The sequence below is a fragment of the Phoenix dactylifera genome, chromosome 2 (assembly GCF_051530095.1).
Source record: "Phoenix dactylifera cultivar Ajwa chromosome 2, Ajwa_hap1_PhDact_Kaust_v1.1, whole genome shotgun sequence".
In the NCBI taxonomy this organism is placed as follows: domain Eukaryota; kingdom Viridiplantae; phylum Streptophyta; class Magnoliopsida; order Arecales; family Arecaceae; genus Phoenix; species Phoenix dactylifera.
In genome coordinates this window covers 24,386,300-24,490,704 of record NC_143191.1, presented here as the reverse complement: position 1 = coordinate 24,490,704, position 104,405 = coordinate 24,386,300, and the positions used below count along the sequence as shown (strand labels likewise).

The following is a 104,405-nucleotide window of genomic DNA, read 5'->3' as shown; positions in this document are numbered from 1 at the left end:
TACAGAAAGTTTTCGCCATTTTCAATCACTGTCGGTGCCACCTTCCATTTGGACACCTCCAGACTTGGTACTTCTGTACATTGATCCTAGCATTTTCATCAGCAAAGCTGAAGAGTCTGATCTAGATCAAATTAAAATATTAGCTTGTCGGTGTTAGACTTGTATAGAACTTAGACATTTTAAAATATATCATACAAATGTTCTAGTCACGTAATATTAGATGTCGGTGGATGCAGTGCTTGCGGTTTGCTAATTGAATCTCGGCTCTCTTTTATAGCCATTTGTGCAACACAGATCTTTGGAAAACTGGATTCATATTGATCTCTCGCCCTAATTCAGATAATTTCTATATGAATGAATATATGTTCATATAATTTATCGATGTTTCTGCCTTTATTTCATCGAGATTCTATAACTCATAACAAAGTGCTGCAAGGTAAAATGGGCCAGGCTGGGGCTAGAAAGGCATACCCCATTGTATTGGGCTCAGTATTGGCCCAACTCCACGTAGTCCATGGTTTCAAGCCCAAGCTAGATCCTCTCACAAAACTCGAACTCAGGCCAGAACAATCCTAGGCGAGGCCGGCCCAAACCTACTAAGAAAGCAAAATGGAAGAAATAGATGCTCGCAACAACATACTAAAATAGAGGCATCAAGCATAGGGCCATAAATCACCACCATTCAATACAAGCTTAAGAGGAACGATTACAAGAGGAAAGATTATAAGAGAATGAGACACCCAAGCTATTAACCATCTCCTCCGACAAAAACCCTATAGACAAGTTTCTTGGATGACTCCTTCTTACTCTTGTTCTCCAAGGGGGACCACCCTAGAGATTAGTTTCTCTCTTCTTTCATTTTATGAGTATACTCTCTTATGTTTTCCTCTAGAAACAGCTTAAGTTGTTTACAATGTGAATGTGATGGACTCCTAGCATAATATAAGTAACTAGTGCCTGGCCAGACAAAACAGAAGTTACATGCTATTCCTATAATGCCTCCCATCAGTGTAAAACCTCATATCTTCTTCTTTTCTTTTCCTTAACTTTTATTTTTTAAATTTGCGGTGCTTTTTTTTTTTAGTATAACAGCACCTCACACACGATGGGCGTGGGTGTAGCCAACAAAATAAAAAAAAAGAGTTGGCTAAAAAGAAAAAGAGCAGATGCGTGGTTCTTTCAGAAAAAAATGTGATGCATTTGACAGGCTGCTTTTTTTCAGATCTAGTATGATGGAGATAGTTGGCACTCAAGGACCGAACTAATTGACTCAAGCTCGGCTTGGGTCAAACCTAGGTCAGGTTGGTCCTAAAGACCATTAATTTTAGGAAAGTGTCGAGTACCCCCTCCATTTTCTTTTTTTTTGTGTGTTTTTGCATTTTAGGCAAAGATAACGAAGAGCAAATCCTCTCCCCAGATACAAAGTGAAAAAGAAACAAAACTATAAACCTCGAGGGATGGCGAGCTACACCAAATATACTGGAACTACATTGTGGGATTATTCTGCTAGTCTTCCTGTTTAATTTTTGAAAATGTTATTAATTAATTCATCCAAATTACTAAAAAAAACAGACAGCCTCTGGGATTAGCATCGCTGAGGACCAAAAGCTGTCGTCGGAAATCATTAAACCAAACTCGAGGATCTGGAGATGAGTAGCTCTGGAACATGGAATCGATCCCACCGTCCTCTTAATTTGTTTGAAGTTAAGGATAACAAGTAGATGTGGTTCCATTGATCCAGGGGATTACCTGTCGCATTTGGAGGATGTTAGGAGTAAATGTAGAAAAGGGTTTTTCTCCAAATGTTCGACCTGTTTAATTATCCCATGGTTTCTTTTGAATAATTGGTGGTGCCTTCGCTGTTACATTTTAATGATGACAATAAACTTGTCTAAACCTTGCTACAACCTATACATATCATAACTAATTCTTATATTCAGTTAGGCTTTCCCAAATAAGATCTTGTATCTCAGTTTTGCATGCATATATCGTGCATACTTGAATAAGCTATAAAAAAAGAGCAGTCTGAATAGATACATACAGAGATTGTAAAGTGCTAAAACATATATTGCACGAATCTAATAATAAATTATGACACAATCAGAAGTTGACTTCTCGTACTGCATATGCTCATATCAAAGAACATCACCTTTAATGTCTCATTTTCTTCATAATTTCTTTTCTGAGAAAACATTTTGTCCATAACAATATTATCCCTTTTTCTGAGGAATGATGGAGGAACTGAGACACTTCAGTAAATTTATCCAGGAAATTATGAAATCTACATGAAGGTGAGAGTTTTAGGAGTTACAAAGGGAGGAGGGATAGGAAAGTACGAAAACAACATCAAAATTTAATGTTCTCCAGTAGGTAACAGTAAAGAAAACAATATCATCACTTTCATAAAGACATCAGTATGCTCCATCCATTGGAGAAAGCCAATAACACCAGCCACTTTTTTTTAATAAGACAAAGCATAAGTTTGCTTGATCTGTGACGAGAGCACAAAAGTGCAATCGTCATACCATCTTAATTAGTATTATAGTTAATCATTAATGATAAAATTAACTAATTAACGTTGTATTTGTGTTTGAGTGCAAGTAATCCAAGAGATCCAATAACATTGGGTTTGAGCTCAGCTCATCCCAGTGTGCCAGCCAGCAACAGCCCAAATCGCGCGGGCCCAATCCTACCATGACCTGGTCAAGCACATTTGCCCCCGAGCGATTTTTCATATTGTGCTAGCCATCCCACGGTTCATCATCAGCATCACATCTTCAACACGTAGCGTTGTCCCAGCATCCGCGCCGTCCATCGAATCACCATCATCTTCAGCCTTCAATCCTAACGCCTCAAGCCACGTCATAGTGCCAGCCCATCCGCATCCCAGCAGCTGGATTACCGGCTCCCTCCGTTGGCAAGCCATTGTCCGGATCCGCCTCCCAAATCACCGGAAGAAGGAAATAGGAAGCACCCAGCAGCTCTTCCGTGATCTCCTTCCTTACGCGATCAAAATCCCAGCGGCCGTCCATCTCCCGGAATCCCAGCATCCGACGCAGCATCCACATCTTCTTCCTCCCGTCGATCACGCTCCCAGCTCCTCCAAGAGATCCCAGGCACCCATCAAGCCGTGATCGGCTCCTCCCAGCCCCTCTTCCGTGATCCCGGCGATCCCACATCCGTGCCAGCAACGCCCGCATCCCTAGCTCTTCCGTGATCCCGGAATCCCAGCGACCGCATTCTTCACGTGGCAAAAATCCCAGCCGTCCGCGCGTCCCCAGCACGTCTCCAACCATCCGCGCCTTCCGCATCAGGCATCCGGCGATCTCGCGTCCGTGGCCAAAGAGGGAAGTTATCCGGAGCGATCCGCCCACCATTTCCTCCTCCTTTCCAGCATCCCGGATGACCCGTGATTCCTCCCCAAATTTCAAGTGACCCGGATGACCCGTAATATTGTCCATAACAATATTATCCCTTTTTCTGAGGAATGATGGAGGAAATGAGACACTTCAGCAAATTTATCCATCAAATTATGAAATCTACATGAAGGTGAGAGTTTTAGGAGTTACAAAGGGAGGAGGGATAGGAAAGTACGAAAACAACATCAAAATTTAATGTTCTCCAGTAGGTAACAGTAAAGAAAACAATATCATCACTTTCATAAAGACATCAGTATGCTCCATCCATTGGAGAAAGCCAATAACACCAGCCACTTTTTTTTAATAAGACAAAGCGTAAGGTTGCTTGATCTGCTATAGGCTTTGGACGAAAGAATCCTATGACCATAAGGTTAATAATTGTAAGGTATAGAATCAATTACTGTTGGAGAAAGATGAAGTGTAGAATAATACTGATACCTTTTTGGCTGAGAAAAGGATGGAAAAAACCATCCAAATTCATTCTATTGACAAATTGAAATGAAAAGCATAGCTAAATAATTTAGACGTAAATGTTCTTACAAAATCAGAAATCCGAATCTTACATTCTGTGGTTACAGATTGACACAGTAGCAATGAACTTATAAATTTGAGAAAAGAATTGAAATGCTAATCATAAAGCAACATAAGAAGAAGAGAACAGAAGGTAATATCCTGCTGATTAGAGAGAAGGAAGATAAAAATCACGGGAGGAATTAGCTAACAAACTATGGCTCGTTATTTTAAGATGCTTCATATCCCTAGAAGAAGCTATGCAGTATGCAAAACAGGCTGTAGCCCAAAGTTGTCATTCTCCTCCTTATGAGAGGAAATTCTGGTTTGGAACCCTGGAGGTATTTTGCTATACATTTGTCCCACTTAATTCTTTTTTTTGGCAGTGTCCGCTGTTTTTCTCAGGAAAAAAAAAAAAAAAAAACTATGCAGTGTTACTAGATAGTATCTCTTTAAGCAAATGTGGAAATGCCGAACTACCTTTTTGGGGAATCCCGAAGTTTAACTATTATATCATAATCATTTTGATAACCAAACCATGTTTTTCATTCTTGATCTCAAAAAATGCAGAGATCTTTTATTTCTTTTTTCTTTTTTCATTCTATTTTGTTCTTTTTTTCATAACTTATAATTATTTATCAACAACTGTTAGCTTAGCTGGTTGGTAGCTGGACTCAAAAGTTCAAACTTGAATGATGGACAATAACTACTGTACTCTCAAAAAAATGGTTTATGATTACTTCACCAAATAAATGAGATAAAAGATGTTATGAAGATGTCCAGTTCTTTCTTCTTATTTTTTTAATCTTGTTCCATATAGCAGCTGTAATATAACTTTGCCCAGCATGGCTCCTCAGCCAGATATACATCTCCATTGCTAGTGATGACTTAGAAAGCGCCCACTCTGTTTTCCAAGCGACCCCAGGTCTGCACCGATGCGGGATCAGCAGACGGCTCCGGCGGACCAACGACCTCTAGCCTGAGCAAACAATCGTCAAGCTCCACATCGTCGTTGAAAACAGGAAATACCCTGCCTACTTCCCTGGTGGGATCCACCCACTGTCAAAACTATTTTACTGGTCTATCAATCATAAATTTCAGTGAAGCAATTTTGTATCAGATGGCTAAAGTGGACCAAAGATTTTGGTGCTCATAATGTTATGGTTTTTCAGTGCCAGGGCGCACGGACACCGACGTCAAGAGCCACGAGAATAATACCTAGCTCAAGAAGAAGCTCTCCGGTATGGGAATCGATCCTGGCACACGCTTAGGCCTTTCTCCTACCTCATGACTGAGATCAAATCATGACAAGAAGCCACACAGAAGATCAAATTAGGCCTGTCCAGGGCCAACATGAAAGAGCCCACCAATGTCAAGGCCTCGGTCATGATGGGCCCAACAACAGAGCCATGCGATGGCTGTATGCGCGGCATGCACCCAATTGCGGCTGAGGCTTTCGATATGGTGGGACAACCTAGGTTAATGATCACGAGGGATCAACATGGAGCCAGAGCTTGTCCACCGGGAGCATCTGCACTGGCGATGCAGCAGAGCAGCAGGATAGCAGGATGCATGAGAAAGGCGAGGATGATGATCAGGAAGGGGCTTAGGGTGGAAACGATGCAACAGCATGTTAGCTTCGGACTGCGTTGTGTGGGACCTAATCTGATCAAATCGATGAATTCCCATTGTGTCAAAAAGAGTGGCGGAACTCAAGATCACTTAATTGAAATGAATTATTGGTACAGGAACTCTAATCTGTAAGAGAGTATTACAATAGAAAGCTTTAGTCTGTAATGAATATTGATGCTCTCTTTTCCCTTTAATAACAATTTGTAACGTAATGTTTACCAGGTACAATAAAATTAAGCGAAGTATGAAGAAGAACACGATGTGCCAGAGAGAACCTGCAAATGTACCATAGTCAAAAATTATATATATATGTGTGTGTGTGTGTGGGCATATAGGTAAGTGTGTATATATGTATGTATGTGTATATATGTGTGGGTATATATGTATGTATGCGTATATATGTATGTGTGTATATGTGTCTGTGCGCACATGCATGCGGTAATATAAATAAAACTAAATTTGCTTGCCTCCAGTTGCTCTTCAGTAAAAGCATCCTTCTGGATGCTCCAAGTATCCGCATGAGTACGGCGGAACTCTGCAACTGCTTTTGTAACCGTAGATTTGACTGGTGAAGGCTCCCCAATGAACTCAGCAAGCAATGTTACATGATCCGGAAGCCAGCTGCAAAAGTATGGAAAAAAAACATAAAGATACTTAATAGGCATCCTCAACTGAAAAAGAGCCAATGACAGATCAAGGGCAACTCTAGTTCCATACAAGCTTCAAGAATTTCTTAGGGTTTTGTTGGCTAGGGCATTTCTTTTTTGTTTGTTTCTTTTTTTTTTTGGGAAGGGGAGGGTGGTGAAGAATGCACGAGTCTGATGTAGATGGCATCAGAACAATATCCGATTCATGACTGCCATGAGCACCTAGTAAAGATTAGAAAATTCTGCAATATTTCCCAATTTCCATCATTAATACAATTTGCTATCCCCCTCCTCCTTTGCTATCACCACCTGTTCTTGTCGAGATGACAGGACACATGAAATCTTGTTTCATGCAATCAATTTAACCCAGGGGTCTAAATCCCAGCATGACAAGGGTTGTCTTCCTTTGAGAAAACAGAACCGGGATGGAGGCAGAACTTTGAAACCCATCCACATGGGGAAAGAAGAAGAAAGAGGAAAAAAGGAAAGGAAGGAAAGAAGAAGAAAAGGGAAAAAAAGAAGAAGAAAAGAAGAAAAAAAAGGAAGAAAGAAAAGAAGGAAGGAAGATGAAAAAGAAAGAAAGAAGAAGAAAAAAAAGGAAAGAAACAAAGGAAGGAAGAAGAAAAAGAAAGAAATGACGGAAGGAAGAAAGAATGGAAAGAAGAAAAATTAAAGGAATGAAAGAAGGAAGAAAGGAAAGAAATAAGTAAAAGGAAAGAAAAAAGAAAGGAAGAGCAAAGAAAACAAGAGGAAGGAAGGAAGATGAAAAAAAAGGAAGAGAAGAAGGGAAAGAGAAGAATAGAAACAAAAAAAAGGAAAAAAGAAAGGAGAGAAGAAGGGGAGAGAAATGGAGGGTAACTACTAGGACACTTGACCGAGACGACCATCGGGACTGAACTTCCGTAGAAAAACCGAGACACCTTCATCCCACAAGATTTAAAAGCTTACTTTAAACTTTAAAGTATTAACTTTCTACTATCAAATAATTAATCAAAATAGATGATGCAGCCACAATTAGGAAAATAATCCATAAAGTACCCATTGTATATGTGAATGAAACTCAAATTAGCACTGTGGCTGGAGTAGCCTTCTTTGCTCATCCTCATGATGTGTGGGATTGAATCTGGTTTAGCATGAGACTAACAACGAAAATAACCCTATCCTCATGCAACTGTTTGGAATTGAATCTAGTTGAGCGGACTGACCAAAGTGAGACTGACAATGAAAAGAACTTATATTTTTCCAATGGTATTTTCATTAGAGCCACCAGTCTGGCCCTGCATAAGGATAGTTTTGACACATAATACTTCCATGTTAAAGGTAGCCTGAAAAAAGATGGCTTGCACCTTATCTGAAACACATACCTGGGCATGTCATAAGGAACAGAAAGAACTGAAGCAACCAAAGAAAGGACAGCTCCATGTGTAGAAGCTATAGATTGACCAGAAGCCAAACTTCTGCAGTTACAACCTTTAAGTCAGCTCAGCATCAAACAATATAGGGATTTTAATTAAATAAATCTACATATGTTTTTACTGTAGCAGTTGAACAACATAAATATTAGCATGCAACTGGTATGTTTCTTTGTGCAAATATTTACAAACATGAAATTTTGTCCTTGTCTGTAATCTGCATCAAGTTATAGCAAATTTGGAAAGCTGAGACTCATATACACAAATTTTGTTTAAAAGCATGATCAAGACCTTTGCCTTCGTTTCCTGAGGATTGATTGTGCTTCTGCATATGATTGGTCACGGAAAGTCCTTGACAAATCTTCATCTCCACCCTTCATTAAGCTTGCAAGAACCCTAGCAGCATGCTCCCTAACCTAAACTTGTACAGAATTAGTTAAGTCAAATCACAGTAATGGGAAAAATTGTTTTTAAAACAAACAAATAACTAAATCAACAGAAAATAGAAGTTTCTCTTGTATCAAACAAGCATGCAAGCTCCTCTCTTGCAACGCCGCCAAGGTCACCAAATCATTCTTTCTGGATATGGAACTACATAAAATATAGGATCACAAAAGAAGGTAGTCTATAGATTAATAGCGCAAGAGATGGCTACAATATTTGAATATATATGTGTTTCTTTATCAACCATAAGGTCTTATATAGCAATAGTCATCTAAAAGAACGTCACTGTAACATCCTATCCTTAAAAACATGTTGCCATCTTTCTATTTGAGAATTGATGACAACAGGAGATTAAAGACCAACCACACCTAATAAATTTCTAAAGGTGGTGTTTGCTTATCAGAAGGCACTAATAATGTTAATTTTAAAATCAGATACATGGACTTGCCTCAACTTGGCTGTCAACAAGTAGCTTCTTGATACTTTTCCAGATTTGTAATTTCTCGGAAGCTGAGAGAGTGAATGTGTGCCTGTTACAAAAGCCAAAACAATGTTTTGCCTTAACAGCAAGGTAATTGGTCTTCCTTGCATATAGAGTCCAGCTTTAGAAAACATAGACAATAGTAGTTAAGGACTCTGATCTAAAGAGGCCTGTCAAGCTGACCACCGAATGTGAAATCTGCAGATACAATAAACACATCTCGACAAGCATATATTACGCTGTCCAAGGAGATAGAAATTAGAGGCACAGTTAATAAAAACATGAGTAGGCATAAATATTCCCTTAGAATATTTTTTCAAAAAAAAATTGACAACGAAAAGCCTTTAGTGAAAGAGATCGATGTCTTACAAGGCCATATCTACAAGAGTTTCAGAACGGAACCGAAAACAATAGTAAACATTACAAACATACAAAATAAAATTATCTCAAATGGTTTGAGGAAACAATTTCATACCTGTACATAAAGGTATGAAGATATGTGAGAGCTGCAGATCTGGTTCGCCAATTAGGATCATTGACTGAAGAAAGGATCACTGAGACAGCATTTTCTAAAAAGGGCCGAGGTAATATCCTCCATTTTAGTAATCTAAAAGCAGCCTTAGCTAACGTTGACAGGTCTTTATTTGACGTTTCCTGTAAACACATGATAACAATCTTGTGGAATAGGTACCAAGCAATGATGTATCATGCAACGTAACTTTTAGGAACCAAGGACTCAAAAAAAAAAAGAGTAAATTACATGTAAGCTTATAAAAGAGTAAATTCAAGTTCGACATCTCCAATATGTGATTGAACTTGTAATAAATATGTGCAACTTGTTCATGCAGTAAGGAATGACAGCTTCTTAAAATCAAAGAAAAGCATTATGCCATCAAGTCTGACATTAAGGGTTTCTGGGCTGCTCTAAACTGGATCTCGTGCAACCAGACCTTAGCATATGAATTTCTGAATGATTTGATGAGGTGTCACAAAAATTTTCACACGGAAAATAGGGGCATATTGATAGTTTGGCCTCAAAGTGTTGCTGTCCTATTGTAAATGAAGAGAAGATTTTCTGCCACTGACCAGAACATGCCCTGCCTAACCTCACTCCTTCCTTTGTTTCTTTTTTCCCTTTTGGCCCTCTTCTACCTTCTATCACAATCTATCATTCAGCCCTTCTTTCTTTACTTTTATTATCTTGTAGACTTTCCTTTTAGGTCCTCTATGGAAGAAAACCTCATTACATACCTGCAGGACTGCTTACATATATAGGGCTGACTTTAGCCTTGAAGAACATTAAGTGTCAAATCCTTTTAAAGAACATTGTCAAATTCTTTTACCCCATACTGTTAAGACCTTGAGCTCTCGCAAGGTGTTAGAGAAATCATGAGCCAACGGCAGAATATATCTTATCTTGTCTCAAGTGTGTAATCTTTTTCTGGTCAGCCTGATCTGAAAAACTCTTCACTTCGATTTCCTTTTTCTTTTCCAAACTATGTTCATGTGCGAGGCCTTTCAACCATACAAGCAGAGGCAGCCATGAAGAGGTGTGTATAAATGTAGTCCTGAAAGTGGTCAGCTATGCTCCCCGATGCTCTAAGGCCTGAACGTCATGTCCGCAAAAGCAGTATTCTTGATGATGTTATAGAAACACATGGTTCAAAAATAAAGAAACAGGTGGCTATTTATTTGCTGAATAGACTTCTGCATATACTACTTCTAGAATGACTTAGGACACAATAGTGCTGTCTAACTCTTCAACTTAAGGCAACAATCAACAATAGTCAATTCATTTTCTTGGTGAAGGGAACAAAAAATATCTGATTGCTTTTTTCCCAAGTGAAAGTGTCCAATTTGGAATGGAATAGAGCCTTATGTTAACACCAATATTATGTTCCTTAACAGCTAAAAAGATCTGGGATATGCTAAAATGGTTTTCTTCAGCATGAACCTGATGATCTCTATAGTTCTTATCAGGAATACTCATATCATCCATCAAGCAGAACTCATGGAATATTTTGCTACGTTGATTGATGTTGTTTAAGGAGCTGAGTCTTTTAGTTCCTAACAAGACTCAGAACAACAAGAGCTCGGAAAAGCTTAAAGCACAATATCAGAGTCCGAGATCCTATTCTTTCCAGTAGTGAAATGCATCTATGAGGTATACAATTGAGAATTACAATCTCTATAAATGCAGCAGCACCTTCAAGTAAAAGAATCTCTTTTACATCCAGTGGCCACAGCCATTCAATCAGGAACCAGGCATGGTACCCATGGTGGTCATGTGAGTGGTGTGATGTAAGTGTTAATTGTGACAAAGGCTGCAAAGACCAGTCTATGCAATATATTTCTGTATAAAAAATAGATACATGTGGCTGCCCACATGAGGTCTTTTGTCACGATCAATCAGATCTAGCAGCAATCTCTAATTGATGCTTGCCAAGCAAGTCCCTAAAGTGAAGAAATAATAATCTTATCAACAGACCACTGAACTCCAAGATTGATGAAAAGTCATCTTCTCATGTTAGACACAAACCATCTATGGGGTACCCAGCTAACTCACTTAGGCAAACTGTCTCTTATCATCTGCTCCCTTCTCTTGGACCATTGTCCTGCATCAGATCACGACGAGAGATCACCTAGTTTCTCATCTCCTAGTATTTCCTGCTTTCATGCATGATTTTAGCAGACTGGTGATATACCAACATTGCTGGTGTTAGTAGGTTTTTTCCTAGATTAGAAATCAAAATTTCTTCTTGTCCTTTTTTCTTTGATAACAAGTCGATCAAGACCTTAAAATATTTTTTTTCCCTCCTTTCCCACATGCTATGTATCTCATGTCTTCATGATGAAGAGAACACATCTGGTGGCAGATGTAGGCTGGAAGGACTATTGTCATAGTTAAGGTTAGACAAGAACTGGTTACACCATATCGATATGCCAATATAAATGTGAATACCAACCTTTGGGGCATCATTCACTTGAAAAGTTGAAACATTTTGCTCCAGGTTTGTCTTCACGGTCATATATGTAAGGTACATGAGTTTGGAAAAACATTTAGGCCCCGTTTGGAGGAGCTTTTGGTACTTTTTGGCCCTCCAAAAGCACTTTTAGATAAAATAGGGGTGCTTGGTAAAAATTTCGGAAAGCTATTTTAGCTTTTTTAGAAAGCTAAAAACAGTTTTATAAGAGAAGCTTCATTTTGGAGCTTTCCGGAAAAGCACTTTTAGGCCCAATCGGAAAGCTTTTTTTTGGGACCAAAATACCTGTGATAAAATATAATAATTACACAAAATGTTCCTTTAATAATTGTTTAACCAATTTTATCACCTACCTAAGAAATTTGTTATATTATGAAAAATTAATTTACGCTACTAATTATAATATTTTATAATTTTATTATTGTATTATACTATAAATATAATATTATATTACATTATATCATAATACATTGATATGTTATGTTAAATAATTTAATATTATATTAAATTATTATGCTATAGTATACAATATTAAATTACTATATTATAATAATATTATATTACATTACAGTAATATTATACTATATTATATATTTATGTATTAATATATATTATATTTTATTATGCTCTGTTGTATAATATTATGCAATGTCCTTTATAGTCATTTTGTCATACCAAAAGTACTTTCTCAGTTTGTTTATCAAACACATGTTAAAGTGGTACAACACTTTAGAAATGTAGTTAACAAACAACAAACAACTTTTTATAAAAGCTTACTTCAGCAAGCTCTACTTCCAAAAGCTCTACTGCCAATAGCTCCCCCAAACGGAGCCTTACTATAAACAAATAATATAGAGCAACTATTTTTTTCAACAATTCATATTTATGTATAGCAACTAGTTAAAGTTAAACAATTGCTTCATTTTTAATATGATGTTATCCTTGTTGGTCATTATTACTCAAATGAAATGGAAGCATCTAATGAACAATGAAAGAGAATTATTTGATACATTCAAATCCATTCATGATGAAGTCAATTTCTAGATTATTGTACACATTATAACGTTACGTAAGAAAGATGGCAAGATTATAATGACACAGCCTTATAATGCATGCAAATAAAGATTTGCTTAGTCCATAAACTTCTTGTTCCTACACACAAGATAAAATGAATAGAATGAAGTAGACAGCAAAAACACTGCATTTTCTTAAACAAACACTATCCTAACAATATTTTATCTCATAATCATATGCCTTCTGGTATTTTAAATGAGGATAAGCCTAAAAGCCTCTCTTTCCAGACCTTTTTTCCCTCTAATGGAGATTGGTTGCATATGCTTTGGTCAAAGATTGGATCCAAGATAAAAGAGCATGATTCTAAATCTATTACGTTCCTCTTTCATGGGTGTTCCTGTTCTTGGAAGGGAAACCAGCATCAAAGACCAACTGGAAATGCATGCTAAGACATCCAAATTTATAATTCACACCATTCCTCATGACTTACAATTTCCAAAATCTTCTTGAAATAATTTTAAAATGAAACAACACTAAGTGTGAGAGAAATGGTACAGACCAAGTCGACAGTCTTTCAGTAATGGAATGATCTGCCTTCATCTATTACGTGGACCATGGAGATCCTCTCAGCACACTGTTTGAAAGTATAGTTTTTTTTTTTTTTTGCTGTCAGAAAATATAACTTTTTCAGCCAGACAGGGAAAAACCAAGCCTTGCTGATCCAAAACAAGCTTTAATATTTTTCTGCTATGCTATTTAGGAAACTTGTGCTATATTCTGGAGAGTAGGAAGAAAAGAGAACGAAGTTAAGGGTAACAATCATGAATTAAATCCAAGGAGGACATTCAGTAATGCAAGAAAGTTGGGATCTAAAATTTCAGTCCTTATTTAAGGAAACAACCTGTTGTGAGAGAAGGTTATATGTTGATTCCTCCAGAATGACTAGCTAAGCTATTGGTGATAAGAGCATATGAAGGTATAATGTTCAGACCTTAAAACCTTTTATTTTAAGCTTTCTTTTGTACTTATTAGACTTTAGTTATTTCAAATATCTTATAATCTAGTCTCATGCTGGTTTAATACTATAGCTGAGTGATGGTCCGTAGGAAGGCCATTTGTACCCGTTATTGCCGGGATGGCGAGTTAGGGTGTTTCAGGCCGCATCCGTGAGGGACTTATAGATCAAAGCTCAGATATAGTATGAAATTTAGCAAGATTGATAAGATTAAAAGATAGAGTCTTGTGATAGGATAAATAATCAAAAGTCTAATAATTATAAGAAAAAGCATAAGATAAAATCTTTTAAGATCAATAATATTATACATTCATATCCTCTATTCACCACCTTGCTGTAAACATGGAAACCCCTTCCATACACCAACAAGATAATAATCTTGTAAAAAATGCTCAGATTATTGAATATCCAAAATCAATGGATGATATCAGTAATTGGACAATTCCAAAAGTATCACCTAATGAAATTTATCATATAGGTATGTGGGATTTTAGTTCAAAAATGATAATAAAAACAATTGAACAAACGTTCCAAACAGATGGAACACCACAAACCCTTAAATTATTAAGGAAAGAAGATATTGAAAAATATAGGAAAAAATATCAATTCCTACATATAGGAATGATTCAAGTAGCGTTTAAACCATTAACCCTACTAGGAAATAATACTAGTCTAATGTCAACCATCAGGGATGGAAGATGTAATTTATTTAAAGAATCTTTAGCAGCAGTGGTAGAAACTAGCCTCTGCCATGGACCAGTATACTTTAACTGTGTTCCAAACCTTAGTCTGTCACTGACAGATAAAAATTTATATGAAGCTCTAAAATTAAACATAATAACATCTGGTTATGACTTCATACCAGGGTCGGAAGTAATAGCAATAAGCTATAGACTTCATTTTAAAGTTCTAAACACTTTAGCACCTAAAAATATAGTAGATACTCAAAAGGGTCACACAACTTTAGTCTATACAAACCTAGAAACAACTAGGATTGCTACGAATAGACTAATCTCCTGGAATGAAATAAACTTTCCAGAATCCTGGTCTTTGGAAGAAGAAATCCCAACACAACCAGTAGTAAACAGAAATATAGACCAAATCATTCAAATGACTGATGGGTCAGTAGAAATTATGTTTAATAATTCTACAAGAAAGGTAAAAATTCCTGAAATAGGAAGATCAATGTCAAGTAGAAGTTTTGATGGATATACAAGACCTTCAACTTCTAGAACAAGAAATGATGAAACAAATGTTGTAGAAGAAATAAATATGAGTAAAAATAATATTCCTTATGGAATTTATAAGGGCAAGGAATCTCCTACCCAGTCAGATATGAGCTTTCATATTTAATGGATTACACCCAAGGAAGCTATATAAGAAGAAAACTCAATGAAGAGTTTCAGTCAGATGGAAATAAACCATTTAGAATTTGGTACTATGAGAAATTCTCTCCATTAGAATTAATATATTATAAAAATAAATATTATGAAGAATTAGAATTCTATCAAAAGATAGAATACTTTACTCCTTGGTTTTTACAATTCTATGCAAAAGAGAAAAACCAAGAAATAGCAGTTATCCAGAAAACTTGGACAACAGTACAGGATGAGATAATAAACTCACCCTTTCCTCCACAACAAATGTTAAAACTCCAGTCGACCGAAGCAATGGCTTATTCTAATTTGAATAAAATGGAACATGCACATGTAACAGTCAGAGAATTAAATACTCTTATTAGAGCACAAAATTATACAAATGCATACTTATATTGCATAGGAACAGAATTGTTACAAGTAGAGAAAAAATTAAATGAAATTCATAAAGATCTAGAAAGAGATATTCAAATTCTAGAAAAATTAAAGGAAAAACCTGAAAAGAAAGGTAAGGAACCAATGACTCCTGTAATTCACACCTCCACCAGAAGTAAAAAACTTCAAACTGGAAAAACCAAATGCAGAGTTCATGAAGGTTTTAGAGGAGAAGTTAAAAGGAATTCATATAGGGGTAGTTAATAGAAATTCTAGGACTAACCCTGATAGCAAACAATCTGATGAAGGTAGTTCGGAAGATATTAGTAATATCTTTACACATAATCTTAAGATAAATTCCGATGAAGAATTATCAGAAGAAAATATTTCAGACTTAGACAAGTTTGAAGAACAAATGAATGAATTAAATGTAAACCCAATTAAATATGAGCCCAGGCCATTAGAAAAATACTATTATAAAAGGCCTTCTCCATTAGATATACTACATGAGGAGAGAGAACCCTTTCAGAATTCTTATTCTGGAAAACACATCTATGAATGGAACATAGATGGAATGTCTGATAAACAGATCTTAGATGTAATACACAGAATAATGATGTATTCAACAATCTGCCAACAAAATGGTAATACTGATCATGAAATTGTTAAATTTATTATAGCTGGATTCATAGGTCAGTTAAAAGGATGGTGGCAGTCATACTTAAATGACAACCAAAAAAATGAAATTTTGGGACATATAAAAACCATAAAAGTAGAGCCGGATAGGCCAACTAGCAGTGGTATTATAGGAATAGACACTGAACAAGATGCAGTATATACACTGTGCGTTACCATAATCCAACACTTTGTAGGATTAGAATTAAAAGATGGAGATTCAATGAGAACTCTATTACTTAACTTAAAATGCCCAACTTTAACGCATTTTAGATGGTATAAAGATACCTTTATGACTAGAGTCTTTCAAGTAGGTGATCCTAACACAGAGTTATGGAAATCTAAATTTATAGATGGATTGCCATATTTATTTGCAGCAAGAGTCAAAAAGACCTTAAGAGATAAACAAGGTGGAATAAATATCAATTATGAACACTATACTTATGGACAAATTATAGGAGTATGTGTTCAAGAAGGTTTGAATATATGCAATGATTTAAAACTTAAAAAACAAATAAAGAAACAATCACAAACAGAAAGACACCAACTAGGTGACTTCTGTCATCAGTTTGCATATGATATGCAAGAAAAACCTGAAGGATCTAAGAAAAAGAAGAGAAAGTACAAAAAATATGTACATAAAACACCTCGTAAAAAGTATAAAGCATATAAACAGAAAAGATACTTCAAAAAGAAGCAACAATAGCAAGAAAAACATGCTGTTAAGAAAAAGAAGAAAAAAAGGATCATTAAAGAAGAACCTAAATGTTATAGGTGTGGTAGGTTTGGGCACTATGCTAATAGATGCTCAGTAAGAAGGAAAATTAATTCCTTAGAAATTGATGATCATTTGAAAGATCAATTAATGAAACTAATGATAAACTCATTCTCAGAAGGAGAGGAGTATGAGTATTCAAATTCATCGGAAGATGAGATAAATGAAGTTATATCTTCATCTTCAGAAGAACAAACAAAATCAGATAAGTGTCAATGTAACACAGTTCAATGTAACAAAGATTATTGGAAATCTTTGGTAGGAATGAGATCATTAAATGTACTGACAAACAGTCAAGAAGAAATATTAAAGGTTCTAGACCAGATTACTGATAAGAATATCAAAAAACAATTACTAGAATTTTTAATAGAAAAGAACCCAAATAACAGGGAACCATCAAAATTGATATTACCTAGTAAAGGATATCAGTTTCATGAAGTCATGAATAGATTTAATAATTCTAGGATAAAAGAGAAACCTGCTTCCTTAGCAGATTTAAAATATGAAATAAATCAGTTGAAGATAATCCATATTGAAACAAGAAAATAGCCAATTTAGTGCTAGAATAACTAGTCTAGAAAACACTAGAAAAGAATCTCAGATGTTTTCTCCAAAGGAAACAGCCATAGATCAAGAAACAAATGATCTTCCTGAATACTTAAATATATTAAATCAAATAACATACCAAAAATGGTATATAAAAATAAATCTAGTGATCAATAAGAATTTTGTACTAGAAAATGCTAAGGCATTGATAGATAGTGGTGCAGATTTAAACTGCATCCAAGAGGGATTAATTCCAACCACTTATTTTCAAAAAACAGTGCAGTCACTAACTGCAGCTGGAGGAAATAAGTTATCAATCAAATATAAGATACCAAAAGCACATATTTGTAATCAGGATGTTTGTATTGAAACATCTTTTATTTTAGTTAAAAACTTAACGCAAGATATCATTTTAGGAACTCCTTTCCTTAATGATATTATGCCAATAACAAAAATAGATAACTCTGGAATTTATGCAGAAAAACAAGGAAGACAATTAGTATTTCTGTTTATAACAGATCCACAGACTAAGATGATAAATGAAATCAAAAACATCCTTATAAAAAAGGAAAGTCAACTAAATTTCCTAAAGAAAGAAGTATCTATGATATAGAAGAAAAACTGAAAGATCCTTACAATCAAAATAGGATCAAAAAGATAGAGGAACAATTTAAGAATGAAATTTGTAATGAATTACCCAATGCTTTTTGGGATAGAAAAAGTCATCAGGTTAGTCTACCTTATGAAGAATCATTTGAAGAACAAAATATTCCTACTAAGGCTAGACCAACACAAATGAATCAAGAGTATCTCAGATTATGCAAAAAAGAGATAGAAACACTTCTCAATAGAGGATTAATAAGAAAATCTTGTTCTCCTTGGAGTTGTACTGCTTTTTATGTTAATAAAAATGCAGAAAAGGAAAGAGAAAATCCAAGGTTAGTAATTAACTACAAACCCTTGAATAAAGTACTAAAATGGATACGATATCCATTACCAAATAAAAAAGATTTGCTCGAAAGATTAAATGAGGCAACTATCTTTTCAAAATTTGATTTAAAGTCAGGATACTGGCAAATTCAGATTAAAGAATCTGATAGATATAAAACAACTTTCACAGTACAATTTGGCCATTATGAATGGAATGTAATGCCTTTTGGACTCAAAAATGCACCTTCTGAATTTCAGAAAATCATGAATGAAATTTTCAATGACACAGCATATATAATTGTATATATAGATGATGTTTTAGTATTCTCTAAAACAATAGATAATCATATTAAACATCTTAAACACTTTAAGATGATAGCCCATAAAAATGGCTTGGTTATATCTGAAAGAAAAATGAGCCTATTCCAAACTAAGATAAGATTTTTGGGACATTATATTTCCCAAGGAAAAATAATTCCAATTGAAAGAAGTATTGAATTTGCATCTAAATTTCCAGATGAAATAACCGATACTAAACAACTTCAAAGATTTTTAGGAAGTTTAAATTATATATCTGATTATTACAAGAATCTAGCAGAAGATACTGCCATTTTATATGGAAGACTCAATAAAAGTCCGATTCCATGGAGTGACTTGCATACCAAACAGGTAAAGAAAATCAAGTCAAAGGTAAGAAGTTTACCTTGTTTAGCATTAGCTAATCCTAATTGGTTTAAAATTGTCGAAACCGATGCATCTGATATTGGATTTGGAGGAATTTTAAAGCAATTAGATCCAAGTAGCAATAAAGAGATACTTGTAAGATTTACTTCTGGGAAATGGAATCCCACTCAAATGAAATATTCTACCATAAAGAAAGAAATGCTTTCAATAGTTAAAAGTATTTTAAAATTTCAGAGTGATATGTTAAATCAACAATTCTTGTTGAGGATAGACTGCACAGCAGTAAAACAGATCATAGAAAAGGATATAAAGAATTTAGTATCCAAGCAGATCTTTGCTGGATGGCAGGCACAATTGTCTGTTTTTGATTTTAATATTGAATATATTAAGTCTGAAGAGAATTCTCTTCCAGACTTTCTAACAAGAGAATTTTTGCAGGGATGATTCCTCTCAGAGGAACATATGCTCGAGGAAGAAATTCTTCTCGAGGAAACAGGGGACGCAGTGCCAATGTACTTCCCATGAATGCAACAAATCTGTTGTTTCATAGACAGCCAGAAAGGATACCACAAATGGTGGACCTAGCAACCTACTTAGGGCAACAAAAGCAAAAGCAGGTTGAACAGCAAAATGCTGTAAGAGAAAATCTCTCTTCTACATCATCATCTAAACCAACCATGAAAGAGGTGCTTCAAGAAAGTACTATTGACACCTCATTCTTGCAAAATAGTTGCGAGGCTATTATAATGTACATGGGTCCAAGTGATATTGAACAAATGGAAGATCCATGGTGCATCCGTCAAAAATATTTTGATGAGCAAGGATATCCTTCGATGAACGACAAGGACAGACAGATGATGGAGAAATTATTGCTCCTCACTGAATCTGTGGAAATTAATCACAATTTCCATAATAATAATATAAATAATTATATCAACTATAGTAAATGTACTATTTGCAGGATCATGCAGCCACAAGAATGGGGATTGGATCCCAACAGGCCAATAATGATAACAAAATATGGTTATGAAATCATGGCAACCTACTGGGACTACGTCGAGGCTTTTACTAACTTATTTTTCTATGAAAATCCCAAGAGAAAACACTCTTGGTTTATGCAGGTACATCCTGATGTCTTGGCCAAACCCGTTCCGGATTGGTTCAACAAATGGTGGACTTTCTTCGGCCCTGATATAAAAATATTACCTAAAGAATTATTCAGTCTCTTTGAAGAATGGGTGGATAATCATCCAGTCATTAATAAAATGACAGATGACCAGATATGCACTGGTACTTGCCCTATGATGTACTTTATAGAGAACAGAATTCCATGGATTTGGAAGTGGACACTATCTACTGGATTCGACTCCAATAATATTCCAGTTCTAAAAAGAAATGCTCTTTACAAATGGTGGGTAGGAATGCCCAAGGACAAGTTAGATGGTATCATAAATACCATAAAAGAAAATCTTCTTGCTTATAAGGAGAAAAAAGTATTCGGATCTCCTCAACAGTCCAGTACTAATGATGATAATTTATTTATGTCCATGAAACATAAATTAAGCAGGAAATATCCTAACATATCTGAAGAAGAAGTAAAGGCAAGATGCCTTGAGAAAATCAAGAAAGAGTTCTTGGAGGCATTTGATGACAAATCTATGAAATCTGCCTCGTCACAACAATCTTCATCAAATACTCCTGAAAATACAAGTAATACTTATGATTGCCTAGCAGGAGAAGCACAAGATCCGAATGAAGATCAAGAAGTTCAGAATACCCCTACTCCAATGGAAGAAGTATGGCAAACAATTCTTACTAGAAGACCTGGACAAAAGGGAGCAGCAAAATCTGTCCCAAAAACAGATAAAGGAAAAAAGGTGGTCACATCAAACTCAGGATAACAGGCATCCCGTGAAGAAATAATTGCTTCACTGACAGCTTTATGTTCTGTCACTTATGGCTTTTAACATGCATCCCGTGAAGAAATAATTGCTTCACAGACAGCTTTATGTTCTGTCACTTATGGCTTTTTGACCCTTAGGTCTTGTCACCTTTATCTTTAAGTGTTTCCAGCATAACTTTTTACTTTCTAGCCGTTGTTTTGTACACCCTGTTTTGAACCAACGGTTTTGTAATTCTGTGTGCACCCCCGGTATTGCAAGACCGGTTTCTGGTTTGTTTCCCCTTATAAAAAGCACCCTTGGGGTCTGTCCAAGGCATGCGAAAAAATATTCCAATCAAGAATTCCTTTCTTTCCATCACTCTCGATCTTTGCTATTTTATCTTCTCCATTCCCCTCGATCACTCTCTCTCTATTGGTATCAGAGCCAAGTTGGCATACTCAGTTCATTAGCCCCGAACCCAAGAGGGAGGCTACTGGTAGTACCTCGGGTCGGTTACCTGTAGGCATCTATCTTCAGTAAGGGTCATAGGCCGAGACATAAGCGCCGGAGAAAAGTCTCGGTAAGCCAACCTTACTAAGATAGGGAACTGAGCATAGCCAGAATGACTGGCTAAGCTATTGGTGATAAGAGCATATGAAGGTATAAGAAGAAATTGTACCATTTCTCTCTATTGGTATCAGAGCCAAGTTGGCATACTCAGTTCATTAGCCCCGAACCCAAGAGGGAGGCTACTGGTAGTACCTCGGGTCGGTTACCTGTAGGCAACTATCTTCAGTAAGGGTCATAGGCCGAGACATAAGCGCCGGGGAAAAGTCTCGGTAAGCCAACCTTACTAAGATAGGGAACTGAGCATAGCCAGAATGACTGGCTAAGCTATTGGTGATAAGAGCATATGAAGGTATAATGTTCAGACCTTAAAACCTTTTATTTTAAGCTTTCTTTTGTACTTATTAGACTTTAGTTATTTCAAATATCTTATGATCTAGTCTCATACTATAGCTGAGTGATGGTCCGTAGGAAGGCCATTTGTACCCGTTATTGCCGGGATGGCGAGTTAGGGTGTTTCAGGCCGCATCCGTGAGGGACTTATAGATCAAAGCTCAGATATAGTATGAAATTTAGCAAGATTGATAAGATTAAAAGATAGAGTCCTGTGATAGGATAAATAATCAAAAGTCTAATAATTATAAGAAAAAGCATAAGATAAAATCTTTTAAGATCAATAATATTATACATTCATATCCTCTATTCACCACCTTGCTGTAAACATGGAAACCCCTTCCATACACCAACAAGATAATAATCTTGTAAAAAATGCTCAGATTATTGAATATCCAAAATCAATGGATGATATCAGTAATTGGACAATTCCAAAAGTATCACCTAATGAAATTTATCATATAGGTATGTGGGATTTTAGTTCAAAAATGATAATAAAAACAATTGAACAAACGTTCCAAACAGATGGAACACCACAAACCCTTAAATTATTAAGGAAAGAAGATATTGAAAAATATAGAAAAAAATATTCCAATCAAGAATTCCTTTCTTTCCATCACTCTCGATCCTTGCTCTGATACCAATAGAGAGAGAGTGATCGAGGGGAATGGAGAAGATAAAAATAGCAAAGATCGAGAGGGATGGAAAGAAAGAAATTCTTGATTGGAATATTTTTTCGCATGCCTTGGACAGACCCCAAGGGTGCTTTTTATAAGGGGAAACAAACCAGAAACCGGTCTTGCAATACCGGGGGTGCACACAAATTACAAAACCGTTGGTTCAAAACAGGGTGTACAAAACAACGGCTAGAAAGTAAAAAGTTATGCTGGAAACACTTAAAGATAAAGGTGACAAGACCTAAGGGTCAAAAAGCCATAAGTGACAGAACATAAAGCTGTCTGTGAAGCAATTATTTCTTCACGGGATGCATGTTAAAAGCCATAAGTGACAGAACATAAAGCTGTCGGTGAAGCAATTATTTCTTCACGGGATGCCTGTTATCCTGAGTTTGATGTGACCACCTTTTTTCCTTTATCTGTTTTTGGGACAGATTTTGCTGCTCCCTTTTGTCCAGGTCTTCTAGTAAGAATTGTTTGCCATACTTCTTCCATTGGAGTAGGGGTATTCTGAACTTCTTGATCTTCATTCGGATCTTGTGCTTCTCCTGCTAGGCAATCATAAGTATTACTTGTATTTTCAGGAGTATTTGATGAAGATTGTTGTGACGAGGCAGATTTCATAGATTTGTCATCAAATGCCTCCAAGAACTCTTTCTTGATTTTCTCAAGGCATCTTGCCTTTACTTCTTCAGATATGTTAGGATATCTCCTGCTTAATTTATGTTTCATGGACATAAATAATCATCATTAGTACTGGACTGTTGAGGAGATCCGAATACTTTTTTCTCCTTATAAGCAAGAAGATTTTTTTTTATGGTATTTATGATACCATCTAACTTGTCCTTGGGCATTCCTACCCACCATTTGTAAAGAGCATTTCTTTTTAGAACTGGAATATTATTGGAGTCGAATCCAGTAGATAGTGTCCACTTCCAAATCAATGGAATTCTGTTCTCTATAAAGTACATCATAGGGCAAGTACCAGTGCATATCTGGTCATCTGTCATTTTATTAATGACTGGATGATTATCCACCCATTCTTTAAAGAGACTGAATAATTCTTTAGGTAATATTTTTATATCAGGGCCGAAGAAAGTCCACCATTTGTTGAACCAACCCGGAACGGGTTTGGCCAAGACATCAGGATGTACCTGCATAAACCAAGAGTGTTTTCTCTTGGAATTTTCATAGAAAAATAAGTTAGTAAAAGCCTCGACGTAGTCCCAATAGGTTGCCATGATTTCATAACCATATTTTGTTATCATTATTGGCCTGTTGGGATCCAATCCCCATTCTTGTGGCTGCATGATCCTGCAAATAGTACATTTACTATAGTTGATATAATTATTTATATTATTATTATAGAAATTGTGATTAATTTCCACAGATTCAGTGAGGAGCAATAATTTCTCCATCATCTGTCTGTCCTTGTCGTTCATCGAAGGATATCCTTGCTCATCAAAATATTTTTGACGGATGCACCATGGATCTTCCATTTGTTCAATATCACTTGGACCCATGTACATTATAATAGCCTCGCAACTATTTTGCAAGAATGAGGTGTCAATAGTACTTTCTTGAAGCACCTCTTTCATGGTTGGTTTAGATGATGATGTAGAAGAGAGATTTTCTCTTACAGCATTTTGCTGTTCAACTCGCTTTTGCTTTTGTTGCCCTAAGTAGGTTGCTAGGTCCACCATTTGTGGTATCCTTTCTGGCTGTCTATGAAACAACAGATTTGTTGCATTCATGGGAAGTACATTGGCACTGCGTCCCCTGTTTCCTCGAGAAGAATTTCTTCCTCGAGCATATGTTCCTCTGAGAGGAATCATCCCTGCAAAAATTCTCTTGTTAGAAAGTCTGGAAGAGAATTCTCTTCAAACTTAATATATTCAATATTAAAATCAAAAACAGACAATTGTGCCTGCCATCCAGCAAAGATCTGCTTGGATACTAAATTCTTTATATCCTTTTCTATGATCTGTTTTACTGCTGTGCAGTCTATCCTCAACAAGAATTGTTGATTTAACAGATCACTCTGAAATTTTAAAATACTTTTAACTATTGAAAGCATTTCTTTCTTTATGGTAGAATATTTCATTTGAGTGGAATTCCATTTCCCAGAAGTAAATCTTACAAGTATCTCTTTATTGCTACTTGGATCTAATTGCTTTAAAATTCCTCCAAATCCAATATCAGATGCATCGGTTTCGACAATTTTAAACCAATTAGGATTAGCTAATGCTAAACAAGGTAAACTTCTTACCTTTGACTTGATTTTCTTTACCTGTTTGGTATGCAAGTCACTCCATGGAATCGGACTTTTATTGAGTCTTCCATATAAAATGGCAGTATCTTCTGCTAGATTCTTGTAATAATCAGATATATAATTTAAACTTCCTAAAAATCTTTGAAGTTGTTTAGTATCGGTTATTTCATCTGGAAATTTAGATGCAAATTCAATACTTCTTTCAATTGGAATTATTTTTCCTTGGAAAATATAATGTCCCAAAAATCTTATCTTTGTTTGGAATAGGCTCATTTTTCTTTCAGATATAACCAAGCCATTTTTATGGGCTATCATCTTAAAGTGTTTAAGATGTTTAATATGATTATCTATTGTTTTAGAGAATACTAAAACATCATCTATATATACAATTATATATGTTGTGTCATTGAAAATTTCATTCATGATTTTCTGAAATTCAGAAGGTGCATTTTTGAGTCCAAAAGGCATTACATTCCATTCATAATGGCCAAATGGTACTGTGAAAGCTGTTTTATATCTATCAAATTCTTTAATCTGAATTTGCCAGTATCCTGACTTTAAATCAAATTTTGAAAAGATAGTTGCCTCATTTAATCTTTCGAGCAAATCTTTTTTATTTGGTAATGGATATCGTATCCATTTTAGTACTTTATTCAAGGGTTTGTAGTTAATTACTAACCTTGGATTTCCTCTTTCCTTTTCTGCATTTTTATTAACATAAAAAGCAGTACAACTCCAAGGAGAACAAGATTTTCTTATTAATCCTCTATTGAGAAGTGTTTCTATCTCTTTTTTGCATAATTTGAGATACTCTTGATTCATTTGTGTTGGTCTAGCCTTAGTAGGAATATTTTGTTCTTCAAATGATTCTTCATAAGGTAGACTAACCTGATGACTTTTTCTATCCCAAAAAGCATTGGGTAATTCATTACAAATTTCATTCTTAAATTGTTCCTCTATCTTTTTGATCCTATTTTGATTGTAAGGATCTTTCAGTTTTTCTTCTATATCATAGATACTTACTTCTTTCTTTAGGAAATTTAGTTGACTTTCCTTTTTTATAAGGATGTTTTTGATTTCATTTATCATCTTAGTCTGTGGATCTGTTATAAACAGAAATACTAATTGTCTTCCTTGTTTTTCTGCATAAATTCCAGAGTTATCTATTTTTGTTATTGGCATAATATCATTAAGGAAAGGAGTTCCTAAAATGATATCTTGCGTTAAGTTTTTAACTAAAATAAAAGATGTTTCAATACAAACATCCTGATTACAAATATGTGCTTTTGGTATCTTATATTTGATTGATAACTTATTTCCTCCAGCTGCAGTTAGTGACTGCACTGTTTTTTGAAAATAAGTGGTTGGAATTAATCCCTCTTGGATGCAGTTTAAATCTGCACCACTATCTATCAATGCCTTAGCATTTTCTAGTACAAAATTCTTATTGATCACTAGATTTATTTTTATATACCATTTTTGGTATGTTATTTGATTTAATATATTTAAGTATTCAGGAAGATCATTTGTTTCTTGATCTATGGCTGTTTCCTTTGGAGAAAACATCTGAGATTCTTTTCTAGTGTTTTCTAGACTAGTTATTCTAGCACTAAATTGGCTATTTTCTTGTTTCAATATGGATATTTCTATCTTCAACTGATTTATTTCATATTTTAAATCTGCTAAGGAAGCAGGTTTCTCTTTTATCCTAGAATTATTAAATCTATTCATGACTTCATGAAACTGATATCTAGGTAATATCAATTTTGATGGTTTCCTGTTATTTGGGTTCTTTTCTATTAAAAATTCTAGTAATTGTTTTTTGATATTCTTATCAGTAATCTGGTCTAGAACCTTTAATATTTCTTCTTGACTGTTTGTCAGTACATTTAATGATCTCATTCCTACCAAAGATTTCCAATAATCTTTGTTACATTGAACTGTGTTACATTGACACTTATCTGATTTTGTTTGTTCTTCTGAAGATGAAGATATAACTTCATTTATCTCATCTTCCGATGAATTTGAATACTCATACTCCTCTCCTTCTGAGGATGAGTTTATCATTAGTTTCATTAATTGATCTTTCAAATGATCATCAATTTCTAAGGAATTAATTTTCCTTCTTACTGAGCATCTATTAGCATAGTGCCCAAACCTACCACACCTATAACATTTAGGTTCTTCTTTAATGATCCTTTTTTTCTTCTTTTTCTTAACAGCATGTTTTTCTTGCTGTTGTTGCTTCTTTTTGAAGTATCTTTTCTGTTTATATGCTTTATACTCTTTACGAGGTGTTTTATGTACATATTTTTTGTACTTTCTCTTCTTTTTCTTAGATCCTTCAGGTTTTTCTTGCATATCATATGCAAACTGATGACAGAAGTCACCTAGTTGGTGTCTTTCTGTTTGTGATTGTTTCTTTATTTGTTTTTTAAGTTTTAAATCATTGCATATATTCAAACCTTCTTGAACACATACTCCTATAATTTGTCCATAAGTATAGTGTTCATAATTGATATTTATTCCACCTTGTTTATTTCTTAAGGTCTTTTTGACTCTTGCTGCAAATAAATATGGCAATCCATCTATAAATTTATATTTCCATAACTCTGTGTTAGGATCACCTACTTGAAAGACTCTAGTCATAAAGGTATCTTTATACCATCTAAAATGCGTTAAAGTTGGGCATTTTAAGTTAAGTAATAGAGTTCTCATTGAATCTCCATCTTTTAATTCTAATCCTACAAAGTGTTGGATTATGGTAACGCACAGTGTATATACTGCATCTTGTTCAGTGTCTATTCCTATAATACCACTGCTAGTTGGCCTATCCGGCTCTACTTTTATGGTTTTTATATGTCCCAAAATTTCATTTTTTTGGTTGTCATTTAAGTATGACTGCCACCATCCTTTTAACTGACCTATGAATCCAGCTATAATAAATTTAACAATTTCATGATCAGTATTACCATTTTGTTGGCAGATTGTTGAATACATCATTATTCTGTGTATTACATCTAAGATCTGTTTATCAGACATTCCATCTATGTTCCATTCATAGATGTGTTTTCCAGAATAAGAATTCTGAAAGGGTTCTCTCTCCTCATGTAGTACATCTAATGGAGAAGGCCTTTTATAATAGTATTTTTCTAATGGCCTGGGCTCATATTTAATTGGGTTTACATTTAATTCATTCATTTGTTCTTCAAACTTGTCTAAGTCTGAAATATTTTCTTCTGATAATTCTTCATCGGAATTTATTAAAATTATTTCAAGAAGATTTTGGAAATTGTAAGTCATGAGGAATGGTGTGAATTATAAATTTGGATGTCTTAGCATGCATTTCCAGTTGGTCTTTGATGCTGGTTTCCCTTCCAAGAACAGGAACACCCATGAAAGAGGAACGTAATAGATTTAGAATCATGCTCTTTTATCTTGGATCCAATCTTTGACCAAAGCATATGCAACCAATCTCCATTAGAGGGAAAAAAGGTCTGGAAAGAGAGGCTTTTAGGCTTATCCTCATTTAAAATACCAGAAGGCATATGATTATGAGATAAAATATTGTTAGGATAGTGTTTGTTCAGACCAAGTCGACAGTCTTTCAGTAATGGAATGATCTGCCTTCATCTATTATCAGGACCCATAGAGAGAACTTGAATTTTTGTTTAAACATGTTTTCAAAATTGCAGAACACAGTAATGAATGCATTATCAACTTGTATGCCCCAACATATGTCTGGGCAGGGAATAATTAGTATAAGTATGCCCTAAAAGCAATAAAGTCATCCCCTTTCTTGCTGCTCACAAAAAATCATATCCTACATGTCTTTGTAATCATATATGTGCATGTGTTTGTGCATCCAAGGAATTGACTGAATGAACCCAACTATGTCCAATACATCTAAGAAGTATTCATGCAATATCAGTGCAGTATCTCCTACCAATGTGACGGCGTTAAAGTCTGGCAAGAATATGATGAGCCTTTAGTAGTATCTATGTATTAGGGAGTTGAAGCTATGCAGCCCTAAACTTAATTTAATATGTACGACGTTCTGCTATTCAAAATTAAGCCCAAAGCCATTTTTACGAACCCAGAAAAACAAATAAATAAATAAAGTGCTGAAACAATATTATCTAACAAGGTGCAAGAGTATTTTCATGTTTCTCTTACAAATTTAATTATTGGATTGTGTCTAAGAATCTCTATTAAAATTTTAAAAATAAGTAATAGAAAGAAATCTCTTATATAAGTCAACATCTTGTCCTACAAAATCCTATAAGCATTAATTGATTGAAATAAACTGATACCAACTGAATATAAAAATCTTAAAAACATCACAAAAAAATAGAACAAGAAAATGTAGTTAAAGAAACTATAATTCTTATTGTCAGTTGAAACTGGGCCGAAGTTTAAATACCTGCAACGAAATAACAGGATAAATGAGTCCAACAACTATGTCCAACAAAACAGAAGATCTTCCAGATTTCAAAGATGATATTATGAAATGGAACATCTGCAGCAATAAAAAAGGAAAATAAATTACTTTTCACTGAAGCAGCTAAAAACGTGAGGTTTCAATTTCAGGAAACATAATTAAATGAAGTACCGTTTCCATCCTCTTAACATCTGTTTCAGCCTCTGAACTTGTGAAGCCATTTTTATGAATCAAATCTACCATTGAATCTATATTGTCATATTGCTTGGCACTTTGTATATTTCTAGCTAATTCAGAAGCTCTCTCTGTTAGAAACTTAGCCCAATTCTCCTTGTGAGGTGACTCAACCACGTTAATGCCCCCTTCTGCCTCTCGTAAACATCTATGTCCCGGTGTTGCAAAAAGCCGCTTGTTAGAACATACAACAGCAAGTGTCACGGCAATAGATTCTCTAACCTGCCTCACATTTATAAGTCTTAGAAGAGAGTAACAGAAGCATAATAATTGACTAAAAACAAACCATTCTTTACCAAGGGACAAATAATTGTAGCATGACCAATTCATTTAACATCAAAAATATATTTGAAGAATATATATTTGGTCAAGAACCACTGATTTAATCTCTGATAAACATTGTAACTCATATATATTACTGACAAGAAGGGATAGTATCTTCCATTAACAATTGATATACATTCAGCAGTTTTCACTTGCAACCAGCATTAACTAGGCAAGAAAATCAATTAAACTGCATTCCAAAATACTTCTAGCAAATTGGACCAATCTGAGTGATATATAAGCCTAAGAGTCAAAGTCCACACAAGAGGGCAGATGGAAAGGACGTCCAATTGTAAGATACATTATCCAAAGAAAGACATCTCAAAAAATAAAATTAGCCCCGTGTATGTCAGAAGTTCATTAACTCCAACTAGATGGTCCTTGAAGCCCAGGTTGTGCTAAGAACTAGGGGAAGCAATAAATTCTTAACAAGAGAAATATAATGAACTGCGATATATATGTCATATGAGCAAAACCTCCATTCAATCAGATGCTTTTTTGCATTAGCTGCAGAGGATAGAATTTGCATGCACCCTAAGTCACAGGGCTACATCCTGAGGCATCAATAAATGGCCATTTATTGCAATCCTCAATATATGAATGACAATAGACAACATGACCAATTTACCTGTGCCAACAACCAACATGTCCATGGCCCAGGAGGTAGCCACTGACGAGGGCAAATGATATTGTTTAGAATAAATCAAACACATTAGAACAGCGAGCATCCTCTGTACAATTATTATTTAATACTTAACAGTTTCCAGGACAGACTCTGGTAACAACAAGAAACTTAGACAACAAGACACTAGAGGAACACCAAACAATGGACTGATATATTACAAGGTCCCTTCGGTGTGTCAATCATTCAGAAAGGAATTTTATCATAACGTATCCAGTGATCACTTCAAACCATCAGAGTACATCAATAATCAAGATTTACTATAGGAAACTTTGACCAAGACAGTATAGAGAGAGAGAGAGGATCGGCAAAGTGTTTCTCTGATGAAAGGTCCCTTGAGCTGACAGCAAATTATTGGAAATCTTTTATCGTTATAAAGAGGAACCTTGCACTTAAAAATGTATATAAGAAGAACCTATGAAGAAAAAATTACTGTCAATCCGAACAGTGATCATTTAAGCTTATATGGTAGAGACTAGAGACCAACAGGCCTAAAGTTGATTCACAAATTAAGTCTCTGTTTGATTGTCAAGGAAATGAAGAAAAGTAACCAGCATAAGGGGGAGGGGGGGCAAAGAAATGAAAACAATAATTTTCTCTTGTTTGGTTAAGGTAAGAAAATGGCAGAGTTTTGTTAACAAATTTGTTAGGATCTGCTAGTCATCCTGATCCACTAGATTCTGTTATCCTCTCCAAAAATCGGTAAAATTACAATAGAGGAAAAGCTTTTGGCTTTCTAATGAAAAGTTTTACCTTTTCTTCCTCTTTATTTTTTCCCTATTAGTTTTCCTTTCATTTCCAAACAATGAAAAAGAAGATTCCACTCTGACAGAATTTCTTTCTCTCAGTTTCATAGCAACCAAACAGAAATGAGTCCTTCCAGGAATCAGGTAGCTTTGGATATCATGACTCAAATATTGTCAGTGTTATATGCAGCCATGATGACATCTTTAGGAAACTGACTTAGGGGAAATGAAAACAATTACTAATTTGAATCCTTTCTGCTATTTGTAATTGCAATCAAGTGAGAAAAAAATGATCATGCACAGAAATTCATTTGATCAGCCTAACAAGTAATATAGGTCAACACATATATACTCAACGTCATGATATGACCATTTTGCAAAGTAAACCTTACTTGGGCAGATGGATGACTCATTTTATCCAACAACTCTTCCAGAAGCTTATCATGGTATTGAACCTCTGCAATAGGCATTCTAGGCGGAGAGATTTCAATGAGTGCAACTGAAAGGAAAGAATACCTCTTGGCCACCACATTGCTTGCCATGGTTTCAGGCAAAGGTCTTGCCAAGCATTCTAAAATTCTTTGCCTCAGAAGAGGAATTTGCGTGCCATATTTTCCTTTTCCTGTAACTGCATATCGTATGCAAGCTGCCCACTCAGGAATTGACTCCACTGATGGTGTTACAATGATCTCCTGAAGCTGAAGCATCATCCAATTGTCCCAGGCTTCCAGCAGGCCATTTATATCAGAATGAAGCATGCCAGCCATGACTTCAGCGGCCACACATTGCTTTGATCTCTCTTTCGCACTAGAAAATTCCTTGAGTATGTCCTGTAGAGCAACTAGAACTGGTGTTCCACATTCCTGTATGAGACGCTTAAAAATCCTTGCAAAGTTGGAGTAAAATGTGTTTCCTCCCACTAGAAATTTCCATCTAGGGGTACGTGGCCATGACGCTACGAAGTCAAAATAGAAAAAAGTAATTTCTTTAGCAGCCGGGCTCAGAAAGGATGACGCTCCTCGATCACCTTTAGAAGCTGAACTCTCACTCTCAGCAATTATGTGGACATGGGAGAGACTGTTTAGAGTCTCATTGAAGAATCCCTCCTCCCTTAATATCTGATTCAGAATTTGTCCAACAGATGAGTCTTTATTTTCTTTGAGATCATCATAGCAAATTTGCTGTTCCTGACTGGAGATTTTATGTGTTGCTCCCTGTAATAGAGTGTTCAGAGCAGAGATTGCCAGCATTCTCGACTGAGGGAATTGACTTTTCAAATTTCTTAAAAAATGTCCTGATATGAGATAAATATTCCATCAGAGTTAGAGATAAAGAAATAGGTGGAAGTCATTTACCAGGCAGTATAAGCCTGTACTGGTAAATAATCACCAAAGCATAATCATAATATCAGCTAGTAATCAATCAACTTCCAGGCATACTGACCTGCAGTTTCCCCAAGAATCTTGGTAGATAATTGTAAATCACTTCTAGAAGCCAAAGTTAACAAAAGTAGTACTCTGTTAGCCATCAAATTATACCTGGGGAAAAAAAAAGAAAATTTGTGCCAGATCCCAGTATTCAAGACATAAAGAGATCCACATGCATGTATTGCTAGAGAAAAAGCAAAAAATGTGACCACATATGAATCATAGGTGATACTTGATGTGTATAGTTTCGCAAAGTAACAAGCTATTTGAAAACTGTGCAAGTACATACATTTATGCTTCTGCATGCAAAAATTCATGAAAAGCAGATCTTGTCAGTACCTCCAGTGCAAGCCAGTTGTGTTGAAGCTCAAGGAACTGATATGAGAAAACATATCTGCAAATTCTGGGTTGTCCAGTTGGCCATTTGAAGTCTTAAACAAACTCCTTGGTATCCCAGAAAAGTGGATGTTGTATTCAACAAACAGCTGTTGAGACACCATGATGTAAACAAAATTTAAAGATAAAATCAACATATAACTTAAATCAAGTTTATTTCATTATAATGATGTACCTTAGTAATAGCTTTCTGAGCTTGCAGTGATTCATGATGAAAGCTTCAACAACAACATAATAAAAGTTAGATCAAGAGCTTCAGACAGCAATTTTACAGAATCATGATTTCGGTTGGAGAAAAATAAGCAAAATCAGAGCAACTAGCAAAATAAAGAGTAAAGATTACCTTGCTAAAAGACCCATGATAAATGAAGAGAATGCAACTGCATCCTGTTTATAGCAGAAAGAAAAAAAGCTGTTACTGAAGACAATATATACATGCACAATATCCACGTACTTTTGTCATGCATGCACACACAAACACATGTATATTGTGGGTTGGGGGTGAGAGAGAGAGAATAAAACAAACAATTGAATGCTAGTGGGTTACTGTTGTCAAATGATGGAGAACAGTTTGTGTTGCAAGTATGGTGCAAGAGCCTAGTACTGCATGTTCTTGTGTTTTTGGATTGCGCAAGTTCCCACTTAGGGTGAGAACACACTTAGCAATCAATACCGGCCAGCGTTTGAGCAACTTTGAAAGAGATCTTCCAGCAAGCCTAAATGTTTGAGGAAATAAAAATCAATGAGATACACTGAACCTACAAGCAGGAATATTAAAGAGGAAAAAAACACTAGCACTCCTTGCAATTCTTTTAATAAGGAAAAATGGTATCCCATTCAACGGAAACATTGCACTCGTATAGACACAATAGACACTCTATCATAAAAGTACATTAGCAAATCTCTCCCAGTAATTTTAAAAAATAATAACAAAAAAAAGGGATTGCCACTGCATAACAATAAAACTATGCCTTTAAACCAAATTCCACCGAACCACTATCGGAACCCGTACCTGTCGATTACGATACCGGATCGGTACCGTACCGATACATGGTACGCTTGGGCGTGCCAGTTCCCCCTTTTTTTAGCACACCTATTTTTTGAGTTATTCAAGTTTAATTAATTGGTAATCAATATTTTTCAAATTTTTCAACAATTCTAAGTCTAATTTGACATTATTTTGATGTTTTTTGATTTTTTATGATACTGATTTAACCTAAATAATGCATCCTTTTGTTTTAAAGTGATAATAATTAGTGAGATGTTACATGCTACAATAAGCAACATGAAATATCCTAAAATCAACTAGTGAGGTGAAAAATATAAAATAATACAATCAACCGCTATCAAAAATCTCGTCGAGTGGCGATGTCTCATGGACATCCGGATCATTAGCATAGTCAGAAGGCACATCAGTCCACCCCACTAATCAAGCGGTGTAGTCTTGTATGTTCGTCCCATAAGAAATATGTTATAGGTGATAAGCACTCTTGAATCTCTCACTGAAGCTATAGCTCTGAGAGGTGTCCTGTATCTGATAAAACGACTTTAAAGGAGCATATCCGAATAAGCCGGCAGCAAAATCCAACCCGTAAGATGCTCCAGACTACTTAGGATAGTAATCGCCGGAAGATGCCTTAGATGCATCATATCCATATCCGTATCCATATGGGTCATACGCTGCCTGTGGCTACGGATAATAGGATCCGGTATACGACTCGGAATCTGATACATCTATGGATTCTACTCCACATGCGAGGTTATCTGCAGCTACATCGTATCCTCCTGAATGACCTCAAAAATTTCGTCTTCTATATTCAATCATATCCTCATGGGCTCTACCAGATCGTGCACTATCCCTATCTTGTATAGCATGCGTAAACTGAGACTCACCGGTGAATCAAAGACCACCCTGCGACCGTGTCTTATAAACGATAGGCCCATGTCCTCCACTCCCTTTCTGGCCAGCAGATCTATGACCGCCAGAACTGCTGCTCATGGTCTCTAAATCTGAGTGAACTGGCTCCTCCACACTCTCCATGGGAGCTGCAGGTGTCTTTTATTTTTTTGGTATGCTAAGCAGTTGTCTGCTTACCCTTCGTGCCCCTCTCCGCTTGGCTATATTGGGAGGATGGATGTCGCCCTTCTAATTGAGTCGACCGGGTGGCGTAGTGGCCTTGTCTAAGCATCTCTCGATCATATCTCTGAGAGGATATTTCAGATAAGGAGTTATGTAGTGACTAGCTCCCCAGTGACCCTTATGGCTATGGCTGATCAACTAGAAAGATGCGTGGAATATTGCAATTGGCCTATTGCCCTGCATTGACCCTAGCCTCACTAACTACGAAACTGGCCGGTCGTGGAGGCGATCCTCGCTTATCAAGCTCTGGCTCCTACTGGTGGCCCACAACCCATCTGATCATAAGATCATCCTCATCAACGAAAACACTATGGATCAGATCTGTACACTTGAGCTCCACTTTTTGCTGAAGGCACTTTAGCCTCAATCTCAAATTGTATTGAACATATATAAGGTCATTGAGATGTTTCTGTGTCAAAAAATTTCTATATTTGCTGTGGATGAGGGCGAAGATGGACCAGTTGCGCTCACAACCACTCGAGAAGACCGTCTAGAAGAGATTCTAATAGCTAGTCGCTTAAAATTTTTTGCGAACAAACCAAAATAAATCCACCATAAAAATATTCAAAAAAATTACATATAAGATAATATCATATTAATACTCATCTAACGCCAGATAAATGTCCTCTTGATATGTAATATACCTGGATTCATTCTTTTCTTATATATGACAACTACTAAGACTCCAAAGCTGCTAGTGCCCTTTCTAAATATTTTGGTCTGTTAAAAAAAAATCATGTTGTAATATGTTAATAATTGAAGATACCAATTAACTTACATATGTCACTTATGTTAACTTACCTCTTCTAAACATAGGGCCATGACTGCTGGATCAAGCTCCATCTTGTAAATCACATTGCACAGAATGGCTAGAAATTCGTCATCCATATCGATTCCAGCTACGGTGTACTAAAACCTCGGATTTAAGTAGTATGCTACAGATAGAGTTCGATATTGTTTTAGTAAACTTGTACAAGTACAGAAGCATACTAATTTTTAATGTTCTTGCTTGCTAAATGCAAATCCTTACCTATCTGATAGTCCCACCGTTGCTCAATAATGTCGATGTACTCTTAGGCATATAGTGGATTTGTCTCTTTGATCTGAATCATTGTCCTCCATCATATGATATAAGAAGCCCATCTAGGGATACCTCTCACTGTCCACGACCCGAAACACTTCATGCAATGGCCTGATAGCCTTCTCTATCTTCTCGGCCCACTGCCAAAATATCAGCCTCATCACCAAGTCCTTGACAATGCTCCCTTTAATGCCGGCCCTTGCAAATCTACTTTCTTGCCACTCGGGACTACACACATTTGACGTATAGCTGTTTTTCTCTCAAGGCTATCAAGTGCAACGTAGTTGGTAGCAAACTATGCGACTCCTAGTATCAAGATCTCCTTCTTAGCATACCTTCTCATCAATGAAAGAACCCATGTATGATTATAAATATATATAATAATGGTTTAGGCTATCTCCATTGTCTGCTACACCCTATGAATCTTCGCAATGTCCATTAACATGAGGTCGATACAATATGCAGAACATAGGGTCCCGAAAATGTGGTTGTCGCTCCATCAAGATCTCTCCGGCTAGCCTTATATTATGGCACATTATCAATGATGACCTGCACAACATTCTCCTCTCCTATCTGATCAATTACCTCCAATCTGAGAATATACATGGTGTTGCGCACCTGATCGGAAGCATCAACTGACTTATGGAAGAAAATTTTCATATCACAATATGTCAAGAAGTAGATAATGCTCCATCTGATAGGACTGATCCAACCATCACACATCACCATCAGTCCATATGTGGGCGACTTGCTCTTGTATGAGACAATCTACTTCTCTAGCTTCTCATTATTGTTAAGAAGCTCACTGTAGATATCCTTCGGTATTGGAGAATCTACACCGGCACCGACAACCTATATGGAGAAAATGGCAGACCTATAGTACATATTGTCTTCTACATTAACTAGAATATGGTTGAAATAGAACTAGGATCCAATAACTCACCAAATATCCTTCTTCTCAGCTTTCTTCAGCATTATGTCAAATCTTTGTTGCTTCGAATCCTTTTTGAAAAAGGCGTGTGGATCTAAATCATGGATAGTGGCTCCTGGTGGAATCTCTCTAGATGACTTTTTTTTGCTACCAAAAGCCCCAGCATAGATGCATTACAGCCACCAACTCTGCTAAGGGCCTCCCTGACTGAGGTTTTCCTAAACTCCGAATCTACTCTGCTGCTCGTAGAATCGGAGTCCGACTTGTAGTATGAGAGCCCAAATTGAGCTCTATGCCTGACCACCTCATCCTGCTATCACTGATCCTTCAAACTCGCCTGAATGGCAGCAATGGATCTATGTCTCCTCGTCATCTGGAGCAGACGCCTCCTCTGACTCTCTCGAGTAATAGGACGGTAACTCTGTTGCTTGATGGTCCACCTCTGCCTTCTTCTTAGCAACACTCTCCTTCGCTACTTTGAAATCAGCGAAATGCTTCTTCATCAGCTGTCGAACTTCTTATGAGCATTTTTGGCACATACATAAGTTGAGATAACTCCTAGCTAAGTGTTGCTTGAACTTGGTTACCCCTTCTCCCTTGAACTCTGTGTTGCACCAGTTACACATTCAATGGTGCCGACCCGAGAGTATTTGCCCATGATCTCAACCAATGTCACGCTCTGGCTTCTTTTTCTTTAATGGTTTCATTCCTGCAGGTTTATCAAGTACATCAATTTATCAATTATTTAAAAATAGCAAAATTTTATTACAATGAAGGTAATTTTTTTAGTTCAAAAAATATATCTGATTTATCTAATACATAATCCAGAATCGGCGGAACCGTCCCGAATCGGATGGTTCCATCCATTCCAAGTCGTCCTGGCGGCTCACCGAGACAGTTTCGGCAACAGAAACAAAAACCGTTGCCGGAGGCGGAGAAGAAAGAAAGAAAAAGAGAGCGAGCGGGGGAGGAAGAGGGAGGCTGGTGGAGGGTGGAAGAGGGCCGGCGAAGGCCGGTGGAGGGTGGCGGTAGGCGGAGTCACAGCTGTTCTCCTATTTCATTCGAAATAAAGATCCAGCCGCTAAAAAATTTTAAACTTTTTAAGCGAATGTTGCCCAGATAGACAACCCAAGAGGGGGGGGTGAATTGGGTTTTAAAACAATTTGGATAATTTAAAACGTTATGGATGATTAATTAAAAACTATGCCAAGTTATTTAATTAATTACTATGTGCTGTGAGCAATATGAAATGAGAAGAGGAAGAGACAATCAATCACAAACACAAGTTTTATAGTGGTTCGGAGCTATCCCTTGCTCCTACGTCCACTCCCCAAGTTTCTCTTGGGAATACACTATAACCCCCTTGGATTACAGCCGGTTGTTTTGCAAGCTCACAACCAAACTTGTTGTTTTACGAGCTAACAACGAACTCGGTCGGTTTTCCCAGGCTCACCGACTAGAACCAACCCCGATTGTTTTCCCGGGCTCACAATCAAACCCTTTCACACGTTGGTTTTAAAACTGGCTCACCAACTAACCTTTATCCCCTTGATTCAATCCCCCGATTGAACCAAGTAAATACACGTAGTAGAAAGAAAACAGAAAATAAGCTTCTCAAAAGCAGGTATGAAACAATATATTCAAGGTTGAGTTTAGAAGCCCTCAAACGCTTTTAAGCTTAAGTAGAGGAATGGCTTCTTGACTCTGGTCTCCTCTTGGATGAGTGATCGACTTGAATGTAGGAGGAGGAAGCTTTGAATGCTGGGGAGAAGTTGGTGGCGCAGTAAATGCTGATCTCCCCTTTTTCTCGTTGAAGAGCACTTGCAAAGCTTGAAGACTTGAATGCTTGGAGTGGAATGTATGTTCTCTATTTTGCTACAGTCTTCTGTGGCTATTTAAGCCAACCCCCACGGAAACTAGCCGTTACTCCACTTTTTCTGGCCGTTCTGCACACTCTGCGCAGCCTGACAATGTGACCGTTGGTGGGTTGGAGTCGACTCGCGCGATCAGGAGTCGACTCGGCTGTAGCGGGAGTCGACTCAAGCTTTTCAGGAGTCGACTCGGCAACTGTTCCAAGTTTGAATTAAAGTTGCCGTCACGACTGGGAGTCGACTCGTCTTGGCCCGGAGTCGACTCGCCAACTTCTGGCGCTGACCTGGCAATTTTGGAGTCGGCTTTTCCTCTGTAGACCGTGGATACAAATTTGAATTTTGCCCTCTCGAGTCGACTCGACTGTCCTGGGAGTCGACTCGAATCTCAGAGCCCGAACTCCCGATTCTCTGTCTTTTGGCTCATCCAGTCTTGGAGTCGACTCGAACTTCCTTGGAGTCGACTCGGCTCTCAGTTTCCGAAAGTTGGTCTTCTGCCTTTTGACGTGAAGCTTGTCTTGGTGTCGACTCGAGCTGTCTGGGAGTCGACTCGAATCTCAGTGGCAGTAACATGGTTTTCTCTGTTGATGGTCGCACAATCTTGGAGTCGACTCGCGTAATGCGGGAGTCGACTCGAATCTCAGAGTCCATAAAACACTCTCTGACTTTTTCTTTGTGCACCGGTGGGAGTCGACTCGCGTTCCACTGGAGTCGACTCGAATCTCAGAGTCCATAAAATACTCTCTGACTCTTTCTTTGTGTACCGCTGGGAGTCGACTCGCGTTCCACTGGAGTCGACTCGAATCTCAGAGTCCATAAAACACTCTCTGACTTTTTCTTTGTGCACCGCTGGGAGTCGACTCGCGTTCCACTGGAGTCGACTCGAATCTCAGATCTGAAAGACTGCTCTTCTATCCTTCTGTCTGTTTTCAGTCGGAGTCGACTCATACTGATTAGGAGTCGACTCGAGCTCGTGCCAGTGACCTTGATACGCTTGGAGTCGACTCGTGAAACTCGGGAGTCGACTCGAGTCTCAGACATTGGTTCAGCAGACTTCTTAACTTATCCAAAATACTGTAAACCATGTCTAGAAACACTTGAGCAGGATTTTCACTGAAACACTCAATTGAATTCATTAGTAATCACACGATATACTCAAATGCTTTGAGCTCATCAAAATCAAACGGGGTTTTAATCAATCACTCCACAATCTCCCCCTTTTTGATGATGACAAAACTTTGAGTATACGTAAAATGAATTGCTCAATAAATAATGAAATAAAATTCACAAGTGAATTCAAATGTCTGAAAATTTAATTTATCCAAGTTTGAAAGGTGTGAAACATTTAAATTTCGGAGTTAAAGCTCCCCCTTTCATTTGGAATTATATAAGCCTCCATATTATGCAATCAATTGTTTGGCTTATATGTTATCAATGATTTATCTTGATTAAAATTCAGATTCTCCCCCTCAACATATGCATTCAACTAGTTTTAGTTTTCTGAATTTCCTTTTAATGCTTTGAAATTTTTGAACTGAATTTTTTGTTTTTAGAGGGAAAATCTGTCAATTTGTTCTTGAGTACGATTAAGCTAATCTCCGAATATCCCTTGAATAGATTCTGGAGATTACTCCATTAGGAGCCCCAAAAGAGAGATAATGAGCCTCGAGGTACCGAATCCACTTAGAACAAATTTGTGTGTGTTTTTAAGAGTTCTTTTACATATTTTAACCATATTTCTCCCCTTATTACATATTTTATACATATTTCTCCCCCTTTTTGTCATCATATCAAAAAGGAGGTAATCACACACACAATCAATGGCACAAATGGCACAATCAAACATCAAATGGCACAGTCAATTGGCACAGAAATAAAGATAAGATGTCTACTCATTGTATTGATATGAAGGTGAATACATTTGAGCATACTATAAGTAAGGCAAAAACAATACAAAAGAAGATAAAACACAACTCAAAATCATCTATGTCCTCCTCGAGGATGTAGCTCCCCCTCTCGAGGATGTAGCTCCTCCTCTCGAGGATGTAGCTCCTCCTCTCGAGGATGCGTCTCCTCCTCTGGAGGATGTGGCTCCTCCTCCCAATCTGCTCCGCTCCATGAGGAGGGCGACTGCCTCTGTGACATGGCTAAGCTGTGTGATGATAGACGAGGTGGCTCTGCTGTGCATAGTGGAGAGCTCAGTCACCGACGTCTGAAGCCCAGTCACTGAGGTCTGAAGTGCGTCCAGCTTGCCGACAATCACATTCGACAAGCGCTCGGCCCCCTCGGTAGTGGTGTGCATGTCACGGCCTATCTCCTCTCGAAACTGTCGAGTGGTGCTCTTGATCTCCCTCATGTTGCGGAACTGGGCCTGCATCAAATCCCTGATATTATATATCTCTTCCCGCACTTTAGCCGTCATGTCTGTCACGGCTGTCAAGGATGGCACCAATGCGGAGGATGGAGTGGGTGCAGGAGTGGGTGCAGGAGTGGCAGCTGGCACGGAACCTCGGAGCTCCCGGAGCAGCTCGTCCCTCAAATCTCGGACGATCTCCTGCCGCAGCTCTCGGAGCTGCTCTGGATCAATACGGACCTCCATAGATGGTGGAGCTGAGGAGGAAGGTCCGGCAGAGGTGGTAGGAGCAGGAGGAGTGGATGGAAGGTCTGGATGATGTGGAGAGTCTGGGTAATCAGAGTCTGGCTCAGGACTGGGTGATGGTCTGGTGGTCTGAGCAGTGAGAGTGGACTTCCTAACCCAGATCCCGTCTTTCTTCCGAAATTCCATCCTGTGCATGGTCCCCGTACCCAAGCGATCAGTCCATCGCAAGGCACGAGAGGGTTCCCTCTCAGGAATGGAAATTTCGTACTGCCTAAACAGGAGAGTGAATATCATCCCGTATGGGAGGGAGAGCCTAGGTCTATCTAAAGGCTCACACATATACCTATAAATCAGCTTGGGGAAGTTGACCGGGGTGTCCTGAAGAATGTAAGACATAATAGCTAGGTCCCTCTCATTCACAAAATCAAATCTTCCTGTCTTAGGGAAGATGGACCTGGATAGAATGCTCAAGAGGATTCTCACTTCAATAGGAAGTGAGCTAGCAGATACCTCATCTAGGGGGGACTGAGGTGGCTGCCCTAAGACGATCGTAAGGGCCTCAAGTCTATCCTCAGGATGTGCAGGAGCTACCCCTACCAGTGGGAGGTGGAGGATATGGGCAACGAGATCCTCCGTGACACGTAATGGGACACCTAATACCGTGCCCTCAATACCTCCATCTCCCCGATGGACGGTACTATAGAACTCTTGAACTAGGCCAGGATAGGTGGGAAGGTCCAAGGTGAGGAAGTACTCTAGACCCTGGGCTCTAAGCCTATCGCCTATGGTGAACCCTTCCCGGGAGAGGAAGTCAAAATCGACATACCTCCCGGTGGAGACGGCCTTCCCGGCCAATGGCCTAACATGAACCTCCCTAGGCGGGGAACGATCCGGAGGTGGTTGCCTCGCGGGATCATGCCGCGCCTTGGAGCGCCGCTCGGGAATGGCCGCGGGACGGGACCTCTTCCTAACGACGGCCTTACGAGGCATCTTGACCTAAACGGGAATAAAAATACCTTGAGGACGATGAAGGACGGACAGAGGAAGCTCGGGACGGACCGGAAATGACCTAGGAACGGATGGAAACTCAATGTCCGGCGAAGAATCGACGGGAAAAAGGCTTGGAGACGATCGGGGATGACCTAGGAGTCGGCTCTAGGGCTTTGTGAACAGTGGCGGCTTGAGGAAAAGTGTTTGCGAAACGACAAACCTAGGGTTAAAAAGTCGGATCCCGACTGCGAGTCGACTCCCCTGAGTCGCGAGTCGACTCGACCTCGAGTCGACTCCAGAATATGCGCGAGTCGACTCCCCTTTTGCTGCCAGCTTTGCGAGTCGACTCCCGCAAATGCGCGAGTCGACTCCCCCTTAGGAGCCGGCTCTGAAACTTACTCGAGTCGTCTCTAACCTTGGCACGCACTTAAAACTCTTGCTATAATCGCGCCAAATGAGGGAAAATCACCTAATTAAGGACTGATATGATGATCATTGAATAGAAACTCTCTTTTAACCTCATTCTCATCATCAAAATCAATTAATCTAGTGGTAACTCCCACTAGGATGGATCAATCACTCCTAATCCCCTTCTAAGCACACTAAATCTCTCTTCACTTAGGGGTTTTGTGAAAATATCTGCTAATTGATTATCAGTACACACAAAGTGGAGTGACACATCACCATTCAATACATGATCTCTTATGAAGTGATGTCTTATCTCAATGTGTTTAGTTCTTGAGTGTTGAATTGGATTTTTAGTTAGATTTATGGCACTTGTGTTATCACAATTAATGGGGATTTCATCTTGTTTAATGCCATAATCTTCTAATTGTTGTTTAATCCATAAGATTTGAGCACAACAACTCCCGGCTGCAACATATTCAGCTTCTGCAGTGGATAATGCAACCGAGTTTTGTTTCTTGCTAAACCATGAGATTAGGTTTTCTCCTAGAAATTGACAAGACCCGCTGGTACTTTTTCTATCAAGTTTACATCCAGCGAAGTCTGAATCTGTGTACCCTATTAAGTTTAGGCTAGATTCTTTAGAGTACCACAGTCCTATGTTCTTAGTTCCTATTAAGTATTTAAAGATTCTTTTAACTGCAGCTAGGTGTGATTCTTTAGGATTAGCCTGATATCTAGCACACATGCACACACTAAACATAATATCAGGTCTACTTGCAGTAAGATACAGTAAAGAACCTATCATACCTCTATAAAGTTTTTGATCGACGGATTTACCTGATTCATCTTGGTCTAACTTACATGATGAGCTCATGGGGGTGCTGATTGATTTGTTTCCCTCCATATCAAACTTCTTGAGCATCTCCTTGATATATTTTACTTGATTGATGAAGATGCCTTCTTCAGATTGTTTGATTTGAAGCCCGAGGAAGTAGTTCAGTTCTCCCATCATGCTCATTTCAAACTCACTCTGCATCAAATCAGCAAATTCTTCGCAGAGGCGATTGTTAGTGGCACCGAAAATGATATCATCAACATAAATCTGTACTAACAACATATCCTTATTTTGTCTTTTCAGAAATAATGTTGTGTCTACATTTCCCCTAGAGAATTCATGTTCTAATAGGAATTTACTAAGTCTCTCATACCATGCTCTAGGTGCTTGTTTTAACCCATAAAGTGCTTTGTTTAGTTTATACACATGATTAGGGTATTGATGATTTTCGAAACCAGGAGGTTGTTCTACATACACCTCCTCATTAATATACCCATTTAAAAATGCACTCTTTACATCCATTTGAAATAGTTTGAAATCTTTAGAGCATGCATATGCTAATAATAGTCTAATAGCCTCAAGTCTAGCTACGGGAGCAAAGGTTTCATCAAAGTCTATACCTTCTTCTTGATTATAACCCTTTGCTACTAGTCTAGCCTTATTCCGTATAACAATTCCATTTTCATCTAGCTTATTTTTATATATCCATTTTGTACCAATAATTGGATATTCAGAAGGTCTCTCTACTAGATCCCACACTTTGTTTCTAGTAAATTGGTTTAGTTCTTCTTGCATTGCATTTATCCAATTTACATCATTTTCGGCTTCTTCTATATGTTTGGGCTCAAAGTGTGAAACAAAGGCTAGATGATTATTCATATTCCTAAGGGATGCTCTAGTCCTAACCGGTTGTGATGGATCATCTAGAATTAGTTCCTTAGGATGCCCGTGAGCATACCTCCAAGCTTTAGTTAGCCCATGATCCACTATAGGCTCTTGGTTTGATGTTTCTCCTTCAATCAACTTTTGATTATCATCTCGTAATCCCATCTCATCTATCTTTTCTTCAAGTATTTCAATATCATCATCAAAATTAACCTTCTTACTAGATGAGATGTCACTAGAGTCATCAAAAACAACATGTATGGATTCTTCTATAACTAGAGTTCTTTTATTAAAGATTCTATAGGCTTTACTAGTTGTAGAATAACCTAGGAATATTCCTTCATCAGATTTAGGGTCAAATTTCCCTAGATTATCTTTCCCATTATTATGTACAAAACACCTACATCCAAAAACATGAAAATAGTTAACCTTTGGTTTTCTGTTTTTCCACAGTTCATATGGTGTTTTCTTTATGATGGGTCTTAATAGAACTCTATTTAATATATGGCAAGAAGTATTAATGGCTTCTCCCCAAAAATACTTAGGGAGGTTACTTTCACATAACATCGTTCTAGCCATTTCCTCTAGTGTTCTATTTTTCCTTTCAACAACTCCATTTTGCTGTGGTGTCCTAGGTGCTGAGAAATTATGGGTTATCCCCTTTTTGCTACAAAATTCATCAAATAATTGATTTTCGAATTCGGTACCATGGTCACTTCTAATAGCTATAACTGAGGATTCTCTAGCATTTGTTACTTCCTTGTGGAACTTCTTAAACATAGAAAATGCTTGATCCTTATGCGCTAGAAACATGACCCATGTGTACCTAGAGTAATCATCTACTATAACTAGACCATATTTATTTCCACCTAGGCTTGTTGTTCTAGTAGGACCAAATAAGTCCATATGTAATAATTCTAGAGGCCTAGAGGTAGAGACACATTTTATGGATTTAAAAGAATTCCTAGATTGTTTGCCAAATTGACATGCTTCACAGATTTTGTTCTTTTCAAATTTTAATTTTGGCAAACCTATCACGGAGTCTCTTTTAACTAGTTTAGTTATTGTGTCCATGCTTGCATGACCTAACTTACGGTGCCATAACCAACTAGCATCATTTTCTTTGGTTTCATTTACAACTAGACATTGGTTATGTTTTGCAAGATCTTCTAGGTCTACAACATATACATTTCCACGTCTAATCCCTTTAAAGACCAAACTATTATCATTAGGATTTGTTACAATACATAGTGATGGTTTAAACATAACATCATATCCTTTATCACATAATTGACTAATGCTTAACAAGTTATGTTTAAGACCATCAACATATCTAACATTATCTATAAAAGTAGAAGGGGTGATTTGAACTTTACCAATGCCAATGATGTGACCTTGGTTGTTGTCTCCAAACGTCACAACACCTCCCTTCTTAGCTTCAAGGGTGAAAAATTGGTCTTTATCACCCGTCATGTGCCTTGAGCAGCCACTATCCAAATACCAGCAATTTTTGTTGACCTTGGCTGCAAGACACTCCTACACAAGCAAATCATGTCATCTTAGGTACCCAAGTTTTCTTGGGTCCTTCATGGTTAGTCAAGTTGGTTCCTTTTGGAACCCATACCCTTTTAATTTTTCTTTTAGTTTTCCTTTTCCTATAGTCACATGTATTTGCTTTATGTCCTATATTTCCACAACAGAAACAGGTGATTTTCTTAGTTTTTGTTTCCCCAGCTTTAACAAAGAAATTACTAAGAAGTTTTTGCTTATTCCTTGGTTTGTACCCTAAGCCTGCTTTATTAAATACTGCACGTTGACTATTTAGTATCATGTTTAACTTTTCTGAACTATATGTAAATTTTTCAACTAAGGGTTTGTATTTGTTAAGTTCTTTAGTTAATGTTTGATTTTCTGTTTTTAAATCATTTAGTTCTTTTGTTAGATCCTTGTTTAAGACTTGTTTATGGTTTGAAAGTTCCTTAGTTAGTTTTTCATTATCTTTAGTTAAGGTGTTAGTCTTCTTAATTAAAAGTTGATTGCTTGTCTTAAGTTCTAGATTTTCTTTGGTAAGATTATCTTTATCCTTAATTAATGAATCATGCTTATGAATATAAGTTTGATTAGTTACTTTTAGTTCTCTGTTTTTAACATTTATATTCTTATACTCAATCATTAATTCATTGAACGCATCATAAAGTTCATCAAAAGAAAAATCAGGATGCGTATCGGAAGTTACCTCGTCTTCGTTGGCCATGAAGCAGAAATTGGCCTTTTCTTCTTGTTCCTCGTCAGAAGAGGAGGATGATGAGTCGGAGTCGGATAGTGTAGTGACAAGAGCTTTCTTCTTCTTGTACTTACTCCCCTTCTTCAGTAAGGGGCATTCAGCTCTTATGTGACCCGGCTTCTTGCACTCGTAACATCCAATCCCCTCGTTTTCTCTTTCCTTACCTTTGTCCTTCCGGTAGAAATTTGAGGGCCCTCTCCTTTGATGATAGGACTTCTTGTGGTTGATGAATTTCTTGAATTTGCGCACAAGAAGAGCCTCACCACCATCTTCCTCATCTTCTTCTTCTTCACTGCTGCTGCTGCAAGATAAGTCCTTGTTAGAAGAAGTAGATTTTAAAGCTATTACCTTTTTCTTATGGGAAGACTCTTCCTCGTGTTGTTTCATGGTGAGTTCGTGAGTCATCAGGGATCCAAGGAGCTCCTCAAGTGGAAGCTTGTTCAAGTCTTTAGCTTCTTGGATCGCTGTCACTTTAGCTTCCCACAACCTCGGTAGACATCGAAGGATTTTCCTGACAAGCTCACTGTTAGTATAGTTCTTGCCAAGGCTTTTTAGGCCATTGACAATATCAGTAAACCTAGTGAACATGGATGTGATAGTTTCATTTGAATCCATTTTAAATAGTTCATATTTATGAACCAAGATGTTTATTTTGGATTCCTTGACTTGATTCGTGCCCTCATGGGTCACTTCAAGTCTGTCCCAAATTTCTTTTGCTGAATTACAAGTTGAAATCCTATTGAATTCATTACGGTCTAAGGCACAATAGAAGACATTCATTGCTTTAGAGTTTAATTGTGCCTTCCTCATGTCATGTTCATCCCAATCCGTTTCTAGTTTGGGTACCTTGACACCATCTATATATATGGATGGGATGTATGGGCCATTTACAACAATGGTCCACATCTCATAGTCTTGGGCTTGGATGAATATTTTCATCCTAGCCTTCCAGTATGAGTAGTCGGATCCATTGAAGAAAGGGGGTCTTTGGGTGGACTGACCCTCAATGTGAGAAGATCCAAATGGGGTTGTCATTTTGATCTTTTAACTCTTGAGTGGAAGAGTTTTTGGCTCTGATACCACCTGTTGCCCAGATAGACAACCCAAGAGGGGGGGGTGAATTGGGTTTTAAAACAATTTGGATAATTTAAAACGTTATGGATGATTAATTAAAAACTATGCCAAGTTATTTAATTAATTACTATGTGCTGTGAGCAATATGAAATGAGAAGAGGAAGAGACAATCAATCACAAACACAAGTTTTATAGTGGTTCGGAGCTATCCCTTGCTCCTACGTCCACTCCCCAAGTTTCTCTTGGGAATACACTATAACCCCCTTGGATTACAGCCGGTTGTTTTGCAAGCTCACAACCAAACTTGTTGTTTTACGAGCTAACAACGAACTCGGTCGGTTTTCCCAGGCTCACCGACTAGAACCAACCCCGATTGTTTTCCCGGGCTCACAATCAAACCCTTTCACACGTTGGTTTTAAAACTGGCTCACCAACTAACCTTTATCCCCTTGATTCAATCCCCCGATTGAACCAAGTAAATACACGTAGTAGAAAGAAAACAGAAAATAAGCTTCTCAAAAGCAGGTATGAAACAATATATTCAAGGTTGAGTTTAGAAGCCCTCAAACGCTTTTAAGCTTAAGTAGAGGAATGGCTTCTTGACTCTGGTCTCCTCTTGGATGAGTGATCGACTTGAATGTAGGAGGAGGAAGCTTTGAATGCTGGGGAGAAGTTGGTGGCGCAGTAAATGCTGATCTCCCCTTTTTCTCGTTGAAGAGCACTTGCAAAGCTTGAAGACTTGAATGCTTGGAGTGGAATGTATGTTCTCTATTTTGCTACAGTCTTCTGTGGCTATTTAAGCCAACCCCCACGGAAACTAGCCGTTACTCCACTTTTTCTGGCCGTTCTGCACACTCTGCGCAGCCTGACAATGTGACCGTTGGTGGGTTGGAGTCGACTCGCGCGATCAGGAGTCGACTCGGCTGTAGCGGGAGTCGACTCAAGCTTTTCAGGAGTCGACTCGGCAACTGTTCCAAGTTTGAATTAAAGTTGCCGTCACGACTGGGAGTCGACTCGTCTTGGCCCGGAGTCGACTCGCCAACTTCTGGCGCTGACCTGGCAATTTTGGAGTCGGCTTTTCCTCTGTAGACCGTGGATACAAATTTGAATTTTGCCCTCTCGAGTCGACTCGACTGTCCTGGGAGTCGACTCGAATCTCAGAGCCCGAACTCCCGATTCTCTGTCTTTTGGCTCATCCAGTCTTGGAGTCGACTCGAACTTCCTTGGAGTCGACTCGGCTCTCAGTTTCCGAAAGTTGGTCTTCTGCCTTTTGACGTGAAGCTTGTCTTGGTGTCGACTCGAGCTGTCTGGGAGTCGACTCGAATCTCAGTGGCAGTAACATGGTTTTCTCTGTTGATGGTCGCACAATCTTGGAGTCGACTCGCGTAATGCGGGAGTCGACTCGAATCTCAGAGTCCATAAAACACTCTCTGACTTTTTCTTTGTGCACCGGTGGGAGTCGACTCGCGTTCCACTGGAGTCGACTCGAATCTCAGAGTCCATAAAATACTCTCTGACTCTTTCTTTGTGTACCGCTGGGAGTCGACTCGCGTTCCACTGGAGTCGACTCGAATCTCAGAGTCCATAAAACACTCTCTGACTTTTTCTTTGTGCACCGCTGGGAGTCGACTCGCGTTCCACTGGAGTCGACTCGAATCTCAGATCTGAAAGACTGCTCTTCTATCCTTCTGTCTGTTTTCAGTCGGAGTCGACTCATACTGATTAGGAGTCGACTCGAGCTCGTGCCAGTGACCTTGATACGCTTGGAGTCGACTCGTGAAACTCGGGAGTCGACTCGAGTCTCAGACATTGGTTCAGCAGACTTCTTAACTTATCCAAAATACTGTAAACCATGTCTAGAAACACTTGAGCAGGATTTTCACTGAAACACTCAATTGAATTCATTAGTAATCACACGATATACTCAAATGCTTTGAGCTCATCAAAATCAAACGGGGTTTTAATCAATCACTCCACAGCGAAGTCGGCAAATCGCTTGCCAACTTCACTTAAAAATAGCAAATTTTTTAATTTTGCGATTTTTAAGTAAAATCGGCAAGCGATTTTGTCGATTTCACTTAAAAATCACAATTTTTTTAGCATTCAGGCCCCCATATTTCAAACGAAACAAGAGAATGGCCGCGGCCTCCACTACTGCCCCTCCGTTGGCCTCCATCAGCCTTCCACTCTCCTCTTTTTCTCTTCTGTTCGTCCTCTCCTCCGCCTCTTCTACTATCAGTACGGGCCCGCACCGACTCGTCCTATCGGACCACTGATACGATGCCCGATACCGGTTCCGCCAACGTTGCATAATACTATTTTTTTATAATTTTTTATTTATAGATTTTTAATAAATTTTAAATTAAAAAAATATGTTTAAATACAATAAATTCAAAAAAAATATATTTTTTATTCAAAAAATACCTCTGAAATATGTATTATGTACTACTAATTTTCATAATTTTTGGTATTAATTATATATTTTTAATTATTTTTAAAATTTAAAAAATAATTTTTAAATATAAATATTTTAAAAAATTAATTTCAGCTTAGATCCATGTAGAACCCAATAATGGATGCTACATATATTTTTCTAAGCTCGTGGGCATGCATCAAAGGCTACTTATTTCTTAATTTTTTTCAAATTTAGGCTTGGATATTCCTTTAATCGCGCTGAATCGGTGTGATTTTCGTCGTGGGAGAAAGGGGTAGACATTTAGAAAAAAAAATAAATGTTGGGAAGACCTGAGAAATTTCTCGGGCCTTCCTAACATCTAGAGTTGGGCATCGGGCCGTGCCGGGCCAGCCCGGCCCAGGCCCACCGGGCCCAAGGTCTAAACGGGCCGTGCCTGGCCCGGCCCGCTTATGAAGCGGGCCGTGCCGGCACGGCCCGTCTCGGGCGCAAAAGGAAGCCCGGCCCGGCCCCAGGCCCGTCTATTGGCGGGCCGGGCCGGGCACGGCACGAAACAGGCCGTGCCAGGCACGGCCCGCAACGGTTCCAGACGGGCCGTGCCTGGCACGGCCCGTCTGGAGAGGGGGGGAGAAAAATAGCCATTTCCAACGGCTATTTTGGGAAATTTCCAATTTTGCCCCACCCAACAGTCCAAAAACGGCTAAATTGAGGGGTATTTTGGGAAAAAAAATTTTGGGCTTCTATAAATAGCCCTTTCCTCCCTCATTCTCACCACACCAAACCAACTATTCTCTCCTTCTCTACTGCTATTATTTCTCTCTTCTAAAGTGCTCTTCTAGCAATTTAATTTTTAGTTTGCATTTAGCAAGTGTTCAAGTGCTACACAAGAGGAGGTTCCTGTTAAGAAGAGAAGGTCACTCCTGTTGAGAGCACAAGAGAAAGCTCAGAATCTCGGCTCTGCCCCTGCCCTCCGACCCTCTACTCAATTCCTCCTTCTGGTTAGTTTTTATTTTTTGAATTCATCAATTTAGATATGTCATCTTTTGAGGAAAGTCAGTTTGGCATTCCTCCTGTTTCTGAGGGAGAAGAAACTAATCCCCAACCCCATGTTCCTAGTTCCTCTAGAACTAGTGAACCGAGTGAAGATCAAACCTCTTCTCGTAAGAGGACTAGTGCTGTATGGAATGAATTTGATAGAGTTATGGTTGATGGAGTCTGGAAAGCTAAATGTAAAAAATGTGCCAAACTTTATAGTTGTAGTAGTAGTGGGGGAACAGGGCATTTAAAAAGACATCAAGAGAGTCATAGGATGCATGATTCTCATGCTCAAACTCAAAGTACCCTTAATATACAAGGGGGATTACTTGTAGGTAATTTTGCATATAATCATGAAAATCAAAGAAAAGCACTTGTAAAATGAATAGTTAAGGATGAATTAACTTTTAGTTTATGTGAATCTTTTAATTTTGAAGAATATGTTCAATTAAACCTACAACCTGCTTACAAAAGAACTAGTAGGCGTACATTTAGAAGAGTAGCTATGACTAACTTTTTAGCAATGAAACAAAGTTTAATTGAAACACTTTCTACTTTAAATGTAAAAAATTTCATTAACTTCTGATATTTGGTCAGCATCTGTAGGTAGTAATTGTTTTATTGCCATTACTACTCATTATATTGATAATGATTGGCAATTAAATAAACGTATTCTTGCTTTTCGTGCTTTTGATTTTCCACATTCTGGGCAACAAATTTCAAATATCATTTATCAAACTGCATGTTCATATAATATTAATGATAAAATTATGTCTATTACTTTTGATAATGCATCTAATAATAATTCTGCTGTTGCATTATTAAAAGACTCATTGCATCCCATGTTAGATGGAAATTTATTGCATATTAGATGTGCATGTCATATCTTAAATCTTTCTGTTCAAGCTGGCATGGGCATGATTCAAGATGTGATTGGTAAAATTAGAAATGCAGTTTCTTTTATTCATGCTTCAAGATCAAGACTTCAAGAATTTAAAGAACTATGTATAAATCATGGTAAACGTTTTAAAAAATTTAAACTTGATGTAATTACTCGTTGGAACTCAACATATAGCATGATACATGATGCATACCCATATAAAAACTTATTAAGTGCATATATTAATGATCGTGGATTAGGCTTTACATTGACTGAAACTGATTGGAATAAAGAAAAAATTTTGGAAGATTTTTTGCTTAGTTTTTATAATGCTACCAATGTTCTTTCTGGTATTTATTATCCAACTTCATGTTCATTTTTACAACAAGCATATATAATTAGTCAAAAATTTGCAGAACATAGATATGATGATGTTTTAATGCCTATTATTGACCTAATGGAATCTAAATGGAATGAGTATTGGGACAAGATATGTCCTATGCATAACTTAGCTGCTGTATTTGATCCTAGAGTTAAATTAAATGGCGTGCTAATTTTACTTGATGCATACTGTGAAAATATGAATCAAGATTCTGAATCTGCTAAAAATGAGGTAAAACAACTTCTTTATGATATTTATGCTATATATGATGAAAAAATTCGTGGATCTAGAACACAAATACAAACCTCTATTTCTTCTTCTAGTAGTTCTCGTTCGTCATCTATTTTTTCATTCATTGCACAGAGAAGACACACACATGCTTCAAGTTTATCTTCATCTTCTTCATCTTTAAGTAGTGAACTAGAATTTTATTTACGAAATGATCTTCAGTCTGCATATGATGAAAATCAAATAGAGAATCTAGATGTATTATCTTGGTGGAAGAGTGTTAGAAATCAATATCCTGTTATGTCTGCAATTGCACGCGATATTTTAGCTGTGCCGATGTCCACGGTAGCATCGGAATCCGCTTTTAGTGCAGGTCGGCGTGTTCTTGACGAAAAGAGAAGTAGGATGACGGGCGAAACGGTGGAGATGCTTCTCTGCTTCAAAGATTGGTTGGATGCTGAGGCAAGACTTCAAGATAAAGGTGGACATAATACAACATCCTCTGATGATGATGATACAAACACTACTGAAGACTGAAGAGTGAATACTGATTCACTGAATCACCGATGATTAGTAAGATTTCTTAATTTTTTATAATTGTACATTTTTATTGTATTCTGGAGGTCAGACCAAGGTCCAAACCTCGGCCCTTTCTTATTGTATTCTGGAGGTCAGACCAAGGTCCAAACCTTCCTTCATGTACCATTTTGATTTAAATTAATAAACTGGTAGGGGTCTATGCCAAACCCCCCACCATTAAGGTGGCTTTATATTCATAAATCCTTAGTTTTCAATATTTATTAATTTATTAAAAAAATTTATGAAGCATTAATTTTTATCGGGCCGGGCCGGGCCCAGGCCCGGACCGTGCCAGGCCCGCGGGCCAGCCCGGCCCAGGCCCTTATGGGCCGTGTCGGGCTGGCCCGCAGGCCGTGCCGTGCTTGGCCCGCGGGCCTAGAGCGGGCCGTGCCGGCCCAGGCCCGAAGCGGGCCGTGCCGGGCTCGGCCCGCGGGCCAGTAACCTGTGACCCAGCACGGCCCCCTTAAATGGGCCGTGCCAGGCACGGCCCGACACTGTAGCTATCGGGCCGTGCCAGGCACGGCCCGCTTCGTGCCGGGCCGTGCCGGGCCGTGGGCGGCCCGGCCCAGTGCCCAACTCTACTATCATCCTCTAATAACAAAAGACCGGTCAATTCGAGACCGGTCCCGATTTTAACAGCCGAACCGACCCCGGTCCCCCACCGGGTTGGCTCGGTATGGGCCGAACCGGGCGGTTCGGTCCAGTTTGGTTGACCTTGGTTTAAACCTTCAAAAAGCTCTCATTATTTTTGAAAAGCTATTATATAGAAAAAAGATAATCCTTATGATTATGAACATTCAATCAATGCTCAAGTCATCAAGCAAATCAAATAACAACCATCAAAAGAAATGCCTCGTCTTCCATCAGTAATGGTGAATAAGCTGTGCAGTGAAATCACTAGAAAAGTAGCAGACGTACAGTATTTTACTTTGCATATTGAAAAATAAATGTGTTGGAAATTCAAATTAAGAAACTGTAAGATCAGATCATTGAAGGTAACTTGTAAGAAACAAAGGTATAATCTACTATTGAACTTACGAGCGAACTGTTTCATAGTTGTGCAAAGAGAGATCTAGAAGATCCTCCATAAGAACAATCACGTGCTCTGAAGGAGAGATGTTGCTATCTGTACGAAATTTATGATACGACAATTGTGAAGATCTCCATGTATTAAGCATGTATGCCTTGTCAATAAGTGCCCACCTGGGCCTGGAAACACGAAGCATAACTAGCCTCTTAGAGCATAAAAATAACCATAAATTTAATGCTCTAGTCACATGATACCGCCACTTATTGACAAAAGGAGCTATCACCTTTTCTTTCCTTGGGCATGAGAAAAAACAATAAAATTACAAGGAGGCTCAATTAAAGCAGCAGATTCCAACTTCCATGCCTGAATGTGATTTGACCATTCTTTATATTCCAAGCTTCCTATATGTATATTATGCAAAGAATAATAGCAGAAAGGTCATAAGCACAATATCTTGTGAAGTCAAAAACACTAATGAACAACTTGCAGGACTCCATAATGTACTTTATTTGGTTGCCGTGTCCGTACCAAAATTTGCTAAAGCATCCATAACATGAATGGTAAGTATTAGAAGTATGCTATCATCTGTTCTTTCTTTCAGTAAATATCTGTCAAACATGTAGCAGCAAATGAGCTTTAGCAAGACAAGAGAAAAGACTAAGAAATACTATCAGGCATCAAGCATTACTTGCAAGCTACATGTATATGATGAGCAGCTCTTTCCCTCATTTCTGAGCTACCAACAGACAAGCCAATTGCTCCCGATATTAAAAAGTCACTATGATTCATATCTTCAGTGCCCTTGTTCCAATATGATGGACGCATATCAGGCAAGCATGACATCACGCCTTTCAATGAAGAGTAAACACGCAACAAAGTCACCTTCAGGTGTTCCTTCTCATCGCCTATGCAAACAATTGCATCAATAATTATAGCAACACTTGCAGAGTAATGCAAATTGGCACACGATTGATCACCAGATATTAAACAACTTTCACAATAGGAATGAACCTGAGCAGCAGACCAACACATAGACTCTTAACTGAATTAAGTAACAAAAATTAATGGCAGAGAATTGAAAATTCTAATGCAATAAAAGATTAGATAGGCAATCTTAGTCAAGAATTCTCCAACAAAATTTTGTGATTGCTCTTTTGTTTTTTCATGAGCTTAGCCTAGGATGGCAATCAATGATAAATTCCAAAAGGTCATCATACATAAATGGGATAAATCCTGGTTTCTAAGGTAATTCAATTCCTTGAAGGGGAAAAAAGAATAATTCCATGAAACACCTAATGCATTATGTAACGAAATACAACAGTTTGCCAGTATCTACCATTTAGGGAGATATTTGGATTGGGTTCTTTCATCAATTCAAGAACTGCTAACAGGAACATTTTAAAAAAAAGGAAGATACGTTATATTTACCTGCCTCAGAATGCATTTTCGTCTGACATATTCTGAGAAGATCATCCAAAGCAGATTGAAAATGAAGATCTAAAAGCTCATTTGCAAAAGAGAGTTCATCTTGACTAGGAATGTGCCACTCGGGGAGATAATTGAGCTTCTTTTTTATTTCATTTTCATAATCTTTGGAGCAAACCCAGTATTCCAAAACAGAAGAAACAGGCTGACAAGAGAAAGGCCTACACAACCAAGATTATACATCAGTGTATGTAAACATTGACCAGAAACTATTTAGTCTGCACAAATATATGATGTCTAATGACAGGAAATGATAAATTTCTTCATACTTGTACTGGTTGATGGGGTAAAAGAGGACCAGGCTTCCAAGGAGAGAGCGAAGGACATGATCACCAGCTCCATTGACCTATCATTTGGAAGCTACCTCAGCATTACCAGAGTTAAAAAGAATTAAAAGAATTAAAAAAAAATACATAAACAAAGCATCAAAAAATTAACTGAGTACAAGTAGTCATTAAAAAATGATGCAGCATGAAATTAGCTTAAAACCTTCCATGACGGGGCCTGAAATGCTGATGCAATTGCTTCTTTCAGTTCATCCCTGTAATGAAGCAACACAGGACCCCCATAACTAATGGCTATTGCCAAAACTTTTAGAAGGTACTCAACTGCTGTTTCCAGGGCTGGTGAAAGTGTAGCCTGCAACTAAATGAAGTTCACAACAGAACATTAAGCAATAAAAGGGACATTATAACTATTTGGTATAAAACAAACCTTGGTAGAAGATGATGTACCAGAAGATCCTCCACCAAAACCTGAAACCGGTATTTCTCTTAATGAGGTGGTTATAGCCATTAGGATTGGTTTAATAAAGTGGATTCCTGCCTCTTCTGGATTAGAATGAACACAGGCACAACAAAGAAGCCCAATCTCTACTGTAGCTCCAGGAAGGATGTTTGTGTTGACAAACTTGGAAATTGTCTTTAGTGACTGAAAAGTTTTACAAGGGAAAAAAGGGAGTTATAACATCACCATGATCTGAAACGGAAGAGAAAATGATGGCAACTAAACAGCTTGACAATAATAACAAAAACAAAAACCTGATTAAACAAAGGTGCAGACAATTTCCCAAGCAGGATTTCCAGCATGAAGAAATAGAATGAATTGTCAGCAACAAGAAACGTTCCTGATGTTAATGATGTCTGGATACCCTCATTCCTGCAGGTTCCATAAAACAAAGATGATTTAACTAGTAATTGGATTTTATCTATATATAAACATGGAAGAAGCACTAGCATGGAGTAAAGATATCCTAATCCATGAATGGAGCTACTTACACGACATTACTTGTTTCCAAATGTTGAAGCAGAGAAAATAAGCGACAAAAGAACTCATCTAGCCATTCTGATAAACTGATGGTTTGCAGGAATGCAGGCCCATCATCACTACCACCCACCATAGCGAGCTGAAATTACAAACAAATAGTAAGATCAAACATATCTACATTACTAAAATGAGACGTACAAAATGTACATTGATACTTACGTTGGAAAAAATAGAACCAATTAATTGCATGGTTGCTAAGGTCTTTGGTGGATCATTAGCATCCATACCAAGCAATGCATTAGAAAGAGATACGACTATAAGATCCATGTAAGCATCAGCAGTATCCCGGTCATCAGTTTGAGGGGGAGCAGAAACAGAAGCAAGAAAAAGTGAACGGCCAGCAAATGCCACTGATGTGACAGCAGTTTTCAGCTGGTGAGTAGCTGTCATCTTGTTCACATCAAAAAAAAGTAGCTGTAATCTTGTTCAGAAACCAAAAATATAACTCATCTGTAATCGAAAGAAAAAGCTTATAAAGAAGAAAACCCTCAAGAAAATTATTGTTGGTCTTGTCACGTCTAGATGTTTATAATAAATTAAGTGGCTGAGTAGTAAGTATCCAGAAATGCTAGATTCATCTAGAAGACCAGCAAGCTAGTCAGTTCCAGAGCATAAAAGAAGAAATACTTACAGTCTCTAAGGCCAATTGAAATCTGGATGCAATAAATGGAAGGACCAAAGAGGGCTCCACATATGACAAAATTGAAGTTGCCACAGCAACTGTTTTGGCAAGGGATTCATTTTTGCTATACTGACCACGATCAATTAATTTCAGTGTCACTTTGACAAAAGCAGCCCTTTCTAGATTTCCCAAACATGAATCAACCTGTTTCCTTTCTCCTGTCTTACTGCATATATGTAATTTTAATCAGACAAATTTATGTGGACTGAGCATTGAGGATTTATAACTAACTTGCATCAGCATCTAAATTGACTTCTTACAGCTGCTCATCCTTAAGGCGCTTTTGGAAGCTAATCACCAAGTGCCGCAAGAAACGCTCCAATGAGTATGTCCAGCGACCTCCATTAGAAGGATGGTAATATCTACATTGCCAGAAACTACCATCAATTTAATTCTGAAAGGAAGTGATATCACGAAAAGGCATCTCTAAGTGAAAAGTGATCTGAAAGAGGTCAGAAACGGACTGTTCTAATAATTTTGCCAATCTCTCAAAGTACTCTTGAGCCAAACTACCAGGTTTTAAGAGATGCACCTGAGATAATACGATATATCATATAAGTTAACAAACTAAAATATACTATGCAAATTTAGCAGAGTTTCAATTGAATTCATATTTCCTTATGATGGATACATGAGTCCTTATGACAAATTAATTTGGCATAACAAAAGTACAAAAGATGTCTTACAATTGACTTTGCTATAGCCTCAGCAGGTGTGCCTGTCTTGCTGGGAAACAAGAACCACGTATTCCTAGGGACCACTAAAGGGAAGGCATATGATCCATTCCCATTTGAAACAGGAACCTGAGCACACCAAATAGCATAACATTAGAGCAGATATATCATCTCAGCCTATGTGACCATGACTGCAGATGAAGAAAAGTGAAATAGCAAAATGCATTTAGGCTTAAAAACATAGCAAATTACATGAGGAAGTTGGTTTTACTTTCTAGGTTTAACTTATACCATTGGCTATCTTACTAAACCAAGGTCCGAGTGTCACTATGGTACATGCCTTGCTACTGACACTCAGCATAGGGGCTGTACCAGTACAGTGCAGTATACCCCTTATCAATCAGTACAACAAACCATGTACTAAATATAAGTGCCAGACCAAAAGGAGTCCAAGAAGCATTTCAAACAAATAAACACCAAAACAACCTCTCCACATGAGCAGATAAGGCTGCGTGCATCTGATCCACTACATACCCCGTAGTGGAGGGAGCCTCATGCATAGGACACTCTTCATGTTGTCTCGGATACTACATAAAGAAGTAAACTACCTAAAAATCATGTTAAAATGTTGACCAGTTAGGCATAATCTTTTTCTCTTTTTCTATTGCCTATCTCAGCTAGTATGCCACACAGTCATCAGGAAAACATCTTGCCTCACCTCAAACATGTTTAAGAATCGTGTAAAAAGTGCTGGCAAAAAACCTTCCCAATCAATTGACTTGCAACTCTTTGTACAACGCGCAATGACAGAAGCCCACTGAATATCCCAAAATTGGCAATTTGGTACAGAATCCCAGAGATCAAGACACTGCTTAAGCCAAATGCTGCAGCCAGAAGTAACAATGGAAGGCAAACAAATAGTTGCAGATGGTGGAGAAAAGTAAATCATGTAGCTCTTATATATGTTTTTCATGTACCTTGTAAAGTAGTTCCGATTCTCCAAGTTCATGGGTAGAAAGAGTCTCACAAATCCAGCACCTTCAAAGGCTGAATTATGCCATGGATTTTCCATTAAAGCGCTGCTAATTTTAAGTGACACAGAGAAGTGCAACCAAGAGGAAAGCTAGTGAGCAGGATTACAACTTTATAATGTTCAAATTCAAGTAGAATCCCCACAACTGATTGCAACTTGTAATTTCGGCAGATACATGGTGTTGTTTGTCTGCATGGATCTAACTTCTAATGATGAAAAGACAACATTATTAGAGCCAGAAAGAAATGCATGCCTCTGGAACACTAATTAATCACACATACAAAGGGGAAGTAAAGTAAAATGCAATATCAACACTGATTAACTGAATAACATGGCAAGTGAATGGCATGATAAATGATTGTCAATCTAACACTATAAAATACAGATTTGAAGAGATGCATATGAAATATTTATTCATTGCTTGTATCAAGAAACAAAGGTAAACATTGCCAACAGGGACTGCTGACATCTCTTGAGCCAAAAAGATGCTTGCTCGAATGATTCTTCTAAATGTTGAAACAAGGGCTTATAGGTCAATTACGTATCACATTAATGTAGACCTAGCCACATTAATTATCTGACTTCCTTTTTTAGGCTCCTAGTAATCAGCCCAAAGTTGGGCTGGCCCAGTTGGGTAAATGACTCGGGTTTGCATCAAGTAAACTGACCCACTACTAGTGTTGGTTAATCCTTGTCCAACATGCTGGCAGGTTAGGTTGGACTTGTGTCAATCCAATGCTGAACTGCCACACCTAGTAGAAGTCTACCTGACCCACTGGCACATATATTTAAACATCTACTGCATGAGAATTGTGCATTGGGGGCCCATCATTGATTTCCATCAATTCTAAATTTTAATTGGAATCATTGGTGGGATTCTAGTATTTTCATCATAGCCTTGTATCTCTGTGGTAGTTGGAAATGACATTGGTATTATTTTTTCCCGGGCAACTCAAGTTCCTGAAGACAAGCCACATCGTTAAAATTATGGTGTAACAGAGATTTAAGGGCCCACCTGAGCAAATGGTTAGAACCTGCAACAGTCTACAAAAATTAGAAAGATTCTAGAACATCTAGTTTCTACATATATATCTAAGATGGCCTTGGGCTAGTTGGAAAGATCCCTTCGAGATCTATAATCATAAAGTCGATATTTTCAGCCCTTGGTCAAATTCACTTGTTTTGAGGACCAAGACTGGCTAAAGACTTCAGCTGTAATTTAGCGGCAAATTTGTTCCAGTTTATGTGACATTAGTCATCCACTAGGCATTGTTTAGTTAAAAGCTGGAGATACAGTCAAGATTAGAAATTCTCTAGGGTTACTATTGTTGGCAATCTATTTAAAAAGCTATCAGAAGGGTTGCAAGCAGATTGGTTCTTTTGAGATTTAACAATTATGAGATTTAAGGATATATATACCATGGTCTACCCCGCATTTTCTTTTCTCCTCCTCTTGACCCTCTTCCTATTCTTCTCCTTCTATAATTAATATTCACTTCTTCCTAAAGATTCTAGGGGTTCTCCAAGTTCACATTCCACATCACATTGCAATGAGTTAGATCCTTCTTTCTTGATGATCAACTAACTATTGCATCAAACCATGCAATGTGCTTCATATTATGATAAAAAAACCAAGGCAGTCAAGCAAATACAGCTATTTAACATGGGAATAGTGTAATAAAGTACCTAGTGCTTGCCATAAACAATAAATAATTAGTCTATTGATTGCCTAATAAGATAGGCACTACAACTCAACAATTCTTTATAATTCTAGCCACTACAAGTCAACAATTGCCTTTAATCTGTTGTTCACCAATATAAATTCACCTTTCTTATGAGTCATCAAGATAGATATCTTGCACCTAGCATGCCTTATAATCCTAGCCACTACAACTCAACAATTGCCTTTACTTTGTTGTTCACCAATATAAATTCATTTATCTTATGAGTCCTCAAGAGAGATATTGCATCTAGCATGCCGGGTGATTTTCCCCTAGATCTAGATAAATTCATTTATTTTATGAGCCCTCAAGATCGATATTTTGCATCTAGCATGCCTTATAATTCTAGCTCTAATCCGTTGTTCACCAATAATTTCATTTATCTTATAAGTTCTCAAGATAGATATCCTGCATCTAGCATGCCAGGTAACTTTACCCTAGATCTAGATTGACTTTTCCTCTTCTTATGAGTCCTCAAGATAGATATCTTGCATCTAGCATGCCTTATAATTCTAGCCACTACAACTCAACAATTGCCTTTAATATGTTGTTCACCAATATAAATTCATTTATCTTCTGAGTCCTCAAGATAGATATCCTGCGTCTAGCATGCTGGGTGCTTTTCGCCTAGATCTAGATTGACGTTTTGTCTTCTTCTTCTTTGTTTGAGGAGGTTCCGACTTCTGCTCAATGATTAAGAATTACTATTTTGCTGATTTCCGCTTTGATCATGATTAATTCTGATGATTGGCTGTTGCAAGCCAAGTTAATGAGAATTCCCCTGCTGGTGTTGTTATTTATATTAATTTAACCATCACGTTCAGAGTAAAACTCAGATTTTTCACCAGAGAATTCTCCAGAATCAACATTGACAAATGTTCCACAACCCTAGGGTTCACCTAAAACCAACAAGACACGGCACCAATTCAAAAGATTATGCAATGTAAAGACTCAAACATGAAGTCTATAGACCTTAGATGTTTTATATAAGTCTCATAAGATGATCATGATATAGATAGGATTAGGCTCATTGGTACTTGGTCAATATTTGTGTTTGAGTTGTCAGCTAAAATGTTTCCAACAATCAAAAGTTCAAAACCTAGTTTTTTTTTTTTCTGAGACATTCAAAACCTAGTTCACAGCATTACGTTGATTAAAGCTAACCTCCCAAAACCTAAAGGTTCTAATTCAATTCTTTCTGGAGTTTTTAATCTTTCAAGACTTTTTGTTGTCCTTACTAGTTTTTAAATGTCATATGCCTAACCATCTACCTTCCACTTAAAGTGGCTACTGATCCCACTGTAACCTTTCATCGACCTATGGAATACCACCGATATTAGGAACTCCTAAACATAAGAATGCTGACAAGTTTTGCAATCAAATTTCATAAAACAAAGAAAATGGATGGGCTACACTTGCAAAAAAAAAAATAATAATTTGTAGCATGGTTTCTCCAAAAGAACCACCCCACCTGGATTTCATATCAGCAAGGTGAGGTGATAACTAGTTCTGTTCTCTTTTTCATTATCAAAGGCCAGCCCAGCAATATCATTGACTGTAATGTTTCTGGTTGACAAGAAATTTCCCAACCACCAAGTCATGCATGACAATAAACTTAAAACCAATGAAGAAAAAAGCAGGTACCTGAACTCTGACCATATTTCAGAAGCAGAACCTGCAGGAAAGAACATCCGGCAGGATTGGATAAGACGTGTGACAGTTTCAAAATGCCGCTGCCTCAATCTCCATCCCTCAGGGCCTGTATTTCTGCTTAACATAAACATACTCAAGTTTTAAAAAAAAGGTGATCCAAATTTGAACCAAAAATTCAGTTAGTGAGATAACTCCGCCATAATAAAGACCAGCTACATCCTTAAAACAGTAGGTCACGCAAGAAATTCACAAGTCAACAATGAAAGAAAATGATGATACAAAGGCAAAGCTCCAGACAAGTACTAAGAGAAAAATAGATTCATGATCTCTGCAATTTGATTTGCCAAGACAGCAAAAGTTCATTCAAAGAATAAGGTCGCTATGTACATTAAACCATTTGGATTGCATCCACATGAGAATTGTTATGACTACATAGTTCTATAAGCAAATTTTAACCTGATATTAACCCTCTTAGTGGTCTCGAGTTCCTAAATGAAATGGTTCGGGATGCAAAAAGGACCTGTCATCAAATCTAGACACCAAGATGGTGGATCAGGAGATAGCTAGGCAGATTAAACAAGCATCCAAGAAGTAACCTCCAACACTAAGTTTCCTTAGTCTTGTAGAGAGTCTAGAAGAAGAGAGGAGAAGACACATTCTATGCACAGTGTTAGATTTACCATGGGACAGTTACATGCTAAAATACCTTCCTAGTGTGCAAATTGTGTCTTAACTTAATAACACCTCCAAGCGACAGTAGTATATAACTAAATCTAATTTGACATAGGGCAGCACAGTGCATAAGGCTGTAGTCATTGCAGCATACAAAGAGGATATATTCATGTTTCGAACCCATGACACCTATGTTGCAATGGAGCAACCTTACCGTTGTGCCAAGGTGAGATCTCTAATCAGATCTTCCATTGTTCTCCTTGACTACACTGTCATTCCTTTTTCTCTAATCAGATCTCTTGTTTCCAGGAGAAGGTTGCTTTAAATTTCCCAACTTCCCAATACCACATACAAGTAAGGTTTCATCTAAGTGATAGTCATGATCATCAGCTAAATGAGAGAGATGAATAGGCATGAGGATTCATAAGTATATATTATGGGCACTTGAACATTTCAAAGTTAAAAAATCCAAGGATGACTTACTCCTGGATCATGAACAACATGAGAATACACCACGAAGATCTGAACAAACTGGAAGAGTTAAATGCCTCTATTACTAAGTTGACAGTGACTTACATAACTACAAGATGTGCGCATGCTACACAATATACAAGAACAGCCTTGATGATGCGTTTGCTTTGAGGATATGAAGCAGTAGGACCGGAGGGTTAAACAGGAAAAAATCACCGTTTAAAGTGTGTGTGCATCAAAGTGTCGTAGAAAGGTCTCCACTGAATGCTCATTGACTTCGTTAATTTCTTTCCATGGTTCTTCAGCAGCTTGACTAAGATATTTCCCCATCTAACCTAAATAACATAAACGAAATTCAGAATCACACTACAACAATAAAGCAAAATTTCATCAAAAGCAGAACATACCTGTTGAATCCCATTCATATTATAATGGCATAAGTATCATGCTTACCTGAGCATAAAGCTTGTTCTCTGATGCATGAAACACCTGCAAACCAAACTCCACAATCTCCTTTACATCTGCCGGAGAAACTTCACTTTTTGCTTTTAAGAAACTAGAAAAGATTGGAAAAACAAAAGGTGTGACCCCACGACAACAATGACCAGTTAAAAAGTTAATTAGAATAACCAAAAGGATAAACAGGAGGAAAAAGGAAAGATGGATTGATAGAGCAAAACAACGAGGGCATCCATCCTCACATTCCATGAAAAACAAAACATGAGTCAAGAACAATTAAAACACCAAGAAACGAACTAGAACTTGAAAATTGAAACTATGAAATCCAACGTCATCAAATCTTAGAAAAAAAAACAATCTTTAGCATTTACTATTAACCGTCACAAATTTTCGCTCACTAAGACCGTCAAGAAAACCAACACTGAGCTCAATATCAAACAAAATTATCAATTTGAAGCGCCTGAGACGACAGAAAACAATCAAAGATAAACCCTAGAAATCAAGAACGGGGGCAAATCAAGAAACGAGTGAAAGAGGTGGGGAGGAGAGAAGAAAAAAGAGATAAACAAAGGATCGACTCACAGGCCGATGATGGAGATCCACTCGAGGGTGGAGTAGATGGAGTCAGGATCATCCGGCCGCCACGAATCCTTCACAGATCTCACCACGGCGGCGAACGACTCCGCCTCCCTCTTCGTCTCCTCCGCCACCGGCGGCGGAAGCCATGCGTTGTAGAGATGCATCCCCCCCCCGTCCCTCGCTCTCTCCTCTCTCGCCGTAAGCTGCTTGCTCGGGAGTAGGCGATTTCTTGATTTCGTGCGCTGGGGACCGGTCACATATTTATCCTGTTCTCCACTGTCCTCGTCCTCAAGGCGAGAAGCGCAGTACAATATTTCTCTCGTTTCGTCTTTCCCTGAGGGAAGACGCGCAGGCTTGACTGCCTGTACGAACACAGCGGGTCACCGGCGTTGACCACGTGTCTTATTTTGATTGGTGTGAGAGAAATAGAGCGGTCGGAAAGGCTAATAAGTCACGCGGGCTTTTGTCTTTTGTAGACCGTCCTTTTTTTTTTTTTTCCGGCCTGGTGGTTGGTAGCAACTGGGAGTCTGGGAATATAGTGCGATTTGGGTAAAAAAAGTTCGCCAATTTACCCGTGTTCTAAATAGTTTTCCAATTTAGTCATGTCAAAAAAACTTTGTTGCTAAATTGATTTTAACGATCTAGGAGATAGGTGAGTTGGCTTTCCATTAGTCAGGTAAAAACATCCCATATTTTTTGTTCCCAAAATACATCATTATATGCTAATACACTAATAAATCCTAATTGCTCACTTGTTTTCTTTGTTTCCGACGAACCCTAACCAAGGTGGTATAGTTGTAATCCCCGCCCAATTTTGAGCCAAAAGATTGACGAATTCTGGTTGGATTTTTATATTTTTCGCTTAAAATTTTCTTCTTTTTCTTTTAGTTGGTGAGTTTTACATTCTTTCTCACCAACAATTCTGGATATCTTGATCTATGTTTCTCAAAAGATACATTTCACATTACTTTTGGATATTAAAACTTTTATCTTTTTTTATTTTTCCAATACTTGACTATGTAAATCTTGTATTGATCTCTAAATATGTTGTTGCAGTTTGTACAAATTTGGGTGATATAACTTCTTTTCTTCTAATTTTTTTGGTGATCAAAATTTAGTTATATCAATTTGGGTTTTCGGATTAATGTATTCAATATTGTTGCCTCTTGTGCAACAGTATCGATCTTCGAATGGTTAGGAGATAATAGTAATAGATTTCAGAGGTACTTTCTAATGCTTAAAAGAATATGGATGAATTATTTTCTCATATACGTATTAAAAAGATAATACTTATCCAGAAAATGCATATTTCCGAGTAAGTTTCATGCTCCCCAAAGAACGGGCTCTTAAGTTATCATGCTGGAAGTTAGCATGCCTAATGATTTGGCCACCATCCAATATTTAGGCTTGTTTAAGGAACCAAATAGAATTGGACTGAATTTTATGCTGCACTCATGAATTGAGTAAGCTATTTGGGTATGACCAATGTTAATCCAACACCTCTATTCCGAATCATCTAGAGGAAAAAATTTTAAGAACCTGCTATTCTTGGAGTTTAAAACAGGATTTTTTATCACAGAATATGAAGCTAAGCCCAATCCATGTCACCTGGACCTTTCCCCACCCATTTTTCTAGAACAAAAAAAAAACTATTTCCCTCCTATGAAGGATATGTTTGGAGGATTGGGCTAGAAATCCTATAGCATTCTTGGGTTAGGCCAGTACAACCAACAAAATTATAGGATTGTAGGTTGAACTAGGCTTATATTTATAAATATCTAGGAGTAGCTTTAGAGTAGACCAGTCTGAATATAAGGAGAAAGAAAAAAAGGTATGCCGGCCTTTTTGCTGGTTACACCATTCCAATCTATAAATTTTATAGAATTTTCAACCCAATCATCCCCTCCAAAAAAATATATGTGAATCTTGTTGGATCGTACATGATTATCTAAGCAACCTTTTATGTGGGTCTTTCTTTCTTCCTCTTAACAAGGCATACTAACTTGATAGTATCCGACCTGTCATGATCGCGGCCGAAACTATTTTTTACAGGAATAGGACTTGGACGGACCAACAGGCCAACTTCTGAAAGATATTGCTACATAAATACGCAAACAGATCCTTCAAAATAAAAAGGAAAAAATCCTATTATCCTACTAGCCATGGTCTGCCCTGTCTGAATCATATACATAATTAACATGTCCAATTTTTGCGTCCAATTCTCCTCTGTTGAATCATGCTCCGCAAGCTACTGCCCAATTTCTATTAGAAAATTCTGCCGATTCTCACTGGATTTATCAAACACGTGCAAAGCACGTGCTCACAGATATAATCAGAGTTTGTTTCACCTTCAAGAACTCCAGGTCAGCCCGGGCGGACCTGACCTCACAGATATAATCAATGCATATAAAAGTCTAAAGGTAAATCATAAGAAAAATTACTACTTGTAAAGAATGAAGCATGCTATTCATTCCGGGGGAATAAATTTTAACCGTTCTGAAATTATGACAAAACTTGGCATTTGACCATAAGATTTAATGTTGTATGCTTGTTCTCAGAGACAATAAGATGCATTGCAATGCATGGTGACCAGGCTAATTCCTTCACCCAATATCAATCATCGGAGCATAACACTGGAAAACTTGTCAACCTCACATAGGTCCTTTTAATCCAATGTCTTCCGCCCTCTGTTCATTGATCATGAACAGAAATTCTCATACAAGTCATGAAATCTATATACATTATTGACCTTTTTCCTTATCAACTTAAGCTTTTGAGGTCAATTGATTAGTCATGCTATCAAAAAGCTCGGTTTTGTTAGAAGCCTGGATATGCTTTAGTGAAATACAGCACTATGCTCCCCTTAAAGACCATTGTAAAGAGACTGAAACGAGGCCTTGCCCTGCCATTCTTAATCAGGTGAGTAACTAACTTGACGGTTAGTGAATATTTGGCTGATAATGCTTCTACCTTTAAGAAACCTAAGTTCACTACACACTGCATGTTGAATTATAATCCATACAAAAAATATATTTAATTAATCACCAAGAAATATATAATAACATTGAGGTTGCCTGCTAATAAAATAAACCTAACAAGGCTATTAAATACAACCTGATGAATGTATATACTGACAAATCAGTAAACAAAAATATTCAAAGTTTATGCATCCAAAGGGATCCATTCCAATTCAAGTTCCATCTCTCCAGACTCCACATTTTGCAGCTTTAGAAACACCTCTTGTTTTACATTCCCATTAATGATGTTTACAGTGCTATCTTTGATTAGCGCATTATCACTTGTTTTAAACCACTTCCCAATCTGCATGTCGCCAAGAAGCTTGGCATCCCCAAATGCCATGGCAGCTGTTACCATTGGTTGGAGATCGACCTCAGCTTCACCCATTATATCATCAGCAGAGAACACATCATGATCAAACACTTGCTGCTTAGACGAGAGAACCAGATGTCATATTCCAACACAATTCTTTATTAGATTAAAGTTGAGAGAGAAATGCCAGATTCTGTAGGCAGAGTCTGTAGGCAGAAATATGTTTTTCCAGAAAAAATGAGTGTGAGTTGTGCGATTACTGGGTATATTTTGAATTTTCCCAGAAAAAAAGGAGTATGAGTTGGGCAACTAGTGGGTATACTTCGAAGCATAGAAAACTCATTTATATAAACTAACCAGTTTCAAAGCCCCATAGCATCGAGGAATTGATAGCGTAAGCTCCTCATTCCATATTGGGTTTAAATTGCTATTTTTTACTGTTGTCTGCACCCTCTGCAAGAATCCATCATCTAATTAGCATCCAGATTCCCCATTTTTAGTAAAGACTGTATAGCATGAAATAAAGGTGAAGAACATAAATTGTTGATATATTCTTCTAAATAAGTAAGATTTTCATGCACCAGAGAAATAACTCACCTGCTGCCCAAGGGTTAAAACAACATATGGGTCACTAGTTAGCATATCTCGAACAGCTAAATTTGTGCCTCTTATCACCTTTACCCTTAAAACTCCAATGAATTCCCCCATGTCTGCCTGTGATCATTTGACAACCTCATGACTAAGTTATCGTAAGGTACATTAATTAGCCAATAAACCCCATCACACAAGTGTGACAAGTGATATGCTAATAATAAGAAACAGCAAATACATGTATCCGTAGATGCATAGAACAGAGCCTCAAATAGTTCCTTAAACTATAAAATACAAGTATATGAAAGATGACTCATGACTTACTGCCTTCCTTGAGTTGTTTGAATTGAAACTGCTGTCAAAATTCTTTCCAGATTCACAAGATTTGAAAGACATCTTTGAGGAGACAATGCGCAAGCTTGGTTTCAAAAATTCTTGCAACTCGTACTTAGACCTACAGAAGAATAAAAGGGTGCTTTAGAATGAGCAATCATCACTGAAATATGAAACAATTGACCTTATGGTATACTCCACCTAATGAACTTGGTCCGGTCCTCGTTACTTGAGTGTGGTTTTGGTTTTGGATATTCTTTAGGAAGGAAAGCCTCATAAATTGAATTGGCATAAGAATTTCCACCAACCTCGACCATAGAGTCAATGTCACCATCAGACCACTCATCTAATGTCACTGACAAAACCTGAATGTGAAAAAAAGGCAAAAAAGAACCATGAGCTAAACATTGATAAATAATCAAATACAGTTCATTTTTTTTTTTTGGTAGACAATCAAATACAGTTAATGATAAGAATTTTGAAGCAATAAAGATGCACAAAGGTTGCCTTCCCCCAGGAATGGAGAGAGAGAGAGAGAGAGAGAGAGAGAGAGAGAGAGAGAGGGAGGGAGAGAGAGAGCAACTCCTTACAAGGGTGCAAATGGGTGGGGTTGGATATGGGACTGTGACAACCCAAATTAAATCCAAATTGTTTTCAGTACAGGATCTGGGGTCTTGAGATAAATCCACACTCATGTACTCAACAGGTTCAGAATAAATTAACTTCGAATTTGTGTTAATCCAAGCTCATATGTTGCATCCTACCATGGACATCAATATGATGAGATATAGTCAGGTGATATCTTATTTTGTGAACACAACAACTCAGGTTGAGAGCAAGGTTTTGGTTCAGGATCCAAACCTAGGGCCAGATTTTTGGGTCCAAGTTGGGCCAAAACAAGAATGAGTTTAGATTTGATCTGGGCCAAGAAAACTTGTTTGCACCTCTTGCATCTTGGAAGTCCACATTTCTAAATAACTAAATTCTTCGATTTGCATCTCACCAGTACAAAAAGGATGTGACCTGAGGCTTACAGATCCATTTAAGTCAAGCTTATCTCTCATAAAAAAGCTGACTGCCGCTCAGTTACTTTGTTGGCATCTTAAACATGCTGCAAACAGGCATATGGAACCCGTCTCGTGCATCTAGCAAGCTATGATTTAAGTGATTTGCACCAATCCAATGCATGCATGGAAATGTTGAGTGCTAGCATCAGAAATGAAAATAAAAACAGAATGCTTATGAATGATAGCAAGCAGCCTAAGAAAACCATGATATCAATCACCACTTATATGACCTTTGATATATCTGAACCAAGCCTCCTGTGAACATCACTACATTTTAAGCATATAAAGACTCCAATGTTAGCTGACCTGTAAAGACAAACAAAGAATTGTTCAAATAATAGGTTTTAAATGCCAACTCATACTCTAGCACATCAAACACCATTTTTGTAATTGCATATAAACTACAGCTACCAAAATTAAGCCTACCTAACGTTTAATCTAATGAACTAGTGCAAGATAAGAAATTCTCATAAGAAAAAGGAGAAAGCAACCCATCATGTCATTAGTGATAATTAAGTTAAAGAACACTATCGTACAACTAATGCCCAAGAACATATAAGATTGATTTGTTATAAAATTCAAGATGAGTAGATATTTAAATGCAGAAGTGTACCTGCAATTTGGGACCTTGGGAGATGTTTACTTTTTGTAATTTTTGTTGTTTTAAGCATATGCAAATATTTAATAATCTTATCTATATTGCTTTCTACACCATTTAACAACTGAAACAGCAGATAATGAGATATTTCTAACTCGAAAGGCATAAGAAATAAATATGGTTATCCATAATATGGATCCTGATTCACAGATTTTCAAAATTAATGGAAGCACAACAATATTGAATTCTCATATACAAACTCAGTGTCTTGCCCCTATTTAAACCAACATTTCTTCTTCCTCATTACTCTATGACAATTCTATTGTGAAAATACTAATCAGTGACTCCTCTTTATTTTCATTTTGGCACAAGAGAGTGAATTTTCCTAACTACACAATTGATCACCATGACTTTCTTCATCAGTTAAGTTTATGTTGCTTTCCAACATACAATGAGGTGCCCCATTTAAGAACACTCCCATTGACCAGATTATTGAAGTTGGCACAATGGCATACATGACTATGACTACATAACATTCTAACTATACCAGAATCTTGGACTCGTCTGTTTCTTCCAGGACCTTAAAATAGAGTTTCATTGGAGTTCTTTTGTTGAGCCTTGTGAGCACTCACTTTGCTTCACAACAGAAGTTAAAGGGGCTGGGAGGGGGAAGAATGCAGATATTAACTACAAGGGACTAATGGAGTTAAGAAAGGCTGAACATGATCCAGATTTCAGCCCCATAAAGGAATTCAAAAAATTCTACTATAAAGGAAAATGTAAGATTTGCTGTGCATAAATAGGACAAAAGTTTTTAATACGGTTAAGATGACCCTTCTAAATGAAGTTCAAATTGTCCTAACAAGTAAACTAAGAGGAATCACTGGCATAGGTCAACAGTAGAATTATATGTGCTAATAATCGATAGAGAGGGCAATAAAATGGGGGAAAAAATTGATCTCTCTTTCCGAAATGCGTGCAACTAACCAATGCTTTCTTTCCTTATTGTGGGCCATGAGTACTTTTCCCAAGTGTAAATCATTTATTGGGGAGGAAGAAAACATTAAAGCATGACAAGAGGAAAAAGAAGAAATGATGCCACAGATAAATAAGGACAAGAAAGATCAACCTGCTAATGAGCATTTCAAAGCTTTCTCAACTCAATAACACTAACTGGGGAGAAGGGATTGATAAGGAAGTTAAACTAACATGGAAGAGAGTTAGGAGAAGAGGATTTACAAAACCTTCTAGCAACACCAAATGTATCCTTTAATAGGAATTACAGATAAAGGATCCATAAATCTGCCTCCAAATAATTGGGACTGGGCTTGATAAATACAGCATGGTACTAGTCACGGAAAATGGGCCCTTCTCAAAAACAGATTAAAAATCCAAGCCTTTGCCATCAAAATAGTGTCAGACATGTTGCATAATCCTAAGTATAAACTTGATGGTAGGATTATTATTTCTGCGAATAAGTAGGATTCATCAGATTTTTGTCATTCAGCCCTTTGAAAATTGGAGCAAAATTCCTAGACAAGGGAACTCTACGCAAGAGGGGCCTTTTATGGAATAGAAGGCACATTAGCAGGTAAGGGACCTACCTTATTGGTTGCAGTTTCAGCTTGTGCTTCTTGTCATGGAGGGTGGGGGGGCCTTAAAGATAATATTGTCTTAATCATATGAAAAAAGTTGACCATATAATTTCAAATGGATAAATCAGAGTAATCAAGGTATAGAAAGTCATAATGTTTTTTTTTTTTTACAAAATTAAGAAGTAATGTCCATTAAACATATGTTATTAGGAATTTAGTTATTTTTAATTTTCTCAAATTTCAGAAAATCTCAGGCAGCAAATAATGAACCAACATTGACCAAAATACAATTTAAAAAGTCAGAGTATGCACAAGATAATATATTTTTGCATGAGGGATATCTTCTATAAGAAAGGATTGAAATTAAATATTGGATGAATCTAAATAACCAAGTAAATTAGTCACTACCAGCCAAATATATCTTAGCAAACATGAAGATGAATGGTATTGCAAGATACTAGGACTTACACCCATTTGGGATCTGGAGCACCACAATCTGCACAAATACGATTATCACTTTTAAGCATAAGCTCCTTTAGTTTCCTTGGTGTGCCTGTCACAGAAATGAGGGAAAATTAGTTGAAAACAAGCTTTAACCGGATGTGTATTCACTTCTTGTGAAGATCTGCATACTTGTTCTCATTAAATCATTACAAATAAGCACATATGTTATCTCAATATGAAGTATAAAAGTATTCTGCATAGTATCACACCATCTTCTATGTGCAGCATAATTCTACGAAGATGAGCAGATTTAGTGAACAATATCACAAACATTTTACCTAAAGCTGCACAAGATATCCTAAGTATATATTTGAAAGAAAATCGTATCATAAATGGCCAAAGGCCTCATACCACAAGAAGTGAAGGTTCTATATTTCTCTTCATCAATGACTCCTGTAAAAGGTAATGTATTTGTAGATGTAATAAACTTCCATAAAAATCTATCCACCACACTCTGTTAATCCTCTTAGTTACAAATATGAGCCCTCTTCTTAAGAGGTATTAGTATGCTGACAATATAATACATGACCAAAACAGCATCAGAAGCTCTTTTTAACTTGGTAATGTAAATAGACTCACAAACACCTTGATCTAAAAGATAATGTGCTCATCCAAAAGGCCAGGGATCAAACTAGATAAGCCATTTACACACATGTACGACATGAGAAAGACCGAGAACTACATATTATTGATAAATAACACAGTGCTCTAATGAGTGCCAGTGAAGATGGATGATGATGGCAATGACAATAGCAAGCAAGCAAGCATGCACGCACTTACTTATATATAATAAACATCAAGTATTAAACTACTAGTTATATGTCCAGGATATATAACTGTACCTGAGACAGGCTTGTCATTCTTGGAGTAGCGATTACTCATCTCTTCACTTGGCAAACCTTGATCAACCACCAGATTATATCTCGATCTACATCACCAAAACACCAGCCACGATAAAAGCCTCATGAATCAATATAGCCAATTAAAAGTGAAAATTAAGCTTTCCATGACATGCACTTTTTATTAGTCTTCCAACACTATAGCAGTTCTATCAAAGAGAGACCAAGAATTGAAAACAGAAAAAGGATCAACTTAATTTACAGACCACATTTAGAACAATAAAACTATGAGTTCCCTATTTTCTTTTGTTTTTTTAAAAAAAGCACCACCAAATCAATTATTAGAAATTTAGGAATGCTAACAATATGAATACCATATAAGTGAACAGAAAGCAACCAACTTAAAAAGATAGATCAGATTCAAGGTTTGCAATATCCATGCTTGTGAAAACAGCCACGAATTCCTGTAATTGTGCATCAAAATAATAAAACACACTTCCTCAAACTCTCAAACCAGGAATTAAAAAGGCACGCCATAATTAACACCGATCTCTTCCTATCCAAATAAAACAACGCGATCACGATTTCATAATGACTTTCCTCTCGCAAAATAGAATCTTTCTCGATCGATAAACATAAGGGAGCGACATTTATGAAAACAGATCGAACACAAACCAGATTAAACTTCAAGAAAACGATCAGATCTCTAAAAATATAATCTTTCATTGAAACGGAGACAGAAGAGCATATTCTCCGAAACAAAAGGGGAAAATTTTTGCATCACATCAGTAAACAAAAGTACCGAGTTTTGAATCGAAATTGATGGCTTGAATTGGGATCGATCATACGGGAGAATGCGAAAGGCGATACGATCGAAATCCTTCGGCTTCCCGCAGCCGTGTGGGGCTTGGACTCTCGGCCTTCTCTGAAGGCTATCCTATCTGTTCTTCGAATTTAAAAATTGAGAAACCTCTCCTATCGAGGCCTCCAAATAACGAGCAATTCTATCACACCGAGTCCGTTTGTATCAACTGTAACCCGGCACCGGCCGGTCCAGGAGTATCACCCCAACCACCCGTCCGCTTCGGCCTTCGAGGCGGTTACCAGTCCGGTTCACGTTTCACCCGGCCCGACTTTGGGTCAAGAAGCATTAGCTTTGTTCAATTACTGTGGGCAATATTTCAAACTCTAAGCCAAGTCAAGCCGTGTGGTGAGCGAGTGAGGTTTGAACTTTGAAACCTAATGCCGGATGGGAGCCAATCCAAGTTGCCCCGCTCGTTTTAAACCATTATAGTTCGTTACTTCGTTTTTTTTTCCCTCCTGTTTTTAGTAACCTCTAGTTTGTTTCTCTTTGAAGCTATTCTTTTACATTGCATGGATGCAGAAGTTACTGCCAGTTTGTGGGTTGTAACTGACTCGATAGTTGACAAAAGCCGCCATTTTTGGAATCTTATGGTTAGCATGTACGAGAGAGTAAAACTAGTTATGAAATAATGGATGTGCATACATGGGGTCTTTGTTCAATGATTGTTTAAATAATGGCCAAATCATTGAGGACCAGAAAAGGATCAGATTGGAGGTGCCATGCAACTTAGAAGTATATTCCATACAGGAGCACCAATCATCAATTATGTGATTAAACTTTCAATGGGATGGGGATTATAGCAATGAAGGCAATTTTTTTGCTTAGTTAGCTAATGCCATGAGCATTATATAGTTGTGAAAGACTTATTACCGGGTGTCATGCCCTGAATATCCTACGGAACGTGACCACGAAATGTATAAGGCCTCAAAATCTATATGAGAACATTGAAGGTAGTTCTAGGTATGGGTCAAGAGGAACTGCTGTAGGAAATTAATTGAAACTTTGCAATGTGAAACCATGCAGTATCGGACACGCAAATAGTATTGATGATGCCATTTTCACTATTTTTAAACATTAGAATTGATAAAGGGAAAAACGGATTATTCAGCCCACAACTAAAAGGCCCCCCAGTTTCGGCCCAGTAAATACCAACGACGAATAACTAAACCTTCACCTTAGCCCAGAGCCAGCTCGTCCTCGGAACACCACCAACTCCGGATATTCGCCGACTCCCCCAACCAAGCTCGGGGTATCTCCCGATAAATGCGGACCCATCTCGACCAAGTTCGAGACGCCAACCCCAGTAATGTATAGCATACGCTCCGACCCTCGTGCTCGGAGCGCTTCTTTAAGTACATCTCGAAACTCGGAAAACCGAGCCCTTCCAGCCTACACCAAGCCGGCCTCACTAAACGCATGACGTGACTATTTAATGAGCTCGGCCTCGCCAACAACCACATCCACGCGCAGGCCCACGCCCACCTACGCGGCTGTACTCCACCACACTGCCGCATCATGCCTCCATAACTAGCCAACAGCAGTCAGACGGCACCTTGACTACTCCGGCTATACCCTGCTGTGACTATCAATGCCCTACCATTTCTAAGAACGGGTTGTACCACACGTCACCTGCCTACCTGAGCTGCACGCCATCCGGCTCAGAGCCATACCCTCTCATGATGGGGATTGACAGTACCTCCGTCACCCGGGCCACTCCACCAAGGCTATAAATAGTTCGGTCAGATACTTTCTAAAGGAGGCTCTCTTGGCTGGTCCAAACATTTGCCTACTCTAACTTGATTGTCGGAGGGCCCTCACCAGAAAAACCGGTGAGGCTTTGTGCAGGTCCGCGGCCGTCATGCAGGAGTTGGTTCCCGTCTTCCCCTCTCCACACCAGCGGCTCCCTCAGCTCAACCGGCCTGGTCACCCTCGGGCCAGATTTGAACCACAACATATTTGGCGCTAGAGGAAGGGCTTGAGTCGTGATCGCGAGGATAATAAGCCAAGGGGCCCCAAATGCATCGAGCAGCCGGGAATCAATGCCCGACTGTTCTCTCCAAGGTCCACCTCCAGCATCACCCGTCCCTGTGAACCAAACCTCTTCGATCCAGCCAGGGCAATTCTACCTGCTCGCCCAGCAAGTCTAAACCCTGGCCGTGGTTATCCAAACTCTTCATCCGGCTGGAGCTCCATCAATCACCGCCCTACGTTGATGCCGCCCTGGCCCTGAGGGGCCGGGGGAAGGCCACGCTCACCGGCCCGAGGCTGATGACCCCAGTTGCAAATTACTCCCCCAAGGGAGGACCTTGGCCCCCTTCAAGTCAAGGCTTTCTTCCTTAGACTGTAACCTAATGAAGTTATCTTTCGGAATTCTTCCGAGGTGTCTCTAAAGTATCTTAGGAGGCTCGACGCACATTCGATATCCCGGCAGCGCAAATCATACACCTTGAGGAGCATCTACAAAGTCACCCTTTGAGCTCGGCTCGAGATGCCCTGCGGTGTCAACGGGGAGCCTAGGCAGAGCACTCCCGTCCGCAGGATTCTACAAGTTCGCCCCTGATCTGAGTGGAGGGCATCTACAAAGTCGCCCTTTGAGCTCGGCTCGGGGTGCCCTGCGGTGTCAACGGGAAGCCTAGGCAGAGCACCCCCGTCCGCAGGATTCTACGAGTTCGCCCCTGATCTGAGAGGGGGGCATCTACAAAGTCACCCTTTGAGCTCGGCTCGGGGTGCCTTGCGGCATCAACGGGGAGCCTAGACAGAGCACCCCCATCCGCAGAATTCTATGAGTTCGCCCCTGATCTGAGTGGGGGGCATCTACAAAGTCACCCTTTGAGCTCGGCTCGGGGTGCCCGGTGGCGTCAATGGGAAGCCTAGGCAGAGCACCCCCGTCTATAGGATTCTATGAGTTCGCCCTGATCTGAATGGGAGACATCTACAAAGTCACCCTTTGAGCTCGGCTCGGGGTGCCCTGTGGCGTCAACGGGGAGCCTAGGCAGAGCACCCCTATCTGCAGGATTCTACGAGTTCGCCCCTGATCCACAAGACGTTCGGGTGGATGTCTATCCCCGAACTTATTATTCTCGAGGTGGCTTCAGCCCCTCAAGTGGATTTCTAAGTCTCGAGGTGGCTTTGGCCCCTCGAGCAAATTTCTACGTTCAGGTGGATGTCTATCCCCGAACTTATTATTTCCGAGGTCGCTTCGGCCTCTCGGGTGGATTTCTAAGTCTCGAGGTGGCTTTAGCTCCTCTTGTAAGTTTCTACGTTCGGATGGATGTTTACCCCCGAACTTACTATTACCGAGGTGGCTTCGGCCCCTCGGGTGGATTTCTAAGTCTCGAGGTGGCTTTGGCTCCTCGAGCAAATTTCTACGTTCGGATGGATGTCTATCCCGAACTTATTATTTCCGAGGTGGCTTCGGCCCCTCGGGTGGATTTCTAAGTCTCGAGGTGGCTTCGGCCCCTCGAGCAAGTTTCTACGTTCGGATGGATGTCTATCCCCGAACTTATTATTTTCGAGGTGGCTTTGGCCCATCAGGTGGATTTCTAAGTCTCGAGGTGACTTCGGCCCCTCGAGCAAGTTTTTTACGTTCGGATGGATGTCTATCCCCAACTTATTCCCGATGTGGCTTCAGCCCGTCGGATGGATTTCTTAGTCTCGAGGTGGCTTCGGCCCCTCGAGCAAATTTCTACGTTCAGATGGATGTCTATTCCCGAACTTATTATTTCTGAGGTGGCTTCGGCCCCTTGGGTGGATTTTTAAGTCTCGAGGTCGCTTCGGCTCCTCGAGCAAATTTTTACGTTCGGATGGATGTCTATCCTCGAACTTATTACTCTCGAGGTGGCTTTGGCCCCTCGGATGGATTTCTAAGTCTCGAGATCGCTTCGGCCCCTCGAGCAAATTCCTACGTTCGGATGGATATTTATCCCCGAACTTATTATTTGCGAGATGGTTTCAGCCCATCGGGTGGATTTCTAAGTCTCGAGATGGCTTCGGCCCCTCGAGCAAGTTTCTACGTTCGAATGGATGTCTATCCCCGAACTTATTATTTCCAAGGTGGCTTCAGCCCTTCGGGTGGATTTCTAAGTCTCGAGGTGGCTTCGGCCCCTCGAGCAAGTTTCTACGTTCGAGTAGATATCTATCCCCGAACTTATTATTTCTGAGGTGGCTTCGGCCCCTCGGGTGGATTTCTAAATCTCGAGGTGGCTTCAGCCCCTCGAGCAAGTTTCTACGTTCAGGTGGATGTCTATCCCCAAACTTATTTCCGAGGTGGCTTCGGCCCCTTGGGTGGATTTCTAAGTCTCGAGGTGGCTTCGGCCCCTCGAGCAAATTTCTACGTTCGGATGGATGTCTATCCCCGAATTTATTATTCTTGAGGTGGCTTCGGTCCCTCGGGTGGATTTCTAAGTCTCGAGGTGGCTTCGGCCCCTCGAGCAAGTTTCTACATTCGAATAGATGTCTATCCTCGAACTTATTATTTTCGAGGTGGCTTTGGCCCCTCGGATGGATTTCTAAGTCTCGAGGTGGCTTTGCCCCACAAGCAAATTTGTATATTCGGGTGGATGTCTATCCCCGAACTTATTATTCTCGAGGTGGTTTCGGCTCCTCGGATGAATTTCTAAGTCTCGATGTGGCTTCGGCCCCTCGAGCAAATTTTTACATTCGGATAGATGTCTATCCCCGAACTTATTATTTTCGAGGTGGATTCGGCCCTTCGGGTGGATTTCTAAGTCTTGTGGTGGCTTTGGCCCCTCGAGTAAGTTTCTACGTTTGGGTGGATGTCTATCCCCAAACTTATTATTCTCGATGTGGCTTCGGCCCCTCGGGTGGAGTTCTAAGTCTCGAGGTGGCTTCGGCCCCTCGAGCAAGTTTCTACGTTTGGGTGGATATCTATCCCCGAACTTATTATTCCCGAGGTGGCTTCGGCCCCTCAGATGGATTTCTAAGTCTCGAGGTGGTTTCGGCCCCTCGAGCAAGTTTCTACGTTTGGATGGATGTCTATCTCCGAACTTATTATTTTCAAGGTGGCTTCGGCCCCTCGAGTGGATTTTTAAGTCTCGAGGTGGCTTCGGCCCCTCGAGCAAGTTTCTACGTTCGGAAGGATATCTATCCCCGAACTTATTATTTCCGAGGTGGCTTCAGTCCCTCGGGTGGATTTTTAAGTCTCGAGGTGGCTTCGGCCCCTCGAACAAGTTTCTATATTCGGATGAATGTCATCCCCGAACTTATTATTCTCGAGGTGGCTTCAGCCCCTCGGATGGATTTCTAAGTCTCGAGGTGGCTTTAGCCCCTCGAGCAAATTTCTACGTTCGGATGGATGTCTATCCCCGAACTTATTATTTCTGAGGTGGCTTCAACCCCTCGGGTGGATTTTTAAGTCTCAAGGTGGCTTCGGCCCCTCGAATAAATTTCTACATTCGGGTGGATGTCTATCCCCGAACTTACCTACACGCCTGAGTTAACAAAAGCCCTTGGACGGGCCTCTATCCTTGAGATAATCTACGATCGCTTCTTTCGCTCTTCCGGGCAAGGCTTGGAATGGCCCACGCTATTAAATGAAGAGCTGCGAGCTCGTTTCCCACGAGATCTATCCTAGGGGTATACCAAACTTGGAGTTCCTCCAAGTACTAAGCGCTGCTCCTGCTGTGTAAAACGGGCCCGAGTTTGAGTCACATAATTCGAATCTTAATACCTAGGCACGAGACAGAGCAAACTCAAAACATTTGCTAAAAGAAAAAGGGGACTTTATTGCAAGAAAAAGCCAAAAGCCGAGTAGAAGAGCACCCGACCTCATGGTCGGGAGAGTTACAAAGAGCCTAAACGGCCAACCTTACAAAAGTAAAAATAAAAATCAATCGACGTGGATGACCTCCGCATTAATATCAGTCGCGGCCTCCAGCTCAGCTGCAACTTCGAGAGCACCATCCCTGCCTGCTGTGGTGGTTTCAGCTCCAGGGCCGTCCTCAGGAATGGCTAATGATTCCATCCCATTAGCCTTTATGGAGGCAATCTCCGACCCAGTCTCCCCAGCAACTTCAGCGGCGTCCTCTCCTTCCTCAGCGGCCCCGTTCGTGTTCGGTCCAAGGCTACTGAGATCGACCCCAGGGCAGAGCTGCTGAACTTGGAAACGACAATTGTCGAAACCTTGGATCATGGCGGCAGCAGCCCCTTCCACCAGTTCGGCAATATATTCCCCCGACTGGTGGAAATTCTTGATGGCCTCGCGAGCGGACGATTGCACCAGGCCCTCGAGCTTCCCGATCTTCAACTCTCGCTCCTCCGCCTCGCCCCGAAGGCGGGCTAGAGCAGCTTCAAGCTCGGCAATATGGCTTGCTGAAGAAGAGCAGGCTTGGGAGTGCTCAGCCTCCATGACTTGGATGTGAGCGACCTTATCCTTTATTACGGCTTCGGAAGCGCATACCTTCTTCTTGGTCTTCCGAAGCCGTTGTTCGGCGGCAGCAGCTTTCTCCTCGGCTTCGTGCCGCTGCTGCTCAGCGGCTGCCACTCGACCCTCGGCTTCCTGCCGGCATTGCGCAGCAGACGCCGCCCGGCCTTCAGCCTCTTGACTTTGGAGCTCGGCACGCTCCATCCTCAATCGGAGTACCTTCAGCTCCTCCCGATCGGTGAGCATGTTGGACATCAACACGTCGACTACGTGAAGAGACTAGCATGGAAAGGGAAGTGTCAACGAAAGTTAAACACCAACAAAACAAAAAGGACGAAAGAATGAACATCACTTACCTGTATGCTCGCTGAATAGACATGATCGACGAGGTTGCCAAGATCGCCTTTCATCAGTGCACGGTCATGCGGAAGCATGATGCTTGATGACCCAAAGATTGATTCATAGATTGATTTTGATGATCACAAAACCTTGAAGTATAGATACTAATGTTTATGTTGCAAGGAGAAAGATATTTATGTTGCAAGGAACATAGCAAGTTGGAAGAACACAAGAAGGCCTCTAAAAGCACTCAAGAAAAGTTGGAAGAAAGCTACAAGTTATTGGCCCAAGTCTCAAGTTCAAAAGATTCAAATTGGAGGAGCAAATTCAAGGAAAATTTAAAAGAATAGTCTTCGAGTCGACTCCTGAGGAATTCGAGTCGACTCCAATGCTTGGCGAGTCAACTCGAGAGTAGAACGAGTCGACTCCAGGGTGTAAAAGGCAGAAAAGTCAGAGAGGGATTTTCGACCCTGAGATTCGAGTCGACTCCTGAGGAATGCGAGTCGACTCCAATGGTTGTCGGGTCGACTCCAAAGAAAGCGAGAGTCGACTCTCAGTGGTACACAAGGGAAAACTCAGAGAAGCAGTTTTTGGACACTGAGATTCGAGTCGACTCCCACAAAGTCCGAGTCGACTCCAAAGACAGCGCAACCCCAAGACAGAAGACGGTATTTTCGTCTCTGAGAGGCGAGTCGACTCCAAGACAAGTCGAGTCGACTCCAAGGCAGCGCGGCTCCAAAATACAGAGGATCAGTTTTCCGACTCTGAGATTCGAGTCGACTCCCAGACAGCTCGAGTCGACTCCAAGGCAGCGCTACACTAAGATGGCAGAAGACCAACTTTCGCAAACTGAGAGCCGAGTCGACTCTAAGGAAGTTCGAGTCGACTCCAAGACTGGACGAGCCAAAAGACAGAGGATCGGGAGTTCGGGCTCTGAGATTCGAGTCGACTCCCAGGACAGTCGAGTCGACTCGACAGGACAAAATTCAAATTTGGATCCACGGACTACAGAGGATGAGCCGACTCCAAAATTGCCAGGTCAGCGCCAGAAGTTGGCGAGTCGACTCCGGGTTAAGTCGAGTCGACTCCCAGTCAAGACGGCAACTTTAATTCAAACTTGGAACAGTTGCCGAGTCGACTCCGGAAAAGCTCGAGTCGACTCCTGCTACAGCCGAGCCGACTCCTGATCGCGCGAGTCGACTCCAAACCCAACGGTCATATTGTCAGGAGCTGCAGACTGGTTCCAACGGCTCTATTTTTGTCTCTAACGGCTATATTCTTGTTTCCACTCCATCTAAAGCTATAAAAACAAGAAGAGAGCTAGGGGAGAATGCATGGAAGTGGGAGAAAACATTTAGGAAAGAGATTACAAGGAAAATCTCCCATAAGCACAAAAAGGGCCATCCAAAGAGAAATAGAGAGAAGAAGAGCTTCCAAGTGAATCCCAAAGCTTCCTCTCCATCAGTGTGCTGCCTCGGTGATCCTCTACTTCGTGCCAAATCAGAAGAGGGTCAAGTAAAGAAGAAGTCGAGCTCCTCCATCTTCAAAACTCGTTTGAGGGCTTCTCTTTACTCTGTTTGTTTATATTGTTATATTTGCTTGTTTAAGAAGCTTTGATTTGTTTTAAACTTTGTTTTATTATCTTGTAACTTGATTCAATCACGGGATTGAATCAAGGGGTTAAGGTTTGTTGGTGAGCCAAAGGGAAAACCAACGGTGTAAGGTTTGTTGGTGAGCCGAAGGGAAAACCAACGGAGATAGGTTTGTTGGTGAGCCGAGGGTAAAACCAACGTGAAAGGGTTTGATTGTGAGCCCGGGAAAACAATCGGGGTTGGTTCTAGTCGGTGAGCCTGGGAAAACCGACCGAGTTCGTTGTGATCTCGCAAAACAACAAGTTGGGTTGTGAGCTTGTAAAACAACCGACTGTAATCTGTAGGATTATAGTGAAATTCCCAAGAAGTCTTGGGGAGTGGATGTAGGTGCTGGGGTGCACCGAACCACTATATGTTTGCTGTGTTTGTAATGCTTTTTGTCATTATCTAACTCACACACTTACTCACTTAGATAAATTGCTTGCTTAACTATTATCCGCGAATTCTTTAGTTGCAAGCATACTCAATCAAGTCACATTCTATACATCAAACTGTCGCTAAGTTTAACTTTCACTGCGCATATATACAACTTAGCATAATTAATCAAAAAGTGCTAGAAGTAGCTTAAAAGTTTTAAAAGACCCAATTCACCCCCCCTCTTGGGTTGTATCTACTGGGCAACAAGTGGTATCAGAGCAGGTGCTCAAATATTATTTGTAGTCTTAACCGACTAGAGCCAAAGATCATGACAACCCCACATAACGTATTACTTGCTGAGGGACTTTCCACAAACAGACCTCCACTGTTTGATGGATCTAACTATATTCAATGGAAAGCTAGAATGAAAATCTTTACTCAATCACAAAACTATGAGTTATGGAATGTCATAACAAATGGCCTACACACACCCACGAAATTAATTGAAAGTATGTTCGATAAAAATTTGGCTGAACTAAATGCTAAGGCTATGAACCTTCTCTACTGTGCATTTAATAAAAATATTTTCAACCAAATTTATATATGTTCATCTGCCAAACAAATATGGGATACTCTTGAAGCAACTTATGATATTTTCGAAGAACCCCATGTTAGTTTACTTGAGGATAATTGCAAGACTAACATTGAGCATGCAGGAAACACTCTAAATCAGGAAGAAAGATTCAAAAGCTTCCTAAAGACAAAGAAGAAGAGGAAGCTAGAAGAAAGGAAGAAAGAGATAAAAAGGAAGAAAGCCTTGACCAAGAAAGAGTCAAGCAAGAAATTAAAAGTTAGGAGCAACAATGATGATATTAGCTCCAAGGAACTACAAGAGGTAACTAACTCGTGCTTTATGGCACAAGAAGACAAGGTAAAATCTGAATCTACTCTTACCTCAAATGATTTTCAAGAAGAATTATCTTATGATGAATTATTAAATACTTTTCATGATTTGTATGGTGAATGTAGAAAATTAGCTGTGAAGAATAAAAATCTTAAGAAACTAAATCTGAAAATTTCAAAAGAAAGAAATTCTAATAATGAAATACAAGATAAACTAAATTCTGAAAATAAAATTTTAAGGTTAAATTCAGAACAATTAATTCAGAAAAATCAAAATTTAATTAAAGAAAATCAAAACTTAAGTAAAGAAATTAACCAATTGAAGTCTTTTATTAACAAATTTACTGTAAGTTCAGCAAGATTAAAAATGATGTTTGAAAGCCAACATACAGATTTTGATAAATCAAAATTTGGCTTAACTCCTTCACTTAGCAATGAATCCCTAAAGAAAAAGGTTATCAATTCACCAAGCAATCCATTAAATAAGATAACTTATTTCAAACATGAAAAGAATGGGCATAACAACTTTACCTATCGTTCTAACATAATTAAATCAAGTAGTAAAGTTATTACAATTAAACAAATTTGGGTTCCAAAAGGAACTATATGTCCTAACTCTCAAGGATCCAAGCAAGCTTGGGTACCCAAAATGAAAATATGAGGATGTAGACATAGATGTGCCAAGATACCCATGAAACAAATAGATTCATACAAATGGGTATTCTAGACACATTGAAACTTAAAATATACTTATGAAAAGTAATTTTAAATAATAATAATAATGAAATCAGTAATCCTTGCATCTCATCATTATTTTTGCTTTAGTATGAATTGCTAGTATTGATCAATTTTGTGATATAGAAACTACTTTTGGAAATATAATCAAATCACTTCATTTTATAGGATACTTTACTCACCCTTGGATAAAGTTGCTAAATGATTAATCATTATTAAGATTAATTCTATGAATTCTCTATATGCTTGATTGAGAGTTTTTATCCATGGCATTATTGTTTATTGATCATAGATATGATAATGTGTACTTGGTATGCTTTTGAATATATGCACTATGAATACCAAGATTAAAGAAACCATCCTTGGCACATAGAATCAACTCATGCTAGTATGTACTTAATCTCAAAAGACCTTGCCATAGGCTTACTTAGATTATCTACTTAAAGGTCAAAGTTTTGCTATGCATGCTAACTAAGGAAACAAACAAAAATCATTTCTAAATCTAAAGATGTTGTTTCCATCACTAAGTTTTCAAAAGCTTACATTGGATTTGTTCTTGGAAAATAAAACTGAAGTATTTTTCTGTATTTACTGAATCTTGTAAAAGCGTTTCAAATGAAAAAGGTTTCCAAACTGTGAAGATCATGGCACAGTGTTGAAAACCAAAATCCTGATTAAGGTTATACAGAAAATAATATTAAATTCAATTATTTCAGCTCCAAGGACATCATAAGTAAAATAGGGTTAATAGAATTCTTGAAGAAATGAAAAAGACAATTATGTATGATAGTCATCTACTCAAATAATTTTTTAAAAGACTATCATCACTGCTTGTCATACATATGATTTCTATTAGATCTATTTTTGATGAAAATTTTGATCTTCTGAAAAATGGAAAATGAACCATTGCATATCTTTCATATTTTTCAGTCGTACATGTTATGCTTGATATGCTCTTATGAAAATAATGCCAAATCTGATAAAGATACTTCTATCCTTGGATATCATTCATCAAGCAATGCATATAGAACATTCATGAAAAATTCTAGTTGTAGAGGTATCAATTCATTTTATTCTTTATGAGACTAATGATTTATTATCAAAATACTAAAAACAAATTATATATGTATATGGTTAATCTTTTATATATAACAATCTGAAAAACTTGTTAATAATTAGAACCAAAATTGGATTTTTCAGATATGCACTTAATGAAGAAAAATTGATAACTACTAAAAGACTAAATCAAGAAAAGATAGATCTTGATAAGATTTTTGCATGATTAGAAGTAAAGATCACCATTATTATTTGTTTGCTTCATGAGCTTTATAATCTGTCAAATGAATGTGTAGAATTCACTCCTATGTGGTTATTTCATTAAAAAAAAAGGAGATCTATGTAAAATAACCACCATATTTAAAGATTACACATTACATATATGATAAAGCAATATGTGATTTGGAACAAGCATCAAAAGCATGATAGAATAATTATTTTATCATATACCTAATAGACCAGATTGTGTGATCATTATGTGCCCTTGTGCAAGACTTCAATCTAACTCTAATGAATCATAATTTATTGATAACAAATGAATCATAATCTGAATTTTGATAGAAACAATTGTTTAAGGCAATTTGATCAAAACTTAGCTAGCATGCCTTATTGACAATTATCTTAAGCAAATAGAATCTAAGCTAAATTGATGTTGAAAATAAGAAATTGATTTGATCTTGATAAATCATTCTATTGTCTCACATGCTTGTACTTGAACCATATTGGTTAATGAAACCATCTCTTTAGTTCAAGTGATATGTGCTTGCTTATACTTAGGGAATCTCTTGAGTAAAGTGACTCAACATTCAACTAGTATCATATCTTATATCGAGTCATCTAGTTAAAAATATGGTGGATGAATGTTTTGTATCTTGAAGAAACTAATAACTTTCTTTCAAGGAAGAAAAGGAGCTTGCAGGATCCTTGAGCAAGAAAATGAGAGATTTCAACTTGAAGGATATCTCCACGTAAGATACAATAAACATTCTCATGCAAACAAGAGAGAGGACCTTCTTCAGCCAAAAGTTCATACATAAGAAATCTAGTAGGTATTTGACTGAAGAATGCAGAATGGATTGGTAATTCTAGATACCTCTCTCATAAATTAATTGAGCAAAGTCAATAACTTAAATCTTAGTATGGCATGGTTAAAATCTTTAATTATTAATTCCTTGATATCATGTCTATATATATGTATTGATTGACTTATGCTTTTAGAAATTGTTTCATGGTTTGCCCAAACTAAAATATATCTTTGCCTATGTCATAACCATGAACTACACAAGTTTATGCTTAAAATTTTTGATTTAAAATGACTTGTGAGAAGCTATGAATTCTTGAGCATAATGAAAATGTTGTTTGCATGATATACCTCTATATGATACATTTGATTATTTCTTTATTCTGCTCTTTCAAGTAAATTACTTGAGAATAACAAAGAGAAAGAGAGATAAAGAAAAGATAATGGATATTATTCAAGAGAAGTAAAATCTAAGTAAAGGCAAATACTCCAATCTTAAGAAAAAGCAAAACAAGCATAATATATTCAGCACTTGTGTGAGCATTCTTTTGGAAGGATAAAATCCGTAATGAATTACACTTAAATAGAGGGAGAGTTTAAAGTAAATAGTTTAACCTTTCTATATTGCTTATCATAGGGATGGTGCCAATGGGGAGGCTAGTGGTAGTACCCGGCACTATTTGACCCAACTATTCGGTGTAGGGCATATTAGGGACGGCACAAGAGGGAGGCTAGTGGTAGTACCTCGTGCCCCTTCCCAACTCCACCGGATAGGGAGCAAATAGAGTATAGAGCATAAGAAAGTTATAAATGAAAAACAAAGTAAATGAAAGTAGAATTAAGTCAAATTTTTAATCACTTGAAAACACACTTTAAGGATGAAATCAGTGCAAAATTATATTTAAATAGGGGGAGTTTATTTGAAAAGAATTGATTTTGATCCTTAACATTCTTACTCTTAATATTCTAATGCATGACTTAACACATAATATATTTTGCATATGGCATGATGCTTTAAATTATGGATTCTCAATATTTTGTAATGCTTCATGCTTGGACAATTTGATTGATTGTTTGAAATACTACATAAAATTTTTGTTTGTTAAGAAAATTCAGATTTGTCATTCACAATCATCGTTAAAATGTGAAAGTTGAAATGAGAAGAGAAAGATATCTCTATTTAGGCAAAATGAATTGATCTTGATCTATCTTTCTACTTGCCTAACTTTGATACATAATATCCTAATACTTGTTAAAATATCCTCCATTTTGTATCGAAACTCAATACTAAATACAAAGATTCTGAAAGTGCTCTAATGTTATTGAAATATGTGTTTTCAATCTTAGTAATTTAAGATGAGCTACAAAGTAGAAGATACATATCTCAAATTTTGAGAGCCTTCTTGAAAATTCTTATGAAAATTCAGAATCTGATTTTGTATAAAAGCTTAAACTCAATATGATTTCTAAATAAAATCTTAATTTAAGAAAAACAGAATTAATTTTGATGTCTTGGCTGATTGCTCCGATACGCATCCGAAACATATCCTTTCTTATCATTAAAATCTACTAATATTGGTCTAAATGATCAATGATCTTGATTGCAAGCAAATATTTTTAAATATATGATTTTATTTTGATATTAAAAATATTTATTATGCTTCATGTATACATTGCTGAAAAACTATGATTAAGAAATTGAGTTCTATAAATATATATATTTCAATGATCATCTATATGTTTTTCTCTCCTACATTATTAAAGATAAAATAGAGTGAATGATCTTAAAGCTAGAAATATTTCAGCTCACTCAAATGATTCTAAAAGAAAGAAAATGTAAATGCTTTTGAAAGAAACTGAGCGTCAAATGAATCATTTTCTGATTAATATTTCAGTACATTTTCTCAAAGATTAAGAGGAAGTATAACTTGTTCTTGATAGATTAAAAAGGGTGATTGCTATAAATTTTGAATAATTCTTGATCACTCTCCATTCTCGATATCATAGAATTTCAGTTCTATTCACGTTTGTCATTGAAATCTGAAATTCAACAAAAGAAAAGAATGATTAAAGAAGTACGCATCTTTTGAGGGGGAGCTTTAGATATTCAGTATCTTATCCTAAAGTTACTTCAATTTGATGTATACCTTAAATCTTATGGATTGATTTTTATGAACTTCCTTATATTGCAAGACATGCTTTAAATTACCTTGAGATGAGTTCTATAAAGGTTGTCTTATCTCAAACCTTGAGTCTTATGAAAATAAGCTGAAACTTATAGAAAATAAATTTTTGAGATTGACAATTTTATTGAACATTATCTTAGGATTCTAAACTCTTAAATGGAATGATCAATTGAGGGGGAGAAAGAAAATTTCAGAAGGAGAGGTCTTATGGAACTTAATCGCATAAATCTATAACTAAAGGAGAGAGAAAGAATACTAAATGAAAAGTGATTCTAATACTCTCCAATATGTATCATCTGAAATTTAAATCTGAAAATCTTTATGATACACCTTGAGGCGTGTTATTTGGTTAGTATATCTCATGCATCACTCTTGAACCAAATTGCAAATCTTAAGAGCCTCTAATTTAATGAAAAAGGAGGAGAATAATGTGTTAAATTTTCTTGAGTATCTCTTAGAAAATCTATTTTTTTTAAACTTCACTAATGAGCTCTAATTGGCTTGCTTTTTGGAACTTCAATTTTGTGCAAATTCATTATTTTATGTATCAAATTGTGCTTATTTTCTAAAGAAATAAAAGAAAGTCTTTAAAAGAGCTCTAAGATGTATCAAAAATTGCATGAATGTATATTTTGATATTTGTGCCCCAATGCTCCTATTATCATAAAAGAACTTTGAAGTCATTAAGAGAATTAATTAATTTGCTCTCATGGTTGATAAAATACTTAATAGATTGGGCAAAAGGTCCTAAATGAACAAGCTTTCATACTTATTATTGAAGAGAGGTTAGATTTCCATTCGTGTGGTACTTCTTGAATTAACTTAAGAAAGATTCCACCTACACTTGCTTAGAAAACTATCTGTGGTATCACATTCGATGTGTTCTGCTCTGAAATTATCTTAATTGGCTCTGATCTATGCTCATTAATCTGATTCTAATATTATTGCCTTGAGTTATATGATTCATATCCTTGCAATAATTTGACTTGCAAATCAGAGTACAATAAGGAAAAGAAATATATGAGCATTCTGATCTTTGTGCTTAATGTTTCACTATTTTTTGATGTTGTCAAAAAGGGGGAGAAATATTTAAGTATATGCTTATAATGCTTTTTGTATTGAGTACAAATCAGCTTAAATTGATTGTGTTAAGCTGATTGAATCTAAAGCAGTATCATGAAGTATGTTTCAAATATATATGTTTTCTACTTCATGCAACTTAGCTATGTATTACTTCTAGAAAACAATATCTTTTATATTGCATATACTCCAAGTTTTGTCATCATCAAAAAGGGGGAGATTGATGACCCAAAGATTGATTCATAGATTGATTTTGATGATCACAAAACCTTGAAGTATAGATACTAATGTTTATGTTGCAAGGAGAAAGATATTTATGTTGCAAGGAACATAGCAAGTTGGAAGAACACAAGAAGGCCTCTAAAAGCACTCAAGAAAAGTTGGAAGAAAGCTACAAGTTATTGGCCCAAGTCTCAAGTTCAAAAGATTCAAATTGGAGGAGCAAATTCAAGGAAAATTTAAAAGAATAGTCTTCGAGTCGACTCCTGAGGAATTCGAGTCGACTCCAATGCTTGGCGAGTCAACTCGAGAGTAGAACGAGTCGACTCCAGGGTGTAAAAGGCAGAAAAGTCAGAGAGGGATTTTCGACCCTGAGATTCGAGTCGACTCCTGAGGAATGCGAGTCGACTCCAATGGTTGTCGGGTCGACTCCAAAGAAAGCGAGAGTCGACTCTCAGTGGTACACAAGGGAAAACTCAGAGAAGCAGTTTTTGGACACTGAGATTCGAGTCGACTCCCACAAAGTCCGAGTCGACTCCAAAGACAGCGCAACCCCAAGACAGAAGACGGTATTTTCGTCTCTGAGAGGCGAGTCGACTCCAAGACAAGTCGAGTCGACTCCAAGGCAGCGCGGCTCCAAAATACAGAGGATCAGTTTTCCGACTCTGAGATTCGAGTCGACTCCCAGACAGCTCGAGTCGACTCCAAGGCAGCGCTACACTAAGATGGCAGAAGACCAACTTTCGCAAACTGAGAGCCGAGTCGACTCTAAGGAAGTTCGAGTCGACTCCAAGACTGGACGAGCCAAAAGACAGAGGATCGGGAGTTCGGGCTCTGAGATTCGAGTCGACTCCCAGGACAGTCGAGTCGACTCGACAGGACAAAATTCAAATTTGGATCCACGGACTACAGAGGATGAGCCGACTCCAAAATTGCCAGGTCAGCGCCAGAAGTTGGCGAGTCGACTCCGGGTTAAGTCGAGTCGACTCCCAGTCAAGACGGCAACTTTAATTCAAACTTGGAACAGTTGCCGAGTCGACTCCGGAAAAGCTCGAGTCGACTCCTGCTACAGCCGAGCCGACTCCTGATCGCGCGAGTCGACTCCAAACCCAACGGTCATATTGTCAGGAGCTGCAGACTGGTTCCAACGGCTCTATTTTTGTCTCTAACGGCTATATTCTTGTTTCCACTCCATCTAAAGCTATAAAAACAAGAAGAGAGCTAGGGGAGAATGCATGGAAGTGGGAGAAAACATTTAGGAAAGAGATTACAAGGAAAATCTCCCATAAGCACAAAAAGGGCCATCCAAAGAGAAATAGAGAGAAGAAGAGCTTCCAAGTGAATCCCAAAGCTTCCTCTCCATCAGTGTGCTGCCTCGGTGATCCTCTACTTCGTGCCAAATCAGAAGAGGGTCAAGTAAAGAAGAAGTCGAGCTCCTCCATCTTCAAAACTCGTTTGAGGGCTTCTCTTTACTCTGTTTGTTTATATTGTTATATTTGCTTGTTTAAGAAGCTTTGATTTGTTTTAAACTTTGTTTTATTATCTTGTAACTTGATTCAATCACGGGATTGAATCAAGGGGTTAAGGTTTGTTGGTGAGCCAAAGGGAAAACCAACGGTGTAAGGTTTGTTGGTGAGCCGAAGGGAAAACCAACGGAGATAGGTTTGTTGGTGAGCCGAGGGTAAAACCAACGTGAAAGGGTTTGATTGTGAGCCCGGGAAAACAATCGGGGTTGGTTCTAGTCGGTGAGCCTGGGAAAACCGACCGAGTTCGTTGTGATCTCGCAAAACAACAAGTTGGGTTGTGAGCTTGTAAAACAACCGACTGTAATCTGTAGGATTATAGTGAAATTCCCAAGAAGTCTTGGGGAGTGGATGTAGGTGCTGGGGTGCACCGAACCACTATATGTTTGCTGTGTTTGTAATGCTTTTTGTCATTATCTAACTCACACACTTACTCACTTAGATAAATTGCTTGCTTAACTATTATCCGCGAATTCTTTAGTTGCAAGCATACTCAATCAAGTCACATTCTATACATCAAACTGTCGCTAAGTTTAACTTTCACTGCGCATATATACAACTTAGCATAATTAATCAAAAAGTGCTAGAAGTAGCTTAAAAGTTTTAAAAGACCCAATTCACCCCCCCTCTTGGGTTGTATCTACTGGGCAACAATGCTGCGCACAAGTTTGCAGGCGGCCTCTTCAGATCCGAGGGCCGAATCATCCTCAAGTACGCGCCGCGATGACTCCCCGCTGAATTGGAGAATCATCGGCTGAATTCTCCCCAAGGCCAGAACCTCGGAGGGAGCCATGGCCTCGGCACATGCCGAGAATGTGGGAGGAACTGAAGTCCCAGGCCCACACCTTGGCTCAGAGTCCGGCCCGGACGGTTGAGTTGCGGTGGCAATCTCGAGACTTGGTCGGTTGGCGCGACCATCGCCTAGGTAGGAAGACCCCCCCCCCCCAGTCGTCGACTGGGGTACCTCGGCCTCCCCTACGAGCCCCCGGTTGGTCTCGGCCAAAGCAGGAGCAACAACTTCTCCCTACCCGACTTCATGGCCGGAAGCGACTCTCGCCTTTTTCGGCCTCCCCTCAAGATGAACCCCTTCGGGGGCGGCCCTCTTCCTCTTACAGATGGCCACCAACGTCTTGGTGTCGAAAATCATCCTTGTGATATCTAAAGACAAAAAGTCTTGTCAGCATCCCCGACATAAAAATAAAAGTAGAAAAAGTCAAATTACTCTTACCCTCGGGATGGGCCGGACTCAGGCCAAGATTCACCAAAGCCTCCTCGTTGAGCAGGTCGGTAAGCCGAGGAGTCTCTTTCAGTCCGAGCAAACTATCTAGGATTTTCTGCTTGGACTGCGACAACTGCGGGAGCCTATTATTCACCGAGGCAAACGGAAAGCTCCAGGTCGGATTAAATCCTCACGATCGCTCGGAGGAGATGTAGAAAAAATAATCCTTCCATCCATGGATGGAAGTGGGTAGGCCTCCAAATAGCTTACGACCTCCTCGAGGGGAGAAGTACCACCACCCTTTATTTATAGGGTTGCCTTTTAATAAAGCGGCTCCTGAAGATATTCACCAAGGGGGGGAGGCCGTGCGCTAGGCAGAGGGCAAGAAAGCCGATGATTAATCTCCATAAGTTCGGGGCGAGCTGCGAGGGCACCAGGCCATACGCCGTCAGAAGCTCGCCACGAACCTATGAAGAGGAAACCTCAGCCCTGCTTGGAGTGTATCTACATACACTCCGACCCAACCGTTTGGGGGATTGGTGACTCAGCCCCCGAGGCCCGGGAGTTCAAGAACGAACTCCGGAGGAATGACAAAACGGGCTCGAACCGAGCCCAGATCCTCATTGGTCATGAGTGAGCCGGGTGCATACGGGCTCGGGCCCACCTCAATTCCGACCTCTTCCCCCTCAGAAGAAGCCGGAATTTGCGATGGACCTGCATCGAACATCGATGCCCTCGTTGGCGAGTCCATTACCCAGGTTCTGAAACTACAAAGGAGGAGGAAATCAAAAAACTCTTTGAGCGACCGAAAGAAAGGATAAAATGCCTACCTGAAAACTTGCCGGAAAAGATGGATGAGCAAAGAAGAGGAATGACCCCCGAAAGGGAAAAACGACGGATGACGCAAAGGCTAGCCGAGAACTCCCAAGAACGCTCGAAAGAGAATTCCAACACTCCAGCAATGGCGGCTAGACCAGGGCAGAAGGAAGGTCAAGTAACGATCCTACGACCCCTTCTTCAGGCCTTATATAGGCCATTGCAGCGGCTTCGATCGAGCGGCCTAAATTGATCATACGGTCCGGAATCCGTCATGTGGCGAGCCCTAAGATGGCCTCAACAAATCTCTCCGAATCGCCTCACTAAATGCGGATCATTATGAAGGGCGCTTCGAAGCTCAAAATATTGATGATCGACCTCCCGCCTTCCGCCGGATGAGACACATCGGAGAAGGGAGCATTAATAGCCAACTCTTCATGCTCCGCCAAAAGGAATGCTTTAGGTGATGGGGAATTAATGGTCGAAACCCTCCTCGTCCCAATTCAACCACTTCCCAGAAAGAGACACCTACGTAAAACCCCGAAAAATTCCCGTAGCGAATTCTATTCTCAAAAAATCTAGTAGCTCGGACACCTCGAATCTAGCGCCGAGCTCTCAACCAAGAAGTGCGCCGAAGCCTACCCAGTCCAGTACGCGCCTCTTCTTATGAAATTAAAGTACTGGACGATCAGGAGTCCGACTACTTCCATCGTTCGAGCAGCAAGGCAGCTCGATCTCGGAAGTGGGGGTTATATGATAGAGGGAAAAACGGATTGTTCAGCCCACAACTAAAAGGCCGCCCAGTTTCGGCCCAGTAAATACCAATGACGAATGACTAAACCTTTACCTCGGCCCAGAGCCAGCTCGTCCTCGGAACTCCACCAACTCCGGACATTCGCCGACTCCTCCGATCGAGCTCGGGGTACCCCCTGATAAACGCGACCCATCCCGACCAAGTTCGAGATGCTAACCCCAGTAATGCACAACATACGCTCCGACCCTCGATCTCGGAGCGCTCCCTCGAGTACACCTCGTAACTCAGAAAACCGAGCCCTCCCAACCTACACCGAGCCCTCCCACCCTACACCAAGCCGGCCCCACTAAACGCCTGACGTGACTACTTAACGAGCTTGGCCTCGCTAACAACCACATCCACGCGCAAGCCCATGCCCACTTACGCGGCCGTACTCCACCACACTGCCGCGTCATGCCTCCATAACTGGCCAACAGCAGTTAGACGACACCTTTACTACTCCGACCATGCCCTGCTGTGACTGTCAACGCCCTACCATTTTTAAGAACGGGTTGTACCATACGTCACCTGCCTACCTAGGCTGCACGCTATCCGGCTTAGAGCCATACCGCCTCATGATGGGGACTGACAGTACCTCTGTCATCCGGGCCACTCCACCGAGGCTGTAAATAGCTCGGTCTGGTAATTCCTAAAAGAGGCTCTCTTGGCTGGTCCAAAAATTTGCCTGCTCTAATTTGATCGTTGGACAGCCCTCATCGGAAAAATCGGTGAGGTTTTGTGCAGGTCCGCGACCGTCACGCAGGAGTTAGTTTCCGTCTTCCCCTCTCCACACCGGCGGCTCCCTCGGCTCAACCGGTGTGGTCACCCTCGGGCCAAATTTGAACCACAGCAAGAATAAATTGTGATTTTGAATTAAAATTACAAGTCTTCAAATCTAAATATAATATTCCAACTATATAGTTAAGGTAATAATCTCCATCATCAACATCTATGCCCAAAAATACAACTACTAAACTAAATCATTCTAGTTATAAAATTTTGAAAATATCAGAGAAACCTAAAAATTCTACTAGAATTCAATTTCTGCTAATCTCTCTACGGGAAAATAGCTTGCAAGGTTGGCAACAGCACAAGTGGGTTTTGTGAGGTGAGGAGCCTCATCCACAATGGATACTAATTTATTCTGTACTTTGTGTGGTAAAGAGATTAGGCTTCATCATCTATTGAATCTACTAAGCAACATGCATGAGTTTGGAAGAAAAGTCATAAAATGATAGCTATACTTTTATTTGAGAAAAATATTCGTGCTGCCACAACTTATTATTGAGAACTACTTGGGAACAATTAGAGCAATTTACTAGATTTAAGTCCTTAATAACACAGTGATTTGGTATAATCCGTAGGACTCTAAAATGGTTCGGGTCGAATTATCTACCGAATAATTGTGTTTGTGCTGAAGTCATATATCTGTGCCTTCCCAATAATCAGGACCTTGCAAGCTATTTTCCTAGACTTCATGGCAGTTTGATTCGTAAAGAAGGAAAGCCCTAGAGCTCATCATGTATGGTTAAGAGGTATGGAAAGATAGCCTAGCAACTTCTATGAAGTATGGGAAAATGACTTAGCAATTAGAGGTTATGGGTTCAATTCCTATAGTGCATTTCCAATAATTTAGACTTGGGTGATTATAATGCCGGCAGATTTTGGTCCTTTTCTCTTTAAAAAAAAGTTCCCAACTTATGGATCTTTGTTATGTAAGTGCGGAAAAGTTTTTATAACTTGTAATGAAATTTTCTTGGATGGTCTTTCTATAAGAAGGATTGTTCAAAAAAAAAATTGCAAAGTTGGACTGCAGAATTACTTCTGCATTTATTTGCAAACACAAATGCTTTGAAATATGTAAGGTAAGATAAACTTTGCTTTAATACCAACAATATGAAGTGTGTTTATGATGCAATCATCCTATAAACCTTTTAAGACAAATCATGGAGAATCAAAATTTTCTAATATCCATATGTAACATAAATTTGAATGCTTTAGTAAGATTTGTTTTGCTAATCTTCTATAATAGCATATGTATGCGTGAATGCTTTCCCGTTTTTAATTTAGATTGCCTTCTAAAATGTACTCTGAGTAGGTAGTAAAAGTGCTTTAATTTATCTTAAAAAAAGGCAACCGCCAAACCATATGCACCAAGAGAAGATAATATATATGCTATATGAAAGGGAACGTCCACAATTTTATATGACGCTGCAATCTTTTAATTCTTTTAATCTCTTTAAGGTAAAATTTGTAAGTTGATTTGAAAAGAGAAGTTAATGCGTAATTACTTTGACATATCATTATTCTTTCATCTTTATTACTTCCATTGTTGTTGAATTTATGAAAATGTCCTCTATAATCTATTTCAGGGAAAAGAAGTTAAAATAATGCACTAGAGCAAGCATCAAATTTTAAGATTATATATTTTAAACTATCAAACTAGAACTAAATCTAAAAATAATAAGAAAGCAAGAACTATAAATAGAAAGAAAAATAGGTTAGGCTATTGATTGTCATGTGTAATGCATGCAAAAGTGTGTTGCCGTCTAAGGAAGTCTCCTTTTAAGTTGCACAACTGGACATGTCACACTTACCAAAGGTCCATCAAGAAAGATAGAAATAAAATAGTTAAATAAATGGGTGCTAGTAGAATTTTCCAATTACCTCATCTAAAGAGTACCTACGAGCATTTTAAACCACAACTGTTAATACTTTAAAACAAAGTATGATTCTTTTTCCTTGTAGAAAGTGTCGATAAGCAGCATGCCATGCAAAATGAGGTAGTCCTTCTCAGTTCCGCAATATCCATAGCCCTCTTAAACTTTGGAAGAGACATGATTTAAGTTTGAGTCCCAATAAGTAATCCAGTAATGAATAGACCTCATTGATTTTGTGTTTTTTTTTTTGGTACATCAGTAATGAATATCCCAAATAAAGATCCCGAAATGGTGCGCCACAAAGGATGCCATCCAGTCCGCTGCACTATTAGCCTCTCGAAAAATCTGGATAGCACAGTGAGAGGTGCACTCCCTTAACAGTCCTCTCATTAATTTTATTAATGGGCACCTTCAATGTAGCATATTTGTTATTATTTTTTTAAAAAATTAAAAATAATTTATTTATTAAATTTTTTTGGTATACAAAAAGGTAGGGGCCCAGTACATACCATACGGTTGTTACATGTGCAAACAAAATTTGGCTCAAGGTCGGTGAAATAGAGGGCTGGTCCTGATAAAAAATTTCATGACCGTTGAGTGTCGGGACCACAATCTAGTTAGCAGTATGCTTAGCTTCTCCGTACATATGAGAGGTCTGAAAATTAATTATAGCAGTCTTCCAAAGAAGAGTATCGATCATCAATGGGTTTACTTTAATTGTACTAGCGGGATGAGAGATTATCTATATTATAACTGTAGAGGAGTTGTCACACCCTAAACTTGAGGCGCAACAGATGCCACACACCTATATTTCGGCCATACAAACATATAATATTATAGGTAATATTAAAGTAATAATAAATTTTAAAATTTTATTTAATTAATAATTTATTTAAAACAATCTTATAAGTTTTAATGTAACATATGTCAACATGTGCTAACTAATAATATAAATCAAATTAAATACTCTAACTAATCTGACTAGAACACCATTAATTGAAGGTATCTTCAGAAAATCTAACGCACTCTAGTAAGTAACATAATACTCCAATATGGGCTCAAAACATGCCAAATATTTAATTAAAGCACAAAATATTGACCGAAAAATAAATTATCATCAAACATATTTTTCTTTTGAAATTTATTATTATTTTTATAAAAATTAATAACAGAATCCTAACATAAATATGATATGGCCATGTAACCCAATGGTATGGTCCAACAAAGTGAATGGGCCCGAACTCGGCCCATAATGGATACGACTTAACAGAGAACGTTCTCCATCTTGTTGAACTATGAAATAAGGAGGAAGAGGAAAAGAAAGAAGAGAGGGAGGAGAGGTCGAAAGGGGTGGCCGGAGGTCGTCGTCCGGTCGATGGCCAGCCGACAGCAGTGGTGGCCGATGGTCGCTGTAGCGGCCGACGAGAAGGAAAAATCAAGACATCCTCGATTTGGGATTTTGGTCTGGAATAGGGGAAAGGATTGGCTTTGGTTTAACCAGAAATAGAAGAACAGAGGGAAGGGTGGCTCACCAGCACATCGACAGAGGGGAAGGATCTCAGCCGAGAGTAGCCAGTCCGACGAGCTAGCAGCGGTGACGCTTGAAACAGAGAGATCTTGGAGCACAGAAAGAAAGAGAGGGAACGATCTCGGGGTGTGGTGCTTGGCCGAGGTGGCATGCTGGCTACCGGACAAGAAAGAATGAGGAGATGGAGAAGAGGGAGGAGAAGGCTCTGTGGAGGATTAATCACAAAGGAGGGGTTTTTATAGGAATTTTTGAATGGCTCGTGGCACATTCACCGCCGCGAAAAGGCGGCCGTTCAAATGGCTGTGGGGCTGCCGCAGAACAGTTGCGACGCCTCCACTCCCATCTTGCCTGAGGAAGCCGGGAGAGAGGACTGTGATCACAATCTTTTATTCTGGCTCTTCAATAGGCCATGGGCTGAAGTTGGCTGGGACTGCAAGCTTTAGCCCATTATTCTCACAATTCAAGAGCTCACCCAAAACGGTTAGCCAAAAAGTATTTTTTGGATTTCTTAGTCATGTATAAACATCAAAGATCTCCTCGGCGAATAATCGATGTGGGACTAAATACACACTCGCACAGGTCCTCACATACTTCCTCATTTAAGCCCTAATGTCCTCGTCAGATTAAGGATTCAAATCCATTCAAATCTAATCACGAGCACTACGATCGGTTCGTGGTCAGCTCTAGTGGATCCATGCTGCAGTATCCCTTAGTGTACATAGATTATGAGTCGAGTTCACTTTGATACTATTTGTCACAACTGAGGATCATATCCAAAATAGCTAGCCGAAAGATATTTTTTTAAATTTTTTAATTCTGTGTAAATACCCAAAATGTCCTCGATAAATAATTTAAATAGGATTAAATACGCATCTATACGAATCCTCATAGGAATTACTTTCTAACCATATCTGTGATGCTCTATGATGAAGAATGACTTAGCGAGACCGGCACATGACGCTACTAGCTCGGCATAAGGAACAAAGGCTTTTAATAGATGTTTACCTCAACGCTATTATTGAAGTGAGATCAACAAAACACGGACAAAACTTATTCATATTCTGATAGGAGTGATACATGGAATGGCTCATAACAATAGCTATTAAAGAAATTTATTTTCTTTCAAGATCACGATTTGTGAGAATTTGTTACAATGACATCCATGTTCTTGCTCAATTGGTGGCCATAATTCAAGTTTGAAACCTCCTATTACGCCTCCTACTTCGCCGGAGGGGGCAGGATTGGAGGATGCAGGCGGCGCGGCGCGGCGCGGTACGGTAACGGAGAAAGAAGGGGAAGAAACGGAAATAAAGCCTCCTATACGCTGTTTATTAAAATAAACTCCTGGGAGTCGCGCATGGGTAGGAGCATCCAACGTGTAGTGGAAACTTAATGTTTCCGCTGCCCATAGAACCTAAACCACGCCCGTGAGCCACAAGGTGAGTTTTCTGGACCCACACTACTTAACAGCTGTTTAAAAAGCTTTTATTACTTACCTTCTTTCTTACCCGCTGTGGAGTGTAAATGGCCCGTCACTGTTTCCCTCGCTTCTCACGCTCCTTCCTACCTCCCTTATTTATCCCTCGCTCTCTCTCTCTCTCTCTCTCTCTCTCTCTCTCTCTCTTCCTCCCATTCTCCAATAGCCGACGCTGGGAGCTCTCAGGGCATTGAGATCTCGCCGGAATTATCCCCTCCGGCGGCGGGAACCTGGACGGAACCTGACGCCAACCTCGCCGGAACGATGGCTTCCGGCGGTTACATGGCCTACTCCCCTTCTCCCTCCACCGCCCCCCACTCTCCTCACCTTTCCGGCATCCGCTCCGCCACCAACGCCATCGTCGAGCAGGAGAAGTACGGTTCCTTCCCCTCTCGAAATCTGTACCTCTGAATTCTAGAAAAAAGAGCGGCTTTGTCGCACTTCAGTCTTGGATCTTCCCAATTTTCTAACCTTTACTCGGGCATCGATCTGGATTCTCTGATCTGCACTCATTTTCTTGTTTGGTGTTTTCTTTTATGGACTCGCGGCTCGTTGTTGTCGTTCTTCTTCTTTTTTTGGGCGACGAGATGCTTGTGGTTTGGATATGTTATTTTTTCTGTTAAAGGTTTTGTCCTTTTTCTATGTCAATGTTGAGATCATTAGATGCTCTTCTGTTTCTTTTGGTATGCCCTTTTTCTCTCCTAGTCTTAGACTTTATGGACAAGATTCTATTCTTGCAGTGCTTGGAATGTTTGGTTTTGAGCTTCTGTTCTTTTTCTTTAAGGTTTTGAAGGAGTTGATATTAGTTTCTTTTTGCACATGCTCGTTATTCTTTGACATCTTTTTGGCACAAGATCTGCTGCTTTCCGATCGAAAGGTTGATGGCTTTCGTCAGTATCAGTTTTCATATCTCTTTAGCAACATTCTTGTTATTCTTTTGATATCTTTTTTGGCACAAGATCTTCTGCTTTCCAATTGAAAGTTCGTGGCTTTCACCCGTATCAGTGTTTTAATATTTAGTGTGGGTAACTGGGAACGTCTGGACTGTCATTTGTGATTGATTGCATGGAGATCATATATGTCTTTTAGTTTCAGATATGCTAAGATAATAAAGGCAAATTAATTTTGCAGGTATCTATCAGAGTTGCTGGCAGAGCGTCACAAAATGAGCCCTTTTATGCCTGTGCTTCCACACAGTTATCGGCTGCTGAACCAGGGTGAGCTTCAGAAGCAAACTGGTATCCTGGTGTTCACCATTATGTATGCAGTGAGCCAAGATGCATGATTTTTATGTTTTTGGCATAATAATTATTGCAACCACATTGAATGCACTTCTTTTGTTGTGCTCCATTTTATGTGCTCGGATAAGTGGACTCTTTGCCAACGTTCTCATTGTGTATGGACTTTGAGTTTTCCCTCAACATCCCTCTTTGTTTGTTAATTTCTTTTATTGCTTCAGATTCTGGGGTAACAGGTGTGCTGTGGTATTGCTTCTGATTGAATATTTTAAGGGAAGTTTTCTTCCTCTCGGTTGTTTTAGATGAGATGTAGGGCAACCTGGAGAATTATCTTATTTTCGCCTACAAGGTCAAAACATGGTAACTGTATTTTATTGCTCCCAAGGAATCCCCACAACCCAACATCATAATTAGCCTAGAAATTATATTCTTATCTGCATTAATGTGTACTTATGGAGTGATCGAGATGCACTTAGGGTCAGAAGTGCTTGTACCTAATCAGTCAAGCTTCAATGGCTTTCATATTTATTATAACTGCAACAAAATTACATGAAGGTATGCTTTTCGGCTTATCTTGTTAGTTTAATGTGAATATAAGTTTTGTGCTAGAGCAACGACCTTTTTTATGCTGGAAGTAAAAAGAATCATGAATCCTTCTACGGGCTATTTGGTGTGGCAATAGCCCAACCGATAAGTTAGTCTAGAGCCCCAAAGTTCTCATTGATATTCAAGCATATGTGTGAATGACTTTTGAAGTAAAATCCTCATGGCATTTATTTTACTAAGGGGGAGTAAGTGCAGTAAATTGTTTCATTTTATGCGTGGAGGATGATGTTCATTCCCTACCCAATATATGGTCTAGGCTTTCTAGAGATAGTGATTGTGCGAATACATCGGCCCTTGCTCAAAGATGTATAACCTTGGTCCCTATCACAGTCTTTGCCTCTTCCCATTACTGATCATAGGGTGCCTGAAGCTCATCATGCATGCTATTTGATAGGAGATCTGAAGGAAACACATAGGAATACTTCCTAGATTTTATGCTTATGGTAATTGTGAAGGGTGTCAAGTTATAAGTTTGTGGTTTAGAAAGGAGGCTGCTTTTGGGATGGTGAGGAGACTTATATCTGGATTTTTTCCCTATATCTACTTTCCTCTTCCACTTTTTCAGGAGATGCATTCAGCCCTGATTTTTTATTACCATTTTTTTTTGCTACCTCCTTCCCCTCTTCCTTCTCCCCCCTCCTATCTCTCTCTCAGTAAAATCCCTCACCAGGTGTTTGGGAAATTTTTTTACTGTGATTGTTTTCACAACTCCCATATTTTATTATATATAAAATTCAAATTTCATCTCTCAATTTTCTCATATTATGTTTGTTCAATCATTCTGAATTACAAATCATTTAATTTTTGCTCCTTCCATACATTTTATATCAAATTTTGACCTTGCTTCTTAAATATTTTATGATAGAGTTTTCGTCATCATTCATTTTCTAAAACCCTGCTTTCTATGTTACTGAAATAAGGTATTTTTCTGAATCTTGTTTATACAAGTAGGTTTTGCAATATGTGATTAGGCTTATATTTGCAATAAACATGTTTTTGATAGATTAACTGGGTTTCCATGCTTATCTTTATTTTCTATTCTGAACTTCCAAGGAACTTAGTTGCTCGACTGTTGCCCCTTTTAGGCATGCATATAGTGCGTAAACATGTAGCTATTTATCTATCATATTGGCGGTTTTTTCTGTGCTCTAAAGATCTGAAGATCTTCTAGGTTTGACCTCAAGTAATTAACAGGTGTTTATGCTGATGTTATTACCGATCTCAAACTAACCCATTCTGTTAACCGATGACTCTGTATTTACTGCTGACAAATTTCTTAACTGATTCTAACTGGTACATCTTATGCTTGAAATTGGCATTTTGAAGCAGAAATTTTGCGTGTTACCACACTGTTGGGGAATGCATCTCTTTTAGATCAAAGTGGGCTTGAACATGGTAGCCCTCTGATCACTGGAGGATTATTTTCTAATGGAGGAGCAGCTGATATGAGTGGGTGGGCATCAGCATTTCGATCAGAAGTATGGATACTAACCATTAACTTAACTCTTTGCATCTAATTTTACTGCTCACGGCGG

General features: G+C 38.6%; 3 protein-coding genes across 24 annotated transcripts in view; 1 reads left to right on the top strand and 2 right to left on the bottom strand.

Annotated features, from left to right (window-relative positions):
* Positions 1–5,632: 5,632 nt before the first annotated feature.
* LOC103718470 (proteasome activator subunit 4-like) lies at positions 5,633–65,860 on the bottom strand. Of its 18 annotated transcripts, none has more exons than XR_015975203.2 (35): positions 65,362–65,694; positions 64,774–64,876; positions 64,426–64,655; positions 63,169–63,291; positions 59,748–59,849; positions 59,489–59,654; positions 58,783–58,899; positions 58,561–58,628; positions 58,357–58,458; positions 58,046–58,262; positions 57,574–57,804; positions 57,366–57,493; positions 57,129–57,246; positions 56,803–57,018; positions 56,578–56,727; positions 56,358–56,434; positions 56,032–56,249; positions 55,292–55,508; positions 55,132–55,211; positions 54,887–55,004; positions 54,612–54,782; positions 33,509–33,677; positions 33,305–33,348; positions 33,137–33,179; positions 32,905–33,050; positions 32,582–32,676; positions 31,531–32,432; positions 29,324–29,608; positions 29,135–29,230; positions 9,021–9,199; positions 8,513–8,743; positions 7,912–8,036; positions 7,573–7,665; positions 6,029–6,182; positions 5,633–5,836 (listed from the first exon to the last, which is right to left on the bottom strand). XR_015975203.2 is itself a non-coding variant. In XM_088715657.2 (35 exons), the coding sequence occupies exons 1-35, from the start codon at positions 65,520–65,522 to the stop codon at positions 5,795–5,797; spliced, it is 5,487 nt and encodes a 1,828-aa protein (XP_088571783.2). In that variant the 5' UTR covers positions 65,523–65,860; the 3' UTR covers positions 5,633–5,794. The 18 variants fall into 18 exon arrangements, 16 of the variants coding, with proteins under 16 accessions (XP_088571783.2, XP_088571784.2, XP_038986669.3 ...); XM_088715657.2 differs by having other exon boundaries at positions 8,513–8,594; positions 56,578–56,733; positions 57,574–57,828; positions 64,537–64,655; positions 65,362–65,860; XM_088715658.2 differs by having other exon boundaries at positions 8,513–8,594; positions 56,578–56,733; positions 64,537–64,655; positions 65,362–65,860.
* Positions 65,861–68,344: 2,484 nt separating this feature from the next.
* Positions 68,345–75,196, bottom strand: LOC103718473 (ADP-ribosylation factor GTPase-activating protein AGD12-like). Of its 2 annotated transcripts, none has more exons than XM_008807318.6 (9): positions 75,064–75,196; positions 74,219–74,304; positions 73,341–73,425; positions 70,910–70,985; positions 69,814–69,977; positions 69,604–69,733; positions 69,286–69,402; positions 69,046–69,141; positions 68,345–68,802 (listed from the first exon to the last, which is right to left on the bottom strand). In XM_008807318.6, the coding sequence occupies exons 2-9, from the start codon at positions 74,256–74,258 to the stop codon at positions 68,521–68,523; spliced, it is 990 nt and encodes a 329-aa protein (XP_008805540.1). In that variant the 5' UTR covers positions 74,259–74,304; positions 75,064–75,196; the 3' UTR covers positions 68,345–68,520. The 2 variants fall into 2 exon arrangements, with proteins under 2 accessions (XP_008805540.1, XP_008805539.1); XM_008807317.6 differs by having other exon boundaries at positions 75,018–75,177.
* Positions 75,197–101,089: 25,893 nt separating this feature from the next.
* Positions 101,090–104,405, top strand: part of LOC103718474 (KH domain-containing protein At5g56140-like) — a 6,727-nt gene continuing 3,411 nt past the window's right edge. The window contains exons 1-3 of one of the 4 annotated variants that reach the window (XM_008807325.5): positions 101,090–101,400; positions 102,158–102,243; positions 104,200–104,348. In XM_008807325.5, coding sequence (XP_008805547.2) covers positions 101,291–101,400; positions 102,158–102,243; positions 104,200–104,348 — 345 coding nt within the window. In that variant the 5' untranslated portion in view covers positions 101,090–101,290. Of the gene's footprint in view, positions 101,401–102,157; positions 102,287–104,199; positions 104,349–104,405 lie in introns of all 4 variants that reach the window. The other 3 variants (XM_039130719.3, XM_008807323.5, XM_039130730.3) reach the window with 3 other exon arrangements.

Excerpts from the sequence above, each read along its gene's own strand:
- LOC103718470 (XM_088715653.2), bottom strand. The coding sequence starts at position 65,522 with ATGCATCTCTACAACGCATGGCTTCCGCCGCCGGTGGCGGAGGAGACG. Across the intron at positions 58,629-58,782 it reads AGGCTATAGCAAAGTCAATT|GTGCATCTCTTAAAACCTGG; the intron begins GTAAGACATCTT and ends GTATTATCTCAG. Across the intron at positions 56,435-56,577 it reads TTCAGGCCCCGTCATGGAAG|GTCAATGGAGCTGGTGATCA; the intron begins GTTTTAAGCTAA and ends TCCAAATGATAG.
- LOC103718473 (XM_008807317.6), bottom strand. The coding sequence starts at position 75,061 with ATGATCGATCCCAATTCAAGCCATCAATTTCGATTCAAAACTCG. Across the intron at positions 69,978-70,909 it reads TTGGTTCAGATATATCAAAG|GTTTTGTCAGTGACATTAGA; the intron begins GTCATATAAGTG and ends TTTCACATTCAG. Across the intron at positions 69,734-69,813 it reads GACCGGACCAAGTTCATTAG|GTCTAAGTACGAGTTGCAAG; the intron begins GTGGAGTATACC and ends ATTCTTCTGTAG.